This window comes from Micrasema longulum, unplaced genomic scaffold (assembly GCF_059751315.1).
Source record: "Micrasema longulum isolate JH-2025_06_02 unplaced genomic scaffold, ASM5975131v1 h1tg000577l, whole genome shotgun sequence".
NCBI classification, from domain to species: Eukaryota; Metazoa; Arthropoda; class Insecta; order Trichoptera; family Brachycentridae; genus Micrasema; species Micrasema longulum.
In genome coordinates this window covers 211,156-355,334 of record NW_028277773.1, presented here as the reverse complement: position 1 = coordinate 355,334, position 144,179 = coordinate 211,156, and the positions used below count along the sequence as shown (strand labels likewise).

The following is a 144,179-nucleotide window of genomic DNA, read 5'->3' as shown; positions in this document are numbered from 1 at the left end:
TGAGGTGATTTTTCACAAAAATGGCAATATTTAATTCAGCGAAATATTATTATTACTATTATATTATTACGTAGTTGGTTGTTTTTATCCATGATATGTAATAATTTTTCATAAGTTCAAGACAAATGATTTATTGAAAAAAAATCATTTTTAAAATCTTATGAAAATCTCACGCTTCTCGGTAGACATTTTACAAATCATTTATCACGATTTATATCTTTCGAATCTTTTGTTACAGCTCCGAGTTCTTATACAGAAATCAATTTTGATGTTATTGTTCAACCATTCGAAAAATCGTATTACAATAATTAATTGTAAATCTTTTTGCAACAACAAAAGTCATAATACTGTCGAATAAAGTGTTAATTTTACGCTTTAGAGGAAAAGATTTCCGGATTCTTTTTTTTTTCAAAGATTTGAATCAACATGGCCTCCCAAATAGTGGGCTTGTTCGACGCGGGACGACCAATAGGAAACGCCGAATTTAGTATCCTCGGTTCGGCCATTAATCATGAGTGATTTAGGGAGGAGTGACAGTCTCTACATTGTGAAGATTTATGGGTATCTTCTTGTCCCGGATTCCTCCTTATCTAAGAAGAGCGTAACAGCTGTTTCTTGTTAGAGAACACGAACGCGGTTTCCCGCGCACGGAGAGTATCGGATTGCTGCGTTTACGCGCCTTGCTCGAATTTCGAACACTTTAATTGGCGGCAAGCTCCAGATGCTTGACACCGGGAAATATCAAAGGAAAAATGGGGCATGTCTTGTATAACTGTCGAATATTTTTCTTCGAAGAACTACTGTTTTTGACTTTTGACCTGCCGTAACACAAGAAAAAACTTACGAAAGCCTATTTTTCTGAGAACTCACACACCTACCTACTAAGTTCGTTCTTAAAAATAACGTAGGTACCTACCTAATAAGGGTTCGTTCATAAAATAAAAATGTACAATACAATTATTTTTATTTAAATAGAATATTGGCGTTTCACAAATTACTCACAATACTATGGGAACTTTTACAAAACTTTTTTACTTTAACAAATTATCTAACAATCATATTATCACAATCCCTCACTTTCCGTTCTTAATGGCGCATAGGACATTGCTTTGGTATAGGTAGCGTCTAAATTATTTTTTGATTATATGAACGTAAGATGATTAGTATTTTACTTCAAATACCAGTCCAGGACCTATGAAATATTGTGGTGTAAAAACACCTTTTTAAATCAATATTTGTCATCCGAGACGGGAATTCGACCTGGGACCATGGCAGACAAATGCGCTAACCATCAGACCACGAGTTGGACATATTATTATATCTAATAATTATAATCATTCCCTTTCCACACCTAATGGTGCATAGGGCACTGCATTGGTACACCAATCGCAGCGTGTCTTGATCTTTTTTTTCGTAGTTCTTATAGTGAAGTGAATTTAAATATGTACCTACGCTTTAGTGCTAAATATCTTATTTATCTGTATTTATAAAAATTTAATATTTATATACGTGTGATGTCACTAAACTCCTCCTAAATGGCATAACTGATTTACGTGTAGTGTTCAGCAAAATGTAGATCTATAGGATTAGTAATTTTCAGTCGAATTAGTAAAATAAAAGTTAGAAGGGTAAATCTTTTTTTCATTACCTACCAGGGTTCCATTCATGAATTAATGCATTTACACAAAAACTGGAAGGATGTTGTTTTTTTGTGTTTAAAAAAGTTTGTTTTTGAATGTTTACAAACAACATGAATTTTTTATGGATCCCAATCAAATTCTTTCCTTGCATTCCTTATTATTTCTTCCCATTTATTTCTTTTTACTGGATTTTTGGTAATACTAACTGTAAAATTGTAAAAATGTTAACTGACATTCAATACATTTTTGAAAATCGCATTCATGAATAAAGTGAACCCCTGGTAGTGAGAAGAGCCGAGTTTGACATTTGAAAAAAGAATTATATATTTGAAAATTCATTATTTTATGTTTTAGAATTTAGCAATAAACAAGTACCTAAGTACCTACTGAAATTCAAAATTAGAATATTAATAATTTTTACTTTAGGAATTCAATCATAAACAAGTACCTAGGTACCTACTTATCAATGAAAAGTCTTTTTCCAAGCTAAAAGCAGGCAAGCTAACGTTCGGGCAAGACAACGTCTGTCGAGTCCGCTAGTCAAATATAATATTTTCTCTTAATCAAATAATAAATCTACTGCATAATAGTATACAGACAAATACAATTAAATTAAATTGAAATACGGGTTTGTAAAAATAAGTTCCGAAGGTAATGGTTATTTGATTCAATCAACTTTAACACGCATACACAAATAGATATGTTTATATTTTATTGGTATATATATATTGATTTATTCAATTATATAACCACAAAAGGGCTACTTATTTCTCCGCCCTGGATACATTAATATTGAATATAAATAATATTAACAGCCACGTGGCTTCGGAACAATCAAAAGGCGTTACAAAATTTCAATTTAAAATCAATATGGCTTTATATCGTGTTCAATTTTATAATAAATCACTCAAATGTTGTATAAGTGGCCATTCGAAGTATATATAGTAAAAAGGGTGCGCCCTTCAAATTTCATTAAATTTCTGAGTCCAGCCCCAGATAATTCAATAAACGATACTACCGACATCTTTCCGGCTTTAAAAGATAATTACATTCCAGATCATTTTAATAACATAAATGTTTTTTAATTATTTGTGACATTTTGCGTAAAGCTTTCGTTAGCCTACGCTATTAGATTTTGAGCAGGAAAATCAGATTTCGGAGATAATTTTTCGGAACAGAGCTCCGTGAAGCATTTTTGGACTGAAATGGGATTCCCATGTCAAGGATATTTACCGACAGACAAAAATACTTCCTTTCAAGGTAATGCCACTGCATGATATCATCAACGCTATTTTGAATATCATAAACTTTTCTGCTCACACACATTAAAAATACACATTAAATCATGATATTCATAACCACAATACACGAAACTCAAAAAATCTTTATGTTTCTAAATTTCGCTCAACGAAGTTTGGCAAAAAGGCTATGGTAATTAGCCATTCCCAGTTGAAAAAAGCCTAATAAGTCTATAAGCAAATCTAAAAGTATTGCAATTTAAAAATATGACTTTAATCTTTTTGATAGTGATAGTTTATAATAGGTAAAATTTATATAAACAATGTAAAATGCGTTTCAAATTTCTGATTTTATTTTTTCTTACTATTTTGGATTATATTAACTGATATGTACCGTCCCAAATTAGTTTTTTTATAACTCCTGGGAGTATAAAAAAATATTTATCAACTAATATTAACATGTAAAAACAAACAGTTAAGTATGCATTGTGCTTGACTAAGAAACAAAAATACTGTTGGGAGGTGTTTTTAATGTTATCTTTACCAGGGGATTAGAGCGGGAAGAAGCATTTCCCGTGGGACATGTGACGTCATTCATCTCCCTAATCCCTACACACTAACTCCAAATCCCTCGACATAATGCACCCACAGTAGAATTAGTATATGAGATGTATTATATAAATAAAGGACTTGCTTACAGCAAGGATTTATGGACATGTATATTGTTTTTACAAAACAAGTCAATAATTAGAATGATGAAACAGTGTTCATTAAAAATAGAATTACACATTTAAAATGCTTATTAATTTAAATTTACTGAACTTTATAGTACCTTTATTAAGCCTGTCTGCTAGCATTTGAACATACTCAAAACATTGTTGAATTGACTACCTGGTAAATGAAGAAGTATAAAAAATGGGAAATTGTTTTCAGGCATTGCCAAGTAGGTAAATTGGTTCAGTCGGATAGATCTCACCCACATGATAAAGGTTTCAGGTCCTTTACTTCACAAAACTCAATAGATGGAAGAGTTGAGGAAATAGGCAGAATGATGAATGTTACACAGTGCGTAAAGTGGCCACTTAAACCAGCCAATGACAGTTCGTAAGCCCTGTAAATGCCTAGACTACCATATTCCCTTCTCAAAAATGTTTTCCCTCTCTGTTGCGACGAATTTAAATGTGTGTAACCCACCTAACTAGTTAGGTACAACCTGTTTTAAGGCAGACATTTGTATATATACAGTGAAAAATAATAATAAAATATTACTACCTACTAGCGTATTTATTGTACGAGCTTAGTTGTTGTAACGTTTCATTCATCATCTGACTTTTCTCTACCCATAATCACAAACCACTTTTTTTACAAATTGATTCAATTGGATTTGGGTCGTGGTTTTACAATGTTCAGGCAATACATGTATTGTTTGGATCCCAATAACCCCGAAATTACTTTAAAAATATTTACAATACTATTTTGCTAGTCTAAGTGAATCGTTATAATTATCTTGAAAAACACAAATTAAACACCAAAATTTACACCAACAAGCTACAAAAAGTGGCTTGGTGGGATTTTAGTTTTAGTAAAAATATAACAAGTGATTTTTTTTTTAAATTGTAAAAATGTATAATTATGCTATTAAATAAATAAAAAAATAAAAAAAAGCTAAAAACAACATCCAGGCTTGTTATGAGTTTGCTTGTTAATAGATTATTCATATTTCCACCCATATAGTTCAATGTCCCATTGCCCAGGTTCCATCATATTTAAATGTTTGAAAATCATCTTTGAAATTAATTTAAATGCATGGTTCAATTAGATACACATCTATGTTAAATAAAAGATCAGTGAATTTGCGTATTTAAAGGAAATTGCTAACTTAAGTATGTATTATTGAACACGTGAAATATACGAAAGCCACAATTTTCTTACCTGTTATTTTTGCAAATTAATGCTGTTCTTATTTGGGTCTGAAAAAGATCACGCTTTTCCCTCAAATTGCATTGTTTTTGGTGTATATTTAAAAGGTGCATATAACGTTATCAAGCCAGTAAACCCTTCAGCAACTGATCCAAAACACGCCATATATTAAGCCTAAAATTGCTTGAACTCAGCCGAAGGTTACTCCCACCTTTTCATAGTTAAATTGAGTTGCAACCATGTGATTACGATCTTTAAAACACATCCGACAGCGTCGAACTCAGACAAAAATAAGCTTTTGGGCCTTTGAATATAAAGGCGATTTGTATTTTTTGTCTTGGTTTATAAATTATCATGTTCGATGCTCAACACATAATGGTACAATTATGGTAATAGTGGCCACTTATACGTACATAATATTAGTACACACATCAAAATATACTTATATGTACATGTATGCATTTATAATTTACCTACGTATTATACCTTCACGGGAAGGTAGGTACGAAATATTAAATTTTGTACCTAATAACAAACCACTTCGCAAAGGATTTCAAATTCTATTTTCTGACCGGTGTTTTGAAAAATTTGCTTGTTTAAAGTCTGCATCTAATTTATTATTTTTTCAAATACCTAATAGATTTTATAATATAATATATTAAAATATGGAACACATCTCCACGGTGCAAATTAAGTGAATTTTTTTTTTCTATATGCATTTTATATAGGTACGAAATAGATTTTTAAGGATTCGTTGCCAGGGGCTTTTTTAATATTTACATTTTGCCGATCCTTGTTATCAGAGCGCAGATTTGAAATTTTTACTTTGGGTAAGATTTAACATAAATATTATACATAATATTTGATAAAGCTTATTACGAAAAGGCAAAAGGGTGTTTTTTTTCATTTTCGCATAACCATCGTGAATATTTTAAATTAAGGGAGGAGATTATAATGTTTTTTAATAAAGACTTAGGCATATACTATTCCAGTGTGCATTCTTTTATATTAATATTAATCTTATTGACAAAAAAAAAACGTTTGCTATTAAACTGTATTTTATTATATCTTTTATTTAAAATATTTAAACATTCAAAATGGTCGAGTATTTTCTTCGTTTGAAATTTTCGCCTAGTTTTGAAAATGAAAAAAGCGTTTCATACGAGTATTATATATCATGGTCTGAAAATTTGTTTTTGTATGAAAAACAAAAATTGCTTTATTAATGATTCTTCATACAATAACTTAATTAATAAATTTAAGAGAATTTAAAGTATTCGTTGGTAGTTGGTTTAATGTAAAGTAATGATAAAATGGCGGGGGAAGCTCATGACGAAACAACGTAAAAAATATATGTGCAAGCTCCACTATGCGCACGCACCTGCTTTACGCGTTTATTTTTCACTTATACTTTTATAATCTCATTACCAATGCTATTTAGCACATAACGTAGATGTACGAATATAAGTAGGCAGGTACCTACTAAATTATCTCAAGAATCTTCAGAACTCCCATTAATTATTAAAACTGGTGACAGTTTAAAATTCATAATTTATGTTTGCAAGCCACGAACCGATAAAATTTATTGACGTTTTTTAGTGTTTTTATTTTTCACATAATATTACTCATTCGAAACATCTCATATTAAATACAATATTTCGATTAATTCATTGAAATTCAGACAAGTCTTTATAGAAGATAATGTTTTTTGTTTTTTTTTATTTTATTGATTCAACTTCCTTAATAAAAATACTCAAACTATACCATCATAATATGTATTCGTATATTCTACATATAATACAATAAAATAAAATTTTGTATTTAAATGGTCGCTTATTCTACAAATAATTAATATTTTATCGTTTTATTCAGAACCAGAAAAATATGTTCTAATCTTTTATTTTTATTAAATTATTTACTTTGTCGGCCTCGTTTGCCTACCATGCAAGAGGTCTCAGGCTCGATTCTCGACATGGTTAATATGAAATAATATTTATTGAAAAGGGTGTTTTTACTCCAGAATATTTCATGGTCTCTGTACTGGTTCCTGAAACGTAATACTGATCATCTCACCTTAATGTAACAAAAACGATTAAGATACTCAGCTATTGGTGTACCAATGCAGTGCCTTATGCACTATTAGGTTCGGATTTTTTTATGTTTTTTTTAAATTTCTTCGAATTAAAAAATACGTTCACTTTATATAAAGTTGGATTGTCTTTATATTTTTATTTTACCTTAGTATCTAGCGAGAATGATCAGTGTGATGACATCTTGTAACTTTACAATTATTTTACCAACAGCTACTGTCCACTCGGGATTAAAACATAAGTTCTCATAATTGCCAGGAGTGTTAAGCTTATCTATTAAATTATTCAAACTAGACGTTTATAAAGTAAATGAATTTATAGTTCGCACTCTTAAGGTATTATAATTACATTAAACCAACATACCTTTAATTGCAGTTAGGATTTTAATTGAAATTTGTTTTACTTAAAGTTAAAAATATTTTTTTTTTTTGCTTAAATTAAAACCTATATTCATAGAATCACTTTGAAAAGCGCCCTTGAGGCAATTTATTACGGAAATATTGCTGTAAAGTTACTCCTAATAAAAACGACAAGCATTTAGCGTTCAATAATAGGTACTAAAGTAGTAGGTACATACCAAAATACCTATATACGTAATATATATTGGATGAATTCGTTGTTAAAACCGCTGCCACATGCCGGTACAAAAAAACTGCTTTATGTGACTGTATATTTTGTCACTATTTCATGCCGGAAGGACATAAAAGATACAAATATACATAAAAAACAACCAAAAGCAGAGAACACCAAGACGAAGATTATTTGTCAGGTAATTGGGTAGACCTGCGATGCTCTTATAAGGGAAAATAAATTGAGTTCCTTCGAGAATTTTAATTTCGTGTTGCTCTTCCCATTGTGAACAATTGAACGGATGGTTAAGTTGACTCCACTTATACTGAACTCATTTAATTCTCGAGTTGTTTTATTCATTGCGTTGTTCAGTAAAAATAAAAAAAACCTGCTTTATATTAAAATTGAGAGATGAAATTATTTTTTTGAAAGATAATACCGAAAACTAATTAACGGTTAACAATTAGGTATGTTACTAATTATCGAAACAACGCACAAATTGAATTTTGTTTTTTGTTTGGGAGATATTTTCGATATTAATCGTTTCCCGATTTATAAAGTGCTACTGCTTAAAAGAAATACAAACATCATACATATGTGTATGGGTAATTTATAAAATTAGTGTGTAAGTGAATAGTAATTAAGAGTAAGCTGATAGAATTAAATATAATGTACAGCGCCCTTGAAGTGATTATTCACGAAAACGGCGCTATAAGAATTGTCAAAATTTATTATTATTATTATAAAAAAAGACAGCTTTTAAAATATATGGCAAAATTGATAACTTACTTATTATTTTTGTATATATATATATTATATATACGGTAAAAACGCTAATTGGTCAAATAAATAAGTAGAAATGGACGAAATATATTAAACTTATATTTAAATATCTGGTCTTCTTCTTCAGCCTTCTATCCTTTACTGCTGGATATAGGCCTCTTCCATATTCTTCCATTTTTCTCGGTCGGTTGCTACTTGCATCCAATTTTTTCCACCTACAGTGCTTTATTTATTTAGTTTTTTATTGCTTAGTTCTTGGCATGAACACTTGACAAACTTACTACTATGCTCTATTTTTTATAAATTTATTGATATCATTCTAACTTTGCTAGAATTCCACTCGTCCATGCGCTTTGTAGCTGCACGATGATTGGTTATCTAGCTTTCATATACCAACTTAAAAATACCTAAATTTTATAAATGGGGTCTAGAATTCCAATCGTCTATGCGCTTAGTAGCTGCAAGACGTGTTGTAATCTTACTCCTTTTTATTATTCATATTTTTTTTATTTTTTTTTAGTATCATTAATACACTAAATTTATTTGTCAATTTTTAAAATGTATAAATGGGGGCTAAATTTTCAACTGTCTATGCGCTCTGTAGCTGCAAGACGTCCTGTAATCTAGCTCCTATCTGTTATATTTTTTTATTGATCTTAATTGAAAACGAGGAACTAGAATCCCAACCGTCCATGCGCTCTGTAGCTGCAAGACGTACTGGGATATTTATTAATTGTACAGCGCCCTTGAGGTGATTTTCACAAAAATGGCGCTATATAAATTATCCAACTTATATATATATATGTATGTAGTCGGACCATCTTTTTTCAGGTCTTCCGACGCCTCGCTTATTCTCCCAAGGTCTCCATTTTAAAATTATAGGGGTTCATTTTGTCGGATCTTGTCTCGCAACATGTCCTGCCCATTGCCACTTCAGTCCTGCTACGCTATCCATAACATCCGTTATTCTGCTCGTACAAGTACTTCATATATATTTTCTAACCACTGTAATTCAAAACGACCTGAAAAATGAAGTGGATTCCTACTGATTTAACATACTCTCAAAATGTTTGCAGGGATGAATAAATCACGCTAAATATAAATAAACAACATCGTAATATTTAGTGAACACGATAGAAATAAAATAAAAAATAATCAATTCATTAGTTACGTAAACCTTGACAAAGAAGCTTGTTTGCTTTGAAACCGGTCGGTGAAAAATAAAAATTATTGTTTAAAAACAAAGTTGTTTTATTTATTTTATTATTTTTAACATTATTTCCAGCTCAAAGCTATAATTTTATTTTAATTTATTTGTAAAAGCAATCAACTATCACATAAGGCGTGTTTATTATAATAAGCTATTATCGATTCTTAATACGGTCATTTTCCTCTAGAAATTGTGTAGTATTCGCGTTCTCATACATTATCTCTTTTATGAGAATCTCCAGTAGTTTTCACGTAAAAAACAATTTGAAGTAAATAATGTAAAACAGCAAAACTTGTGTAAAAGCAAGTAATATTATGGTTTCGAAGTTGTTTTGTTTCAAAATACACTTATTTTAATAAAATTATTATTTTTTAGTACATTGCTCTGTTAAATAAATCATTTACCGTAAGATTTCCGCTTTACCAAACCGAAAATATAAATTATTATGCATTAAGCTTTATCGTGTTTTTGGCCACTAGCCGCTGAGTTTTTTTTTCTTTTTGAGTTGCATCAGACGAAGGTCAGCCTTTTTTTTATTTGAAAAAATATTGGCAGAGCCAAATCTAGTACAAATTCTAAAAATTAAACTGATTAAGAAACACGTGAGACGAACAAATTATAAAAATTTGGTTGTATTTGTTTGCTTCGGAATATTTTTTAAATAATGTTATTAATTATTTTAAACATCTTTTATTCTTGCAAATCAGGTCGTAATCGTATTTTACAACATCAGTCAATTTTTGCACCATAGAAATAACAAATTTCGGATTTAAGGCTAACCAAACCCTTATTATTATTTTTTTTTTAATAATTGTATTTTTATCGGAATAAATAATTGAGAACTAATCTTAAGAAGTTAATGGAATAACCGACTGGTAAGTAAAATTTTCCTGTAATTTAACGCATTTACAGTGATTTCTGAGTCTTTATTGTTTATAATAGACGTATGTGGCGTAGCTTTATTCTCAAATTAATATGTAAAAACAAAACGTACATTATGTAATATACTGACGTTTATTTTAATGAAATTGTGTGCTTCAGGCTTTACGATACATCTAGCTGCGTAATTACGTACCACTAACTCAAGGGAAGATTTTACTTACATATGCAAATTACTAACGAAGTAATTTTTTTAATTTGATGTATTACAAATTTGTGAAACCCGAATGTCTAGATTCCAGAATGGTTGATGAGCCTACCAACGTGGTATTAAATAAAATTGTGAGGAGCCTGATTGCGGTACTGATTATTTATCCAACTTCTGGCTTCTGGGTGGTCTTTAGGAGATGGACCTTGGTTTATGTACGAGTATGTATAAGCCGCTTCCTCCCACAGCTATGTGTGCTGAGATCTTTGAACTAAAGGCCGACTAATCGATGGCAATGAAATGCAATTTTCGCTGTGAATTCTTAAATTGTTAAATCATCACGCACCCAGTTCTACAGTGTTATATTTTGTCTTTTTGCTAAAACAGAATTATTATAATGTATTTGTAATAATAAACACATAATATACCTATGCAAAAGCGTGAAAAAACCTGTTTCCAAGAGGTCAAATAACAGTGGCGAATTTACAACACATAACAGCAGAAAAATAACGCATTTAATTATTGTGATTTCACCTGGAATCGAACCCGCAATTTATGTGTGAGGCGAGCTTCTGAGCTACTACACCTCAAGGGCCGCCTATCAGCATGCAGTTGTATTCGGAATACTTAGAAAGTAAGAGATAATATAAATCCATTAAATCACTTTACCGACCTACTAACATGCTGATGTTTCACATTTTATTATATTATGTACGTTCATATTTATATTTACCAAACATAATTTTTATTGTACAGCTCCTGATTTTAAATCGGATATTAATCAAAACTGCTTTTATAATCGTTTGGAACTGAAAACAAAAAATGAAATAATTACATTTTAATTACTAAAAATCAACTTCTTAAGCTCGCATTACCCTTTGTTCCAAACCATGAGCAAGTTGGTCCAGAGCACGACTTTTTCGTGGTATAATTTCAAGTTATCTTTCTACATGATGCGTGCTTGAAATTGGCAGAACGTGATCATAGCTTTTGTTAACGGTTCTTGCTTGTGGGAAAGTTATTTTCAAAATGGACTACGTCCTGCGTATCACCGACCCATCGATTTTTGAGGTATTGGAAGCATGAACCTGATCGGACCACGTCTGAGCCGCCATCTTTGAAAACAATTGAAAATCTACGCAACGTATTTTAAATTTAATGGAACAGGTAACCTGGCCACACCTTCCCAATTCTATGTTACATTATAATCTGAATTTGATAGTATTATCCGGACGACAGATAATCCAATTTCGAAAATAATAACATTAACAAAATTCATTTAATATCTAAAATTATGCTGGTACCTACGGGATAACCACTCGTATCAATGTATGGACACTTTGTTCAGATTAACAAAATAAACATAAAACCACGTATTTTTTTATGTTAAAATGTATATACATATTAATCAATTGAGCGCATCATATTGATATTGAGTTTATTAAATGTATTATTTTATATTTCTTTGAGATTTTTTTTTTCTAATCAGAAGATAACTCTATGATTTTTGTACACATAACTCAATGACCTGCTTAATTAGTTACTACTTAAACTATGAAAACAATTAAACCAAAGTATTTGCGAAAAAAAACTATTGGGGGTTCATAAAAAAAACCTCACAATTATTTATTCGATGTAAATAAATCAACTAAAAAATATATTAGTTATAGCTCTTTCCTCTTCATATTAATGTGCTATTATTATTAATTTAACCCGTAGCAAACATTAATGTGAAAAATATGAATAATTCAATTGGCAATAATTATCTTTATTTATAAATGAAATATAATGTATAAAAAATGCAGAGTTTAATTGAAATTAGACTCGCTTCATGCGCTAAGATCAGCTACCTTATCTAAATTGAAATTGAATTGAAGATTGTTGTTCCAGATATAAATTATATATGTTCTCTTGGTAACGAAGACGTTTATCAAAATTTTATTTAGGAAGCAGTAAAATAAACAACAAGGCTCCACCTCCGCAATTATATATACTTTATAACAGAAGTAATTAACCCTATTTTGGCCGAATATTTCTAGAAACATCAGAAACATGCTGGGCTTTTTTATTAAGCGTGTAGGAGTAACAGCTACACATTAATTTATTATTTATGATTGGCCAACATTGTTTTATTGATTTTTGATTATCAATAAAACATTCATTAGAATCTAATGATAACAATTATTCAATGATATATGCATATCTACATGTTTATATACAATATACTCTCTTTATACATAAAGCGTAGGAAGATCATAAATATGTAATAAATTTTATTTCAGATTATTTTATTGTATTACATTGGACATTTATCATAAGTCAAACATCTAAACGTATACTTTTGTTTTTTTTTTAATTTATATTTATCATCATAGTTTTCTATCCGCACTTAATGTTGGATATGGAACTACATGACAGTACTGCAGCATTTCTCAATAATTTTTGGTAATTGATTTAGTTTAAAGATGATAATCATTTTCTTTTTTTTTTCACCACATCAGGCCAATTACAGTGGTGAATTAAAACACAGAAAAACCCAGGTTTGAGAACAATCTCATTTTATTTCTGTGTTCTAACCGGGAATCGAACTTGGAACCTTCCGTGCGTGAGTTAAACGGCCTATATATTTCTTGGTCTAAATATAAATCCTCAATACTTGTTAAATACCCCCATAAACTATAAACACTATTATGCAAAAATATCTTTTAAAAAAAAATATTTGTTATTACGAGTTTATAATAAAAATTTGTGTATATTTAAGTTAGTTTGATAATGTCCTAAAAAGATGAAACTTGTCACGTATTTTTTTTTTCAAAAAGTCGAATTAAATCCAATAAAATTTATATTGGATACCTTAGCAAACATTTAATTTTGTATCGACTCATCTATAAAGCTTAATGTTATTCGATGCTTTAAAAAAAAAAATGTTTTTCAAGCACCTAAATAATATTAACTATACCACGAAACGCTTGAATTTAAATTTTGTACCTGGGTACGTATTCTGATGGGATGTTAAAATTTGTTTTCAATTTTATCTACAAAGTAAAATTTAGTTTTCTGTATGAAAAATATAGTGTTTACAATTTTTTTTCTAAACATGTTCAATACCGGTTACTGATGAAAATACTTTGAATTTTCATACAAATATGTAAACACACTTTCATACATAAATATCCATATTAGTTTATACCGCCTCAATATATACCGATGAAGATAGCCGTTAATAATCGCGGCCCATGCAAAACCGCTTTTTTAATTATTTTTTTTATATGTGCAAAACCCCTTTCGTAAATAGCTTAAAAATTAATAATGAATTCATTTTACATACAAAATAATATTTTTATATATTTTGAAGTGGAACAATGTAGGAAATGGTAAAATCATAAAATTGGTGAATAAAGTATTTTTCATATTATACCGTAAAGCTCAAATTATCTGGATTGATGAGTGCCAGATTTAATTGCTTTTGAGATAATACAGTCAATTAGAATCACGTTAAAAACTTACTCAATCATGTCCAGCAAAGTTAATTTAACAATTAAATTTAAATTAAAAACTCCTCCCTTATTTTAATTTTGCTTATGATGATTTGATATTTGGCAATCCGGGTGACTGAAATTTGGGTAAACGGAGTTTCACTAAATTCGGGGAACATACATTTTCGTGGAATTTTATTTTATTAGTTATTTTAGATAATTTTAAAAAGTGGGAAATAGTGTAATAGGGAAATATCAGGATTTTTTAAACGTTTTTAAAGTAATAAAGGTCTCTTAAATACTGCAATTTCGAATTCCTGCAAAAACAGTCATTCCATTGGCCGCGCCCCTAAAACGTCTCGATTCATGTTTATTTGTTCCTGATATTAAAATTTGTGTAGAAAATAACATGAATCTTGACGTCACAACAACCAAGGCAAGACATATTTTAATTGATTTTTTTTTTACATTTATGTATGAAAACATTTCTCTACATTATCCATATTGATTTTAAAAACACAATTAATTATTCTAAATCAATTTCATATATTTTTATCGGTAATCGTAGTATGTAATATTTCTCTATTTGGAAACAAGGATGAAAGTACGCTAAATGCGATCTCTCTGGCGAGTGTGTGGCAAAAATATATACGGCAGGTGCACAAATGTTAAGATCCGTGCGTTGTCCGGGCTGAGACTAGCATTATCGACAAATTCAAGACCTGGGGCGGTATGGACATGCAGAGCGAATGGGCGGCGAAAGAACGGCCAAAAATATTTATCATGCTAATTTTGATAGGTGCAGAAAACGAGAAAGATCGAAAAAAAACATGGCATGACCAAATCCAACAATTACTTGAATATGGACATGTTAAAAGTAAAAACAATCAGCAAGCGTGCATGATAATATGTATTAATGAAGAGGAAGCGAGGTGTTTATGCAAAGACATAATGATGTGACGTTCTATCCTCTCTGCCTATCCCCATGCGGAAACGGCCCGATGGTTTGTTTGTTTGATTAATATAAAGGTTGTCATGACTATTATAGTTGGATAATTTACATAGCGCTATTTTCGTGAAAATCACCTCATTGGCGCTGTACTGCAAATAAATATCCCAGCACGTCTTGCAGCTATAGAGCGCATGGACGTTTAGGATTCTGTTCCTCGTTTCCAATTACGATATATTTCAGTTATAACCGATTGGAGCTAGATTACAGAAAGTCTTGCGGCTACAGAGTGTATGGACGGTAAGAAATCTAGCCCTCATTTACATTGTTTTTTTTATAATTTTTTTTTATTTATTTATCAAAAACATACAAAAATAAAAATAAAAATTACAAATCCTACTGAACTCCATAAAATGCAGTTCGTCAGCAGGTGCTTATAGTTAAGTTCTTATATATATAGATAGGTACATAATCTTATCACTTAAATTCTATAACATATAAAAACTCTGATTACTATGGAAAAAGATTTAATGTGTATTACCATGTGCATCGAAAATATGTTACGCGTAGAAAAATAAAATAAAAAAGAAGTGTCCAAATAAAAAAGAAAAACACAAAAAAAAATCAATATAAAGCAGAAGAAAAAATTCTAGCAGATGTTGCATTAAATCACTTATGTTATACGCCCTCAATTTGAGGTGTCATTTTATGAAGATGGCGCTAAATAATCCATAATGATGATTATATCAACTTGTCTTCATACAAAACAAACCAAGTTTACTGACGGGTGACGAAATATTAGTATTTTTATTTATTTTTATCAAAGCGCGGCCTTCCGCCATTTTGATTCCGCGCGGGGAACAAAGCGTTATTTGTTTGTAAACGTTATTTAGGCATCGCAATACTTTATGCTTGGGAATTTGCATTTTTATGTCGAGTCGGACAGCAAACGGGTTTCAAATTCAAAATATTTTGGGGGAAGATAGCGGCTTGTCGCGGGCTTGCAGTGTTCGGTCGATTGAGACGTGTTGGCTTTAATATAAGCTGTGTTGGTAGTACCTAACCGATGGCGGCAACTCAGATTTAAATATAGACTTTAGAACATTATTCAAATCGAGGCGTCCGAGATTACATAATTAAGACTTCCTGATGAGAAATATAGAAGTCTAGGCATTTGTAAGGCTTACGACTTTATGTACACTAGACTAACCAAGTTTACTAGTTTTTTTTTAAATAAAAAGAAATATTAGCGTTTTTATAATTTTGCCAAATATTTCAATTTTGGTGGCCATTTTCAACGAGTTGTAAATAACTCAATATTAGAAAATGGAAATCAAGTTGGGGTAGAGTGGGGTTCGTACCTCGGACCACATCCCGATTCATATATATCATTCGGTTCTTTGTTCGTTGTATTATTATTGTATTTTTTTATGTAAACTTTGCAAAATCAATTTTGAATTGGCTTGAATTCCACTCGCAAGTTTTTTTAGTAAAGTTAGGTTTCAAATTATATCTGAACTGAACTTCAACTGTAAATAGGGTCTAGAGTCTATATTTTTAACCACCCATGCGCTCTGTAGCTGCAGGACATGTGATCTATATTATATTGGTACACGATGATTTATAATTTACAAACACTTCTTACTCAATTTTTTGCGCAGTGTAAATGGGAGCTAGGTTTCTAAACGTCCGTGCGCTATGTAGCTGCAAGACGTGTTGTAATCTAGCTCCTGTCTGTTTATTAAATTGTAACCTTAATCGGGAACTAGACTTCCAACCGCCTATGCGCTCTGTAGCCGCAAAGCGTGTTAGGATGCTTATTGTACAACGCCCTTGAGGTATTTTCATAAAAAAATGGCGCTTTATAAACTATCCTTAATAAATCAATACGACCTGTTATAATATGGTTTATGTGATAATTTTACAAGCCCATAATATTTACCATTCCTCTTGTTTTAACAATCATATATCTTCGATTGTTCCATTTTTTTTGTAAAATAGGTAGGTACGTAAGAGCTAAAAATGTTATTGATATGGCCGATTTATAATTAACAATTTCACCTACCAGATTTTTTTTTTTTTAATTCTTTAAAAATTGTATACATCACAAAAATCTACTGATTGAAAAATTTAAGAAACGTGAATGTTACACAGGATGTAAAGTGATTACTTTAAGTCAAACTTAAGCCCCGCTCTACTACAATACGTATTCTTTATTTACAAAACTGATAATTATTTACGACTTGCAAATAATGCCTCAAAATAGAGTTGTTATGAAAAACCATAAAATACTTATTTTCTTAATTTTTTCTCATAAGCCCTATAAATGCCTGAGCTTCCATATTAGCTTACAAAAAATCTCCATCTCTGTTTTGGTATACAAAATGTACATTTTGTGCCCCGGGAATAACAGTGGCACAACTCAAAAAACTTGTTTTTACAGAAAAGCAAGTTCGCCATCTAGTTTAAAATGTTTTCAGAAATAACAATGGCATAATAATAATTATGCCAATACTTTTTCTTTCTAAAATATTGTAAAACGTTTACATTTTCGCTTTTAAGGCCTTGTAAATATTTTAGAGAATTGAGCCTTTGATTTTTTCCATATAAAATACAAACATTTAGGGATATTTTTACATACTTGCATCACTAAGATAGACCGGATCTTGTCTTGAGGTAGTAATTTTTATTTGTTTTGTCCTAGCTTTAATTTTATTTAGTTGTATTTTATTTTATTATTACCTGTATTTATTATAAGAAATTGTATTAACCATCGTTAGAATGGACTGTATAAGTCCGCCAAATAAATAAATAAATACTTTACTGAAAAACGACAATTTTTGACTTGTGCCACTATTATCGCCAAGGTGCGATGATTTGTTGGGGCAGAGAAAAAAAATGTTTTAGCTAAAAAGTGTAAAATCGTTCAAAAAAATGTAAATACAGGGTGCATGTTATTTAGCGCAGTTATGAATTTACTCTAATTAACTAGCGGCAGCGTGTCGCTTTAATTAGAATCAAAGTTATCTCGATACAGGCCTTGGGGATAAGGAAATGTTAAGAAGAGCTAAGATTCTATGAAAGTAGTTGCTTTGTGGATGTAGGTATTCCAGTAAACACAATATGACACTTTGGTAGTTACTTATGAACATACGAAACACCCTGTGGTGTCTCGCTCCGCGTGTGACAAATTATCACTTCGGGACACCCTATAAACTATCGTCGCAGTATAATATTGCTAGGAATACATGAAGATGTAATATACATCCATACTTACTAACTGTACTCATTGTAATTTATTATATTATGCGTACCTATGTATCTCGTATCTCCTTTACGCTTGTGCGATAAAACCTATGTTTAAAGTGAGATGGAAGAATTCATCAAAATTCTCAAGTTGATTTTTCTGAAATATTGCTTTTATTCGTTTTTATGAGTAAATAATAAAGGTATGTTTATATGTAGGTAAAGTTTGGTGGCCTCCGTGGTGTAGTGGTTAAGATGCTTGACCCACGCACGGAAGGCTACGAGTTCAATTCTCGGAGAGAGAACAAAAATAAATGTGATTTTTCTCCTTTGTGTTCTATGCTCTAATTCCCCACCTGGCTTCCTGGCCTGTCGTGACGCAAAAATGTATTATATTGTTATTCTTTTATATAAGAGTGTGTTCGAATGATTAAAGGCCTATATTGATGTTTGAGTGCCTGCCGGTGAACCAAGCAAATATGCAAATTTTGTTTGTGTTAGTAGGCACACTTGAAAATATTATTTGAAAACGTTATGTTACGCACAAAGGTTACTAATAATTTGAATAGACTGTTCCTAATTAATTCCTTTCCTTTATGTTTGTTTAACATGGGATCTTCGTTTTTTTTTATTTATTTAACATGTTCAGTATATCCAATATATATGTACCTACATAAGTTATAAAATATAATAGTAACTGAAAAAAAAATGTTTTTCTCTAATTTTGTTAATTTGAATTGTTTTCTACTATAAAATCCTTTACACATATGAATTTTGAAATATATATGTATATCACTTGAGAGCTTGTTGAAATGGGAAATTACAAAGGTATATGTATATTTTATGAACTTAAGTTGTAAGCTCAAATAATATATAACATCTTTTATATATGAGATATTAATTAGTAGGTAGACAATTAATATTGCAGAAGAAGTGAGTGTTAAGAATGGAGTCATAAAATTAAGATGAGTCGTTTAGATTCTCGTTTATTACTCACTTTAATTTTAACACGTTTTTACATGTGAGAATATTCCTATATTGAGCATTACAATTAAATTTACTTGCCTACTCACGTATTTTGTTCATCACGGACAAAAAACAGTTTTTTCAAAGTTAGATAATGCACAAAGACGTGCAAATTTACTAAACAAACCATAATACTATCGATAAAAATACTTTTATTAATGATTGCTCAAAAGATTTATTGAATTCACATTGTTAACGAGTAAGTAAAATTGTTTACGAATAGTTCGCTACAGGCAAGTGTATAGTAATTGTTATTTGAAGTTAGATTAGATTTTTCGCGAGAGCTTTTTTTCCGTGGTGTAGTGGTAAAGACGCTTGACTCGCACACGGAAGGTTCCGGGTTCGATTCACGGTGAGAACACAAAAATTAAAATGTGATTTTTCTCAAGCCTGGGTGTTCCGTGATATAATTCACCACTGTAATTGGGCCTCCTGGCCTGTTGTGGTGCAAAAAAAAAAATAATTGTGAAGATTTGCAATAAATCCGTCTAAAACAATTAAATCAAATTATTTTGATAATAATTATTACCTTAAATAGACTCGCAAGTGAAACGCGGTGCACTAGCTCGAATTGAATAAAAATTCGGAGCCATTGTTATTACCCTCATAATTATAATTATTCCGTCCCCCATTATTCTAAAGGTAAGAATAACTCAGTTCTCTCACACAAACTAGGAGCATAATCTCGCAGAGTTAATTAACGAAAGGGCGTCCATTAAGACATTTCTAAATATGTTATTACGCCAAAACAAATACCTTCGACTTGAGTTTAATTTAGTTTGTCTCTGTCATAGTGCCTGAGATTTATGTGACCCCGTTGCATGGTAGAACAATGCAATTAGGATATTTTGTCATGTATTTATTATTGGAGACTTAGACGTAATCTAAGCGCTGAACAATTGAATGACATTATTATCATAATTTTCCGAAGCGAACATCTGTCGTCGATTACTAAATAACCAGTATAATTTATATAGACTATAAAAGTTATTTACGAAGTCAATTTTATTAGTTACTAACTATGTAGGTTCTTGCGTATTTTTTATGAAAGTCTTAAATCAGAAAAAGCATATTTACTATTTACATTTTTTTTTACAGAAAAAAAATATATATCGTCGCCAATCTACTAAACCAACCTTTTCCGCGGTACACGTACACAGTGAAAACTGTTTTTATGATCAAATCTATCACATTATTTACTCCGATCCGCGGTACTGCTCTTCTTCAGAAAGCACTCCTCCTATTGGTCCCGCGCATATCGTATGATTAGGGAACATCCAATAAGAGGTATAAATCCCCCAACATGAAAGCATCACTTTTGCCAAAATTGTAGATTATAACGCTGACCGACGATATAATCCCGATAAACAACTTTTCAAGGAATTCGTCAACGGGTGCTCAAACAAAATTCAACATTTTAATGAAATAGCTATAGAAGATGGATGCAAATGCGAAGTGCAAGGAATACAAGGTTTACAAGTGGCGAAAAATAATTTATATGTAAATAACTGCAAATAAGATCTCTCTCCCCACAAATTACGCTCCATATACCTACAACATTTTACTTAAATCTGGAATTTTTTTTAGATAGAAAATGGTAACGAATGTGAAAAATGTAAATTATACAATAATTCAAAAAATAACCCAACAAGCATACAAAATAAAAACAAACAACGGTAATACAATAAAATTTGGTGAAGTATCCAAAATAAATTACTTTAATTGGATTTAATTCTAATTTGATAATGTCCCAACAAAACAAAACGCGTCACAGTATACATTCTTGTATGTATATTTAAAAATAAAAGTAGATCTTAGTCCAATAAAAGTATTTTATTTTGGATACCTTAACAAATTTTAAAATGAAATTGTACCAATTATCTGCATACACAATGAATAAGGTAATATAATAGTAAAACAATAAAATATACACATAAAATCAAAAGTTTAAAAAAATTGTTCGTCTGTAGATTTTCTTTCATGATTAATTTGTCATCTTGGTACAAGATGCAAAATAATATTTATTTGTACATAAATCAGTATCTGCAAAAAGGTTTTATCTTAATAAATAAAAATATCGACAATTAATCCTGGAAACCATCGATTTTGATGAATTTTCGTCCAATCAAACATACTTTTTTATTAAAATTCCTAAGACATAATATTTATTTTGTACGCGGTGATAATTTATTATTTACAAATGTAATTACCTTAATTAATTGATAAATACGTTTGGAATTACAGTTGAGTATTTTAATGTATCTTTGTAAGATAAAAAGATCCGTTAGTTTAATGCCTGAATACAATTAAAATATTTTTCGAACTTGAAAAATCAGTAGTCCGAAAACTAATTAAGATAAAGAAAATAATTTTGTGTACACTTAAGACGTAAGAGTTTCGCAACTATTTTTCTAGAAATATAGAGCCCCAGCTATGGAACATGAGCTATGTAACAGAGCATAAATGGATTGAAGTAACTCTATTGAATAAATTCACTAATAAAGGTTACCTTACCGTCTAAAGTGCACTGATTTTTTTTTGTAATTTCAACGATTCAGCTGCCTTATTTTTTTTTTTTTTTAAAACCAACAGTCATAGTTATAAACAATACATTCAAAATAACAAGAATACATTCAAAATAACACTTATTCTTTATTTATTATTATTTTATTTTTTTAAACCAACAGTCATAGTTATAAACAATACATTCAAAATAACAAGACTAATTACGGGTTTCATATAGGTACAAAAATACAAAAAAACAAAACGTACAGTTCGCTAAAAGTGAAAGGAAGTGGGATAGGAAAATAAGGAAAGAGGAAAAGGAGGAAGAAGAAACAGTAAATAAATATAAAACAATGAAAAAAAAAGAATATAAATGTACTTATACAACATAATTACATATACATTTACATACATACATATACAGACTCACATTTCAGATGAACTAGCAGAGAGGTGTCTAAAGTTAGGGTTTCCTAGGACAGCGGTGCCCGTATTTTAACGGCCGTAGTGAACGGTAATGCGGTGGATAACCGTCGTAACGGTGACTAGAGTGTGGTTTTCTAGGAAAACGGTGTTATCAACACCATTTAACACCGTTTCACTAGGAAACCACTCTCTAGTCGACGTTACGACGGCTGTCTACCGCATCACCGTTCACTACGGCCGTTAAAATACGGGCACCGCTGTCCTAGGAAACCATAGCTTTACGCTTAGACCAGCTACGTCTACGGCGAGAGAAAAAGTTATTATACATCTACGCAAACAGCGCAATTCATTTACAGAACGCGCATTTGCGGTCGCGGGCCCTATGCCATGAAATGCTCTCTCAGCAGAGGTGCAAGGCTGTAAGAGTGAAGTGATGTTTTGGAAAAAACTTAGAACCCCTTGTTACCTAAATCATTTGATTAAATCCGTAGCACGTAATAACAAAAAAATCGATTTAATTCAATTCCAAATTTAAATGTTTCAATTACATTTATTAATCTAAAGAATCACTTTGTAAAGCATTATTGAGGTATTATTTTACGGAAATGGCGCTGTATAAGTTATTCATAATAAAAATCATATATATACATACACATACACACATGAACATATACGCATACACAAACGAACATACATACGCAGACAAATATATATAATTTAAAAGAAAAGAATGAAAACTAATAAATAAAACGAAAAAAATATTAACTAGCTTATTTAAATGGGTGTTTTCACATTAGAATATTTCATAGTCCCTGGACTGGTACCTGAAACTTAAGACTGATAATTTTACCTCTATGTAACAAAAATGATCAAGATACGCTGCAATTGAGATCACAATTTACAACAAACATCCATATATGTAGATAGAATGTCATAGGAAAGCGTCTGGATTTTCTAAATAATCTTTTGTTATGAAATTATTGTTGTGTGTATATTGTTTATTAGTCAAGGTATAACTTGGTATTAAAAATTTATTTTTACAATTATCTAAATAAATTCATTACAATTCTTAAAATCAAGCGTACATCTTTTTTTTTAAAGCTTGTTCAACAAGATATGTCATATAAGCTTTAGGTATGCGTTATAATATATCCTATGTCGCATCAAATATGGTTACCTTTTTCGTGTAACTATAAATATTTTCAGCTGCTCATTAGTGGAAAAATTGATGGCTACAAAAAATTCTCCATAAGTTCACCATAAAATATAATGAAGCCATTTTCTTATGTGGGTTTCTCTTTGGATGGATATTAATTCGTATTTACCAAAAATACTGGTTCTTATTAGTCAGGAAAGACGATGCATGTAGATTTTATACGTCAAATATCTTTGACAGGCAGCTGTTATTCATATCAACGGACCTTGCAAATGCAGGAGTAATGATTGGTGAACCTTTTCATAGTGCGTTTTGGCATTTGATGTCCGCTATTAGATTGAAACGTTGTAAAGGACGCACCAGCTCAACTAATGAGCTACACGTATATTCAGACATTTACAAAAAAAGAAAACAACCCTTTCTTGTTGGTATAAGTACATTTTCAATACTTATAGTAATAATATAAACTGCGAATATAGAGGTAAGTGTTGTGTAATGGTAATGGTGTTTCACAAATCTGTTTCAAAAGCTAAATTTTTAATTTAGCTGAGAGGTATAAACTATTACTTGCACTGATATAAAACGTATATTTTTTTAATTGACCAAACATTTAGTTCGAATTCCGCTTTCTAATTTTGAAAAAACATTAAAAAATAGATACTTAGATAAGTAGGTACTACCTTAGATTAAAAATTCAATGAAATGATGACGAATATAAGAGTTTATTCAAACATCTATCTTAAAACATGATACGTAGGCACATGCTACATTTGTCAGAATGTCAAATTATAGAAACACATTTGTGGTAATTCCGCTTACAATAATAATATACTGATAATTCTTTAATTTCTACTTAACTCCATTATAACTCAATGCAAAGCCAATCAATAAAGCGTACAAAGAAAAATGCTTAAGCCACATTGACGTAACTTTAGACAAAAAGGCGTGAAGTTTCCGTACATAGACATCGGAAACGCCCAGAATTTTGATCAATTGGTAATCTAACGCTCTTCTGGAAGCTTCCTTTACATGGAACCGTGAAAAATCACCATTGATTTGTAGAGGCGAGCATATTATTTCGTAGGAATATTACACAAAATATAAATGGGGCATAGATCATACGAGAACATTGATTTATTAGAGATTTTGTAATTTGAAACTTTGGTTAGTATACTCGAAAAAGAGCCGCCTCAACGGAGCCGCGTAGGTATACATAGCTAGATGGGTAAATATAATTTTGTCTCTAAAATGCATACTTATTTGGTTACTAACTTCATGGCTGACTTTCGAAATATCGATTATGTAAATTTATGTAGAAAAAATTACATCTGTTATGGATTTTTCTGCAAATTAATTTACTATTGTTTTTTTTGGAAAGACGTATAATGTCGTGAGATGCATATAACTGTAAATGTTTATAATTGGTCAATTTAGGTAAAAGAGTGGAGAATATTGGTTTTTAAGCTATAAAAGGGTACGATATCTTAAACTGAGGATTAGCGGTTGTTTCTTTTTCACAGTTAATAACTCAGATTAAGGAATTCCAATTTACTGTTAATAACAGTTCGTGAATAGATAAAACAATAGTTTAAATATAAGCCACTTACTGTACATCGCAATTTGGGGCGTCTTAAATTCTTTGGTTTTTGCGTTCTGCTTGACAACAATAGAGCCAAAGTCAAAGTGATTTATTGAGAAGGAGTTATCGCTTTAGGAGCCTATTACCATCAGACCGAACGGGTGCCCCATAAATAATCCCGGATAATGACCAAATACCCCGGACGTAAAAACTAAATGACTGATTACGCAACCATAAAAGAACTTTATGACTTACATCATGTGACGCAATAAAGACAGCCTTTCCCTAAACTTTCATTTCTTAGAACTCGGGTTATTATTGCCTCAATGACACCGTAAAAACACTAAAGGGTGGTAAAATTGTCTTTTCTCTCTTAGAAAATGCTTTCTTTATTGAGGAGGCTCTATTGTTCGGTAGTTGCTCCCTTTCATGGCGATACCCCACGCGTAAAATGTGCAATATGGAAGCATGTGTTACTCAAAAACATTTTGTGGGTTTCGGAAATGGGTGTCTGAGATAATAATAATATTGCATATCAGGTTCTTTAAAATATAAACAGCAAATATTTTATATCTTACTAGAATGTACAGTGTTTAATATTTCTGCTATACAGTAAAATTAAAATTTATTTCCGTCATAATCACTACTATCTACATGTTATGTATAGGTATGATATAAAAAGAAACAAACATATGAAATAGAAATAACATTTTTATATGTATAAATTATATGTATTTATTTGATACGTAATATATTTTCTTTACTAACTTTGTATACTATGTGGAAATATTAGTTCCGAGTTCATACACTATATCTGTTTGTTAACTATAAATATTTATGTAGAACTGTTGATTTCCCAAATAAAATAAAATAAAATGAAATAAGCCTAAATTAAACTTCATAAACATTTCTAAATTTCGCTCACCGAAGTGTGGCATAAAGTCAATGGAAAATATTGGTCATCCTCAATTTGATAAACTGCCCAATGAACTAAAAAAAGTCGAATAGCAAATCTAAAAGAATTGAGTTGTGGTCCCGTGGCTAGTGTCTCGGACTCACGGCTCAAAGGTCCGTGGTTCGAATCCCACTTAACCCTAACTTGATTAGCATTTTCTTATGGTGAATTATTTACAACTCGTTGAAAATGGGCTTGGAAATTAAATATGTAGCTCAATCATAAGAACGCAAATATTTATTTCTGGTAAAGAAAATAGCGTGTTTTTTGTTTCTCTGATTAACTGATTTTATTTATTGTCACAAAAATGTTTTCCTGTTGTGTACTGTCACAAATGATTTTTTTTGTAACTCCTGGGAGTAAATTATCTTTTATTAATAATGAAAAATAAAAAAATAAATTAACGTATTTTAAAATCATTTTCTATGTTTAATTTTATTAAAAATTATTTCTTTGCAACGTAATTTTCACAATTTGAACTATTTTTATTACCAACGATATAATACGACTGATATAACTACGAATTTGATGGCATTGATAACCATTTATTTAAATTATTGTGCACACGTATTTTTTTTATAATATTTCATCGTTTTACACAGGGAACAATCATCTAAAAAAATATTTCCTCTAAAATATATATTTAATCAATATTCGCACATTACATTGCATTTCAACGAGGTTGCCGACCCTTGGCTAGTGTTGTTGGCTTCTGGCTCAGAGGTCCGAGGTTCAAACCCCTCTCTACTTTTATTTGATTCCCATTTTCTATTGGTTAGTTATATCGATTAAAAATAGCCCGCAAAATTGATATATTTAGGTTAACCATAATAATTAAAATTTTATTTCTCATGTTTAAATAAATGCAAACAGTTTTATAATGTCTCTATTAAAGTATTTAAATGAAACGTTTAATTTTCTGTTATTTGCAAAATAAGGGAGATGAAGATACAGTTTTGTGTGGGAAATAGAACCAGAATCGCAAAATAGTGTTTTCAACTCAACCACTGCTCTCTGGTCAAAATTCTAAAAATAAAATAGAGTCAAGATAAGTAGTAGTTGGTGAATTCTCGCCTAACATTCTCGAGGTCCTGGGTTCAATTTCTTGTAGGATGGTTATGAAATATTCATTTTAAAGATTGTTTTAACTGTAATATTTTATTATTCCGGGACTGGAACCTGAAGCGTGATCAGATGATCGAAATGCGTTGCATTTGGTAACCAATACTCTGCCTTATGCACCACTGGGTACGGAAAAAGTATGATGATGATGACATGCTTATATATATAGTAACTCCTTAAAAACAGCTTAACGGAACGTGCGTTTGGACAAAAACATGGGTTTTGAGTTTTATAAATAAGTATACATATCCGTAATATATTATGGGCACTAAAAGCATATTTTTCTGTCATCCGGAGAGCCTATATTGTATTCCTTAATGTATATTTGATGTATTTTTATTGCAAAATGAGTGGCGTATTTTTTACTTTGCCACGAAAATTATATGAAACAGGATGTCCAATAACACGTTAAGTAAAAGTACACCGTAAATCTGTATTATCGAATTTAAAAAACCCTAATTTAGCGTAAGTCAATCAATAAATTATTATGGTAGATACTCGAGATTGCGGTAAAATTATTTTTAATTTATTTAAAATGTTAAATTATGTAAATGTTTTGCAATACGTTTCTTTTAAGTTCAAGGGTAGTTACTATCGTGTCTCTCAGGGCCAATTGCAAAAAAAATTAAAGTTAGATCGTCAACTTTTGCGTTTTTGTCGAAGTTGTCAAATTTTGTTACTTGGAAAAGTAAGATGATATCCCATTTTGACAAAATCGTAACAACTATTTAATTTTAAACATTTTTTTGTTGTAGCCGGCGGCCCTACCTTTTATCTGCACGCGTAGGACTATTTATTTATTTATTTCAAATTATATTTTTATACATATTCACAATCATATTATGGCTTTTTAGGTTGTGCTCGTATTAAGCCATAATAATTAACAACAACAAAATACAAAGTAAATTTAAAAAAATATATATCTTAATATGAAACAATATATATTAAAAAAAAAAAAACAATCCAAATACAAAAAATAACACAAAATACACTGATTATACTAGTAACATAAGATACAATATTAAAAATAACAATCGAAATAAAATAAATACCATTAAAAACATATAAATTAATAAAATAAAAATCATACCCATGAAGTAAAAAATACAAACCAGTATAAAAAATAATTAAAATTAATAGAATAAAGTGAAAAAACATAATTGTTATAATAATTTAAATATGGTTCCTACATAAAGTGTAAATTAAAGTAATCAATAATGCAACAAAATATCGGTTAAAACGATATCAAAAATATAACAAAACATAAAAAAATATAAAGTGGAAATAAGGATAAGTATAAGCAAGAAAGGAAAGAACAGGGTGATATAATTAATTATTTCATTCAATGAATCAATGCGTGTGATTTTTTTTCACTATTCCTGAACCTTAGTTTACTAATATTTATTAGTAAACTAAAATTAAATTAATTTTTTGACACTAACAATACATAATTTTCTTGGGAACCATTGATGTTATGTTTAGGTATTTTTTTACTTGAAACGGGAGCACTTTATGTTGCTTCACGTGTTATTGTTCCCCCACCGTATATATGCAAATACTTGAAGTATTTTTACACTCCCAAAACAAGAGTTTCCCACTTAACTGCCTTTTCTTACATATTTTAAATTTAATGAATTTTTATGTGGCATTTTTGAAAAGTTACTTCCAAACTGGGGAAAATATGCTCCAACAAGCTTTAACACGCGTTTTTAATTCTGAAATATTCTCAGAGGTGATATAAAGAGATACTCGCGCAGTACCACGCACATACTAATTATATAATATATTGTCCAGTGCAAAATGTGAAGCTCTCAATAAAAATTCTTGTCAGTCAACATATTTTTTTAAATTATTTTTTTAGCGAACTGAATTGTTTATTGTAAAATTAAAATAAATTGCAAAAAAAAATGGTAAATGGAATTGTAATTTTTTAAAAAAGTACTGTCCTTTTCATCCTTATTTTAGGTATTTGAGCCAAATAATATAACATGAATTTGATGTTTAAAATAAGATACACATAATAGTTTTTCCTACTTATGCACTTGAAGAGTAGTTTTTCAAAGAATCTTTATTCAAAATTTAAGAATTTCAATGTAAGAACGCCATTGTAATCACAATTAATGGCTACATAACCAGCAATATTATTTATTCAGACTATCACTAAATCCTTTAAAATTTCACATATTTTCTCAAAATATCCAAAAAATCCGTATTTTGATAATCATGTTGATTGTGGCAAATTACCAAAGTGTATTGAAGAGATATGGTTGCATGGTTGGGTTTCAAATCGCTTTGACATGTCATATATAAAAAAAAACACTTGATCTGATAAAGGTGGACAAAACACGAATAAAGGGTTTTCTCTAAAAAAAAAAAATTTGACTTAGGCCACTATGAGAATCACTCTTAAATTTCTTCCAAGCACTTCTCATCAATGTTTGATGCCGCATTTTAGTACCCCTCTGAACTGATTTTCATTTTTAGATTACGTTTCTCTTCTGACTTTTCTTTGTGGAACTACATTTTAATTTGAATAATAAAAATCCCTGGTTTAGTTTTTACACTTTTATTTTAAGTCTCCCACTAGTCTGTCGATGTCGGTCACGACAAAACTCGGTCACTGGTAAAAATGTATAAATAAAACTAGAATAAATCTACAAACGTATTTTTATTATTATAATCATCCTTAACGATTCCAATACGTCTCGATAAAAAAGAAATGATATTTTTCGTAAACTCGTTCGTACCAAATATCGTCGTGTATCTATTTTCGCAGCGCTGACGTGTGAACTACCGCCAAATTTTTTTATTGTCAGAGGTTGTAATTGCCATGCCCAGGCGGATGTAGAATTCAGTTCTGGATGTGAAATAGAACCAGAACCCTAGACGAGTGTTTTTGACTCGATGTCTGCTCTCAGGTAAAAATCCCGAATAAAGACATCAGCCTCATTGTGTAATGGTGGCAATGACTTTACCTTATTTAAAAAAACAACTGCCAAATTAATACACCTGTACGACTGAATTTCGACTAATAAACTCGAAGGCGCAATGGGACAGTCAAAGAAATTAAAAAAGAACATTAATTAGGTAAAATGCTGCTGAATATGATTGAATCCTAAAAAATTAACCCTTTGCTGCCTTTTTTGATGGAATATTTGATTTAGAAGCTTGAATCAGAAACCTATATCTATACTCAAATATATGCTTTGTAAACATAAAGCAAAAAAATTAATATACGGTAAAATATTAATAATAAGATTTTTTATTTTATTATAATTATGGATAACTTATAAAGCGCCATTTTCATAATATATACCTCAAGGGCGCTTTACAAAGTGATTATATAAAGATATAAATTTAGTTTTGACTTTTAAATTTAATAATCATTTATCATTTATCATTTATTTATTCATATATATATGTACATTACAAAATAAAATATCTTAATTCATACATATAGAAATAATTAGGTTAAATTAGGTATAAAAATAAAAAAAACACATTACCATACATAATATCCAAAGAATAATATGTTAAAAAAGTAAGAGAATCTTGTAACGAAAAACTCCCTCAGAGACGTGAAAAATGTCAATGTCCAAAGTGATATTGTTATTGTATATTGTCCAATAATAGCTCTATATTTAATATAAAAATAGGAGATAGCTCTTAAAAATAAAAAAATACAATTCATGACCACTGAGGTGTAAAGGACTAACTGTTTATGCCGCTTACGCTAAACTCGAAGCTGTATGTCGCGCTCTTTCGAACTGCTTCACATTTGTTAAGCGTGTACATGAAAAATACTATTTCCCACCTGATACAAGATAAGCTCTGGAACCTATGTTGAATGGAACACAAGTCGGGTGCTAAGTGCGGCATTTAGTAGATACATGTACAATTTTCAACTCTACAAGAAATTGTTTGCTTTTGCGTTACATTTATTATTTTATTTGATTACAAGCCTTCAAAATGGAAAGTCGAGTAAACGAAAGTGAGCATTTTCATGTGAGCAGTTTAATCAAGGGAATCAATTCGAGAAAACTGCTCGCAAAATTTGCGCAGTGTACGGTGAAGATGCGAGTAATTATTGACTATGTTTTTTGTTGTGTCGTTTCTGTCTTTATTTGGAAAAAATACGGACGCAATTTGTGTTGTCGCCCAATATGTATAAAATAGCAACAGCGACCTGATTTTGAAACATCTCCATTTATCGTATCTCCATTAGAGTATCTTAATCATCTTTGTTTCACGAAAGTAAGATGATCAGCTTTTCGTTTCAGGTGCTAGTCCTGGGACTAAATTAAATTCATAAACGAGTATCACGGTTACGTTCATCCAGTATTGTCGGTGTCTATTTTATAGTATTTATACTTTGTTGTAGTAATTTAAGGTAATACTAAATTAAACATTAACATTTATTTGAAATACGGATATCGCGTTTTAAAAATATAATTACAATTCGTTAAATATGTAAGTTCTTCTTCTTCTCTGTCCACACCCTAGACGTCACCAGACGCCTCCATTTGCATATAAAAATTCAAGTACTCGTATGCGCAAATCATTCTTAAAACTTAAGTTAATAAATATATATTAATGTTTTATATTATATAAATAAAACACGAGTGATACTTTAATCCACAAATTTGGAATATCCAGTCCGATTAAAGTATCACTCGTGTTTTATTTATATAATAAATTACAATGAACTTCCATCAAGAATTTTCACTTACAAACTTAAATGTTTTATACATAAATGTAGTTTTAAAAGTATCATCAATTATTATATCCAATGGCAATATGGCCAATTTTTACTCTGTTCGTGTTTCCAAACCCTCTTTGTCAGTACGTTTGATTATATTTAATAACTTTTCGCCGACAGCATTACCTTATAAAGTAGTAACGTTAATTATTTATCTCCCTGAATTTATACATAATATTAATAAAGGATATGCTAACATTAATCTCGCGTATATTATATACGACGTAAAGGTAACGACCCCGTACGCCCATTTTGAATATATAAATTTGCAGACAACTTATTCATGTTTCCTAAAGACATACAACGTTGCCAAGTTTTATTGTAAATACGTTTTGTTTTTCTTTTAACCAATCAGAATATTATAATCACTTGCTCTATATGAGAACGAACGCAGCAACTAAAGACTCGGGTTGTGGTACCGTTGCTAGTGTCGCGGACCCACAGAGCAGAGGTCCAAGGTTCGAACCCCACTCTACAACGACTTTAATCTCATTTCCTAAATCGGAGTTATTTAAAACTCGTTAAAAATTAGCCCCAAAATAAAAATATTTGGTAAATAGGAAAGGAAATATTTACTGAAAAAATCTGTATAAAAACCGATAGCGGAAAATGGCAATTTTTTAAAAAGAGCGGGGAGTACTGTTAGGATTAGGTGGCGCAGAATTTAAGAATATGATTGCGGTAAAGAGATCAGATGTTTACTTGGTTAAAAATAAAATTCCGCCTTTACGATGCCTGCGTAATACCTATTCTCCTCTGCAGATTCGAATCGTGATACCTTACCTTACCAGGGCGCAAATCAACAAACTATTGTGTTTTTGAGAATTGGTGCCACTGGAGACTAGGTAGTTTGACTTTGTAAGGGGTGTTGAAAAACAACAACGGATGGAGCAACCTCTGCTGACAATTGTCGCTAAGCACAGGCGATACGGTTGGCTTGACTAAACACCGTGTGCCTACTTTAAAAGGCATCATCTTCTCGACGTCTTGGACGTCCATTGGTGACTGTTTCTCGGCGGTTTGTGTCAGAACTACGGGACGCAAACTTGACTTGGGACTTGGAAAGATGCAGAGGAGTTTGTAGCCGACAAAAAGGCTTGGAGGCTATTTGTGGATTTCATGTCCTCCAACTAGGGAGAGCATATGATGATGATGATGAATAATTATTCTTTCTTAAACAAAACTATATCTAAATTAAAATAAAAACTAATAATACGGTTATATTTGAAAAAAAATGGATGCTTATGTACGTATCCATATTAGCAACAAAATTATGAAAAAATTAAAAGCTACCTTAAGGTATTTATTAAATTACAAAAATGGCTAAAAAAATTAAATCCATAATAATACAATAAAACAAAAATAGTATTTTTGCTGATAATTTTAGGATTCAATCAATGCCGCGGTGTTTGGTATAATTAATTTTGAAATTCATTCCATTATCGCGATGCTTTATTACTTTCGACGTAAAAATATATTCGATTTCAAGCTCCAAATCACGTAGAGTAATTACACCTTCCTGTTGATTACAATTAAAAAATCATGCACTTAAAAAAGCTTTGAAAATATACTAACGTTGTATTTTTTTTGTTTAAAAAATGCGTGAAGTTTTAAAGATTTAGGAAATAGATTGAATTTTTCTACTGACATGTCTGGGTGGAATTGCATTTCAATTGTAATTTGAAGAATTGTACGTAGATTTATTCTACTTTAAGTTATAACTTTTACCCGTGACCGACATCGTCAGATCAGTGGGAGACTAAAAAAGTTTATATGAAAATTACGTCGTTTCAGTGCATGGCGGCCATTTTATATCGACCTCAATTTCACAAATTACCTATGGCGGTCTAATGGCGAAAAAACTAAAGAAGAAGGGAGATTGACTCGCTCCAGGATATTTTTATTTTTCTCTAGAATTTTCTACTAAAGTTTATTTAATGGAGGCCTGATATTGGATTAAGCCATTAGGATTAGCCCTGGGTGCCTAATTAGCTCGCTTTAGTTCACCCTCTATAATTTGGGGTTATAGAAAGAGCGGGACGGGTTTATTTATCTGATGCATTAGCTATCCGTTAGGATAGAAAACGAGATTGGCCAATTTTAAGTTCTTGTATTCACTTTTTTTTGTATGGGTAGGATGGAATATACATAAGCATCTACATTATTTAGCACCTAATATTCCAACCCGCAATTTGTCGCTTTTCGGACCGAATTAAACAGCAAAATTATTATTTTTCACCGCGAGTGTGCTATCAAAATTTTCTGTCTGCCGACTAAAATTAGTATTGGAAACAGCCGCAGGCTTGGTAAAAATATTAAAATTCACAAAAATGGTCACTACAAAAAATGCAATAATTTTTTATTTTACATAACTTTCTTAGTTCGTGATTTAATCTGCAACAAAATGCAAACCGTAATAAGATATGCATAATATTGAGATCAAATGCATGTAATTTTTTTTTTTTAATGAATAAATAACAAATCGATTTTAAGTTATTGAGTGCTGTGTGACTTGAAAAAATGAATTACGTTTTTTGCTATCAAACATTTGTCGGCCTCGTGATGTGATGGTCAGCGCGTTTGCAAACCATGCAAGAGGTCTCAGGTTCGATTCCCGACATGGTTGATGTGAAATATTTATTTAAAATGGTGTTTTACACTAGAATATTTCATAATCCCTGGACTAGCTCCTGAAGCGTAAGACTGATCATCTTACCTTCATGCAACAAAAATGATCAAGATCGCTGCGATTGGTGCACCGATTCAGTGCCCTATTCTCTATTAGGTTCGGAAAGGATTGCTATCAAAAATGAAAATAATATCAATGTTATTTTCAGGTTCAAACCTGTTGAAAATTTTATTTGTTTATACGCGATATTAATAAAAAAAGTATTTGAATTAATGAATTAACAAAATGTATTTTCTTCATATGTTACACAGTGAATTTATTGCTTACAAAGCAATTTCTTCCTAGTATTCAAAATACCAATTATTGAGATCAACGTTTTCAGTTAATTACATCAAATAATTTATGGTAACGAATATTAATCATAACTTATATACCTTATACAAATAAAAAACGAATATTAAATAGATACGCTTCACAGGTTTTTTTTGTCTTTTTTATATGTAACTTTAATAAACTAACTAAATATATTATGAAATTGTTATAACGTTTATACGAGTACTATTTAAGTCAAATGTGCGTTTAAAAGTTAAATATGCATGTGAAGTAGGTATTTATTTTTAGAACTATATAACAAATTAGCATGTCGAAGCGAAATAAAAGCAACTGGGTTCCATTGGGGGTTTTTTTTTTTACAATTTTTTAATGTGTTTTTTATGGTATTGTGAAAAACAGAAGTTCTTTTTGAGAAGAACAGAAATTCTCCAAAGACGTCTATTCTTCTCATTACCCCAATTTTTTGAATTTTTTTTATTGTCAATAAATAAAAAATATAAACAAATTGTTGAAGTAGTGAGAAGAACAGAAGTTTTTGATAAAATAACAAAATGAATGATACTCGTTTCATATTTTCACACTTTGTACGCGGATATGGTCGCAGTATAGTAAACAAATGCAAGACAAAGTTAAAAGAACAATGAATAAGGCACTTAAAGTAACAATTAATTTGAATAAATACACTAGAACTACTAATATAAAATAACACGCTCAGTTAAAATTAATTGATGTTTAATATGTAAAAAAATAAAATAAAGACGAACATTAAGAATTATAAGAGCGTCAAATAATTTCACTTGTAAACAACCTAGGACTAACAGAAAAATAAATAGTTTTGTATATACAGCGATAAAATTTTACTGTAAAAATCTTACAACTATAAAACGTTAATATTAATAAAATAAACAAATACTAAATATTATTTCTGATGACATTGTTCAAACTTGCGACTCTGAGTCAATTCTTTGTAAGTCAAGCCGCGTGTTTGGAGACTTCACATGTAACTTCAGTATATCAAGCTAAGCCTCTGCTTTACATCAGTGAGGTCAACCTTGTTATCTGGACTCTGGAAAAATACCCGAAATTCATTTACGAAGAACACGCAGTATAAACTCCTAAGGGCTCTGATAGAAAAGATAGAGGGCAGATATTGTATCTGTACAAGTACAATATATATATATATACGTTGAATAAATGATTTTTTACTAAAAGTTAAGAGAACTATTAGAAATATTCTTCATTATTTTCGGAAGATAATATGTTTTTCTAGGAACCTATATGTAAGTTGTATATGATGAATTGTGTTCAAAAGTTGGTATTTCCTATAAATTATGATATAAAAATTTCGTTACGATTAAGTTAATTAACTATTTATTGTACTAACTTCATATTTATAATTATTTACTGAAACTAATTAAGATCAACACACCATTCTTCTGTAAAAAATGGTAATTATTTTACCAAACAAATGCACCGTTAGAAGATAAAATATCTAAATCAACACTTAATGTCATCCGATCCATTATCATAAATCTCAAAACAGATTAAATCTAATTAGTATACAAAATATAAGATATTTCTATTTGCCCGGGTTAGTGAATAGTGAGTGGTCTACGTTCTTGTGTCCGATTTCCAAAACCAAAGAAAGATATATCAATTCAACTTAAATGAAATGCGGCAGAGATAAATAATATTTTTTTTAATCTTCCTTAAAATTAACATGTTTCGTTAATTGTGTCGTAAATAAATGTCACTTTTAAATTTTCTGTGATATTTAGGTAAATAGAAAACTATAAAAAAAATAATTCGAAGTTTTGAAAAAAAAATAGGTAGGTAAATGATATTATGGTAATTAGAATATTAATATTGTGCAATAAGCATTTTTGTCTAAATGAAATGAAAGGTGCTGCGGTAGGGTTGGACATGTTTAACGAATGGGAGCGAAAGAACGAAAAGAGTTACGATACAAATGTTGATGGCTGTAGAAAACGAGGAATACCGATAAAGACATGGTATGATGATCGTATACGACAAATACTTGAAAAAAGACGTATAAGGACATTGGAAGCAAAAATAGCAACCCCCAATTTTTTTTTGGTTATGATGTCATTCTGTAGTTTATCCACTTGATGTTTATAAAAATAATGAGTTGAGTTGCAAATGTAGTTTAAAATCATACTTCTAATGGTTTTAAAATAGTATTAACTCTTGTGTGGCGGTGATGTCACACTAGTCGACATAGGACACAAGACTTGATAGATCTCTCTTATTTTTAAACTTATGGATTCGCATTTTTTGTAATCTTCAAATGGACATTTTCACATCCAATCTGTAAAGTAAAATTTGTACAACTATGCTAAATGTTAATACAAAAAATATTTGTCCTTGCGACGCGAAGAATGAATGTCCGCTAATTCAGCAACACATCAATACAGATACTTTATACAAGAGAAAAAGCAAAGATAGAAGCCATAACAAGGAAGACAGAGACGCTTTTTTGCGGCGGGTGTTGTCTAAAACAGATTCAGTCCTCAGTCGGCTGATGACAGTGATGAGGGACGCACGCACGTAACGTGAGCGGCGTATTTATTTTGCTATAACAGGGCTACATTTTATGTTTATTCGCATAAATTATGGATAAATAATTATTAAACAGAATGTCTCCATATTTTTTTTTCAAATGTCTGAACTTTAGAATATTCCGTATTTTAATAGTGGTAACACGATGTTACATCACCGCGCGCAAAGGGATTATTTACCACAGTCTTTTAACTTAACGGTTTTTAAATACATTCATCGTATTTAGACTGTTCTGTCACTTAATGAGTTGCAAGTAATTTTGAAAGTGCATAAATAAATAAAAATTTCAATTGTTTTTTGTTAGAGAAAAAAAAAACTATTATGTTTACCCTTGGGTAGTCCGTAAGTGGATTTGTGAAGCGCCCTTAAGATAATTAGTATAAAACTAACTAACTAACTAACCTAACTAACCATCACGCCATTTCCCCAGAGGGGTAGGCAGAGAGGATAGAACGCCACACCACTCTGTCCTGGCACACTTCCTTTGCTTCCTTCACATTCATACATCTTCTCATGCACGCACGTCGATTATTCCGACTTTTCACATGACCACTTTCAAGAATTTGTTGTACTTGATCATGCCATGTCTTTCTCGGCCTTCCTCGACTTCTACAACCAGACACATTCGCATCATAAATCTTTTTAGCCGTTCTTTCATCATTCATTCGCTCCACATGACCAAACCATCGCAAAAGACCTTTCTTAATTTTGTCGATAATGCTTAACTCAGCCTTGCATTCTGCTCTAATTTCGACATTAGGGCACCTATCATACATTGTTTTTCCGCACATTCGCCTGAGGGATCGCATTTCAACAGCATTCAGTCTACTTTCGTCCCTTTTTTTCCAACTCCATGCTTTGCTTCCATACATTAGGGTTGGTACCATAACTCCATTATGAACTGCTAATTTAGCCTCTTGCGATAGACACTTATTTGCTACGACAGACTTTAAGGCACCATTAACTCTGTTACCGGCACTAACCCTCCTTTCAATATCCTTGTCCATATTTCCATCTCTAGTAAACATACTACCCAGATATACAAATTCTTCGACCTGTTTCAAACTATCTCCATTTACTACAATCTTACATTCAGTCATAGTTACATTTCTTTCAAAGACCATGACGTTCGACTTTTGCACATTCATTAGCAAATCACTCTCCTTGCACACTTCGTAAACCTTTGTAACCAAGGATTGCAGTTCCTCTTCGCTGTCAGCTAGGAGGACTGCGTCATCGGCGTACAGAAGGCAACTGACAGTAAGATTACTCATTTTCGCTCCCACATCCATACTTTTCAATTCTCTCATACATTTATCCATGTATATGTTGAATAACCACGGTGACATTACACATCCCTGTTTGACTCCTTTAGGGATGTCAAACCAGGAAGTTAATGACCCATTTACCCTTACACACGCTACACTATCTTTGTACAAGGAAGCAATAGCGCGGACAAGGTTGTCACTCACTCCATACTCCGATAGAACCATCCATAATTTTTTCCTATCAACTCGATCAAATGCTTTTTGCAAATCAACAAAAGCGCAAAAAAGCTTCTGGTTTTTCGCCAAAAACTTTTCTGTCATATTGCGTAATGCAAATATTTGATCCATACATCCTCTACCATTCATAAATCCACTCTGTACATCCCATACTTTCTCCTTGGTCACGTTTCTTACTCTTTCTATCAGTATTCTTCCATACATTTTGCCGACAGCGCTCAGAAGACTGATAGCTCTGTAATTCCCACACTCCACCTTAGAACCCTTTCCCTTGTATAACGGCATAACAACTGCCCTCCTCCAATCAGGTGGAGTCCTTTCCTCCTTGAGACACAAGTTAAAAAGTTTATGTAGCCATGTGAGAATTAATTTGCCACCCGACTTAATAAACTCTGCTGCAATACAGTCATACCCTTGCGCTTTACCATTCCGCATACATTTGACAACGCTGATAATTTCTTTCATACTAATCTGACTTACCTCATCATTTGCGTTCAGACACACCTCGGATAATGTCGATACATCGGCACCGCCCGAGTTACCAGTGTGCGATTCATAAACTTCCTCAAAGTATTCCTTCCATCTCTCTTTTATTCCACTCTCACTAGTCACCATTTTTCCATCCTTATCTTTAACAACTGTCATGCCTCCGCTTTCACTGCTACTCCTGGAGTTTTTCACAGCTTTCCAGAAAACTTTAATGTTTTCATGGAAATTGTGTGTCATTTTCATTCCTTCTTCATCCTTCAATTTTTTCTTCCGTTCACATACACCCTGCTTAACCTTTTTCTTACTTTCACCATACACGCGTTTAGCCGATTCATATTCAATTGTATTCTTTTTTACAGCAAGCAAATTTATCCACGCATCCTTCTTTTCTTTAACGAGTTTTTTGACTTCGTCGTCCCACCACGCATCACCTTTCTTTCTCCCTAGCGTTGTCACACCGCACACTTCTTTCGCCGCCTCGCACATACTTATTTTCAAACACTCCCACATATCGTTTATACCCATACATTCTACATCTTTTTCGTTCAGTCTGTGACTCACAGATCTTTCGAAATTATCTTTAATGTCAGCATTTTGCAGTTTTTCAACTTTGACTCTAGAAGGAGCCTGGACTTTGTTTGTTTGGGACCGCCATCCCTTAAACAGAATCACCCTTGAGACAACTAAAAAAATGGTCTGATTCCATCTCGGCCCCTCTGTACACACGTGTGTCGACAGTTACAGGCTTCAATTAGTATAAAATTAGTATAAGATTAGTATAAAACGGCGTTATAAAATGCTGTGTTATTAATGTTTAATAATATCTTTGTATAACTCATTTTTATTAGTCTCTTATTTCCGATTGTAGCCCAAAGAAACCATGTGAGTTTATGAAAACCCGGGATTTAACTGTAATGATTTTAAAAATATGTTTCGTAAAGTAAAATAATTATAACTGAGAATGTTATTACCTTAGACAATAAATTAAATAACACCTATCAGCATTATCACTTCAATATCATTTTTTGTATTCGTGCATTAAATCGCAAAAATCATATTTAAATGGGTCATTTTTATTTGTTCACTTTTTTCCTCTTGCTAAAAGTTAAATAAGAGATCCCGTGTTGGAGCATTGAAAATAATGTAATCCAATAAAAAACGAGCAGTTGAAATCCCACGAATACCTCAATGGAGGCTTAATAGGCAATTCTGCATCAGTGGCAAGGGTTCGTGTCGCCATTTTGCGGGCGGCAAGTGCTGCTTTGGGCGTATGTGGCTCACGTAATGGCGCCCCTGAGAGTTCTATGATTCGTTCTTCCATTCCTTTGCTCTTTTGCGCGGGAACTCAAATGAGTGTCTACAATTTTTATTTTACTGTCTGCTCTTTTCATTCGTATATTGTGGACTTGTTATTTGCGATTCATTGAGTTCTTATTAATAAACACACCTTTTCACAGCGACCTTTAAAGTATAGATTTATTTCAACAACAAGCAAAAACCATAATTAATGTTTGTTGTACTTTGGAAAAATCGTATTTTTGAATGTCAATACACGAACCAGCTTCAATAGAGCTATTTCACTTAATTAAAATCGACGAATATATTTAATGAATATGCTTGTTTCTTAGCTCAATATTTGCCCAGTACCTACCAAACGTATGTGTTGTGCTTATAATATTATGTTTTTTGACTATTAATTATGTTTATATGTAAGTGTACATTTATGTGTTTTATATGTTCAAGTATAAAAATGCTATTTAGATAACAATTACATATTATTAAAACTAGGAAAATAAAATAACAAGCGTTAATGAATGTCCCAACACGGGTTATGCCCAGTGAGGGATTTATTTAGAAAAAAAAGTATTGTATTAAAAATATATACATATATTAATAGAAAACTTAAGAAATTCTTAACTTCTGTTAAACATCTGTCAAAAAAACAAGGAATTCCACATGAAAAAAGTTTATTTGTTACTTTTTTTGTCGTAAAAAAGTGTTTTAATACATACTTACTGAAGTCTATTAAAGTCTGTAATTTATGAATTTGGACAGAGTTGTAAAAATTGTGAGAAAAATAGTATGCCAACGGAAAAGCTAAATGAGAGAAGGGGGATGTAAATAGATGGCCAAATAAATAAGGGAAACTACATCAAGTTTGGCAAACGCAGCAGACTTTGGCTCGAGCCAGAGCTTTATCGGTTGCTTATGCAAGCAAAATACGTGTACAATTCTTTATTCCGTGGTGAACTGAAGTTAGTATTCGTATAATATGTATAGTTAGTAGGTTTAATTTGTCTGTTAAGAATTTTTAAACTACTACTGCTACGAATACCATCAAACCATTTATTCGTAGGGGTAGGTAGTAAGGATGGACCGACACACGTCTATTCTGACGTACATTCCAAGCTTCTTTCGAATTAATACATCTTACCATACATGGCCCTCTATTGTGTCTGCTTTTGACATGATTAGACTTGAGATTTTGATTCATCTGAACATTCCATGTCCTTTTTGATCGTCCACGTTCTACGTTATCATTCGTTCTCGCCATATATATCTGCTTCACCATTCTTTCGTCATCCATTTGTTCTACATGACCAAACCATCTCAACGACCTTTTCCCAATAGTATTAATTATACTTGTCTCTGTCTAAATTATCAAATTTCAACCGGGTTCACTCTGCTTTCATCTTTCCTCTGCCAGATCTATAGATCACTTCCATGTATAAGTGTTTTGAATGAAATTTTGTTGTGCAATGCAAGTCTAGCTTCGATTGCTTATTTTTTTAGCAATTAATGTGCTTAGCGCGTCGTTCATCTCATTGCCCGCAGTCACTTTACATTCAACATCTTTTTTTACTCTACCATTTTTCAAAACATGCTTTCTAATTTTGAAACTAATCTATCAATACCTAAGTCGTTTGATGATCCAGCTCATATTTTTATATTGAATTTTCTATCAAATTATTTCTAACTTGAATTTTGATTGTAAATATTGTCTTAGTCTTCGGATTCCAAGCACCCTTGCGCTCTGTAGATATGGCGTGTGTTGTGATCCAGCTCATATCTAAAGTATTATTTTTCCGAAAAATGCTGTTTTATATACCAAGTGGGGGTTAGAATTTTCTCTATCCATGCACTCTGTAGCTGCAAGATGTGTTATCATCAAGATTGTAAAATTAATAGCTCAATTCGAGAGCCATTTATGTAAATGCAAGAATATTTTCATGATTTATTAAAGCATTGAAATGAATCGCATGAAAGATGAGCACGAATCGTTGTTACAACTAAATATAATCTTTGCCTGAAGCAATTAAAACTACAGCGTTTTGCCGGAATATCCTTTCTTGAATTATATTGCAAAGATGCCTACATTTAAAACGAGACTGGCTCCAGCGCAGCTCTTCATCTTACTATTGATCCTGTGCTCAATCTTCACTAATGCTCTCAAAGTGTTTCTGTAATAAAATTTTACACATAAACTCAACATTTTTATTTATTTGTCGTCGTTTTACAATGCTCTTATGTTCTGATCGTAATAATTTACCTTGTAACTTAATATTTGTAGTACTAACTTTGTGATTTTCCATGTTCATCACTAAAATAAACTTGATCTAAAATCACTCAAATAAATTAATCCGACTCGTTAATGCGGTGTGTAAAATATTTTTTCTTTTTATCAATACTAAATATTTTTAATATTTCATGTTATGAAACCGCTCGGCATATTAAACTTATTTTAGTAACTAATTTTAACTAAGCAATTAGTAATTCGTTATTTTTACGCCATAACCAGTTAAAACAGAGCTTTTATTCCTAACAAATATTTTTATTATTAAAATGACGCTACTTTTCTTGTTATTTATATTGAAACGTTTAATAATTTTCAATATAAATAAAAATGTACAAGGCAAAAAAGAGAGAGGAGAAGATTGTAGGAAGTTCCATTGTTTTTTTTATATTATGTAATTGTCACTATATGCCGTCTTTAGTTTTTTTTTTTGTAAGTATTACTTTTTCCCCTGCTGTATCCATCATAACTATACATATACGTATATGAAATCTGTAATTGACCTTATTAAGTTGTTCTCTTATACTCTGTACTTTCTCAAATACAGTGTGATTTCAATTATACAATAAAACTGGTTAAAACTCCGTTTAATGAAGCAATCCATGAAGCATTTTCCCTTCCGCAACATTTGGAAACCATTGAGAGGATCAGCATAAATTCATCCCTATACAAACACCGTCAGTCTTAAATAAGTTATACATCACGACAATATGGTTTGTTATGAACAAACCCTTTGGAAATGTATTGCCATAGTATTATTTTCTCCTCTCGTTTTTGAGGCCCGCCGCGCCGCTTTCCGCTGCCCATAAGAGGTCGTTAGCTTTTGTATTAACGATGTTGATTACAGCAAGTGTTTCACATTCTGCTTGATTGGGTAATTTTCGTGAAATTAACTCCCCGAGGCAATGCGCATATTTGCATAATACTAATTAAGCCCCCGGGAGATCAGCGAAAGCCAAGGAAAGGTATTTTTTGCCCAAGTATCTTCTATCCTCCATGCTCCGCGATAATCTGAGATGTCGGGTGTTTAAATGACCGCTAACCACGATGTATGAATGCAATCCTTTATCTCAAATTGCAGGTATCCCTGTGTATCATGGAGGTGTCTATTTCATATCATTTTCACAATTTATGCACCTTTAAACAACTCACTCGTGTACATGATTATTTATCAATAAGTCCTTTACCGGAGATCAATAAAATTGCATTGAATCGATTTTTTTGTATCAACATTGCAATATATCCGCGGTACATAAAGTACTAGCTTAGTCTTGTTTATATAAATCTCATAGCCAATAATTATTTTTAATTGAATGGCGGGTTATGAAACGGTAATAAATCATTAAAAATATCTTGTTAATGGCTTCATTTAAAGACTCGAATTAAAAATGCATTGGAAATAAAAATTGTAATCGTGTTAAAGGTAAATTAAGACATTTTCAGTTTGGTAACACTAAATAAAACGTTATCATTTTTTTAGCTGCGCAGTCAAGCAGGTTTCCTCACGCTATAATAAAGAACTAAATTAACAAAAAATATTTTAATTTGTATATGTATTTATTATAACGCTCGCGTACTGGGTGGAGGACACGTGGAAATAAAAATAACGTATTTAGATAGGAATGAAATATTAGGAAAGAAAATATTTCGGATATCTTTTTGAATACACAATAAAACTTACTTTATTTTCAATAAAAACTTTCAATTTTCATTTCGTCTAATAAAAAATGCCGAGGAAAGTTTTCGGGGAGTATTTTCAGAGCATTATGAAAGGTTTCTTTATAAGTTACGCGTACTTAAGGCCGATATAAGAATCTAAAATGTTTCCGTTTCAATGCAAAGATCAAATCTTAATGTTCCATTTCGTTCTAGAATTGTTATATGTTTGCGAGTCGCCTCTTGTGATTCATTTTATCTCAATGAAATATGCCAGACATTAACTGGGGGGGGGAGCATTAGGTATATATTCATATTACGCTTTATATCACAGATTTACAAATATGTTATTTGCACGATCTGACAAATACTGGTCATGTTGTTATTTTGTTCATGACACATATTTAAAGTCTCGTTTCCTGCGATCAACAGCTAGTCGGTTCGATACAGTCGATTGATGAATGTTTTTCTCTATTTTTTCTCAGGAGCCAACGGCCTCAGGCGACGAGGCAGGCAGACCTACACCCGCTACCAGACCCTGGAACTGGAGAAGGAGTTCCACACCAACCACTACCTGACGCGCAGGCGCAGGATAGAGATGGCCCACGCGCTGTGCCTCACGGAGAGGCAGATCAAGATATGGTTCCAAAACCGGAGGATGAAGCTGAAGAAGGAGATCCAGGCCATCAAGGAGCTGAACGAGCAGGAGAAGCAGGCGCAAGCGCAGAAGGCGGCAGCAGCGGCCGCGGCCGTTGCAGCCCAGGCCGTTCAAGACCATTAAACGGCCATCGCTAAGACAATCGGTGTTCAACTCAACAATCGCAGTTTTTCCATTCTCAGAGTGTTCGTGTTTAGGAAAAGACCACAGAGGTTCTAGTGGATTCGCACGAGGCCATTTGTTTTAGTTACGTTTTTTGTTATCATCTTTGTTAGTTCATCGAACGAAATATTATTTTCTGTTTTAGTACATTTTATTGTTTCGTCGACTTATGTTTCGAATAAATTAATCGTACGCAATAACGAGTGAGCATTTTATTTTTTCGTTGTAGTTACTTTTAGTTATCTTTATTGTTTTTTATTTAAATTATAAATATATTTACTAACGAGTGCAATGAGGAGAGAGCGAGACTCGGCCTCCCAATAATGACTTCCGAAGATGTTTAGTTTAATTATTGTCATACGCATTTCATAAAGTGAATATAATCCGAGAATGTATAGTTTTGTACAAAATAACACTTACCAAAGAGACTTGGTCTCGTAACCTAAAAACGTAACTTTAAGTTAGTAGGTTATCGTTGTAAAATATTGAGCATCAAACAGTTTTCACTTCCATAGTTCTATGATTCCATTCTACAAATCGAATTGTCCCGTGCATCTTGTGATGGCTCACACGCCATGTTTGAAGGTGTTCGTGTTTCGGTTTGACTGTCCCTGCATTCGAGAGAATCGGATAGTTGGATGAAATCAGTTCCCCGGAGAGAGTTAAGCCACCAGTTTGGATCAACTGAAGGATTACAACTGCGAGATTTGATCCTGACGCTCTGCCGGCCACACTTTCTTGAAAAGGTAAGAGAACTGTTCACCCCACACTTTATTTGAAAAACGTTTTCTTGTAGATGTTCGACTGATTCTGTATTTCTTGGAGTCTTTATTCAAAAACATACACATGTTAGTACAACATTAATACCTTATAAAAAGAAAAACATATTGGCCATCGGATGCATGTTAACTTAATTTAGATTCAAATAAAATAGTTCAGACTCAATATTGATCACATATAAAATAATGAGCATTTGTCAAATTTGTTTTTGATGCTTTGAAAAGAATAAAAAATAGGATTAAGAAGAAATAAAAAAACTCAACAAAACCTGAAAAAATGGTTTAAAATATTTTTTAAGTAGGAAAAAAAATGCAAATTATTTTAAAAATTAACATATTATGGGTAAATATTTTTGAAACTTTAGAAGAGAAACAATTCGAAATGCTTAAAGATGCAACCAAAACAAGTTTTTTAAAAAATATATAACAAAATAATCAAAATTTTAAACGCATATACAAAAAAATTAAAGCACCTATTAAAATTAAGATCAAAATACGCAAATAAAATAAGAAAAAAAGAAAAAAAAGGGTTAAAATGAAAACAAAATCTTGATTGGAAATTTAATATAAATAATAAATCAATGTAGAAACAGTCTCTCTTCTAGCCTCTTTCGTAATAAAAACGTTATTTCATATTTATTATGACCTCTTTTAAGTCAAGTGGCAGCATATTAAATATTTTAGGAACAAGATAATCCAACGTACGCTGACCATATTTATTTTTGAATTTTGGTACAACTAAACCATCAACAGATGTAAATTTTGTAAGATAACTGTGTGTTCTAATTTATTTTTATTCATTGAGCTGAGCATCTGTTGGAAAATAATTTTGCTCCATGGAATACCCTTAACTGGTAAAACATTTAATTCTTTATACATGAATGGAGTATTATACCTCTGATTATATACATCAAATTAAATACGGTGTTTGTATGTCGTTTTTACACAGATAGATTCTATGTTTGTTTTGTTTTCATTCACACATATCAAAACAAAAAAAAACGAAAAAGAAAACCTCAAAGTAATTCCAAAAATCGTAATCGATATTCAACATGCTTTGAAAGTTCTAAACAATTCAATTATCTCTCTTTCTCCATTATTTATTCTATCCATAAGCTTTTTCAATTAACTTTTGTGTTAATTTTATCCATTTGTATCAATTAAGACATATTTTACACCAAAAGAAAGCATTGCATGTGAAGAGGACAGCAGGCCGTAGGAAGAAACCGGTCGGTAATTATAAATGTATACACACCCAAAGTAACTACATTCGCTCCAAAGATGATCAGTTTTCAACAGTCAGTGAATGCTGCTTTCCGAAGCTCTTAATTTGCTTCAAAACCTTCGGGCGGCAAAGCCTTTGTCGTGTCAAACCTCCATGCCTACCTGCTATTTCAGTATGTTTCTCAAACCGTTTGCAATTTAATATACGTTAGAGAATATTAAAGAAAAATGCTTAATCGGCGGGTGGAACCAGATGATATAATCTCGATTCGTCTGGTGATTAAACTAAATTGCTTCGTACTTGTCTGCGTCTATTATGTAGAAAAAGCAAACCTCAGATTTAATATCGATAATAATTGGTATCTCAATTATTTCGTAGGGTAGCCGAGTATTTATTGACTTTGCGAAACCGCGGTATCTACGTACCTAATAATCCGGGTAGTAACTTTATCTTTATAATTTTTAACTTTATCGCAAAACAATAAATAGTTTGAAAATGTATTATTCAACTTTCGTCCTTCGAATTTTTTATCAACATTTTCCATTCAAGACACGATAAAAACGTCTTAACCCATAAGTATAGGAAAATGTAACGAATGATTAAATTCATGCAAAAATAGTGAATTTTCATGGAAAATAGTTTTAGGTGCGCTTTAGAGATTTGTTTTAAACCAACATTAGTTAGCATAAAACATTTTTAACAATTGTTTTGATTGATAGCACGAAAACGCAATTATCCTGTGAAGACTATTAATTGAATGCTGGTAAATAATTTACCTTTTTTGATCATCAAACATTGTAAAAATGTTTACTCAAACTAAATTTACGACGTAGGTAAAAGATAATGCTCCTAAATATAATCGATAAGAAGCGTAAAATTCTTCCGAATAATTAAATAAGGTTATTGAATTTAAAAAAATTAAACAGGTGCTAAATCTTGTAAAATCACAAAAAAAAAAACAGTTGATGTAATAATATGAACGAAATTGGTTAGGCGCAAAACAATACTTGAAATTTTATTAGAATTAGTATAATTTTTAGGCATATAACTATTTTACGTGTTTAATCCTTTAATTGTAAGCTTTGTTATAGATATGCCACATTACCAAACATCATAATAACTAAATTATAATCTTACAAAAAACTACTGATCATGTACTAAAATAAATATGAAATTAGCAATACGGCATCGATAGCATATTGAAGACCACGCTTAATCATACATACCTACTCGTCGCCAGGTAGGTATATAAGCAAACACACATATTTCTTACTATGTACGGTCTCGCCGCACGGCGTACCTCAGTCTGGTAGATAGATATGTTATATGCTATGTGAACCGGAATATATTCGGTAGATATATACTATACATCATGTAGAAGAAACCGGTTCCCCAAAATGAGTTTGGTTCAGTCGCTGTAGTCAGGGTCTTTACTATGCAGCAATTCAACCGAACGAAGGTGTTTACGATCGTTTATATTATCTTTCATGCTCGGTGCTAACAATAATTGATCGGGTTTCGTTTTCGATTACCAGAACAAAACTCTTCTATTCACTTCAGTTTTAACGACAATTTGCTAGCAATTTAGCGAAGTCTAAAGCGATTAAATTGGAATTTGGAAGAAATTTGCACAGTTTTAGTAGATTTAGATCAAACTTGTTTATAAACGTGCGAGAATTGGAAACCAAAGTGATTTTTATTACACAATAACCAATTTACAGGTTAAATGTGGGATATTTATTTAAAATGCTGGTAGTTACTGCATTCAATATACCAGAGATTAATGCGTAATAACTTGCGTAGATTTGCTCCGTCACTGTTATCAATATGCGTGTGAAATACATTAACATCTAAACAATATAAACAATTACAACTGGCTTGTATTAAACTCGACATGGTTATCGGCACTACTTACAACAAGCAACAAAATGTTATTTATTTATCTACATGGACATATTCTAGGTTATTATGTAGAATCTTGTAATTTTTTACAAAAAATTAAAACAAAAATTTACTGAAAAATTACAATATACTATGAAGAGAGGAGAGGGGGTGGGAAGGAAAGAAGAAGAAGGGAACAACTCAAACATTTAGGTTGTGACATTTCAATCTTGATTTAAATGTAAATAAAGAAGTGGCGTCTCTAACATTAGTGGGTAGGTTATTCTACAATCGAGCAGCTACAACTGTTAAAGAGGAGGCAAGAAAATTGGAGCGGTAAAAGGGTATTAAAAGGGTTCTCTCGTTACTAGAACGAATAGATAGTCTATGTAGCGGTTGGAAGAGCTCTCTCAGATAAACACGCGAAGTGAAACTATTCAAAATATTGTGAAGAATAGATAGAATGTGAATGTTTTTTCTATGTCTGAGCCAGTGTATTTGGGAACAATATTCGGCTGTGTCGTCAAATTTTCGAAGATTAAAGATATAACGTATACAAACAATCTGCAATCGTTCCAACTTATCGAGCAGTTCAGAGTTAAAATCTGGGTAACATCCATCTGCATAATCAAGGGTTATTGAACTGTGGCATTTAGCCAAAGAAGAACGTGTCACTAATATTGAAAAAATGCGTTAAGTATGCAGTTCCAATCTATAAAGTCTGCGGAAGGTTAGGTGAAAAGATAGAAATTAGGAAAAATATTTATTTTAATGATAACAAGAAACACACCGTTTACAGATTTAAAGGTTATTCTTAGGAAACACCTAAAATTGTATGTTTAATAAACGAACCAGTAAGAAACTTTAAATGGCTCCTCTGCACACTCAGCTAATAGTGACATATACTTTTTTACGTTTTTTACCTAAATGCCACAGGAATGTATCTTCTACCGACTACGACACGGTACATAGTTTTCTCTGAAGATGTCCTGTAACGGTAGCCAAACGTCGAAATGAATCCTAACCACCAAAATAGACCATGCAGGTATTCACGAAAAGTTAATTATAAATCAACGAATAACCACGATAATTTTTAAAAATAAATATCTGAAATTTCGATACCTACTTACACATTCTCAAAACGCACTTTAAAGGCATTCGTTAAAGCAGCTTATGTTTAGCTTTGCGAATAGTTTTGTAAGTTGATTTTAAGTTGGATACAAGCGAACTCTTCGACACGATGTGCTGTGCGTTTGTATTTGTTGTTCGCTCCATACAAATAAGTTTCGAACGAAAACTCCTGCGCCATCGCATTTAGGCCTTCAGTTCCTTCGAGGCAATCTCAACCAGGCAGGAACTTTGTTTAGTGAAAACACGGGATGATGGGATAGTCAGCATCCACGTTTAATGACTTTTAACGTTCATTAAAATGCCTGGATTAAATTAATTGGCACACCCGCGCAATGGGGTGGATCTCGCAATCAAATTGAGATACTTAAACCAATGGTGATTCTTGTACTTTTTAAGCAAATATTATCATAACTTTATTGCAACAGAGAGAAAAAATATTTTTGAGAAGAGAATATGGAAGTCTAGGCATTTACAGCGTTTGATTAGCCACACTATGTAACATTCACCATTTTGTCTATCCACATTTCCTCAAATCTTCCATCTGTTGACTTTAATAAAATAAGAGAATCGAGATAGTCAAAATTATAATATATGCAGACACTTTAATCATTACTTTTTATATATAAGACCACACGTAGATAGAATTTCTTATATACTAAAATATTTAATGGCTTTTTCTACCTTATCATTGATTTATGTCTTAACTCAAACACGTTTTATATGTATATCTACAAAATTATAAATAAGTATCTGTTTAATTCTTGCATGTACAGTGCTTATACATAAATATCTACACACAGTATCAACAAATAAATATACATAGATACGCGTAAATAAGAAAATAACAAATTTCAGTTAAACATTAATAGTATTAAAGTGCCGTTAACAAAATTTTATTTATTGCTACACATAGAAAACAGTATTCGACAAGGGAATACATATATATGTTTAGGATTTTACAGGGGTTGTGACCTGTCGCTGATTTAATTGGCCACTTTTCACACTATCTAGCATTCACCATTCTGCCTGTTTTACTTTTATTTATTTATTTATTTTCTTTTATTTAGGAAACATACTGTACAGTTACAAAGTTTAATATTTTACACACTTAGACTTAACTCTAATGGATCAGTGAAGTTTCCATATTATAAAGCAATTATATGTAAGGTTAATTATGAAAGTATAAAAAAGAGAAGGAAAAAGAAAAAACATAAATGAAAGTTGTTTAAAAATTAAAATTTAAGTAAAAAAAAGATATTTTAAAGTTTGTTGTTTGTAGTGAGTATTTACAAATGGAAATAATATTAAAAATGAAGAAAATTTGTAAGAGTAATTAAAAATTAAGAATATAAATAAAGAATGAAAAACATGCTCAGATGTAAAAATAAAATAAAATAGGAAAAACATAAATATACACATACATATTTTAAGGGATTCAAAGAAACGATGAGAAGAATATTCAAGTGAAATATAAGACAGTAAATATTCTTTTATTTTAAAACTTGAAGTAAGGCAAACATAAACACATTCCTATGTGTTCTCTAATAATTATATTTTTTATATAAGCAAATTATTTATAAACTATTAAGCACATGTATAAACCATATGTGTTCAGTTTGATATTTTTTTTCTTCATAAGAGTATTTTTCCGCATAATATTTTTTTACTGCGTTATACAAAATTGAAATTTGTGACTTTGCTTTTTTCAGAATTGGGAGTTTGTTTTTTTCCAGATCTCTCGTATTATGATCATGTTTTAAATAACAAACTAATTTTTTTCCTAAATGACAAACGGAAATTATGTCAAAATCATAATTTCTGACTCAAGTTATGTTTAAAACATAATTTCATGAACCTAGACTGGACCGGTTTCAGAAATCGAAACTAAAAACCATACTATCAGCGAATTCCCTGTGCTTTCTTGAGTAGTTAATAAAATCCCTATGTAGTGCAGGAAGTGAGAAATAGTAAATGGCATTGTAATGTTGTATGCAAGTTATAAGTTTTGCTTATAGTTGTGTATGCGAATTCGTGAGTGTCTGTGAGCGAAATTTATAGTCGCGCGGGTGATTGCATCAGATATGAATGGTTAATCGTTAATCATGCACGGCTTATTAAGACGTTAAATCCTGACTTCGAGGATTATACAGGACTGTCGAAAAGTACAAAACTATAAATAAATACCAACAAAGTGCAAACTATGAAACATTTTCCTGTGTACATACAGGGCTTTGTGGAAGTGCAGAGCGATGGAACGTTTATTTAAAACTATCAAAAAATATAAAAAGAAAAGAATTTTAACAATGTTTTGAGTGTCTAAACGTTTGTAGACAGGCTTGGATTTCATCCCTAGGGAGGTGCCAGTTGATGTCGCCCGTCAATTAATAAATGCGTTTGTAGTGTCTAGAGTCGATTATTGTAATGGTATCTACGCAGGTCTACCAATGAATAAAATGACTCGCCTACAGTCTGTTTTGAATGCCACAGCGAGACTTATTTTCGGAATCTCTAAGTTCAGTCATATCACTCCACTACTTCGGGAATTAACGGCTACGTTTTCCACAGAGGGTGAAATAAAAACTCTGTTGGGTTATGCATAAGTCACTGAACAACTCTGCTCTATAATATCTAAGAGAACTTGTCATTCCAGATAAACTAGCTGACAGACGTCTTACGCTTAGATGAGCTACATCTTCAAGAGGAAAAGTTATTGTACCTCTACGCTAACAGCGCACTGAATTCGGCGAACGCGCATTTGCGGTCGCAGGCCCTACGGGATGGAATGCTCTCCCAGCAGAGGTGCGAAACTGTGAGAGTGAAGTGATGTTTCGGAAAAACTTAAACCCACTTTATCTCCAAATAATTTAAATAAATCCTTAGCATGTGATGACAAAGTATATTACTTTTCTTAAATTACAAATGAAAAATGTTTTTTTCTTTTCTTTATATAATCACTTTGTAAAGCGCACTTGACGTATTATATTGGGAAAATGGCGTCATATAAGTTTTCTATTATAATAATAATAATAATAAGTAAATAATTTGTTTGCAACAGAGAAGAAAAACATTTTTGAGAAGGAAATATGGAAGTGTCGGCATTTACAGGGTTTAAGTGGCCACTTTACACACTGTCGCAATTCGCCACTCGCCCTACGTTTAAACATCCACATTTTCTCAAATCTTGTTGACTTTTTACATATTTTTTTTAATTTAACGTTTTTACGGTGGTTTAAAAAATATATAATTAATTTGTAAAATTCTGGGTGCGTAAAACAGGTCATGAGATGTCGGTCTAGAATAATTTTTGGTAACGCACAAACTGATCTCTTTCAGTATAATATTTGGATTATATTTACCTATTTACTTCCAGAAATCAACTTATAAAAATGTTTCCCAAGAAAAGTTTGACGGCGAGATTCGAGGGTGTTGTGTTTACATAATATCACACTGATAGATGAGTAACAATTTATTTATTTGAGAAAAAGACAACAATTTATACTTTTTTTTGCACCACAACAGGCCAGGAGGCCCAATTACAGTGGTGAAGTACACAGTACACACATATAGTACAACAAATGAACATATAATTTTAATTAAAAATACGGATGGGTAATGGATCAACTATTTTTATATCGATTACATAATAATTTAGTTTTATTTACTGGAATAAATTTATGATTCAAAAAATCTATATCGGAAGATATATTTAAATAATGTTTCATCGTATGTGGGTTATGAGCACGCAAATTCAGAAGCGAACAGACATTTAAATTATGTCGGTAAATAAATCTGCGATAAAACATTATATATAGTTTTGGCTATAAAAGCGAACTCTCGTGGGAACAGGGGATGAGGGGATGAGGGGAAGATCGGAGTAAACTCGTAAAGCCAATAGAAAATGAGATTTTATTGGTCAGTTTTACTGCGTGTCCCTTTATGGCAGTAAAAGTCAAGTAAGCGATGTCAATACTTCAGATCTTTGTGCCCAACTTACATGTTTTACTCGGATTGGGGAGTGTCGGTGTATCACCCTTACACTTACCAGTATCTAAATTTACGATCATTTGATTGAGTGTAAATTTCGATTCATATAGATATATTGCTTCTTTAAAATGAGGTGTTGACCCTTTATTGTCGTGTCTGTCCATAAATAAAAAAACAAAAATAATTGACTAATTTTTAAATTGGCTCAAGGGTACTTTACAATTTCGTACTCATATTTATATTAAAAATTACTTTCTGACGAAGCTATAACTATAAATTCAATTAAATAATTTTTAGTTTATTATATAAGTACCGTAGAACTTCATTTGTCCGAACTCCAGTGATCCAGATTGCTAAATATCCGGATCGGATCGTTATCAGGAAAAACATATATATTTTTCAAAGGAATAACCCGCTAAGCCTCTATTTTAGAGAAAGAATATGGATGGAAAATATGAAATATACACCACAATACCAAGACCAATTGAAAACAAAAGTTGTTTGATTTTTTTCTAGTAACTGACGGCAATCGAATCTGCCGTTCAATTGTGAAACTGTATGCCTAGGTATAATGGTAGAATAAGGATGTTAATACCATTCTTACTCCACCACTATAATAAGGACGGCATTTCCATCCTTATTCTACCACTATGCCTAGGCGTAACTTTATACTAGGTTTATAACTAAAGCCCTTCAAGAAAAGGTAGGAGCAGTTGTCGGATAAATGGTAGGAAACATTCTACTAAGAAGGAAGACGAAGGTTTTAGTTTTGGAGAGAGGAAAAAAGTTATCGCGCGCCGTATATCTTACTTTCCATTATAAGTTATTTGAGAGTTGCGAAATTTATTTTCGAACTTATTTGAATATTTATTCGGTGGGAGAATTGAGAGATTTATATCCCAAGTTACCGACAATCTCGGAATGCAGGAATATAATGTAAATTCCGGGAGTTACGGCTCCAACTTAAAGTCTTTTATGAATTTTTTCGCGGAAAATTTACAAAATTGGCCTGAGTTTTAGCCACACCTTCCCCTAACTGCCAATCCGTATGAGTTTTAGATCTTTTCTTACTAAAATATTCGCCGGCTCGATATAATGAACATTTTGATTTATAAAGAAAGGCTTAGTGAAAACTTTAGCGAAAAAATCTTACATTTTAAATTCACTCTTTTTTCAGGCAACAAATCAACACAGTAAGTAGATGGGTAAAATTCTAACAGAATATTTGCTACCTAAGTTAAATTTATAATGCAATCTTTCTACTATGTTTCTTAAGATAATATATTCAAATTATTACAGGGCTAAGGTTCTTATATAGCTGTAAGTAATAACTAAATGATGCGCTCACTTTATAAACACACATTGTGTGAGACATTTAAATCAGTTTATTAAATTTCTTGAAGTTCATTTGATTAATGGACTAATAACCAGCTTCATCGCTCTCGCGACATCGTCAGACCGGTTATTGGTCAATCAAACTAAATGGATTAAACAGCCAACCTATAATTATTTATTAACAATCTAAAGAACGCTTTGTGTGTTTTTTAGCTTTTAATAGGAGCTAAATCCAACGTGTGTGTTTAAATAAGTACACTTAGGTACTTAAAATAAAATACATAAAGTTATTTATGCGTGATTTTTCTATTATTTTTCTATTTTCGATGCTATAAATAAATCTCATTGGAAATTTGAACTCTGATTTTTTTTCATTTACAGCTTTAACTCATACTTTTCATATTTATAATAATTACTTTGTGGAACATATTACAATGAAGTAACTTTGTTTTTTGTATGTACCATATTATTTTTTATAATTTAATGTGCATATTTTATATTACGAGCGTTTGTTTTTAACCCCGGAGAAGGCATAGTATTTTGCCGAAACTAGTTGGCTATTAAATTATAAAAAAATAATCAATATTAATAAAAATAAAAGTTACTTTATTGTAATAAATATATTGAATATCTTTATGATAAAAGGTATTGGAGCACTTGATATATTCAGTTACATACATCTATCGTTTTTCATTAATTACTTTATCTCTCGATACTTATCTATAGATATGTATAAATGAATACATGTATGTTTATCCTTTATAGACTCAATAACTACTGGACCAATTTAAATGATTTTTTTTGCAAATTAATCTTATATACTTGAATTGGGTTTGTAAATAATAATATCTTCAATAAAAAAAATGTTTTTCAATTCAACCATAAACAAGTACCAAGGTACCTACTTATCAATGAAAAGTATTTTTCCTTTTATCCGAACAGTTTTTGCACACTTTCACGACACAATAAGGCATTTTTCTTTTCATTGATTTTGGTTTCAAATTAAATATCAAGCTCACGCCAAAACACGGCTGGCGATTAAAAAATGACTGAATTTGCGTTAGACATGGGTTGAGTGATATAATTTCAGAGGGCTCAGGGTAAATCGCGCTTTGTATTTTCTTCATTAACACGTATTTTCTTCCTAGATTATGGCACTAGAGCAGTGATTTTTGCACAATTTTGGTTTGAACACAACGAGAACTCTTAGCCAATCACATGAGGAGGTAAAACGAAAAACAAACCCATAAGATAATCTTAATAATAAAAATACATAAATAGCTCAAAAGAGTTAAAAATTAATAACGTGTGTCCTTATTTACGAAAAAAACGTTTGTTTAACCAGCTAATAGCAGGCAAGCCAACGTTCAGGCAGGAAAACGTCTGTCGGGTCCGTTAGTAGACAACAAATTAAACGTATTTATGCAGAAAGCAGCCAGCCATGGATAAGTGAAACTGAGATAACAGCACTTTTTTAAAAAGAGCGAATAATCAAATCTATACCATAGTTGGAATGTTTTTGACTTTAACAAATGATAAACAATGAAACACATCAGTTTTTTTAAAACAACAAACAATAATCTAAATATGTATTTGACCAGTTTTAATGATTTTTTAAGTAACGTAAGATTTTCCTAGTGCTGTGGGTGTTTTCTGCAAATTGAGAAATACCGTTTTTGTGATCGACACCATTTTCAGAAAATACAGTTTTTTGTATGGAAGTGGTCTGGCTGTTTTTAGCAGAACATATAATTGACCTTACTGCACCCGACAACATAAATATCTAATTTTTTCAAAATCGTAGACTGGCTGCTTTCGGCATACCTACGTTCAATTGATCTTTTCCATTCCATGTTTTGGATTCAACAAAATGAACGGGTTTGGTTTGTGTCAAGAAATTGCCACATGGTAATGAACCCGTCATTTAGTCAAAACGGATAAAAAAATCCTTTGATAAATAATTTTATGTCCATTAATTTTCTATTTGTAGCAATTAAAATTTGTCACGACGCCAGCTGTAAATTTACCTTGACTTATACCGCGTGGGTGAAAACTAGATGCGGCTTAAAAAGTTTCCATGTAAAAGTGGTAGGTTACCTATCTACCCAAAAACCTTTTTCCCTTTTAACAATGTCTGTCCTATTTATCGGGACACTGATTAATGGCGGAGGACTCATCTATTATCTGCCCCTTTCTCCTCGCCCATCCTCGTCGCCTTAAAACCACCCATTCCATTCTCCCAGTGCGAGTAAAGGAGATAGTAAATTCAGTCTTTTCTCTGTAAATGCCTTTCTTTGGTTGGTAAGATAAGGTATTAAGACAGGTAGGCTGTTACGTAGTAGGTGTAAATGGCTCTAAAATAAAATTACTAATTAGGTTAAATTATTTTACCTTTTAGGATTCAGGTAACCTAACTTCAACTTATCTATGTTTATTTTAATTATTTAATATCATTCAAAAAATATTGAAGTATCTTATTCATATCTACTTATAAAATGTACTTATGATTATGTTTATATTAACTCGTGCTTGGAGAGAGATATACTCACACTGTTATATATAGTTGGATAATTTATATAGCGCCATTTTTGTGAAAATCACCTCAAGGGCGCTGTACAATAAATTAGTATCCCTGCACGTCTTGCAGCTACAGAGCGCATGGACGATTGGGATTCTAGTTCCTCCTACAATCAGTTACGGATAATAATTGTATGAAAAAAATCATAACACATAAAAGCTACCGAAAATAGAGAGCAAAATTTAAAAAAAAAACATAAAGTTTGAGTTGAGTTTGAATTTGAGTTTCAACGTTGGGTTTCTACTATTTTCATTTGTTTTTAATATACATTTTTTTATTCATTTTTATATTCGTATATTGTTTATGACCTCTTTATATGAATAAATAAATATTTTTTTAAATGTTACTGAAGTTAAGATAATAGAATATAAATCAAAATATTAGTAAAAAAGCAATAAAAAGGGAAAAATTACTAAATAATCAATTATATTTTAGAAGCACTGCACGTAAGTTACAATATATTATACTAATAAAGAAATTAGTAAATAAATTATTTTATTTTCACTAAATATTTGAATCGTAATATATATTAATTGTAAGTAAATATATATATAAATTAGTACAATATATTTTAGTTATTAGTTCAAGTAAAGTAGTATTGCAATATACATCAAAATATTAATAAATAAATCATTTTATTTTAACTAAATATTTTGATCGCAATAATTATTAACTTATCAAAAATATTATGTAGAATGTGTGTAAGTTATAAATAAAATACGTGTAGGTATTATTCAGGAATATAAAAAAAAAATACTATCATAAATTTGTGTAGTTGTGCGTAGTTGTTTTTTTTTTAAACTTATTTTGCACCTTCTATATTAGTAGTAAGTTTTTTGTGCTTGATATTTGTTAAGTTCTAAAAAATAATGTACCTGCTAGATGCTTAATCCCAAAAAAGCGTAGTTATTCCCTATTTCGGTCTAGTAACCTGTAATAAGTTAATTACAAGGTTCATTAATTTTAGTATTCTCCTATTTAAAATAATAATCTAGAATTTCGTTTTATCGGAAGACTTTTAAAAGAAATTTAATCCACCATTTTGCCCGTGTATTTGGAAATAAATTGAGGGTTGATTATTCACGCAGTGCAGATTAGAAGTTTTTAATTGGCTTCATCCCCTGTCGTGTCGCGGCATAAATTTGTCGATAGTAACACCCCCCAAGTTTAAAGTACAATCCACCCTTACTTGGCATTTAAAAAAGCGGAATCGCCTAATCTTATTTGAGATACTTTAGTAATAACGATATTATAAGTATTTTAATATTTCATTATTAATAAATTTACAAGAACCTAATTCGATAAACCGGTAGTCAGATGGCAAAAGGAACCATTTGTATTTTTCGGTTTTGTAGTTTCCAATGATTGTTAATTTATAATTGAAATGTAAAACTAAAATACTTTAATTTGAGGATTAAAGTCTTGAAATTGAGTCTTATTTTAGCTTTCCTGAACATTGCAATAAAATAAAGATGTTCCCTTATGCCGTCTGACTACCGATACAATAATTGGGTTTTGTTGTATTTTTTTAAAGAAATGATAAATAAAGGAAAATTATCTTCAATTGTCTAGAAAGTAAAATTGGAAATCTGTAAGAAAATGAGCAGAAATATTTTTGTAATTAAAAATGTCTTTAATTACATATATTACAATTTACAAATACACTTTCAATTTTTGTACAAACATTTACATTTTTGTTTGAAAAAATAGATTTTACTTTATAGGTTATTGAAGATAACTGCCATTAAATAAATAAAACAACTTTGTTTTTAAGCACTATTTTTTTTTCCACTGACCGGTTTCAAAGTAAACAAGTTTCTTATTCAAAGTTTACGTAAACCTTAAAAGACTGTGGTAAATAATTCCTTCGCGCGCGGTAATGTAACATCGTGTTACCACAAGCTGGAATATCCTAAAGTTCAGAAATTTGAAAAAATATGACATAGAGACATACTGTTCAATGATTCCTTTTCCATCATTTATAAAAATAAAAACAGTCTTTTTGCCTTGTTATAGCAAAAAATAAATCATAAATACGCCGTGTTCTTATATGCGTGCATCCCACATCACTGTCAATAACTGACTGAATCTGTTAACAGCGTCTCTGTCTACCTTGTGATGAGTTTTATCTTCGTGCTCCCTCTTATACAGATGTATTGCCGTGTTGGCGTCACATTCATTCTTCGCATAGCAACGATACATATTTTTGTGTTTAAATTCAACATAGTTATACAAATTCTGCTTCCCAAATTCAGTGTGAAAATGTCAATTTGAAGATTTAAAAAAAATTGCTTTGAAAAAATAAGAGAGATATTTCAAGTCTCGTATTGTATGTAAACTAGTGTGACATCACAGCCATAAAAGAGTTCACACATGCTCACAAAAATAGCGCTTTACAATTTAACCAAAACCACAATTATTTTCATCAACATTTGCTTAGAAAATACCAAGGTCCTGATCAACACCAGAGCCGATTTGGGAAAATAGCAAACTAGACAACAGTTCTAACTTAAAATATTCTCTCTCAAAAAGTTCGCACAGTACAAAAGATCCAATTTAAGTTAAGAATTATGTCCCTGTTTTATAAAGGGTAGTTTTCCACCGCCCCCTTTAATCGCGGGCGTGAAGGCTTTACTAAGGGCTGGGGTCGTAGGCGTTTGATTGTCTAATTTACCTCTATAATTACATTTTTTATTGATGCCAAATCACTAAGCTTACTTACTTTTTTACTAAAATATCAGCTATGGTTTGAACATCTCTGTTTGTCTATTGACAAATAAATATTAAAAATTTAACGTATACCTACATAACTTACTAAGATACTCATAAATTCCTGAGTATCTAAACAACGTGTATGTAAACAATGTTTTTAGTATGTCCAAATGTTTACAGATAGGTTGGGTTTCTTTCATAGGTAGTTAAAAATATAAATTTGTTGTAAGAAAGAGAGAAAACATTTTTTATTTGTAGTCATTTTCAGGAATTATTGGCTGGTTTCAGTGGCCACTTAACACACTGTCACATTCACCATTATGCCTATGATTAAACATCCACACTTCCTTAACGATTCCATCCGTTAATTTTTTAAAGTAAAAGAGCTGATACCTTAATTTATGTAGGTGAGGTTCATGTGGTTGAATTACAATAGTAGAACATAAATAATGAAACCGCGAACTAAGCTCGTTTTATTGTCCAAACTTTGGTCGCTCACTATAAGTTTCGTTTCAGCTAAAAATCTTGTTTCGGTCTGTCAATAGATAACAGATGCACCCGGAATCCATTTTCAATTGCTAATTTCTCCACGATTTAAATTCCAATAATAATCTAAAAATATGAGCAATCTAGTTGTTTTCTTTCTAGTTTGAATATCTATTTGATTTAGTGGGTGGGTAGTATTAACGAAAATCTTGCAAGAATCAAAAAAGAAATATCCTACTGGAATCGTCCGTTATTTTCCAGTTGTATATTTTCTTCCCGTTTATTAGACCGTATTTCTTAATAGATATAACGTCCCAATTAACCGATTAGAACTCGATTTTATTTTCCACATATTCCTTTCTTGTTTAAGTGTTCGGTACTTGCCCAAGTTAAGCTTAAAATACAACGAGCCTTCTCGGGTACAAAAAAGCCCCTAAATTTATTATTTAGTCGTTCTTACCCTTATACATAATTACCACCCAGTAAAAGGGTGACTAAAAACATTCCTTTTCTCTCTTTTTGCTCCCTTAATTTGTAATTATTGCACTCGTTCTAATTTACTTCCAGAGCCTTTCTTTGGAGAGAAGAATTTTGTTACAATGAGAAAATAAAGTGTCACAGTAGCTTTGTTTTAAATGACTTGAAATAATTTCGTTATTTTTCTTTGTGAGGAATATCTTTTTTAGGTTTTCAGCGATTTTCATTTTCGATCATGGGGTAATAAATTTGACATGCAGAGCACTCTAGCGGCGAGTAGCGTAAGTAGTGCATCTATATAATATTTTATAGTTATTGCTATCGCCACACCCATAAATCGTCGAGGGCGGGGCATTGAACTACCGCAGATTGTTTCAATTCAAGGCAACGTCATAAAACATAATTTCCACGTGCGAATAATGAAGCTCAATAATCATCACTAAATCAAGCGAAAACACTATCCTCTCGCCGGCTATTTAATATAAAATTTTACAGAGCCATAAAGCATAAATGATTCATTCCCGCGTTTATTTTATGGCGGTTTATATCTCCACTATGCTTTCAATCACCGTGGCGCGTGCCGGTTTGTGTCTCGGCTAATAAGGCAGCAGGTTTGGTTATCGGCCGCTAGATGGCATTGTAAGCCCTGGCGCCAGTTGCTAACTGCGGTTTTATTGGGAACTAAAAATAAAGACCGAGTTAAGGTGGTTTTATGTTTACGAGACCATTTTCAGTTCGTATATTGTAGCGTAGTACTCAGTAGCTTATAACCAGTCCGCACTTGGATAGAGAAATGGCAAGTAAGATGACAAACTTTACAGAATTAGATCTCGGAGCTTTTGGGATTCGTTTGGTAAGAATATATTGTGTTATAATTTTTTAAAATGTATTATGAAAGGTAAGTACGTTTATATTATTTTCGTCAAGGCATAACATTTTAAATAAATTATTTTTGCTTGAAAAATATTTTTTTAAAACACAATGTTTTTATTGGGACCTGTCTGCAATTTCCTGCCTTGGAAACTATTATAAATGTTATCGCGGGGGTAGAAAAAAAAAATGTTTGGTATTTTTATAATACACGCATGTGGTCACACTGGTGATTAAACGTCAAATAATGTATAAACAAACTGTTAAAAAAACGGAAAAAACACTTAAACGGTTTGGTCGTTTCGAACTAATTGAAATAAAATTCATCATGTTTTATCTCATGTGTTTGTATTTATTTGATGTTTAATCATCAACGTGGCCATATATGAAGCAAAGTGTAAACGCGTGCAAAAAATAAAAATCCTTAAATTAGAGATGATTTAGAAAAGCACCTCTGTTACTGCAATTTATCCAAAATCGTAATTATCGTCATCATCAAACCCTTATACCAGATAGGTCTGATGGTGCGTAGGGCACTGCATTGATACATTAACCACGGTGTATTTTTATTTATTTAGGAAAAACAACAGTTGTTTTATATAATTTAAAAAATAGTACATACACCATGCATCCACTTACAGTTTTTTACAAATATAATAAGAGAACACGTTACCCAGTGAGGAGAAAAAATAATAAAATATATAAGACAAGAAAAAAAAGAGCACGTAAGAAGGTTAAGCGTTGGGGAAATAGAGTGGAGGAGCGGAGGAGAGGGACTTTCATAATTTAGTTGACCGGAAGTGTAAGACTGATCATCTTACCTCCATGTAACAAAAATGATCAAGATACGCTGCGATTGGTGTACCAATATGCATCATTAGATGCGGAAAGGGAACGATGATGATGATGATGAACATGAACATAAACTTATTACACACTGAATTTTTTTATTTTTTTACAGTGTTTCAAAAAGTTTTTTCTCGTATCTTCAACATGCAAATTATTGCAAATGAAGTTACTCAAAAGTATATGTTGAAAAATATCACGGGTACAAAGCCGCAATGAACAGAAAATTCTTCAGCCTGTAGCCGTCCACTCTTGAAAGTAGGCCTCCTCCATCCTTCTCACGCCAAACGGTCTTGGGCTATTTGCATCCACGCTGTTCTCGAATGCTACACAATATCGTCCCTCCAGCGGAGCTGAGGTCGTCTGGGTTCCTGGTAGTCCGGAGACGTTTTGTTTATCTTATAGTCTGAGCTGCGAACAACGTGACCAGTCCAGCGCCATTTCAACGTTGCAACTCTTTCAATAATGTCAAGTACTCCTGTTTATGCTCTTATGATTTAATTTATTACATTATATCTATGAAAATGCTGGAAATATATTATCTTTATTATTATGGATAACTTACATAGCTCCATTTCCGCAATATAATACCTCAAGGGCGCTTTACAAAGTGATTATGTAAAGATATAAATTTAATTTTTACTTTTTAATTAAAGAAAAATAATGTACTTTGTCACCGCATGGTAAGGATTTTTTCAAATGATTTAGATAACATGTAGGTTTTAAGTTTCTTCCGAAACATCACTTCACTCTCACAGTTTCGGGCCTTTGCTGGGAGAGCATTCCATGCCGTAGGGCCTGCGACCGCAAATGCGCGTTTGTCGAATTTAGTGCGCTGTTTGCGTAGAGGTACAATAACTTTTCCTTTCGACGTAGATGTAGCTGACCTAAGCGTATGACGTCTGTCAACTAGTTCATCTGGAATGCAGAGTTCCCTTAGATATTCTGGAGCAGAGTTGGCAGTTACTTATACTTATGCCAACAGAGTTTGTATTGCACTCTATGTGGAAAACGTTGCCAGTGTAATTCACGAAGGAGTGAGATGACTGAACTTAGAGATTCCAAAAATAAGTCTCGCTGCGGCATTCAATACACACTGTAAGCGAGTCATTTTATTCATTGGTAGACCATTACAATAATCGACTCTAGACACTACAAACGCATTTATTAATTGACGGGCGGCAAATTTTTGCGTATGCATTTAATCTGTATCAGCTGGTTAAAGCATTAGCTAATTTGAGCGTCAAGAGAAAGGTCAGAATTAACATACCGGGAATTGATCCGAGATCTTCATGCATATTGCATAGTGGCTAAATGTCCGAATGTTTACACTACGAGGAAGAAAATTTAAGTATAGGTAATGGAAGATTGGCCTGATTTGATACAAAACTTTTTCAGCATTTCAGCCCGAGACCCAAAGTTTTCGTGTAGGTAATTTGATAATACATACGTACAATATTGCTGTGTGATATTTTCCCGCCTGAAATCTAACGCATCAGTCATAATAACATATTGAGGTTATGAAATACCTGAGTTTGTGCGGTGATTTACCTGCCTGTTATATTTTTTCACATTTCATGCGAGTGGCGTGACCACGCACCGTAAAGGAATCCAAATTACGTTAGTTTGTAACAAATTTTGGAGGCCAATTGCTCCAAATAATGAGAAAATTCGCTGGAAGTTCAGAGTTTACCCACTGAATTTTTAAAAATTCCATAGCGGTAAATTTGGTCGAAGTGGAGTCTAGAAATAAAATAACATAAGCAGATTAACGGACTTAAACTACGGAATTAACTTTGCGGACGACAATAAAATTCTTTAAATAATTCAAAATATAAATGACTGTTTGCTGCTTCAGTCAGATATTGATTCTTTTAATATGTGATGCAAAGCCAGCTACCTAGAGTTAAATATTAAAAAATGTAAAATAATTTATTTTTATAGAATGAAAAAACCTCTCTCATTTTATTACAAAATAGAAAATAACAATTTGGATGTAGTCAAGTCTATTAAGGACAACATTATTTTTAAGTACGTGTACTTGTACAAATCTGGATTTTCTCCCAAGGGGGAGTAGGTATATATTTTTATTTATTCGTAACATAAATTCGTTTTTTTTTAGTAAAAAAATTCGTAACATAAATACAAAAATCAAAAATGTTACCTGGTGTGGATATTCGATAATAAAGCGGAATGGGGAATGTTGTAGTACTTAAAGTGGCCACTTAACCCAGCCAATGACAGGTCATAAGCCCTGTAAACGCTCGAATATCCATAATCCTGAATTTGAAAAAAAAAAAAAAAAAAATCTACCTCATCTCTGTAGGGATATAAATAAAAATCTATTAAGGACCTCGGAGTCATCTTGGACTGTAAACTTTCCTTTAATGAACATATCGATACTATGATTAAGAAGTCACTAAAACTCTTGGGTTTTGTTAGCAGGACATCTGGTGACTTTACTAATATGTTCACGGTTAAAACACTATATTCCTCACTTGTTCGTCCTCTTTTAGAATATGCATCCGTGATCTGGTCTCCCTTCTACGTAGGTCGGATAAATCATATCGAATTGGTGCAACATCGTTTGCTAAAAAAAGTAGCATAGATGATTGGCCTCGAGAGGGGAGACGGAGAAATGGAGTCAATGTTAAAAATCTTAAGTCTACAAAAACGTAGAAATAACATTGACTCCATATTTATGTTTAATCTACTATATGGCTTAATTTATGTACCGTCGTTACTGGAACAAGTGGCATTCAATGTTCCAATCCGCCGGTTGCGAAATAATAATGAGCTGTTCCTCGATCAACATAGCACAAACTATGGCTTGCATGCACCAATGTCCCGATTGTGTCTTTATAGATTTAAAAATCACTAAGAAAAACCGGATCTTGTCTTGAGGTAGTAATTTTTTTTTGTCCCAGCTTTAATTTAATTTAGTTGTATTTTATTTTATTAGTGCCTGTAATTATTATAAGAAATTGTATTTGCCATCGTTAGAATGGACTGCATAACTTCGTCAAATAAATAAATTAATTAAGTGTATATATTAGTTAAATAATTAAATACCTACTTTTATTAATGTCAGTATGTGTAGAAATGTAACATGTATCGTAATTTAGTAAATTACTTTTATTTGTTTTAAAATTGAAAAAATCCATCGGTAAATAAAATGGCAACTTTTAATATTAGAATGAAAATTAAACAAATATGTTTACCATATTTGAGTACCTACACAATTTTATTTTATTGAACTTTTTGTACATTATGTTAATTTTACAATGGCAGGCTTATTGTCAAATGGTTATTTCTCCCAACCAACCAATAAAATAAAAGTTTTATTTTTATAATTCAAGCCATAAAACATATTCAATGGAAAATATAAATAAAAAAGCTCAAGATATACAAAATAGAAATAAATGTATTTGTAAATAAATAACCTCAAATCATATACTTGGTTTATACAAATATTATTTCCCAACAGCTAACTATATTTATTTTTTCACCAGGTAATTTTTTAAATAGCAATCTGGGTATTGAAAAAAAATTATTTTACACTGTGTTTTTTTTGTAACGTTTTTTTCTAACTTGAATCTTACATATTTAAAAAAATATGTTTTCGTTTTTTTTTGTTGAATAAAGGTTTTTCGATAAAAACAATTGGTTTACAAATACTTTTTTAAATCGTTATAAATACAGAAGGTAAATATTACAACAGTTTGATTTAAAATGAAAATACAATTTATTTTGATTGCATCGAAGTGCCTTTTGTGTTAAATGTTATGTTTGTCTAAACGTAACTTTGTTAAGAGCTTAATAGGACAGCGAACGTTTTCAATAAAGCTTATAAGAGCCTTCAAAAACACATAAAGCTTTTCGGTAATCGGGGCAGATGTCAGTCGAGTATATTATTTAATTTACGATTCGCCTTCTAGATTTCAATATCCGAACAACCTCAAAATTCTTACCTGACTGAAATGAAATAATTTTATTACTGTTCATAAAAAAACAAGGCCATTTTTGTGAGAATAGTTACATTGCGTAAGCTTTTGTTCCGCGTTAAAAGGAAGTAAACAAATTCATAAAACAGTTGTATATCAGATGGTAAAAAATGTCCTCGTTCCATAGTATCTTTATTTTATGACCTATTCAAAGGACACGGTAAAGCTTGAATGCCTCCCTTAGTAAAAATAACCGTTTTTTTCTTTGTTGTCGTTTTGCATAGGTATTATTGTAATAGTTTTTTTTTTTTGTAATAGCTGTTATGACAATATGTTTACCTCACGTTTTAATATCGTTCTGACTTTTCTCGCGAATGGTTGTCGGTTAATTTATAAAAGTGTAAAAGTTACTGTAGTATTTTCCATTAAATTGCATCAAAATTTTATTAAACCCTCGTGTTTCGATGGTTTTATATCATATAAAATTATTATTATTTGTTTGTTTTAGTAAAAAAAAATACCAGCGCCATAGATTTCTTGTTTAGTGAAATTTGAAACACGAGTTTATTTTAAGTAATATTTTTTCTGCTTTATCTAATGAGTGACAACATTTCTTTATTATCTTTATGTCGTAATAATTAGCTTCTAGATGTGATGTGATATGCAAATTGTGACATCAACCTACGTTGTTCAGTAAGTTTAATAATTTATGAATATGTTTAAAAATAATATTTTTTCTTGCTACAGTATTTGATGTTATATGAGCTAGAATGAAAGATATCTAGAATTATTTTGATGAAATGGCCGGAATATTTTTCTTGTCCCAGTGGGAATGGGCCTAAGCGGGTCTATCAAAAATATTTCCTTCCGTTTGGGTATAAAGTCTCGAGAAACCCCCATTCCGAAAGTGCGGACTTTTCCCGAATTTTGTCGAGATTTCCCGATCGGTATCGGGGGAGAGATATAGGAAACGATGGACAGTAAATAAACCCTTAGCGCAAACCTTTACGGAACAGATTTTGGTTCATGTTTATGTGACGTTTAATAGAGCAATCATTTTCTCCGGCGCCTACGAGATTCACAGGATCTTTGGAGTTATAAATTAAGAACAAAGATTATCCTTTAATAATAATAATTAGCCAATTTACATTGCGATGTTTTTATGAAAAATCACGTCTGGGGCGCTTAAATTTAAATTTTATTTCTTGTGTAAACTGTACGTAAACTAAATTAGTAAACTTATTAAGTAGTCGTATTATTAAAAAAATAATGATTTACAATTACCCGATTGTGATAGTGATGTAGGCGAGTAGGTACTCACTATCCATGTCAGAACAGGCTGAGCCACGTTACATTAACTCTGTATTCATTTTCTAATTGACTATAGTTTTAGATTCTCTGGAATTAAATACGTTTGTATATGTATGCAATAAATTTACGAAATATAATAAAAATGAATTGTTTCGGTATTAAGGCGTTTAATGCAATACTTGAGATATTGTATCTTCTGATCATAGTTTATGTAAAAAAATCTACAGTTAAAAAAAATCACTGCATTTACGGTAAAATATATATAAACAGTTTGTACAATTGATTATCCGATTAAAAAGTACAACTTTTTTGGTATTTGAATAAGTTTGTTAAATGAAATTGTCTGTCTAATTATAATGTACCTAATACTATAGATATGACATCCATTTAAATTATTTTGGTTTGTTAATTTTTAATAAAAAAAGTATTTATTTATTTTATTTATTCATATTTTTCGCTTACAAACTATAAATTAGTAATAAAAATAATGTGACCTCACTGGGGTTTCCCGTGCCGAGGACACTTAACAATTTAGTTTTTTTTTATTACATTTGAGAATAAACAAAGAAGACTCACTTAAAAAACAAACATAATTAACAAATATTCAGACAGTTTTAAAAACAAGGTATTTATATACGTCTATATTATTTATATTACAAAACACACAATGAAAACAACAAAAACCTAACATAAGCCATACAGTTGTGGAGCAGTTGATTCAGCATTGGTATGGGCGAATGAGACAATCTATTTTACTTCTACCAAGCTCCACTATCCATTTTTTTATAGCCTTTTTAAACATTTTCTCATTACTAATTGCTTTAATAGATAGTGGAAGTGGGTTATAGATTTTAATTGAATAATACTCAAAATCCCTTTGTCTGAAAGTGGTATTAGTTTGTATTTGTTTAAGTTGTTTATGTGTTGAGGATCTAGTGATTATATTATTTGTATGTGATGTATTGTGGGGGTTATGTCTTTCATTTGAGTAAGAGTAGTGTTTGAATCTATAAGTGAGTATTGTTTTAGCGTATATTCTTTCATTGATTAAATTATATTGTTTTCTTTGAATATTGCATAGGATTCTTATTAATTCGCTGTCTTGATGAAAAAGTTGTAACTCTTAAATAACTTATTCGGAATAAGATGTATTATCGATAATATTGTTGTTTTATAAATACATACATTTATTGTTTTACAACACGTTAATTATTCAAAATTATTAGTTTAATTTTCCGTATCTTCTAAGTATTTTTAATTGCTTTACCTAAAGATATTGCGGTACTTACATAAAAATAATCGACTTATATAGTCCTATATTTCCTGTATATATATATATCAATTTATTTATTGATAACTCACTACTGTTTGATCAAAACAAGTGGCAAATGTTTTAAATAAAAGTTATCTTTATCGCTAATTTATTGAGAGCCTTAAAATGAATTTACCCCTGACGAAATAATAAGTAAAACCTTTATGTCCTCATTAAGCGTAATAAAATCATCGTCGGAGCTCGCGTGCTCGCCTGTCTTATAAAACGCGAGATAATAAAAAGATACAGTCATTCGCAGGCTGTTTCGTAGGTCGTAAAAAGCTTTAGAGACCCACTCACAGATGGCGGTCGTGTCGCGTGGCTGTGAAAATGCGAGCGAAAATAACAAGTGTCAAAACGTCCCGTGGTAGGAGGGAACTTACTCAAAATGGCGGCGTTACACGACGCGTCATATTACTAACATAATTCGTTTCAAACCACCACTATCACGCTTTTACTAAATTTACTGTAAAATATTGCTGTTGCTACTGTTACATAGAATGTACTGTACCGTCTATAATCCATTATAGTTCTAAAAGGACATTGGCAACAATTTAAACGCTCTGTACCTACCTACGTAGGAAAATGTGAATCTGTATTTGGAAGAAATATTTTTTGCGCTTTCACTTTTTTTAAATATTTTTTTGCTGTTCCCTTTTTACTTTCTACACACAATCAAACAATAATTTAGTTGCTTCTGAAGTAAGTAAACTGTATAATATGTAAGTAAATGTAAACGAACACATCTTTACGTTCAACTTGATAGGGGGATAAAAGTTACGAGTCTAGATAAGGCCCATACGCCTTGAGCGCTACTAAAACTGAACTCAGCGAACGTCGCTTGCGAAAAAGACCTATCATTTGTTTGAAGTACGTATTTAATGTTGGGTTTGAGAATATATTTTTGTGCTTGAGTTTGTTTTGCTTGTTGGTGACTGGGGGCGCGCACATGTATAAACGGGTGTGAGCAAGTGGTTGCCTTTTATTGTTTGTAAATTGGCTATAAAATTATGGCGAGAATCACTGTTAACATAGGTCGTGATACTGTAGTTACGACTTAATGTCACACTCAGAAGATGGAAGAACGCTTAACAGCTCATTCACTCGTATAACTCACATAGAAACTTTCTTATTATCATTGGTAATAACAAATCTAACTATGTTTATAAAATGTACAAATAATTAGATTTTGCAGGATGTTTCTTTAACAATCTAATTTTCTAGACCTGCAATGCAATAATCAAATAATTTAATTAGTTAACGTTAAAGTCTGCCATCCAGTTTATTTTAGCATCGCAAAGTAAACCAATGAATCTATTTTTTAACAGCTTAAGAATATATAAAAAAAAATATATTTTTAATTTATAACGCCAGCCTAATTTGAATAAATGTATGTTTATGTGTGCATATGTATGTGTATATACCAGTGGCGAATGGTGATTTTATTTACAGGTAAGCTATAAAAAAACATATATTTGTACCTACATAGGAGGTTCATAATATAATTTAAATAATATATACTATAAATTGATATTTTTTTGTGGTTCTGTGTGGTACAACAATTCTCTTCCATGAAATAAACTTAAACGACGTACCTTCGTGATATATTATATTATAAATATATATTATCCATTACTTTAATATATAATTTATTAAAAAATACCACTATGAATTCAGTCGATAATAGGTATTCAATTGAAATGTCAACTGGCTGAACTGTTCTAGTGATTAATAGTGCTAAAAACGGCCGCCTGGAGCGCTATATGTCCTGCAATATGACGCATGAAAGTAATTATGGTCTTATGTCAAAAGTACCATCTCAAAGAAAAATAGTCCTTCAGAAACAATGTTTGAAATACTGTTTTCCAAATCAAAAATCTTCAAATAATTTGTGTAATCTGCAAGTTTAATCTAGGAGAAAAAACCCGCACTGGGGTTAAGACATTCAAAATACTTATTTATAAGAAAAAATAAGCTGGAATAATCGGCTAGTTTCTTGGCTCACCTCAAGCGCTGGGCGCGCTTTATTAAAATTTATATAAACAATGCGGCCAGTTGACATTTCAATTGAATACCTAATATCAACTGAATTCATAGTGGTATTTTTTAATAAATTATATATTAAAGTAATGGATATTATATCTATATAATATAATATACCACGAAGTTACATCGTTTGAGTTGATTTCATGGATGAGAGTTGTTGTTTCACACAGAACCACAGAAAAATATCAATTTATCGTATATATTACTTAGATTATATTATGTATCTCCTACGTAGGTACAAATATATGATATTTTTTATAGCTTACCTGTAAATAAAATCACCATTCGCCACTGTTAACAAGACTGTAAAATTTTCAATACCTAAAAACATAATAGTTAAAAACAGTGAGCACTGGCATCTTATTATTTGTTGAGTACTAAATTTACATTTTTAATACTTGTAACTCATATATGGCTGTAAATATTCTTATCCTATCTACATCCTTCCTTATTCAAACTGTCGTTGTCCTACCGTCTAGTGAACAAGTCACATTGCGTAAAGTTTCACTCTGAAAAGTTTTTGTCTTTTACCTGCATCCACATACTCCTGACAAAGTGTAATGAGAGTTACACAACTAGCCTCAACATAAATCTTATTAAAATCTACACGGTCGCAGTATCCGTGAAATAGTAAAAGTGAAATGCTTCATATAAGAAACAAACGGAAGAATTAAAAAGTGAGTAAACATTTCTATACAGTTCACAACATTATTTTTGGTATCAGTGTGTAAAGCCTGAAAGGCGATGAGCTGAATAATCACAATTTGATAAATAATACAATACAAATATGTAAAGAAAATATAAAACTGTTAATTTTTGTGTAGTAAAAATAATTAAAACGTTTCCTCTTATTTCCTCTGCAAACTGATTAATAGTAGCAATAATACTTAATCGCCTTAGCCAATTGTATAATCGTTTACGATGCCATCAATCACAAGAAGAACCCGCTTAATTTAGTCATTAAAATCACATTTAATCGTTTTTCTGCACAAAACACACATTCACTATCCAAAGACGCCCCCAGTCATCACGGCGGCCATTTCAAAAACATAAAACGCCTGTCATGGCTGATTATTGTGCCATTACTTGTTATTATGATACAACTAGCGTCATTAGTCTTAATGGAGCAATAAAGGCATTTTGAATGACACGGGATAAAAATAAAAGGAATATCTGAGTATCTCCGGTTCTGGGTATGCCATTTGGTTCATTCATGAATTCTGTCGATGCAAACTTGAATGAACTGATAGAGTAATCGTAAACACTCATTTAATGTGGGAACGACGAGGGTGACCATGTTTTACAAAGGAAAATCCGGTAGGTGCGGTAAAATTATAATAGCGTTATTTCCCAACAAATGATGATCTGATTTGTATTTTTTTTAAATCTAAAAACGAAGACTTTTTATTTATCGTTTTAAAGGGTATTTTTTACTTCTTTAATTTTACCATAACAAACGAACCGAGGTTTTTTTTAAACTTTTTAGTCGATTTGATTTTATCAATAATTTTGTTCGATGCTCAATATTTGTTGTTTTTTTTAATGGCGCTTAACTCATCATCAAATGCAATTATTATCAAATAACTACTTACTGCGTAATTTTAATAGTAAATAAGTAGACACCAATTAACTACATACTTACAAAAGTTATATTTTATCCTATCAACTTACAGAAGATTATAATAAATTGCCACACATAATTTTTATAAGCAAACTTTGCTCATTATAATAACCGATTTTTGTTCATGATCGATAATCATTATATTGGATAAAATACGTACTAGGAAAATGTAGATTTATGATAGGTGAGTCGATGTTCACGTTCACTGTTATAAATATGTATCTTCTTTGGGTGATATTGTGTAAATTGGATTCGTTCCAACCTTTCAGATACCATTGCAGAAGCCATCTTCAAGGTAAACTGAGTATTTTGTAAAAAAAAATGGACTTTTCAGTAATTTGTACCGTTTCGCAGTCGGTAGTAGGCCCATTTCGTGTAATTTTTGTAGTATGTAGTGCCGGAAACCATGTTGAGTTTAATTTCAGCCCGTCGTCTTTGTTTATGTTATTTGTCCGTTTGTGTATTTCAATTGCCTCTTTTATTATTCGTGGACTGTAATTTTTAGGTTTATGTAAAGTCTTTGGTTCGGAGGAGAAAAGATGTCCTGTTTCTATAAAGTGTTCCGCTATTGCAGATTTTTCAGGGTACCCAAGTTTACACGCTCTGTTATGTTCTTCAATTATTTTCTTTGCTGTGCGGGTATAAAAGAGCACGTAAACTTGGGCACCTTGAAAAATCTGTAATACCGGAACACTTTATAGACGGAAGGTTCCAAAATCGTTTTCCGGTGGGAAAACAAAAATATTTTTTTTCTTAATCCTGGGTGTTTTGTTCTGTAATTGGGTGTCCTTTCCTGTGGTGCAAAAAAAAATTGACCCAAAAATATTGATTAATATTGTGCAGATATTAACCGTGATCAAAAATTTGTAATTAACCATTGAGCAGAAAAAAAAAATCATGATTCTTTATTTTTTTAAATTATGTTAAATAGGTTATTCGATTTGTTCCCTTTAGTCTTGAAACCATGGTTCCTCTTCAGCCGGTAGCCCGTAGTACTACACGAAGCTATAAACCTTTGACTGTAGTGAAATCGCATGTAACTTTACGGCCGACTTTACGGCATTTTAATGTGTCCGTTTTATGACTTTATAAGTGGGGACCCTTAATTTTATGTTTATTACTGTTTATTCGTATCCAGACGGTCTGGGCACAAGTTTCTCTTACTGTTTGCTGCTTTCAGTTAGCCGTCGGGCGGGAAAACTTATGATCGCGCTAGCCAATTTAAATTCGATGACCGAATCGTGTAACACCATCAATTCAGAAGTTTATTGCACTTTTACTATGCGTTTGATTTATTTTAGTTAATTTTATGTTTTTTTTATACTATCACTGATTGATGGGTAGGTATTTATATTTTCATCTACTGTTATTGTAATAATAACAATATTTGGCTGATTTATATAGCGGCTTTTTTGTGAAAAATCATCTCAAGGGCGCTTTACAATTGTTACCCATACTTTAAGTATTTAAAAAAAAAAAAAAATAAATTGTAAATAATTTTCTTTTGTAAGTTTACAAAAGTTATGGGTTCTAATGCTTATAACTTTTTTACTGTTTGCAACGTAATTTTTTTGTTCATCATGTTTAGTTTAATTATAATTATTTTAATATTTTATTTAAAGGCGTTGAATAAATAAATAAACATTATTTATTTGTATTATATACAGAAATGATTACACGTCTCTAGTACTTATAAATAGCCGAGGAAATAAGTTCAATCTCCCTTAAATAATTTCTGCCTATTACATACCACAGATTTTATTTATCGAGGAAAAAAAATGAGTATAATGTTATAAGAGTTGATTGTACATTTAATTTAATTGTAGATTGTTAAATTATAACAGGAATCAAGAATGGTACATTTTGTCACAGAATTATTAGAAAATCATTATAAATAGGTAGGTACTATTAGTATGTAGGTATTTCAATTTAAAATGTTACCATATTAACTGTCAATTCGCTAGTCATATGGCTGAAGGGACCATCTTTATTTTTTAATTTTCAACAGTTTGATACATATTTTCCTATTTGAGAGGTGAAAAGTCCATGAAAAAACGAAGAAGAAGAAGATAAATATTTCATTAAATACACACAGAAAAAAAGACAGCAATATTAAAAAAGGTTGTTTATTAATAAAAACTGGATAAAACACTAAAATATTTTAGTTCTTAGACTAAATCAAGGTCTTATTTCAGTTCTGCTCATCATTTTTGAAAATAAAGAAGAAAGCTGTATCGTACCTTCTTTTTGTTATTTGCATAAGTATTATTAATTTAAAAAATTAATCGACACATATTTTTTATAAAGAAAACAATAACACTCTGTATTGGCAGAATAGGGAGATATATTTTTGTAGTTACTTAATTTAAATTATTATTTATGTGTGGGTAATTTCTCAATCAAAAACTTAATTATAAATAAAATGTAATTAATATGTTTGTTACTCTACTGACAAAACACCCAAATTCATGAAGTAAAATTGAGATTTTAGTAGGTAGGTACTTCTAAATGGAGATTCTCACAATTGGCCAATCAAATTCCTGAACGTAAATCATTGGTTAGGAATTAAAGATGGCCGTCCTTGTAACTGTCAAATATGACAAGGGTAGGTTTGGAGGTAAGCAGAGACCAACTTATAACCTTAACAAAAGAACCAGAAAAATAGGTATCTACATTGAAAAAAAACTGTCTGAGAATTTTATCTGTAAGGCACAAAAATATCTTGGAATTAAAAAGTTAAAATTAAAAATATGTGTCATGCCTTGGTACGCTGTACTTAATTAGAAATTTTATTCATTTTATACCTATTAACTACATATTAAATGTGTACTTAGGTACGACCTATCAACCTGGTTTATGAACAACAGACATTCAATATAAATTATTAATATTTAAAGCATTAACTTTTTGGTCAAATGTCTACCGGTTTCGAGACGTACCCGTCTCTTCGTTAGGACACCAATTAAACCAACATGCAAAACCCATATTTACCCAATAAAACGTCTCGAAACCGGTAGACATAGAAAAGTTGGTAGGTGGTTATATACAAATATTTAATAACATTTAACAAACATTTTATTATTAATAATGATAGTGGAAACATGTGGCCTATTATAATAAAACATAAATCTCATAATCTTCCAAATTTTAAACAAACTAAAAATATAGCAATGCGTACAAAAAAATATACTATGTTTTTAAATTGCCTTTATGTTCATATTTCCTTAATGTTTAGGTTCTTCATCTCTGGTGAAATATTTATTGAACTATTGTTCGATAATTGTATTTATTACATTGCAAAAGTAGCTTAACCTAATTGGCTCAACTACGCTTAACTCACCATATTTTTAAAAAATCATTTGGTTATGTTATTTCTCATGGTTAAAATGTGATTAAATCATTACCTATTTAGGCACGCACTTGAATTGCCGTGTGAAATTAATTACAGGAGGTTTGTAAACAGAAATGAATTAATTCCTTGTCAGGTGTGGAAATTAATTAAAAGTAATAAATGTATGGATTTAGATGAACTTTGTGCGGAGCAAATAAAAATATGCATCCATTTTGTCTGACATTATATTATTTCGTATAAATTTAAAACAATGCCGCGAAAACAATAAATTTGCGTTTTATGATTGCGAGAATATTTTTTGCATAAAGCGGTTAACATTTTATCTAGGAACGAGATGAAAATTCAACGATCGTATGTTGTGTTTGAAATAATCAACTCCTAGTTAGTACCTACCTAAAACAATGCAGTAAAAAAGCACCGCTAAAAGCGATTTATCAAGACTTGACAATAACTAATCCAGCCATTTTCGTTCAAAAATCAATCACGTGATGTTATTAGTTGCGTAACACTTAGTCACACTTATAAATGTGCACAAATAGACATATTTGAATTTTAAAAAGTTTATTAAAAAATCATATGTATTTACTTTCTCAGAAATGAGGTATACCTTCTACGTTTTTTTTTTTTTCTTATAGAAAAGGAATATTAGCGTTCTTATAATTTACCCTAATATTTCAATTTTGGGGCCATTTTCAACGAGTTGTAAATAACTCTCTATTAGAAAATGTAAATCAAGTTGGAGTAGAGTGGGGTTTGAACCTCGGACCTCTGGCCCCTGAGTCCGCAACACTAGCCACGGGACCACAGGACAAAATACATGTCAAAGAAAATCTACTCTTAGGTCAGCATTTTATTCAGGAAGAGGAAAACTTGTCGAAATGCGGCGCTCCCCAAACACAAGATTTGGAGATCGTGCTTTTGCCGCCGCCGGCCCCTCTGCCTGGAACCAATTGCCTTCAAACTTACGAATCATCGACAGTCCCAGTCAGTTCAGATCCCAACTAAAATCCTACTTCTTTAGACTATCACACCCTCAATTTTAAATCTGGAAATATAATGTATCACTTAAGTTTAGTTAGAATGTAAGTTTAGATATACAACTGTAAAGCGCCCTTGAGGTGATTTTTTACAAAAATGGCGCTATATAAATCAGCCAAATATTATTATTATTATAAGAGCAGCAGCTACTTATTATATAGACCTGGGACTACTTATAGAATTGATAACGTCACACCCCCTCCCATTCAGTAGCATGAGTAAAAAGGCTTGCGTATCGGTAGCTTTCTTTGATTTAGTAGTGCCTTGCGCGTGGGCTGATATAGGAGAGTATAAAGTGCGTTTGGGCGCCTCGCACCTAGGTTCATAGTTTGTGTAACATTTTTGGGCACAAACAATACAGAAATATATCCTTGATTTTTTTTTCTACATCATGGCCTAAATTTTGTTTATTTTTCAGCTGTATCTACACGTAGTTACGAGTATAATATTTCTTAAATATTGTGTTTTTATTTGAATCTCAGTTTATTTCGATTTTAAAAATAATATTTTCTGAAGAATTGTAATATTTGTTTATGTATTTTAAATTATGGATGTCCCGCACCCAGTTCATTCACCGCGTAGTTTAAAATAGATTCATTGGTGCTGGGTTAAAAATTGGTTACTTAAGTAAAAGGCTGTTTTTGCCATTAATCATAATGATTTGTTCACGTGTTTTTAATATCATCTAATATGTACTTTGATTATTTTATTTATTTTTTCGTTAATTATCCACATTCAAAGGATTTTTTATAATTCGTATCAATCCAGCTTTTAAATTCGCCCAAGAGAGCTAACTAACATAATATTTCAAAATAGGTAATACATTTTATTCTCTCTCAGAATTGGCCAGTAGCCATTTGATTCTCTTAATTAAGGATATTTTTCATTCTTCCGACACATCGAATTATATAAGCATTGTACTCTTTAAAAACTGTAAAAGTTTTCTTAAATTTTCTGGAATTTCACGAAGAACGATTAAAAAAATAAAAGAAGCTATTATATTAAATAATACCCTAATGTATGGAAGCGAAGCATGGAGTTGGAAAAAAAGGGACGAAAGTAGACTGAATGCTGTTGAAATGCGATCCCTCAGGCGAATGTGCGGAAAACAATGTATGATAGGTGCCCTAATGTCGAAATTAGAGCAGAATGCAAGGCTGAGTTAAGCATTATCGACAAAATTAAGAAAGGTCTTTTGCGATGGTTCGGTCATGTGGAGCGAATGAATGATGAAAGAACGGCTAAAAATATTTATGATGCGAATGTGTCTGGTTGTAGAAGTCGAGGAAGGCCGAGAAAGACATGGCATGATCAAGTAAAACAAATTCTTGAAAGTGGTCATGTGAAAAGTCGGAATAATCGACGTGCGTGCATGAGAAGATGTATGAATGTGAAGGAAGCAAAGGAAGTGTGCCAGGACAGAGTGGTGTGGCGTTCTATCCTCTCTGCCTACCCCTCTGGGGAAATGGCGTGATGGTTAGTTAGTTAGTTAGTATTAACATGTTTTAATGGATCGAAAATATTATTTTTTTGTAAATGCTTACTCTATGTAACAAAATTATTAGATCTTATCCGGCCATCAGACTCGCTTGAATTACTTAAAAAAATGTAAATCCTTAAGGTACCTATCTTCCTTTAAATTCGAATAAAAAGTTGATTAAAAAAAGAAAATAAGGTTTAAAAAACACTAAAAATATAAAGCCACGAGGTAATTCATATGAAACAAATGTTTTTTTAACAGAAGTATTATTAATTTTTATTCTATCTAACAAAGTATTCAGTTTTATAATTATTTATCATGAAAAGTTACAAAGCCAATACCGATCAAAAATACTATGAAGGGTTATTTAAATTTACATTTATTATGCAATATTGGCCAAAAACAGATGTCCTGATCAGGTTGTGGTGGAGCTGGTCATGAGACCACAACCCAGTTAAAATTAAATTTCTGTTTTATGCTCTAAGTTGTTTCAACTTTACCAAAATAATATTATTATTTGTAACTCATTTATTTATAAGTATCTACCTATACACTCTAAGAAAAATAATGCCTCAATGGCGTTTTACAAGTGATTCTGAGCAACATTGAAAAGTAAAACAATTTGTTGTTTTCATTGCCAATGCAGGAAGTTAAATTTATATGGTTTTCATATGAGATACCTAATCAGGGATATAATTGAATTTTTATTGGGATGTACAGTTGATAAATATTTATTGAAAATAAAAAGTCTACAAAAAATCGAATGGAACATAATAGTTCTGAATGTCGGAACAAATTGTATTTCTAGGGGTTCTCTCCCCCACCCCGTGCGTCTCCTTTCACACCGTTCATACAAAAGAGAGGGATGCACGCAGCAGACGGAGACGGACGTATCGCGGAAGAATGCGACGGCAATAAGAAGCATGGCGTTATTTATGAGATGCACATTTGGGCCGAACATTTTGGAATAAAAAAAATATGCGCCCGAGCACGGCTATAAAATTAACTCGGGAATTTGTATATTTTTACACGTTTGATAAATTTGTGTAAGATATGAATTTATTATGTGAATGTTATTTTGACACACAAAGTGACTGCGCTAATGGTGCATAAATTCAATGCTGTTTTATTTTATTTTTGGACAATCTTTATTTAATCCGTGGCTTCCGTCAAAACAAATTACTATAAAACGTAATATTATGTTACTTAGGAACGTTGGTGGGCTATATTTAATTTTATATAGGTCCTCATAGTGGTTTTTAGTAATTCATCATCATCATTTCCTTTCCACATCTAATGGTGCATATTAATAAATGATAATATTTGGCTGATTTGTAAAGCGCCATTTTTGAGAAAAATCACCTCAAGGGCACTTTACAATTGTATACTTAAACTTACATTCTAACTAAGCTAATCTGACATATTATATTTTCTGATTTAAAATTGAGTACACATATAAATTTCGTTTGTGTTAGTAGGCACACTAAAATATTTTATTTAAAAACGTTTTAACAAACACACTTAAACAAAGTTTACTAAAGATTTGAATTGCCTGTATTAAAAAAAATCTCATTAATTATCAACATGTCCATAAGTTTACTTCCTATACGCTACATAATATTTGCTTTTTTTTCATTCCAGCCTTAGTTTTTATTTTCGTCACAAGTGTCCTAGCGTTTTTATCTAGCTAGATACATATGTATATTTTGAGCTTTGCAATAATATTAAATTTCAATTGAAATTTATATAGGATGCTTAAATAGCGATTTAATTGTGTGGTAAATCTTACCGTTGCTATCGGAATAATTTTTTTTATCAGGTTGAAATTTGTATATTTTTAAATGGCGAAAATCTACTTTTCTCTCCATTCATCTAAATCTCATCATTATTCAGCCCATCCGGCATTTTTTCTCTTAAATCAAAATGGAAACTTCTAACTTTTAAAGCGGGGTAGAATTTTAAATCCGTACCCTGCCTGTCCCCTCTCCAACCCTCCCTCTGTATGAGCGGGTGAGTTATGGCCGCCGAATGGGGGTGTCTCCCTTCCACCTCCCCCCTCTCCGCCCCGTGCCCTGGCGGCCAGAGGGGTGGGGGAAGACCCCCACGTGATCAATAAAAGTGCTTTATCTCTTTTTGGCACGTATCGAATGGGGTGAGACTTTCTTGGCGCTATCATTTTAATGGAATTGTGAGATCTTATGTTATTTAAAAACATTTTTAAAGACCTCGCATTTCTAGCATTTGTAAAACATTTATTTTAGATTATTTTAATTTTAATGTTTAATTCTTGATATTGTTATTCTTGTATGTCAAGATTTATGGCTAAGAATTGTGACCCCAGGAGTTGGGGATGGGTTCCTTGAACTAAGGTTCATATGGATACAAAATAATAAAATATAAAGGTACTTGTACATTTAAAAATGCTCCATTTTGTATGAAGGGACATCTCTAATTTTATTTTGTACCTAATTTAATGCCAGTTCAGGGACTGATAAATATCATAGCATAAAAACTAAAAACATAATCTTAAATAAAAATCAAGGGAATATCAACCGAGTCGCGAATTGGTTCCGAGCATGAGGATCTAAGTTTAGTTTAAAAATCTTAAAATAATATTTACGTTATCCGTATAATAAAATATAAATATCTTTATGTTTTTACATTTCTGTCGATGTGTTTCAATAGCAAAGACAAGCATTCAAGAAACAAGCATTGTAATCACTCCTGACTTGTGATGACTAATACGATTAGCTTTAAAAAAAGTTGATATTCTATGAAATTGCCAAATTAGGTACAAGGTAGAGTTAATGTTTTGTCAATCATCTGTTGTTTGGAATCCTCGATATACAATTTATATATCACAACTAGATAGAATACATAATAGATTCCTTAAACTTCTGGATTGTAAATCTCTTACATATTTTGACTTGTATGAAGACTCTTCTTCCTTTCATAGTTTAACTTCCCTAACTAAACGTAGAAGCATTTCTGATCTGTCTTTCTTGTTCAAAATTTTAAACAATTTTATCGATAGTCCATATCTCTTTGAGCGTATTTCAATCAATTGTCCCGTAAAATCAACACGACAAGTTCATTTTTTTAAAATTTATTGCCCAAAAAAAAATTACGTTCAAAACTCGTTTATTTATCGTAGCTGCTCCAAAATTAATTTACTTTGTCCCCATTTAGATATTTTTAATACAAAATTTTGTGACTTCAAAAAAAAACTTTTTGAAACACTGTAAAATAAAACATGTGTCAGTGTGTAATAAGTTTATGTTCCTTTGATTATGTTTATTTTATTATAATATCAAAATTTTGAATTGGTCAACTATATTATGAAAATCCCTCTCTTCCACTCCTCCACTCTATTTCCTCATCTTTTTCAGAGTTCTTTTTTTTTCTCATGTCTTATTTAATATATTATTTTTCTCTTTACTGTGTAACATGTTCTCTCATTATATTTGTGAAAAACTTTAACTAGATGTGTGTGTTATTTTTTATATTTTGTATTCTTATATAACAACTGTTGGTTTTCCTTAATAAATAAAAAATAAAAAATAATGAGTAATTTTATATATTTTTCATGATATTTTGAATCTATGTTGTATTTCAACAATGTTTTGAGTATATGCAAATGCTTGTAGATAGGCTGGATTTCCTTTCTAGGGAGCTATTAAGATCTAAATTTCAGCTCTTTTACTTCGCGAAAGTTAACAGATAGAAAAGTTGAGGAAATGTGGAACTTTAAACATAAGCAGAATGATGAATGTTACACAGTGCGCACAATGACCACTTAAACCAGCCAATGACAGGTCATATGTCATGTAAATACCTAGACTTCCATATTCCCTTCTCAAAATGTTTTCCCTCTATGTTGAATTTGCTGTCCTTATTTTCTTGGAGATTCCAGATAAAAATGAGCTTTGTTTACCTATATTCAGACTCGACAATAGATTTCGTTTTGAAAAACAGACATAAATATATAATAAAAAACCTTATTAAGAAAAAAAAACTGAAAGATATCTTTTTCGAAATGTGCCTAAAAAACATTTCTAAGAAATATCATTTGAGCATTGTCGTTGTTGAAAAAACTAACTAACCTTTTCTCATAAAAAGCTTCTATCTCGTGAAAGGGAAGAACTTTCTTTATAATGTCGTGATTTATGGTTTCTTTAAATGTATAATGCTAGCATTTGCTGTTCTTTTTAACATTTTTTATGAAACCTGATACAATACTACCACTGCCGAGTAACCTAAAGACACAAAAGTTTTTTACAATGTCCCGTATGCCGGTCTTTAGTCCGTAGGAAAGTTTTTGTCCGAACGCGTGTGAAAGAGACTTCGAAGTTTGATGCCTTTGGCCCGGTATATAAGTAATATGGATGTATATAAAAAAAAAAGATTTTAGCGTTCTTATGATTTACTCAAATACTTCAATTTTTACAAACCATTTTCAACGAGTTGTAAATAACTCACCATTAGAAAATGGAAATTATGTTGGGGTTGAGTGGGGTTCGAACCTCGGACCTCTGAACCTCGAGTCCGCAACACTAGCCACGGGACCACAGTTCGATTCAAATGTGTACGTAAATAATAATATATCTAAGTTTTATTTTAATAATTTTTAAGTAAAGGATAGTTAAGTTGTAACCCGCTAATGCGAATTAATATTAATTGGACATGAATTAGTTTGAACAACGATATCAAGAAATACATTAAAAATAACAGCTTAAAGACTGTGGAATCATCTCCTATTCACTAACAAAAATATAACTTCAGTATCTCTGTATAAATCGCGTCTGAAGAAACATTCCTTTTCTCTTTTATTTTTTTTTTTTTTTTTTTTGGATAACTTATAAAGCGCCATTTTTGTAATATAATACCTCAAGGACGCTTGACAAAGTGATAATGTAAAGATATAAATTTAATTTTATTTTTTTTAATTTGTTACCTAAGAAAAAGTATGTACCTTGTCATCACACGCTAAGGATTCATTCAAATGATTTGTATTAATATCTCCTCCTTTCGTCTTTATAACTTGTTCCCATTGAGTATTGGTATCGGTTTAATGTAATGTACATACAAATACAGATATTTCTCTTTTTGTGTATCTTTAGCGTTTTTCTGATTTTATTTTCTATTGAATATGTTTTGTAACTTGAGTTATATAAATACAGCTCATATTTTATTTGTTGGTTTGAAGAAATTGGCATTTAGCAATCAGCCGCCAATGTTTAATTTACATTATGGACAAAAAGTTAAATAAATTAATTAAGGATTTAATTCGTTGTCGAATTACTTAAATATTAACAGCTTATATAAAATTTCGTATTTGTTGCAAAATCGGTTATAGAGGAAAAATATTTGCTTTGCATGTTTTTATTTATTTATTTATATTTTATTTTATTCAGGAAACATACAGCCAGACATAATATGTATTAAAAACAGCAATTTTTTAACATAAAAAGACCAATTAAATTTAAAAATAAGTTGTAGATACATAGTCCCAACCTTATCATCAACAGACAATTATTTATTGTTTTGTTTTTCAAACTATGCATTTTATATTTCTATTTGTTTTAATGTAAACCATTGAAACCTTTTATAATGTCGTGGATAAAAAAAAATTAACAGCAATATTTAGAGTTTGTCTTCATTTTTGTAGACAAGGACTGGATTCAACTACCTAGTAAGCTGTTTTTATTAACATATTACAACAGAAATAAAGAAAATTTTAGAGCAGGTAATATAGAAGTCTAGGCATCTACAGGGCTTACGAATTGTCAATGGCTGATTTATGTGGCCAATTTACACACTGTGTAACATTCACCATTCTGCCCATATTTTAACATCTATACTCCTTCAATTGTTATTTTCTGTTGACGTTTTTGAAGTTAAAGAGTTTAAACCTTTATTTATGCGGGTAATATACATCTGATTGAATTATATCACCTACATACTAGGCAAAGCCTGAAATTTTTATTTTGAAATTTTTCACTTAAACCAGCCATTGACAGGTCATAAGCCCTGTAGATGCCCAAACTTCTATATTACCTTCTCTAAAATATTTTTAATCTATTGTAACACTGAAATATTTTTAAAATAATTTTTATAGCAATTCATCGAGACAAATAGAATAAGTTATTAAACAATATTTTGAGTGTGAACAAATTTCTACATTTATTTATTTGTGTTTATTGTTATGCACACAGTGCTATGTTATTATAATACAAAGATATTATTACAAAAAAACATAAAACTAACACAGCACCGTGCAATTACGTACACAACATAATATATAATACAATTTCTGAACAGGACAACAAAATGTGACGAGAATATGTAAAACACGTGACTATATTTGAATTGTTATCTCCATTATTGTGAAAAGAGAGTGTGGCTTATAGAGTGATATGTGAGATATACACAATATATTGTTTTTAAACCAACTGGTATAAGAAGTATAAAAATTTAAAAAAATGTTGTCAGGCATTGCCTAGTAGGTGAATTGTTTTAGCCGAATGAATCCCCCCCACATGATTAAGGTTTAGCTCTTTTACTTCACAAAAGTAAACAAATGGAAAAGTTGAGGAAAAGTTTATGTTTAAATATGGGCAGAATGGTGAATGTTACACAGTGTGTAAAGTAGCCACTTAAATCACCCAATGAAAGATCATAAACCCTGAAAATGCCCAGACAACCATATTTACCCCTTAAAACTGTTTTTAATCTGTGTTACAACAAATTTAGCCAGTACAATTTACGGTTTTTGAAATTTTATTATTCTCCGAATTAAGGCTATTTAAGGCATTTAATGATTTTTTAAGTGTCATATCTTCAATATTGTGCAAGTTTTTAATAGATAGCTGAAACAAACAAGCTTTTCTTAAAAATTTAGTTCAATATAAGTACATTATAGTTAAATACTATACAGCAACTTTGAAGTATTTTTTTTACAAAGTGGCTTTATGTAAATTAGCCAAATATACAAGGGCGTGGTTGAAATTAAACCAATTCATAACTCCCAAAAAACTCAATTCGCTCATTCAAATTGAGCATTTGGCATCTAGAAACTTAATTATTTTATTGTCATATCTCATTCCATATATTCCCAAAAGGAGGCAATAAATTCCGGCATAAGTCACTCTCAAACTCATCGGTGACATTTCTGGCCGCGTCTCTTTATTCATATTTTATTTGAGGGCTGCAAAATAATAAAGTAATTAGTAAACGAATATGGCGCAAAAGTCTACACCGAGGGTTGAAGGCATGAACGACGGGCAGAGGGGAGGGAGGGAAGGGCATAAGGGGGTGGATAGGGGATACTCTACCTCGTGGAGGGGGTCGTTAAAATTTGATAGGAACAACGTTAATTGGACGACGGAAGCTTCTCTGGCGTGATAGCCGGAGTTGTGACAAATTCGCAACGCAATAATTACGAAAGGGGTAATGTTGAATTAAACAAATTTGTCACTTATCTGCATGCACATTCACACACAATAAATTGCGGACGATAAAACATATTTTTGAGAATTATTAAAATATTTTCTTGGGGCACTAAGAATAACACAATCATCCATACACTTAATGACTACACACCTCGTATTTTATTGTTTAGTACATCACTTATTCACGACTCCATGCTTTATTTTATAGGACATATGATAAAAATAGAGAAAGCAAATTAGTTTTTTTTACTAAAATCATTAAAATCATTCGCGACGGAAAAAAAGGAGAATAAAAATAACCATGTGAACTTTGAGCGATCTGTAACTTCAAGACGTGTCATTATTATTTTATTTATTTATAAATTTATTGCATAAATGAGTACATACATATTTAATACCAGGGAATCCACATATATTAATTTAAAGTAGTGAATGACAAAATGAATACGGAGCGTCCTCTGGTTAGGACAGGCTCATCCAATTTATATTATTTTTTACAAAAACTGTGGTTAATTGATAACTTTTATGTTATTTTCAAAATACTACGTCATGCTTTCACGATTGTAACCATTGAAATTTTTTTTTCAAGATTACTTGTTCTAAAAAAACAGTATATTAATTTTTACGAAAACGAGAGGTCGATTTCTTTAAGTATTGTAAGTACATTCGCTTACATATTTTATTAGTATTTACCGAGAGTGCTATTCTGAATCTTCTCGCGGAGGAAGAGAGTGGATAATTAATAGATTTTTATATTTTGCAAGCGACTACACTTTTCTTTATATACGACCACACTGATAAGTAACTGTCAAATAAATAGTTTCATAATTGGCTTTTCATAGTCCGATATTATAAATCTGATAACTTTGTAAATATTAATAATGTAAAATTTAGAAATATTGTTTTTTTTAAATAAAATTGTGACTGAGGCATTGAGAGAGACTTTCGACATTGTAAAACTGTTTTTAAAAAAGGAAAAAATCGAACACGGTTTGGTCATAACAACCTAGTTTAGTGTTTTGGGTAAATCTTAAGGTCGCAATAATGTTTTAAATGAAAAGTATTATGTTTGGTTTTCTGTTTGTATTTACTCGTTGTTAAATTTTCTGTGTGGCCATATATAAAGCAAAGTGTAGTCACGTTAGAAAAAATATCTTAAATTTATTTCTTCTCTATCCACGCGAGAAGATTCTGAATAGCACCCCGGGTACCTAATAGGTACAGCAAATATTTAACCTCGAGGTTTTTCCTTCCTGGTTTTTTACAGCAACTATTAATATTAAAAATATATGAGGGTTTTTAAAAATAAAATATATAGTTATTATTTTGAAAAATACAGGTAGGTTTACCTTGAAACGGCTTGATAATGTTTACATCGCGTAATTCGCGTTTTCGCAATTTACCAGATTAACAAAATTAATTAAAGTAAATAAAATAAACAAGCCCAATAATTTTACACGTTACTCTGTTTACGCGCTAATTCAACATTATCCTAAAGCCGTGTTGGATTTTTTCCAATTAAAACCCAATGTTGACTGAAAAAAGCAAACGTCGAGTTAAGAATCACCCGCAAACATTTATCAGAGAAGAATTTTATATTTTTAATATCAAAATAAATAACGGCTGGCTTACGCAAACACTTGAATTATGTTTAATATGAATAAACACACAAATAAAAAGGAAAAAAAGCAATTATTTCTCTACTGCGCGCTCCGGCATCGTCTGTTTAATGAGAGTAAAAAATATTTATCTGTTCTCTGGGTTGCCCCCGCGAGCTGGCAGTGCGCGCTAACTTGGGAGGGGCGTCCACCCCTCGCCCACCTTTCTTCTTACCTATTTAAATGCAAATTTCGCCACATAATTAAAAACGCGTGTGTAATGTTGGGCGGCGCGGCGTCACGGCTCGCGGGGATGCTATCTGTACTCGCCAAATAAACCGGATGAAACAAATGCGCCAAATATTAAAAAAAAACTAATTGTAATGCGCTACATGCGGCGTCTTAAAATAATAAACGAATAAATCGTTTACGAAATGAATTACCAACATTGTTATTCTTAATGAGCTTATTATTTACTCCGATACAAGTTTATTTATTTTCCGATAAGAAGTTCAGTAGTAAAAAAAAAATGGATCAAACTAAGCAAAATTTTGTTTTTTAAAATTTTTATGTATCGTATTATCAACGCCATGATTTTTAAAAGTTTTTAACTTTTAAAATTATTCTGCCCGTGAAGTCATAATAATAATAATAATGTTTGGATAATTTATATGGCGCCATTTTTGTGAAAATCACCTCAAAGGCGCTGTACAATAAATAAATATCCCAACACGTCTTGCTGCTACAGAGCGCATGGACAGTTAAGATTCTAGTTCCTCGTCTCCAATTATGATATATATGAGCTAGATAACAGAACGTCTTGCAGCTACAGAGCGCATGGACAATAAGAAATCTAGCCCCTACATTTTTTTTTTTTATTTGACAATGAAGTTTAGAGTTTAAGTGATATTTTAAAAACGAAATAAAATGCAAATTTATAAAATTAGAATTTAGACAACAACAAGTCTTGCAGCTACTGAGCGCACGGACGGTTGAAATTCTAGACCCCATTTACCAAATATAGATATTTGATAGTTTATTTATTTATTTATTTATTTATTTATTTATTTATTTATTTATTAACGGACATTGTCCATGTATACAATTTATAAAGTTTAAATATTACAATAAAAGAGTAGTTTAAAACATTTAAAGAAAAAAGAAAGAAGCATTGACAAACATAAGGGACATCGAGACAAGATCTGGACTATTTATTTAGTGCTCGTTTAAATCGTTGTAAACTTAAACCAAAAAAGTCCAGATCCTGTCTTGAGTTAACAATACGACAAAGGCGGGTCATTGGAGAATTTAGGCCATAGTTTGTTCTATGCTGATCGATGAACAGTACTTCATTGTTTCTCAATCTACGAGTCGGAATATTGAATTTTACTTGTCCCAGTAATGATGGAACATCGATTATACCATTTAGTATGCCGAACATATATATGGAGTCAATATTAGTTCTACGTTTTTGTAGACTAGAAATATTTAACATTGACTCTATTTCAGCATAAGAATAATTATCTCTCTCTAGTCCAAGCATCCACGCTATTTTTCGAAGCAAGCGATGTTGGACTGATTCAATGTGATTTATGCGATATAGTTGATAACATTTACATAATATGATAAAAATAATATGATAGCTAACATCACAAAAAGTCTTTCAGCTTCAAAACGCATCGACAAATGGAATTTCATAGGTTGTTGTTGGAGAATTCTGCTGATTAGTGAGTTAGCTTCTGAAAATTGACCAACCCTACTTTACAAAGCATCAGGTTCTCGACGTCCTGGACGTCCGCTGCTGACTGTTCGTCGTCAGTTCATGTCAGAACTACGGGACACGAACCTGACTTGGGAAGATGCACAGGAGCTGGCAGCTGACAGAGATGCTTGGATGATCTTTGTGGACACCATATGCTCCGACTAGGGAGCGGACATGAAATAATGAAATGAATGAATGTATGAGAGCGAAGTATGGAATTGGAAAAATAATTATGAAAGTAGGTTAAATGCTGTCGAGATGCGATCCTTCAGCCGAATGCATGGTAAATCGATGTATGATGGTTTATTAAGAAAAATAACAATTTCTTTATCTACTACATACACACTTGGGTTTCTATTTCAATTTCTCTGGATCGTGTCTCTCTGTCTGAATTTATTTATTTTTTAAATGGGATTTTAATTTTTTTTATTTTATTTTACGACTCACAAAAATGGGAGCTCCTGGATCCAATCAACTTCAAAAAATTACAAACCATAAAAAACTTTTTTTTCAAATTTGGCATATGTAGATGTTTGAAGTCTCATAAACAACGCGCGCCCTCTTTCGGTAGAAAATTGTAAGGTGACGGGCCTAATACGCGCCACCTCGCTCTCAGCATGTGACCCTCCGTTCCGAGTGCACGACGGGCCCGGAGCCTCGGCGCAGCGCGCCCCCATTCTAAGCGGGCACCAGAGTAAAGTTTGGTCATGGGTAATGGTTTTACGAGTATCGGGGGTAAAATAAAGAAAATGAAAAACATTATATATTATTCTTGTTGTGTTGTCTCTTCTGCAGTCGGGGAACTGCGTATATCTTATTATTTATAACACTTATCTCAAAATGCGCTTCTCAAACTTCTTCTCGGTCGATTTAACTCTTAAAAGACAGTGGTAAATAATCCCTTTGCGCGCGGTGATGTGTTGTGTTACCACTAAAAAGACATTCTTTTTATTGTCAAATAAAAAATGTAAATAGGGGCTAGATTTCTTATTGTCTATGCGCTCTGTAGCTGCAAGACGTGCTGTAATCTAGCTCCTGTATATCATAATTGGAGACGAGGAACAAGAATCCCAATCGTCCATGCGCTCTGTAGCTTCAAGACGTGGTGGGATATTTATTTATTGTACAGCGCCCTTGAGGTGAATTTCACAAAAACGGCGCTATAAAAATTATCCATATATATGTATATATATTCTAAAGTTCAGACATTTGAAAAAAAAACCTTGAGACATACTGTTTAATAATTCCTTTTCCACAAACATCAATAGATAAAAGAATTGAAGGAATATAGATGTTAAAATATTGGCAGAATGGTGAATGTTCTACAGTGTGTAAAGTGGCCACTTAAACCAGTCATTGACAGGTCATAAGCCCTGTAGATGCCTGGGCTTCTCTAATACCTTATATAAAATGTTCTTGATCTCTGTTGTAATATGTTAATTAAGCCCTGTTATAGAACACTAAATTAATAATCATACATACGCCACTCATATTACGCGCGTGCGTCCACCATCACTGTCATCAACCGACTGAAGACTGAATCTGTTTTACATAACACCCGCCACAGAACAGCGTCTCTTTTTTTCTTGTTTTGAGTTCTATCTTTGTGATATCTCGCAAATTAGCGGACATTCATTCTTCGCGTAGCAAGGATATTTTTTTTTTGTATTAACATCCAGCACAGTTATACAAATTTTACTTGTATAACTGTGCTGGATGTGAAATGTGAAAATGTCTACTTGAAGATTACAAAAAATACGAGTTCATCATTTGAAAAAATAAGAGAGATATAGCAAATCTTGTGTCCTATGTCGACTAGTGTGACATCACAGCCACACAAGAATTAAAACCTTTATACCTACCTACACCTATTCTGACTCTTCAGAGAAGTTTAAATCTTCGCACAAAAAATGCTCAAATCATTAATGACTAAATTCAAAACTATAAAACACATTTTTTACCATGCTCGTCATATGATAAAAATTTCAGCACGATATATCTTTTTAACGAAAAAAAAATGTATCGAAATTGCGATAAAGACGTCGCAAAAGCAAATTTTTAAGTTTCTATTTGATAATCGTTTTTCTTATTAGGTTTTATTATTTTACGAGTATTATTAATTATGTATATGTACGCGTATGTATGTGCATTTGTGTATCCGTATATGTTCATGTGTGTATATTTATGTATGTGTATGTATGTATGTACAAATATATGTATTTATATTTATATATATATATATATATACATGGATGTGTGTATATGTATATGTATATGTATATGTATGTATGTTGTATGTGTAAATTAATTTACATTTTTATTTCTTTTTCATTGTTTTATATTTACTTCTTATTTTTGTTTCTTACTTCCTTTCCTATTTTCCCATCCCACTTCCTTTTACCCTTAGCGAACTGTACGTTTTGTTTTGTTTTTTTTAAATATTTTTGTTCTTATATGAAACCCGTAATTGGTTTATTATTAACCATAATTGTTTTTAACTATGTGTGCGTTGGTTACTATAAGGGGCATGTATAAAAAAAATATACAAAAAAAAATTACTTGTCTAGGCGACAAAAGGGCTAAATTAATATGACTTTTTTTCGGTTTTTAGTTTTTTTAAGGTTTTCTTTATTCTTTTTTTTGTTGTATTTTTTTTGCAACAGAGAGTGAAAACAGTTTTGAGAAGGGAATACGGAAGTCTAGGCATTTACAGGGCTTACGACCTGGTATTTTTGGAGGTAAATATATTGCATTAGCTTGTATGTATTAATTTAGACATTTAGAGCATTTGGCAAGTTTATTTTATCTTTAAGTAATTATTGTAACCTGTAATTTATACTTAAAAGACGAACAAAGACCTTTAATGTTTTAAAACATCGTCGTTTATAACTCAATCAGTAAATTAATTAGATTGTTCTCATGTTTATAACAATAATATTTGGCAAGAATATATTTTGCACAAAGCATACAATTTTAAAAACAAATATTGATTAAATAGAAAAAAAGAGAATTGACACTGAGGTGTCACCTGGAATTATTTTTTACTATTTTTAATAAAACAATAAATAATTTTAGTCAGACATTATATTGAAAGGTTATATTAAAGTATTCCTTATAATTTTCATATTTAACAAATAGTTTGACAAGCGCAAGATCTGAAAGCGACGCAGTTGGTATGTTCGCCATGTACCGATACACAACAACTTCGCGAGACAAACTTATATTGTCTTTTAGATTGTCCCTCGTATGTCAGCGTAGAAGGAGAATCGAAAAACTAAAATAACTGCTATAGAAGTGAGGGGCATGTAAAAAGTTTTTGATTAGCGAAACCGTCTTCCACCCACACCCACACTACTCTAAAATTTATGGCCTTTCTTTGAGAAATACATACTTTTAATGTTACGTAAGGCGTAGGTACCAATTTAGCACTAAACTAGTTTCTTTTGTGTATTTGTTTAACATAAAATAGAATAAGACATTTGATAATTTTGCACCGCATTATAATAAATTGGTTGCGTGTTCAAATTATTTATTTATTTTATTGCGACTTATGTCCGCTTCATGGTCAAATGGTCAGCGTGTTTGGCTTTGTTGACGTGAAATATTGATTTAAAAGGGTGTTTTAACACTACATAACTGATCATTGACTGATCATAAAACCTTGATGTAAAAAATAGTACTCTGGAGTTAGTAAACCGATTCGGTGCCCTATGCACCATTAGGTGCGGAAAGAAAATGATGAATTTAATTTCAACTAATACTCGAAGTATTATTGGGTAATGATTTGGTTTAATAGGTACTACACACCTCATATAAAAATAATATACTGAAACTTAAAAGAAAATCATTTTATAAAAAAAAAATATTCGTTAGTGAGTTACTATGATTTAAAAAATCACTTGCATAGTACCTACAGTAAAAACTCTAACTATCCGGATTGATGAGTGGCAGACGTTATCTGGATTTGTGCATATGGATTAATCATTAAATAAAGGCAATATTTAGGAAAGAAAACATAAAATATACTTTAAGATAACATTTTTACTGCTTTTAAAATAAAACAAACAATGGGAATATCATAACAATCTTACTTAAACATGTCCAGCAAAGTTTATTGCCTTGACACCGAAACTCACTTACGAGCTTATAGCTAATTATTATAAGATCTTTATTTTTTATTTCCTAACAATAATCCGGATATTCTGCAATCCGGATGAATGCACTTTGGATAAACAGAGTTCAACTGTATTAAAAATCACGTATAGATGTTAATGCCATCTGGATTAAACCTGCGATCAGGATGTATCGGATTACGTTCAGTTGTACTATGTGCATTTTATGGCTCGGGACTACGAACCAATAAGCGCTACAAAAACAAAATTACTAATTGAATTTATATCTTAATTTTTTACAACAGAGAGAAAAAATATTTTGGAGAAGAGGATAATGAGTCTAGGCATTTACAGGGCTTATGATCTGTCTTGGCTGGTTTTAGTGGCCACTTTACCCACTATTAAACTTATGCCTTTTATTTCATTGTGTATTTTATTTAACGCTTATTTTTAATAAACTTATAAGATTTAAAAATAAAACCGCATAATTTTTTGGCATTTTGAAGTGACTTTTAACTTGGTTATATTTAGGTCTTGGTTTCGGCCAAAACTAGAACGAAGTCAAAATTCGGTTTTGGCCGAAAATCTTGTTTCGGTCGGTTACTTATAGATATCCCGTACTGATACATTCACTTATTAAAAAAATATCGTTAGGTTTTTTTATGGGACCCCTAATCTCGTGCCAAGCGATAATAAGCCGTAAATATTTCGAAATACGTCATCCCCGAAGATGTTGCAAGACAACAGATTCTGGGATACTACAAGATTGAATTTGCCTCAACAATGGAGTCCAATTTGCTGGGCCCTTTTCATTGGATGAAATCTGCCTTCGTGCAAAGTATTCCCGCCATAATTTTGCTTTTTTTCAGCAAACACGACGCAGGATCACGGTAATAATTTATTACCAACCTGCACGCGTGTTTTTTTCGCATCAAATATAATGGATTACCCCGTATTACCTAAATGTTTTTTTTCGTGTTGGATCTAATATATCATAGTTCAGGGTATAATCCAAAAAGAGCACTAAAAAGAATTCTGCTGCTACCAGAAAACTTAAATTATGTTTATCTTCTTACCATTAGATATTTTTCTTACCTAAAATTACCTTTAATTAGTCAATTTAATATTTTAAAGTATTAGATGTTACTACCGTTTTTTCCGTTGAGGCATAATTGAATAGAGATCACTCTTTATAAAAAGATGGTTTGAAATTATATTCCGAAAAATGAACGTTGTCGCGTCAAGATTGACGTGCAAAACGCGTGATAGAGTAAAAAAGACTAACCGTCTGTGCCAGTTTATTGTGAATCCAAAGCTGTTTGTCGCGACTTTTTACGCTGCTTCATATTTACTGATTACAAGTTAAGTTCCGGAACTTAAGATACATGGAACACAAGACGTTTGCTTAGTGCTGCATTTAGTGAACACATATATTTCAATGGTTTTTTTGCAAATTTCAAAATGAGCACCTATAGTAAAATAAAATGCTCAAGACTAATACGTCATTCGATACGATTTTTTCTGCTCTACAAGATATTGTGTTTTTACGTTATACATATTTTTTCGTATAATTTTATTTGATAATAAGCCTTCAAAATGGAATGACATGTAGACGAAAGTAAGCATTTTCTACACTTCCTTAAAGCTGCAAAATCTGCTCGTCATATTTGAGCGGGGCATGTCGAAGATACTATGAATTATTAACTTTTTTGTTGTAAAATAATTAAGTAGAATACGTTACTGACTAATTTGTTGTAATTTATTTATGTCGTGTCCTCTTGTTCTCTTCATGTGGAAAAAAAATGAACACGATTTATGTAAAAAAAATAGTATTTAAAATCAAACTCAACGTGGTTCCCGGAACTACATATTGCCGACTGCGACACGGTACAAACTACTAGTACATAAACACATAATCTTATCTACAAAAGGAAACAAGGTTCTATGTGGATTCATAATTTTTTTGAGACATGAAAGTTTGAAATGAAGACATTATTTTGTCTAATATTTTTTTTAAATATCGTCTTAATGAACTTTACTAAGGATTTTGTTTTTCTTTAAAATTTTGATGCAGATTGAACCGATATTTCAATATAAACATAGTAAAAGTACAATGTACAAAAACATATTTTGTTAGATAGAACCTTGTTTCCCCAACGCGACGACTACACACAGTTTACCCTGAAGATGGTTCCTGCAATGGTAGCCAAAACGTCAGAACATATCCAGGATATACGAGATTATCTCAAAAACATAATACACATGAATTATTTAATTTTAATCTTTTATATTTCAATTAATATAATACAACAATTGATTATTAGATATATGGAGAATATTTTTTGAGAAACGTATATGGAAGTCTAGGCATTTAAAGGGCTTATAACTGATTTAAATTGCCATTTTACACACTTTGTAACATTCACCATTCTGCCTTTATTTGACATCCATATTTTTTCAAATCTTAAAATTCGTCGATTTTTGTGTTAAATATCCGAAACCTTAATCGATGCGGGTGACGTTCATCTGACTTAATGTTTTTCTGCATGCTTATAATATTTTGCAAAAATATGTTCGTATTTAAAAAATTGCAACACCACAAATAATAAAAATTATCTGCATTTTATTTTATTCATCGTATTTATTTATTTCAATATCAATCTTTTGATAAGTATTTAAATATACTTGTACCAATGAAATTCCGTCTGTTTATTTTCTTTAAAAGTGTTGAATGTTTTCGCCAATGTGTCTTTGAATTCTTTTCTTACTAAAAGAAGCTTCTTATGCGTCTACTGTTCGGATTCCATCTATTGAGTGATGCTTTGCTATTGGCTGATTAATGTGATGCTGCTTTCGTCTCATTGGCCGCAGACCTAAACATATTCTATTTTAAAGTTAGACTTCAATGTTAAAATCCCTTCACTGAATCAGTGGTATAAAATATTGCAATATATTAAAAAAACGCCTCTTTATTTATTTATTTAACTTTTTGTACACTGCCTACAGAACAGCGTCTCTGTGTTTCTTGTTATACATATGTTGTATTCTCGTGCTCTTTTTACAAAAAATCTTTTCTAAAAAAAAATATTGTGGTATTGCCATCACTTTCATTAATTTAACTTTTCTTTGCATAGCGAAGATAAATATTTTCCATATTACAATCCTGCATATTTTTACAAATTTTACTTTGCAAATCCGGTGTGAAAATTTTTATTTGAAGATTACAAAAAATACAACTTCATTATGTACAAAAAATAAGGGAGATATATCAAGTCTTGTATCTTATGTAGACTCGTTTTACATCACAGTCACACAAGATTTAACAATGTTATCTTAAAAAAGTATGTTTTGCATACAATGTAGAGCCCTGATTTCAAATGTTAAACCTTTTTAAATTTAATATTTTGTTTACATTAAAAAAACACATTTAATGTCTTTTCAATAAAATTGATTTTTTTAAACATTTTTTCATCAACACAAAATTTTTGTTCTCGCGTAATTAAATTCTGGTTTGTTTCGCCATTTTCTTTTTGTTCCCGATTTATTACTGTTATTTATATCGTTCAACATTAATTTCTCGATAAATTTTCAGGGAGGGTACCGTAAATTCTTCGGATATTTAAATATCAACAATGAATGCCCCGCGGGATTTAATTTAAATTATACACTTTCTTAAATTACGCTGTGGTTATTGCAAACGTTTTCAATTTACTTTCAGGACTTTCAGCGAAGCTTTCATTATTTTCAGTTTCCTTCAGGATCGCGGTCTGCGGATAACCATTCCTTATCCGGGTCTCGGCACGGACTATCTCGCTTAATTTTATTTCCCCGGATACGGAAGAAAGATGTACACCCTACTACATATATCAGCCGATTGTCAGATAGGAAAATGGGTTCTCATTGTGTCCTCAACAAAGTTAATTAAATGTTGTATTAAATCATTCGATTTAGGGAAACGCGTAGAATTTAGACATTCATCCCTTTATATTCATTCGATGGAACCTACCTATGTGTCCAATAAATACTGTGAATTTTCTTTGTAAAAATACACGAGTGTAATTTAAAGACACCCGAAAATAAAATATAAAACTATTCTATTGGTTGAATGATAATAGAAAATACTATTTAAATATAAAAAAATATTTTTCACTCTTTAAATCTATTTTACTTTAAACGAATTTAAAAAATACACTGACTTTTTTATTAGGTAATCCATTAAACATGCGTACTTAAAAAACACATAATTTGTAGATATGTGTTGACCCAATTCCACGTACATATTATATCTTCAATTGCAGAATTACAGAGAAAAGATAGAATTACAGAGAATAGATAGAAATACAATTGACTTTTTTTTATCATCACCATTTACCCATGGGCACATAAGACACTTAATTGGTGCTCCGATTGCAGCGTATCCTGATCATTTTTGTAACATGTAAGGTAAGGTGGTCAGTCTTACACTTCTAGTGTGAATTCTGGAACGGAGAAATATTATACTATAAAACCACATTTAAAAGCAATATTTCACATCTAACTTGCTAGAAATCGAACTTAAGATTTCATAGTAGGCACGCTAACCACTACCTATTTTGACTTTAATTTCCTTTTCAGCATTCTTTTCTGGGAATTAAGTAGCTATTGAGTCAATGACACTCATCCGGGGTTTCGGTTCTATTTTAAACAAAAATGATGCTATATGTGTAATCCAGAAAAGTAAAATGTATAATCCATAAGACCATAAAAATAGTCATAACTAATTAACTTAAAGTATTTTTTGAAATGCAAATCTTTCGCCTACGCTTCCGTTTTGTTTGTTTACCGGTTAAATCATTTTGTGATACATTTATTAATCAATTTTATTCTTGAAGAAGTGGTGAAATAGCGTAGGTGAATATGTAGAAAATTTAAATTTTAAAGTGTTTTAGAGAATCATAATATTTTTAAGACGTACATATCGACGCTGGAAAGGAAAAAATTACCAAGCGGCATGTCGTTGTTTAAGTTTGTTTTTTGTCCAACAGACCATTTTTAACGAAATTAAGTTAAGTGTATCGGAGTTCTGAGAAAGCTTTTTTTATAAAATTCAAATGAAAAAATGTCTTTTCAAAATGGATTAAAGGGTTATTTAAACGAATTTCGAATTAAGTTGTGGGTAATTATTTATGATTAATTTGTAAAAAAGTTAAATTTCTGTAGAATTGTGTTTTGGTCTATTTAAATAAAAGTATAATATAAGATTCTTTATTATTAATAAAAAATCTTTGATCAGTCTTTTGTAAAATTGCTACAAGTCACTTGGTAACTTTTTTATTTCCAGCTTCGGAATGTAAATCGATTTTATTGATAATATTCAGAGTGAGTAGCCTGCTTAACAATGTGTTAGAAAATACAATTTAGAACACCTATGAAAAAATAATGCAACGTCAGTATAAAACAATAGTTCAATTGCGTTTACGGAAGGTTTAATTGGTTAATATTTTCTGTTCCTTTTTCTCACCCCCAAAGAAAGTTTTTGCAAAACTAATTATCGAAGGTTCCCGAACGTTCGCGAATGTTCTATTCATACGAATTAAGGGCGAACCCTTACTAATACGCACCCACGAGCCACTTAGGTTGAGGTGGAATATATTTTCAATTTACGTAATGTTAATTTTCCTTCAGCAGGTGTGTATTCCGTAAAATACTTTTTGCGGGGAATATTCTCGTCTGTTCGGCGAGGATTTATCTGAGTATTATGCGCAATCTCAGCTCCCGCGTCCGCCATCTTATATATCCTGGAGATAAATCCTTCTAACCCCGTCATCCATCAACCGTGTGGATTTACAATTTAAACTAATTTTAAAATAACCTTTCTCCGGGTGTCGAGAGCGGAATGAGTCGTAAGAGCCCTAGAGAAATCTAGAGAAATTTGTTATACATATTATACAAAAGTAATACCCGGCTATTAGATACATTGTACCAAGTACAGTCAATTGAAGTGATGTATTATTATGTTATAAACAAATATATATATATTATGTGGTTGTCTTGAGCACTCACAGATCACAAAGGTTTAAGGTTCGAATCCAGCTCTACTTAACTTGTAAATTTCTAGCTCTACTTAAATGTAAATAATTAAAGAAGGATCTCCATAATTGAAATACATGAGCAAATCACAAGGACGCATACATTAAAAAAAATATATAAAGTCGATTTATAAAACGTTATCATAGCCGCCAACTTATAAGATCTCGGGTAGTCTTTAAAGTAGACACGAAACATTTAATGGAAAATATGATTTTATGCAATGCATCATTTTATTATATTGATGTTTTTTGTGGATGTTTCTTGATAAAACTCCATAGTTGATGATTCTGATAAAATTATAAATAAACTTATTAATAAAACTTCTACCAGTCTTGAAGATGCCCATTGGAGGGTGAAAGCGCTAATTCGTCAAATAAATAAGCGGAAGTGTACCAAGTATTTTTAAATGAATAACTTATGTTTTAACATTTGTCTATGAACATTTGGACAAACTCAAGTATTGTAATGAATAACTTATATGTAAATATAAGTTATAACATCATTACAATGGAATCCCACCAAAAATTGTCAATAAATAATTTAAACTGAACCATGAAGTTTCATTAATAAGTTTATTTATAATTTTATCCTAATCATCATCATATCATTGTTTTTACATTGGTACCTGAAGCGTAAAATCATTTTAACTTCACTTATAAAATAAAATATGTGTATGGCGATGAATGCAAAAACAAGAATTATCAACAAAACTTTTTTCAAAGCATTTAAAGAATTTTTCTTATTTGTTATCAATTAAAAAATAAATGAAATATTAAAAACATAAAATTAAATAATAAAAAAATATTAATTATTTCAATGTATTAACTTTTTTTAAAATCTCCTATTGACCCAAAGGTTCTAATTTATAGCCCATTTTCAAATAACTATGTTTACTATTTTCCAGTATCAATTATTTTATTTTATCGGTTCACAAACGCTTTTATACGTTATCATGTTTTGGGTGAAGGGCCTAAATATAATGAATTATTAACAGTGTCAACAATATTATTATGAGTATTTTATGGATTTCTGTCTAAAAAAACACCTGTTTAATCAATTTCTCGGGTATAAGTTTCTCGTTTAATATATTTTGGTTTTAATGTTTCATAAAATTCCAAAGTAAAAATACGGATTCTCTTATAAAAATTGACAGGCAAATAAAACGATTTTGTCTCTACACGTTTTATATTGGAGAATAATAATTCACTAACAGCATATTCCTACAGAGTTCTCTGGACCTATAAATAATGATCTGAATGAAATAATTAAGACGCGAGCATCTGGCGATAAATCAGAATATATATCGGCATTAATTAACAATAATACATTCAAGTTACATACTTCTTGTTAGGTTACCGCAATCACACTGCTTACTATTCAGAGTGTAAGAAGGTAGACGAATCAAGTGGGAAGATGCATGAAACTAACAATACTTAATGTACAAAAATATCGGCGCAAAAATATTGTCAAAGATTTTAATTTCAAAATCACGTTTAGAAGATAGAAAAAAAAGAGCTTGTAATTTACAAGTCGTTGACTGGTTTGTGGTTACTTTATACTCTGCAACACGGATCATTGTTCCATGTCGGACGTTATTTTTTACTTCAATTGCAACTGTGGTTTTAGATGAAGTAAAACACTTTGAAATTGTATTGGCGTTTATAATCATAGTACAAATCGATGAATCAATTAGTTTGTACCAAAATTAACAAATTATACTATGATTGTAATAAGTTTATAATAATAATAATAATCACAGTTTATTAACAAAAATAACAATAACTTTATATACTACATAAACACTAAGGTTTCTTTGTCAATTTCTTTGCATCATGTCTAGTCTGCCTAACTAGGTACAACCTGTTTTAAGGCAGACATTTTTATGCAAAAATAAACAATAACATTACCTACTAGTTAATAAACTATACAGTTGTGCAATATTAATTTATTAGGAATTTATTTTGAGTATATTTTCCGATTTTTTTCGACCTAAATCCAGTAACCAATTTTTTACAAATTTGTTAAATTGAATCCGGGTCATGGTTTTGCAAACTTTGGGTAACATATTGAATATTTTGGGGCCCAGAAACCTGAAATTTCTTTGCCCAAATTCAGAGTTTGTGATAGACCGCATGATCCATCCTCTAGTTTGACTTCTGGTAGTGTGGGAGTGTTCCTTTTGGGATTTGATAGAATAATTTACTCGCACAAACATTATTTTTCTAAAAATATATAATTGTCTCATATCTAAGATCTCGAATTTCTTAAATAACTTGACGCTGGGGTACTTGAGGAGCTTTTTCAAAATTATTTTAATGTTTCATTTTTGAGCAGATTCGAGAGGTTTTAATATCGATTTATTAGTGCCTCCCCATTCTATTATGACATAAGTTATAATTGAGTTACATAAAATAAAATATAGTTGCTTAAGTTTAATTAAACTCGCTTTTAAATTATTGCGTACTTTCAGTTAAAGAAGAAATTTTCACCAATCAGACGATGTTGGTCTTACCAAAACCCGATCACTGATGAAAAACTGAAAGAGATATTTTATGTATAATTATAATTATTTTAATACGAATTCGTTTGGAAACCTCAAGAGAAACTCAATTTTACATAACTAAATTCCTCTTTCAAAATGTAGTCATCATTGTCCATTATCATAATAAAGTGTTAAATACTCCACTGGTTTATTCACCTTTTCGTAAATTATTTTAATATCTTTTATTATTATTTAAAAAATATACATTTCTAAATTTTTTTTGAAATAGTTTATTTACCGTGAGTAAATAAAATATCTAAAATCAATAAATCCTCAAGTTTCGTCGTAGGCTTTCACAATTAAATTTAACATAATTAAAACCAAAATTAATAATTCGATCAGATGAATCTCTTCGAAATAATAAAGGTTTCAGATATTTAACTTCACTAAAATCAACAGGTGGAAAAATTGAGGAAATATGGATGTTCAAACATAGGCAAAACCGTGAATGTTACACAGTGTGTAAAGTGGCCACTTAAACCAGCCAATGACGGGTCATAAGCCTTATAAATGACAAGACTTCCATATTCCCTTGTTTAAAATGTTCCCCATTTATTTTGTAATTTGTTGATAAAATGACAGTCGTTTAATATTAATTAATACATAATTTTAATTTTTCACAGTACTAAAATATTTGTCCAGCAGTGTACTTTGCAACAACTATCAAATCCATTTAAGCTACCGAAGGTTGTTTGTCAATTACCTAATTAATTTCGTATTCAACGAATTAAATTTGATTATGGTTGCATTTACATATTATGTGAGTAATATTTTCGGTTAGATTTTTATTGCTTCATTCAATAATATTATTTAAACTTCATATAAAAAAGGGCATGTATGACAAGATGCATGAATGTGGAAGAAGCTAGGAATGTATGCCAAATAGACGTGTGTGGCGGTCCATTCTCTCTGCCTATCCTTACGGGGAAATGGCGTTATGGTAGTAGTAGTAATAGTGGTGTAATGGTTAGCGCGTTTGTCTACCATGCAAGAGGTCTCGGATTAGATTCCTGACATGGTTGATATGAAATATTTAAATAAAAGGGTGTTTTTACACTAGAATATTTCATAGTCCTTGGACTGGTATCTGAAACGTAAGACTGATCATCTCGCCTTTTTGTAACAAAAAAATATCAAGATACCCTGCGAATAGTGTACCAATGCAGTGCTCTATGCACCATAAGGTGCGGAAAGGGAATTATTTATTTATTTAATTTTATATAAACGCCTTGAAGGCTTTTACATGTTTTAAATAGGTTTATATATAAAGAACAGACATATTTTACACAAAAGTAGCAAAAAATTGAAAATGATGTAATTAGAAAAAATATAAAATATATAAAACTAATCTTACATATTTTACATGCATACATATATTCCAGTAGAGAGAACAGAAGTTCATTTTTTCCATCGGTTATATTAAAAGAATCTTAAAATTAGAAGAACGTAGAAAAATAATAATTAAGAATACAGATATAAGTTAATAAAAGTTATACAATATAAAACAACGTAGTATTATTTGAGTATATAAATTTGGAGATAATAAATTGATGCACTGCCTTTTAAAATTCAAAAGTGTTGTATTAAATATATCTATATCATTTGCGTATTCGTTTGCAAACATATGAATTATGCAAAATTATGATGATGATTAATTGAAACTAGATGCTACATTTCAAATAAAAACTAACTTGTCGCCGACTCAACTGAGCTAGATTTCATTCTTAAAAATAGTCAAAGACTAGAATTTCTTTAGCCATAAATCTGCGAGCGCGAGGCGAGACCGGCCAATGTTTTTGTGTAATTTTTTACGTGATACCATTTTTTTTCAAAGTTGTCATGTAGCGGGAAATTTACGCCCGGCTTAGAGCGTCCAAAATTTTAGCTTTGCTGTTGCAGAAATCCTGATAAATGTTCGGAGAAGAGGCCAAAGTAAAGAGATGGGGCGCAGGACGCGCTACGTTTGGTTACAGCGGACGGAAACATTCGTTTTGTTATTTGTTGTTATTTTTCAAACAATTAATTTAAGGCGGACAGTAAATTTGCGTTATTTTTTTTATGAATTATGAATATTATGGATTACCTACTGCAAAGCCAGTTTAATTATTATTTTTTTGCTTTAACAATAAATTAACATACTACAATAGAGATGAAGAACATTTAATAGAAGGTGATAAAGAAGTCTAGGCATCTACAGGGCTTATAACCTGTCATTGGCTGGTTTAAGTGGCCACTTTACACACTGTGTAACATTCACCATTCTGCCCATATTCAAACATCTATATTCCTTCAATTCTTTCATTTGTTAATGCCAATGACAGGTCATAAGCCCTGTAGATGCCTAGACTTCTATATCACCTTCTCTTAAATGTTCTTCCTCTCTGTTGTAATTTGTTAATATTAACAGCTCCCCAGGGAGTTGAATCAGGTCCTTGTCTACAAACATTTGGACAAACTCAAAATATTGTTGATAAATCCACCTGGTCCATGAAGAAGTATAGAAATTGAAAAAACATAAATTTTCAGGCGTGGCCTAGTATGTAGGTGAAATAACTAACCAGCTCTTTAACTTCACAATCATCAACAGATGAAAGAATTGAAGGAATATAGATGTTCAAATATGGGCAGAATGGTGAATGTTACACAGTGTGTAAAGTGGCCACTTTAACCAGCCAATGACAGGTCATAAGCCCTGTAGATGTCAAGACTTCTATATTACCTTCTCTTAAATATTCTTCATCTATGTTGTAATATGTTAATGCTAATAATAAATGTTATGATATAAATACACTGTAGTAATAATATTTTGCTGTTTTACATAGCGCCGTTTTTATGAAAAATCACCTCAAGGGCGCTTTACGATTGTATACGTAAAGTTACATTTTAACTAAGCTCAGGTTACATCAATGTTTTCTGATTTGAAATTGAGGGTATGAACGGAAGAAGTGAGATTTTAGTTGAAAACTGACATAAATGGGACTGACGATGATTCGGAAAGTGTGAAGGCAATTGGTTCCAGGCAGAGGGGCCGGCTTCGGCAAAAGTATGATCTCTGAACCTAGTGCTTGGGCAGCGCCGGATTTCGACAAATTTTTCTCTGCCTAAATCAAATGCTGACCTAAGAATAGATTTTCCAAGAGTCCGATAGATATCTTGGAGCCATTTCATAAAAGGATTTGAATACTGTCGAGTAAAGCTTGTATTTTACTCTCTCTAGGCTTTTTAACCAGTGCAAATCTCAAAGATGTTGAGAGGTTTGAGAATAATTTTCTTCTTCTGTAATAAGCCTCGTTTCTGCATAAAAAACAAATTGATGTTCATCAGTTTGGTATTTTAGGAGATTTGCGTATATTCCATTACATTAATCTAGACGCAAAACGACATAATCGTTCACAAGAGCTTTAGTTGCGCCTAAAGGAATATTTTCCCATACGAATTTGATTTTTCGAAGATGAAAGAAACCTCACATAAACAAACAAAAAAATTCCTCAGACACATGACCTGTGTGTGGTAAACATTTTTTATCAAAGTTTTACTACAGGCTACTGCAAGAATTTGGAATAATCACATTTAATAATACACAATTTATTAAGTACCTTTCACATTACAGCCTAAAAAATCATCACGCCGTTTCCCTGCAAGAGTAGACAGAGAGGATAGAATACCATATCACTCTTTCTTTGTATACAGATCTCTCTTGCTCTACATTTATACATCTTCTCGTGCACGCCTTATTCCGACTTTTTTGTTGACCGACTTCCGAAATTGATAAAATTTTAAAATTATTTTTGATTAAAAAAATACTTCCCGATTGTTGCCAAACTACGCAGATTTTTGTTTATAATTTATCGTTATCATACCCCTGTCCACATCTGATGGTGCATAGGGCACTGAATTGGGTATGCTAATCTGTCGCATGGAGGTGATTTAATCAGCCTTACGCTTCAGGTGCCAGTCCAAGAACATAAAATGCAGTGAAGAACCACATTTCAAATCAATATTAAATGTCGATTTTCCAAGGAATCCAAACTGGGGCCTCAGGCATGGTAGACTGTGAGAATGACTTATCTTCTCCTGATTTCCTCATTAAGGATTTTTTTTTCAGCTTAGGCAAGCCAACTAGTACATTATTACTGATACATTATGGCGTTATCTATGTTTTTAAAACAAAGAATACCTTTTTTTTCGTTTATTTACTTAAACCGTGGGTTTTTTTTAGCTGCAAACAAACAAGCTACGGCGAGTAACAAACTTAAGCCTAAGAAGATTCTGCGAGTGAACGAATGGGGTGATATGAGATAGTGTAGGGCAGATGCGGGGCGGGGAGGGGTTGCGGGGAGGGGTATACAGGGTGGAGGGGGAGAGTTTCGTGGTGGGGGAGGTAATAAGACAAACAAATCTCGTCAGCCAATCGTAGACAATCTCACTTGTGTTCTTTCTTCAAATTTATGGTTGAAATAATTCTTATGTAGAGGACCGTCTAGCATGATATTTTTATATGAAAAGTGGGAAAACATTACGTTATACGTAAAATAATAACGCAGCATAATGCTTTAATAATTCTTGAAATTCTGCATGAAAATGAACCGTCTGGTTCTGCGAAAGAAAAGGGAAAAAATTGGTTTATGGAGTGTCTCGGACTCCAAATCGGAGGTCCGGGGTTCTTTTCTCGCTCTCTCCCAATTTACGAGTACAGTAAAACTACTTATCCGGATTACTGACAGCCAGATTTCATTGCTTTTGAAATAAAACAGCGAGTTAGAATCGCAATGTTTATTGCACAATTAAATTTAAATTAAAAGGTTTGTCCTTATTTTTATTTCCCGATAATGATCGTCATATTAGGCAATCGGGATGACCGGAGGTCGGATAAACAGAGTTCTGCCGTATTTATCCACGACTGCAAAAACTACTACTATTACTTCTACTACCATTACGCCATTTCCCGTAAGGGTAGGCAAAGAGAATATACCGCTACACACGTCTATCCTGACATATATTCCTAGCTTCTTCCACATCCATATATCTTTTCATCCGTGCCCTTCGGTTCTGTCTGCTTTCGACATGACCAGACTTAAGATTTTGGTTTATCTGATCATGCCACGTCTTCCTTGGTCGTCTTCGTCTCACGGTACCGTTTATTTTTGCTAAATATACTTGTTTTTTTTAATTTCATTTAATTTTTCTTTTTATTTTTGCACCACAACAGGCCAGGACGCCCAACTACAGTGGTGAATTACATCACAGAACACCCAGGCTTGAAAAAAATCACATTTATTTTTGTGTTCTCACCGGGAATCGAGGCCGGAACCTTCCGAGCGTGAGTCAAGCGTCTTGACCACTACACCACGAAGGCCGCCACTCGTTTTTACCACAATTTCGTCGTCTCAGAGACCCTTTCTTAATCTTATCAATTATATACATATATAATTGACTCAGATTTGCACTCTCGCCTGATTTCATCATTCGTAACCCTGTCATACATTGATTTTCTACACATCGTCTAAGAGATCGCATTTCAACCGCGCTCACTCGGCTTACATCCTTCCTCTGCCAGTTCCATGTTTCACTTCCATACATAAGTGTTGGGACTAAAATTCGCTGTGCACTGCAGTTTAGCTTCGATTGACATTTAAATTATATCGGCGGCTTCCGTGGTGTAGTGGTCAAGACGCTTGACTCACGCACGGAAGGTTCCGGGTTCGATTCCCGGTGAGAACACAAAAAATTTAAAATGTGATTTTTCTCAAGCCTGGGTGCTCTGTGATGTAATTCACCACTGTAATTAGGCCTCTTGGCCTGTTGTGGTGCAAAAAAAAATGTAGAAAATCCATTTTCAATTATTGGAGTATGATCGTTAAAATGCAATCAAGTAGTTACCAATATTAAAAAATAAATGAAAAAATGTGTGTTTTAGTACATTTTTGTACAATCACCTTTGATAGATCAATTGGTACATCAGTACTATAGTAGGTAATATAAATAGGTACGTATGGAACGTACTAGACCAAATAAAATATGAAATATTAAAGTTAGCGTGGGTCTTTTGTACTAAAGTATCCTAGGCTATAAGATTTAACAGCGCCTACTTTTCTTATTCAAATCTACAAAAGGCCTTCCTTATAATATTTCATATCCTTCTCTCCTTCTTACATACACTTCCAAGTGACAAAGTACGCCTTGCATCCCTCTCCGCGCGGATCCGCTAAATCAGCGTATGCAAAATAGCCAAGTAATAAATCTTCGACAAGCCGGTTGAGGTCGTTTTCGCATCATGTTACATCTTAATTCTGCACAGTGTTGGTTGCACTCGCGGCGAGATGTGCCAAGCAGATATGGACCTTAGTTGTATGCATGTCCGATAGATGCTGCGTTCGCCGTTCTCGATCCCAGCGAATATCAAACTTAAGTCAAAAAACTTAATGACCAATGTTTATATTCTTACTTTTAAACCAAGTTGATATTGATTAAATCCGCACACAGTTCTTAAAATTTCTTAATAAATTATTATACATAAATCAAAAACTTTTCTATTTGTGTAAATAACGTTTAAATAACGCCTAACATGCTAATAAGGTAAAAGCTGGTAGATTTCAATAATAATAAAATTATTTCAAAAATAAATGATGTTAAAATACATTTAAATTCAATACGTCACGTCCATCTTGTCAGGAATGAGAACCCAGGACGCCAATAATGGTAGGCAAATGCGCCAATCACTACACAAAGATTTATCTCCCCTCGATTTTTTTATTCTGGATTTTTACCTAAGAATAGCCGACGAGTCGAAAACACTTGTCCATAGTAATTCTGGTTCAAATTTAGGTTTTTTTTTGAACTACAATATTTGGCTACGCCGAGCGCTTTACAAAGCGGTTCTATGAAAATTGATTTTGAAAAAAAAAAACTTTAATACTTCTTTTTAGTAAAATAATTTACTTGGTCACCACGTGCCACGAATTTGTAAAAATGATACGGAGAACAGATGGGTTTTTGTTTTTTTATCCTAAATATCACTTCACGCTCACAGTTTAATATAATCACCATTCCGTTTTCACGCCTAGTGGTGCGTAGGACACTGCATTGATTCACCAACCACGTATCTTTATTGTTTTTTAATGAAGTAAGAATGTCGGGAATCAAACGTAAAACCTCTTGTAATCAAAAGCTCTGAACCGCGAACATTTTATATTTTACATTTAACATTTAATATCTCCGTTTGGACATTTAATATTTTAAAAATCCTAATGAGTTACCCTACGTAAAATGTAAAAAATAGAAAATTTGTTTATGTATTACATTTTTTAAAATTTATTTTTGTTTACAATAAAGTTGTGTAACCTTATTGAGACACAAATTCCAGTTCCACGGAACCAATGTCCTGTGTTGATTTGAGGCAAATATATATCTGTGACATATTAACAACATCAGCGTAATTACCTTTCCGCACCTAATAGCGCATAGGGCACTGCATTGGTACACAAATTGCGGCGTCTCTTGATAATGTTTTGTTACGTGAAGGTAACATGACCAGTCTTACACTTTAGGTACTAGTCCAAGGACAATAAAATATTCTAGTGTAAAAACACCTTTTTACTAAAGATTTCATATCAACCATGTCGGGAATCGAACCCGAGACCTCTTGCACGGTAGGCAAACGCGCTGACCATTAAACCACGAGGCCGACAAATTTTATCAAATCATTAACAACATACAGAAATTAAATATAAATGTAAATACGTAGTGCTTAAAACAGTAGGACACATTAATTCAATTATGTATCATTGTTTTTAATGTGGAAAAAATAAATAAATAAATGTTACCATGTATATTATACAGAACAAAAACATCATTTAAAAAATACATGACATATCAACACGTAAAATAACAAGCATTGAAAAAAATTAGAAGTACTTTAAATAAATGATATAAACGTCTAATACTTGAAAAACCATCAACAAACTCTTTTTTTAAAGTTTCTCACTCAAATCCCTTCCCCAAAGGAAAATTCTGTCTTATTTTATATATAATAAATGGAAATCAGAAGTTTAAGAACCTCTGTCTTCCATACAAAATATGTTGTGTATCACTAATTGTCATAGCTTATGCTAATTTTATAAGCGATATAAAATTTATATTTATTTATGCTAATCGGAGGCATGTTCAGAAACTATGTTCGCATAAAATTGCGTACGAGATTACATAATTTATTTTTCCTTAAATTTATGAGATCAAAGGGTATAAAATACGGTTTCAACTTTTTTCAAAGAAAAAATTGCCAAACATGAGAAACAAAGAAGATTTACAATTAAAAGGATAAACCATAGAAATGAATACAATTATGTGTGTAAAGTCTGCTCAAGCGTTTTCGACTTGATGGCTACCTATTTTGTGAAATGAAATCGTGTGGAGATTTGTCCGCCTCGTAGGGTAATGGTTGGCAAGCTCGCGTACCATTTGTTTCCGGGTTCGATACTTGGCAAGAACGACGTAAAATATTAGTACAAGGGGTAATGTATACCGCAGTGTTTTTTTGGTGTATTGAAAACCGCAAAAAAATGCTAAATTTCGTAAAACGGTGGCTCTGTATGATCGGGTGGAGTGGTGTCGACAAAACTGGAAAAATTAGATTGATGGTGACGGATAAATTGAATAAAAAGATTGAGGTCCAGTGACAGTGATAGGAGAATTAAAAGCAATCCATGTAAATTCTAAATAACGCAAATATTTTTAACTCTTGTGCGGCTGTGATGTCACACTAGTCTACATACGATTCACAACTTGATATATCTCTCTTCGTTTTTTAATGATCAAGCTATATTTTGGTAATCTTCAAAAAATATATTTTAATGTGTTATATTGAATTCCCGTAAAAACGGTCATCCCATTGGCCACGACCCTAATACGTCACGATTCATGTTTTTTTGTTCCTGCCTATTCAAATTTGTTAAGAACATTGTCACAAATCTTGACGTCACAGCTGTCAAGGACAAACGTGTTGCGTTTTTCAAGCGACAATTAGTAATTCTTAATTCATTTCATATATTTTTATCGGTATTTGTAGTATGTGATATTTCCCTTTTCGATTTTGAGATTTGAGATTTTTGAAACGTCCGCATTCAAAAATGTATATTTCCTTAAAATTGATAAAACAATGTCTTTTTTTACCTTCCTCTGCCTTTCCATCCTTTACATTGGCATACATTGGCAATTTTCTAGTTCCTTTTTTATCCTAAAACAAAAATTAATTTTTGTGATTTTGTTCCCAGCTGAATTGCTGAAAAACATATTTATTGATATTTTAAATGATAAATAAAATTTTGTTTCCAAGCATGTTTAGGTGATTTAGTTTTAGATTTTTATATTTAGAAATATGGAGTTGGTTATTTAGAGAGTGCAGTTTTATTTTATTATTTGCATTTGATACAATACATTTTACACAAAACCATTCAACTTAATTATTTTTGTACAAATCATCACAACCCATGACATCAATTAATTTTATTTTTTTGAATGTTTATTATTTTTCTCTTGTGTCGTTGGACTCAAAAACTGTTTAAAATGTTTTTTTTATTATTAGTTTGAACTATTACAGATCTAAAATAAATAAAACAACTTTGATTTTAACCAATATTTTCAATATTTTTTTCCACCGACCGGTTTCAAAGCAAACGAGCTTCTTCGTCAAGATTACGTTAACCTTGACAAAGAAGCTTGTTTGCTTTGAAACCAGTCGGTGTAAAAAATATTGGTTAAAAACAATGTTGTTTTATTTATTTTATAATTGTGAGTGCTTCAACTATAAAATTAATGTTACATATCTATATTTTATTTTTGATTTATTTCCACCATTACATTTACCTACATTTTTATTAATTTTGCTTTTTTTCTTTTTGTTACAGGTGTGTGGCCGGAAAGAAAAATAAATAAAACAATCCCGAACACAGAAAAAATAATTTAATAAATAGTTATTCAGGTTTGAAATTAATGTATAGAAAACTAAACAAAATTTAAATCATTAAGGTATTCGCATGTTTGTATTTTACTTTTGAATAAAATGTTTAAAAACAAAAAAAACTTCTCAAAGTTGGAAAGCTTATTTGGTTAAATTTAAAAAATATATGCGCACTACAATTGTTTTATTCGTATTATAAAAACTGTGTGAATACATACGAATATAAATGTAGTAACAATAGTTTTTTTATTGTCTTATTTATTTAAAATATTTCATTTGGCTTTAATGCTTAAAATTGTAACAGGTTGCTCAACTAAAGTATTTTATCATCTTGCCATTATCATACTAATGTTTTTGTTATTGAATTTTTCTTAAACTGTTTTCAATTGGAAATTGTTAATTTTATTGTGTCTAAATTTTAAAAGAAATTTAGCTTGGTTTTATGAAATTATTAGGACGTTTTAATGATTTGATTGACCGTCAAACGGCCTTCACAGAACATTTAATGAAACGTTCCGCTTTGGTAACATATTTTTGTTCTGTAAACCTTTGATTTGAACTTCCTTGAAAAATCATTGCAGTTTTTGGCTTCGGCATTTGATCTAGATATACAATCTAAATGTTAAGGTGCGTTCATAATAAATGACAGGAATATTTCTCACAATGAATAACAACTTCAGTATAAATCTGTCTCCCGCTGTGAAAACATGCGCTGTTCGTTGGCCATTCTACGTATTTTCCTTTCTGTCTTCTGACAATAATTTCACCCAGGCACAATAAACGCTGGAGCACTAGTGTTTTCATTTGACATTACAATGAATCAAATTTTACAGGTGTAAACTTACCTTTATGTACACTAATACTAAAACAATGCGAACCGCTTACAATACATTTATAAATGTAAAAAAAAACTATTGTACGTGATATTTTTGTTTGGGAGAATTGGGTTTTTTACTATCATCTTTAAAAAAAAACAATCATACCCCGGCAGTGAAATGGTTACAATTCTTTTGATAAGAACGCATTAATTTTGAAAAAACTACTTTAGTTCACTCGCGCTAAATTATTTTTATTTAAGAATGAAAAGTAGCTTTCTAGGTTTCGCAATAAAAAAAGACTATTAAACGCTCTTTGTGACATATTTGAGCAGTGTCGATATTAATTAATCAGGCGTTCAATAGTCTTAGAAATGAAATAGGAGGTAGACATTGTTTATTTATGTAGAAAAAACATTAATATTATAATCGATTCCTCGGTTTATCTTCATAGAGTCAATGAAGTACAAATGATACGTATACTATTGTGTTAGATAACATAGAAGAAGAAACACTTTTTCGAGCATTTGTACAAATAAAAAAAAACTAGATTTAATTTTAAGAGCCATGTAAATAATAATGAATCTGTTCACATTTTTTTGTAATTTGTAATCTTCTTAAATAATTGTACTTAATCTAGAATATGTATAAAAATACCTCGGCCATATTTAAACAGCGATAAATTATACTTTTATATTGATTCTTCGCCATACATTACAATATTAAAATACTTTAAAATATTCAAATAATCGTATCAATTTAAACTCATAATGTAATCATTTTATCATTGATTTTTATAAAACTGTTTACTTTTCGCGCTATCAACATTCCGTCAAAAATATTTTTGTGTGTAAAAAAAGTTTAATATTAGATATAAACAATTGGCGTGAAATAATAACTTGTCAAAAATGGAGATAATTGATTTAATTTATAGATTATTTTATTTATCTCTGAACGATATACGTAAAAAATGGTATTAACATAGCCATTACCTAAATATTATACGTAAATAATATTAAATTCGCTTTGTATACGACTAGAAAATAAATTCAAAATTAAGTTATTCCTAAACATATACGTAATTATGTAACTTTAACTAAATAATTTTCCTAGACTGATAAACATAAGCAACAATACAAGGCTATCAATTTGCCTATAATTATTTATTTTTAACAGAAATATTTATTCCTGAAAGTCAACTTATCAGAAAATATTAATCCTCTGTATCTATCTTAAATAATTCCCCTTTAAAAGTTAATGTCAAAATTTTTCAATTTAAATAGCAAAGATGTAATGTTAAATATAAAAAATCTGAAATGAAATAATAAAATGTCTTTGGAATAATGCATAATTTTATAGTATACTGTAATAATATCAGAAAAATAATTTTACCTTGTAATACATTAATAATTTTGTGTATTAAACGGTTTCTTGTTTTGTTTTAACATTAAATTTACTAACATTAATATCATAATTAAAAAAAAAAAAATTCACGGATTTTTATTTTAATGATTTTTATAGAAAAAAATCCGTCTAAATAGTTTTTTTCTAATTGAGTTTGAATTTATTTGTTGAACTTACAATCTAAAAGTATTATTTGGGAATAATAATTAGGATCCCCATGTAATGGGAGAATAGCTTGTTTTTGTTTAAACCTGTAATTAAATTAGTCAAAACAAAATTTCTGATGTAACACTCAAGAAACAAATATTGCAATTGATCTGTAATATTAATGAATCAATATTTCTGTCCATACTAAGACTAATTATGTGTGCAAGAGGTTAACTACGGTAGTTCAAAATATACCAAATTTGTCGTCATCTATTACGAGGTAAATATAAATAACTGGTATTTTTAAATAACACGGATAATTTTTATTTTCGTATTGTAACTCCACACCCAATTAGGGGTCAAGGACAGTGAGAAAACATACAGTACTAAGAGAAGTAAGAAAAAAAATTACATTAATACTCATAAATACTATTAACCTATTTTTTCATAATAATCCTAAAATAGAGTTTCTTATTTCTTAAAAAAAAATACTTTACTGTTGACTGAAAAATACTACGAAAATGAATTCACGAAAATAAAAACATGTTGTTTATAGTTAGGCACCCTTTTAAAATTATATTATTTTTAAAATATTGAAGTATACTTTCCTTTCAAAAATCATTTTTATAGTACAAACAAAAATAGTTTTATAATATTTATTATAAAAGAGTTTGTTTTTATATCATGGTTGCAAAATCCCATACAACATTTGATGTTGTATCACACAAGTATCTAAGGGTTTAAAAATGTATTTCCGTTTTGAACGTTAAAAGAGTCTAAAAACTAAGAAAAAACATTTCAGTATTCAAAAAATATTAACATTTAATGTATTTTAGAAAAAAAAATTACTCAAAAATCTCTGATGAAAAAATATTTAAGAACAAAAATCACAAATTTGTCTTGGCTTTTTGAAAATACTGTAGTTTTCCTCTCGCATACATAATTATTGAGCAACAGTATTTTTGATTTTATTGTGAGATTCTGTTACAAAACCTCATATTGTTTATTAATAAGATACCGAATGTTTGATGGCTAGGTGACAAATGTCTTATCTTCTGATCAAGTTGACATTATTTTAAGAAACAGGATGCAGTATACCTACTCAATTCTTGCCAGAACGTAATTTAAGTAGAAAATACTCCAATATTTATGTATTTAAAAACATTGTGCGTACTTACGTATGTAATTTCCTTTGTAGTTTATATGTAATTAGAAAACTTCATTTGGAAATGGTTTAGTATAATTTGAGTTGGTGTCAGGTAATACGTAATTAATATATTAAAAAATATTTATATTTATGTACATTTTTCTCAATCGATAATTTGTCGTAAAATAACTGCAAAATTGATAAAAAAAATACTGATTTATGTAAGAACAAAATGTACTAAAAAAATTCATCACACGTCCATTTTATTTTTTAATTTGTTCAACCTATTATGCAATACACATATAAATGAAAATAAAAATAAAAAATATTTTTTCCACATCATCGTTTCTCAAACTGTGTAGCTATTAATAATAAATAATAAATTTTAATTAGTTTCCTGGATAACTCGGGTTGTGGTCCCATGGCTTGTGTTGCGGACTCACAGGCCAGAGTCCTGAGGTTTAAACCCCACTGTACCCCAACTTGATTTCCATTTTCTAATAGTGAGTTATTTACAACTCATTGAAAATGGCCACCAAAATTTAAATATTTGTGTAAATTATAAGAACGCTAATATTTCTTTTATAAAAAAAAAACTGTTACATAAATTATCATTATTCCCTCTCCACATCGGGATGCATTAGGCACTGCGTTGTTACACCAATTGCAGCTTGTTTGGATTATTTTTGTTACATGATGATAAGATGATCAGACTTGTGATTAAGGTGCCAGTCCAGGGAGGGACTATGAAGTTTTCTAACACTAGAAAAAAAAAACATTTTTAAATAAATAAATCATGTCGACACGTTGGGAATCGAACCCGAGGCCTCTTGCATGGTAGGCAAATGCGCTGACTATTACACCACGAGGCGGATACATAAATGTAAATACAAATGTTTTTTTTTTTAATACCCGGATTCTTAATATATTTGATAAAAATATTGTTTTAGCTACTAAATTACATATTGGTACTTAAAATCAACTAATCGAAATGTTGACTGATAAAACTCAGAAGATACATCTAGTAAAAACAATATGAATACCAATCCCTACAGTTTGGGCAAGTTTAAACACGTCAATAAGAAAGTTCAGTGCTTTAAAAAAAAAAGGTTTTTAATAGACTATCAAACTCAGGCCAAATAAGTATACATAAATGTTTTGATGTATCGTATTATCCGGGTTATGATTTTTTAAAGTTGAGTTATTTTGAAATTACCCCACGAGTGACGTCACAAGTTCTCGCCGATGAGTTCTAATGATTAGTGAGTTGGTTCATTGGTTGATTCGGAGGCACTTGTGATGTAGTCAATATTGATTAATACATTTCGAGAAACTTACACGACATGCATTGAAATACTCTAATTTTTACCGCGTGTATGAAAACATTTATTATTTCCAATATAGTACTGAACTTTGTTATTGTATTTAAAAAAATTAATTAACATTTACAGTGATAGGGTTGTTCTTGTTTCTTTATTCCAAATAAAGAGGGTCAGTGCTAAATAACCTTCTGACGTCGTGCGTCACTGCGATCTGGGTAGATCATTAAACTATTTTTTATTTTATTAATGCAAACGCATTCTCAAACGAGAAACGACGTTATATGTAATTTTTTGACGTACTTAAATGCTTTGATATTATTTTAGACACCAAATAATTGTAAAATGTTGATCTGGAAAAAACTTATGTAAATTAAAAAATACCCTTGCGGTGGTCTAATTATATAAAGAATGATACGTAAATACATAGACTATGTGGGATAAGAAGTATTGACAGTTCTATTGAAGTAATTTTAATTAGAAGTTATATTATGTATAACACTAGGTACTATGATTAATATAAATATGATTATAAATGTAATTAATTTAGTTAAGGATAATAATTAATGTTTGTGTTAAATGTATTGTGTGCGAAATACAGTGTATTGTTTTATCAAGAATATTATTTTGTAATATAATTACCCATTAAAATAATTATTTGAAAAATAAATTCGATTCTGTTATGAAATTTTGTTTGTCTTTTTCATCCCTTTAAACCCTTACACAAAAAATGCAACACTCGAAAAATACTTAAATCAAAAAAACATTATTTGAGTTTGTCCAAATTCTTGCAAACCAGGACTGGAAGGAGCTTTTAAACTGACTTATAACGGAGATGGAAAATATTTTTGAACAGGAAGAAGCGGAAAAATAAAATAAATATAAATATTCAAATACAGGCCGAATAGTAGATGTTACACAGTGTGTAAAGTACACAAACCAGTCAATGACAGGTCATAAGCCTTTTAAATGCCTGAACTTTAATTTTTATAAAAAAAAATCCATGCCTGTAATAATGTACATGTTAGTCATTATTATCAAAAAACAAATACAAATACTTCAATAAAGAGGTTCAGCTTTTGATCTTCTCTAAAATCAATAATGAAAATACATCCTACACATACCCGAAACTGTTATATAGATCGTGGGTCATCATATAGGTTTCGCTCTTTTTTGTCAGCAAAGGAGTTACCCTTTCAATATTTTCTACTAATTTTAAATACGAATTCATACAAATTGAACTCTACTACATTACATTAACGGAGACTGGACCGCTGTGCGACGAGCCCACTGCGTGATATCACAAGAATGCCCCATTTCACACCACTGCAAAAATCTACTCGGCATGATAAACTACAGTTCGATGGATCGATATAAATTGTTTTACAATGATTTATTTATTTAATGCCTGGCAAACGCAATAACCAGTAGATCATGAGACCGACCAATCTTCAGTGGATTTTTACCTGAGAATACTCGCTCAATTGAAATAATCTAAATCATTTGAATGAATCCTTAAGATGTGGTGACAAAGTACATTGTTTTTATTACATAAAAAAACGATTTCTTTACATAATCACTTTGTAAAGCGCCCTTGAGGCATTATATTACGAAAATGGCGCTATACAAGGTATCCGTAATTGTAATAAAAATATTTCAATCACGAATGGTAGCAAAAAATGTATTTGTCCATAAAGTGATTTTAAAAATTAAATAACTTCAGATTGGATGATTATAATTGTTATTTAAAAATTACCTAACTCCGACGCCCTTAATGTAAGTCACCAAAAGATAAATCCCATAATTATGCATATTTTACCGCTTATTTAAAGGTAATTAACGAAATGATTTTAATCAATTCACAGAGAAAGTCACACAAAAATCAATGAATGGAAGAAATGGAGAAATGTGGCTGTTAAACATAGGCAGAATGGTAAATGTATCGCAGTGTATGAGGTGGCCACTTAAGCCTGCCAATAACAGGACATAAGCCGCGCAAATGTCTTGAAATTCAAATTTCTTTTTTAAAAATGTTATCGCTGTTATAACGTCGTCTATCTTTCAAAAAGGCGTATTTCATTTTTTGTCGAAATTGAGTTATGAATATTAAAAAAAAAAAAGTTATATTTATGGAATAAAAGGGCATCACACTATCTTAAAATAAATTTTAAAAAGCCAGCAACATGCAGTAAGATTATTGTTTTGTTCTTTTAAAGGCGAAAATTTTTCAAATATTCTCTTAAAAAGACGTCTAAAAAATTAACGAATTCAAGATACGCCTTTTTGAAAGATGGAAAAAAAAAATATTCAAACTTGAAGACTCCCTAGGCGGAGAAATCCAGTCTTTTTCTAAAAACATTTGAACGAATTTAGAACATTGTTTCTTAATTATTGTAAAGATATCTGAATAATTTAATTCAAAGAGCTTCAATTGAACATAAACTTAAAAAATATGCGATATATTATTGTCATGTATCATTTATAAATATTATTATAGCGGTTACAATCTTAAAGTATAGATATAAGACACAATAAAAAAACGTTATAGCAGATTTATCAAGGAAAAAATTAAGGTGAAATGGAATTTGAAATCAGACAAATTCTCAGCAAATGATATGCTGTTGAACAATCCTGCAGGATACAGTATATTTTAAAAGGATATGAAATGAATCCTTTAAGCCGGTACTTACACAATCTACGCACAGGTTTATTTAAGAAATATAGAGAAAATACGTGAAAAGGGATCGTCTACGTTTGGGTATAATAATAAATTATCGATTATGGAAAATGGTGAGAAAAATTGCCCCATTATGTGTCAATACATCATCCCGGGCTTTCTAGTATTTTCCAAAACTCTCTTGGATTTACTAATGCGATCTATACTCAGTTCAAAGCGATGAAAATTTAGAAAAAAAACTTATGTGCAAGCGTGTTTGGATTTATAAGCGTGCGCTTTTGGCAGAGTCAGGGGTATCCAATAGTCAAGAGAAAGGTTTAAAAATCCTCAAAAAATCTTATTTACCATCATATCTTGACACTATTGAAACATACAGTTTTGTGCAGTTTTGAGGGTAACATGTCAACCCTAATGTTATAATTTCAATTTCTTTTGTGGGGTTCGTGGTTCATTGATCAATGACACGCGTGCCTAATAATTCATTAGAAATTATAGGGCGATGACCAATGAAGAAATTCATTATTTTTCATAGAATCCAATACCACAAATTATGCAACTCTAACTACTGTCGTGCAATGCTTTGCACATAAAGACGAGATCGTTGTCCTGCTGTACATTCACATCGCCTCTATCATGGAGATATAAACAACAAAGGAACGTGTCCTATAAAGAGACCACAGGGCGTTATAACGCCCAGCAGTTTAGTTCAGTTCAAGCAGTTCAGTTTAGTTGATCAGTGAACGTCAGACAATCCAGCCAGCCCGAAGACTGTGCTCATCACAATTACTCAGCTCCAGCATGTAGTTCAAGTGCAGTTACTTCAACTCCTCATCTCTATTACTCTCACGCTCCACAACACGCTGTCATATATTTATTCACCATGTAATAAATAAACATCAAACAGCACCCTCGTATCTTCTCTGTTAATCTTTAACTGGGGTAGGAGCTTCAACCCCCAGCAACCTAATTCCTAAACTTATACCCTATTTCTACAACAACAAGCCACAGATACAGATACCGATCTCGCTTCCTCTATATTCATACATCTTATCATACACGCGCGCTGATTATTCCGACATTTAACATGTCCGTTTTCGAGTATTTGTTGGATTTATGGCAAATATTTATGGCATGAATGTCATGTCTTTCTCGGTTTTCCTCTATTTCTGTATCCATCAACATTCGCATTGTAAATATTCTTAGCCTTTTGAAATCTGTCAATTCGTTCAACATGTCCAAACCAGCGCAGAGCTCTTTTCTTAATTTTGTCGATAATGCTTGTCTCAGCCTTACATAATGTACGGATCTCAACATTTGTGCATCTATCGTACATATTTTTTTTCTCACATATTCGCCTGAGAGATCGCATTTCAACAGCATTCAGCCTACTTTCATCCCTGTTTTTCCAGGTCCATACTTTGCTCCCATACATCAGGATCGGGACCAGGACTCCGTTGTGAACTGCTAATTTTGCCTCTTGTGACAAACATTTATTTTCTAAGGTTGATTTAAGTGCACCATTCACTCTGTTCCCGGCACTCACCCTCCTTTCAATATCTTTCTCAGTCATTCCATCCCTAGTAAACATACTTCCCAGATTCAAAGTTTCCTCTACTAGTTTTAGTATAACTCCATTTACAGTGATTTCACATTTAGTCATACTTTCATTTCTTTTAAAAACCATCTCATCGATTAATCGACATTCATCAGCAAATCGCTTCCCTTGCATACATCGTAGACCTTGGTTACCAAAAATTGCAGTTCCTCTTTGTTGTTAGCAAGAAGTACGGCATCGTCAGCATACAAAAGACAATTGACATTTAAATCACCCATTTTCGTTCCCATTCTGAAGCCTTTCAGTTCTTTCATGCAGTTATCGATGTACACGTTGAACTTATTTCTAAAAATTTAAAAGACAAGTTCTGAATTCTACTATTTTCTTATTTTTTAATTTCTTAGTCATTTGCTCTCATCAGAGCAGTCGTGGTCACGTTTGGAGGAAAGAAACACGTCGTTAGGATCCGCCTCCATCCGACTCAAACCTGCTTTACAATAATATAAAACGCGTTAAAATTAAACACAGACATAAAGACTAATAAATCTAAGTTAACAAAATAAGAATATTTTCAACTGGTGCTATTTTCTTACATATTTCCCATAAACCAATCTGTTTCAAACCTCCTTGTATTTTCGACTTAATAATTCGGAATTTTACTCAGACAGATAAATAAAATAAAACTATATTACCTACAATATTTTGAGTTTGTCCAAATTTTTGTAGACAAGTACTGGATTCAACTCCCTGGGGAGCTGTTTATATTAACATATTACAACAGAGATGAAGAACATTTAAGAGAGGGTAATATAGAAGTCCAGGCATCTACAGGGCTTATGACCTGTCAATGGCTGGTTTAAGTGGCCACTTTACACACTGTGTAACATTCACCATTCTGCCTATATTTGAACATCTATATTCCTTCAATTCTTTCATTTGTTGATGTTTGTGAAGTTAAAGAGCTAGAACCTTTATTTATGCAGGTGAGATTCGACTAATTGAATTATTTCACCTACATACTAGGCAACGCTTGAAAATAATTAATTTTTTATAAGATAATTTTTCAATTTCTATACTTCTTCATGGACCAGGTAATTTATTAAAGGTTTCAGCTCTTTAACTTCACAAACATCAACAGATGAAAGAATTGAAGGAATATACATGTTCAAATATATGCAGAATGGTGAATGTTACACAGTGTGTAAGGTGGCCACTTAAACCAGCCATTGACAGGTCATAAGCCCTGTAGATGCCTGGACTTCTTTATTACCTTCTTAGAAAATATTATTTTTTCAATTTCTATACTTCTTCATGGACCAGGTAATTTATCAACATAATGGTGAATGTTACACAGTGTGTAAAGTGGCCACTTAAACCAGCCATTGACAGGTCATAAGCCCTGTAGATGCCTGGACTTCTATATTACCTTCTATTAAATGTTCTTCATCTCTGTTGTAATATGTTACTATATTACCTATATATTTATTTTTCCGTGCACGGTTCGAGGGTTAAGAACCCCTGTTTACTATTTCACTTCATAATAATATTATATATGGAGTTCATATTTGAAATTTATCTTCTCTTTTTCTCGAGCCATTTTCCCAGTGCGAGCGAGCGGGACGACAATATACCATGTTAGTGAATGGTCACTGATCTAGGAGTCTAGAAATCACATCACACATTTATTGGTATATTATATACGACCGTATTGACCATTAGATTATCATATATCGGTAATGTTTCCGGGAAAAGTTATATACGATGCTAGAATACTAGAATATATATGTTCTATGTTCTTATGTATTTGTATTTTCGTGGCACTTTGTTGAAGTATGCGTGAATAGAAGAATGTGTAAAAATGTATGTGTACTTATATTTACAGAGGTTTGAAATGTTTTGGTAGTCTGGCGCTTCGAAGCGTAAATGCAAATACTGTCTACGCTCAGAATATATTTTATAAATTCTAAATAAAATAAATAAACAGGTAAGCTTATGTATTATACAAAATTTCTAACAATCAACTCTTTTGGGTTGCATCGTCCGGATCATAAATAGGCAGAAGTAGTGAAACCAAATTTAAGCCACATTAAAAATCTTCCATACAAATAAAAATGTATCAGAAAAAAAAATTACCAATGGAATTAATTAATTCCAATTCCAATTGAAAAGAAATTGTATTATATATACAAAACTTCCAAAACACAAAAAGCTTATTTTTCCTAGTTAACCAAACTATCGAATTGCGATTTCTTAAAACGGTGGTTTTTGGGTTAGTGACTTTTGCCTGAAATGCGACAGTATAATGTTATATGCGTATATGGTATTTATTGAATAAAAATCTTTATTATTATTATTTTCATTGGATTCATCGAATCTCTTATAATCATTTATAAAATTATAGCTATTAAATATAAATCAATAATTAGTAAATTAAACCTATAATAAGTAGCTTATTGAAGAATCATGTGCAGTTTGAGGCAAAAGAATTACTATTTTTTGCAGTCTAGTAGTGGGCATAACTAGCATATCTTCATTTTTAGTGTTGAACCTATGGAAATCTCTTTTTATTTTAAAATCAAAAATATTTTTATGTGCATGCATTAAGTTTTCATAGATATACGGACATGTGACTGTCAATAAATTGTTTTTTTTTAACATATCTCTAAGCGATTCTCGGGGATATTGCAAATTGCTCTAACAGCTCTTTTCTTCAGCACAAAAACAGAATCAAAATCTGCAGCACTTGCCCACAGCAGTATACCTGAAGACATAACGCTGTGGAAATAACTTTAATATACTAATCTAGCTGTTTCTACATTAGTAAGGTGTCGAATCTTTTTAACAGCTTAAGCTGCAGAACTAAGTCTGTTCGATAAATTAGCTTTATGTGGACCCCATTGAAGCTTCCAATTTTATACTCGAAAATTCGGTGGAATCCAAAGATTCAGTTCTTTAAGTTTTACATTAAATTTAGTTTGTTTTGCATCAGGTGCCACAAATCTAATACGTTTAGAAAATGATTTTGATAAAATTGTAAATAAAGTTATCAATAAAACTTCTTGATTCATTAATAAAAAAAGTAAATCTAAACCAAAAAGTTTTATTGAGAACTTTATTTATAATTTTATCAAAATCATTTATAATGGAATTTTATCAAGAAATATCAACAAAAAACATCAATTTTATTCATTCATTTTGCCTTTTTTTCGTTGAAAATAAAATTGTTGAAATTAAACCAATTTAACACCATAGAGAGAGAGAGCATTGTTTATGTCGTCAACAACTGATTGGTGCCGTTTTACTTTGAAGAGAATCGGTGTATCTGCAAATAAACAAATAAATTAAAATAAAAGATAAAGCGCCTAAGTTATGTTACCATTGACTTCGGTGGAATTTTCTAGATCATAAAACAAAAACACAAGGTTGATAAGATGAAATAAATTTTACTTGCTTAATGTATGGTTCTTGCATTCAAACAGTGACGCGGCGGCCATATTTCTTTGGCTAGAACTCTACTCGTGCCAAACAGGAAGTAGCGGATTCCGCTCACAAGTTCCGCCACACTTGTGCATAGAACTCTACAGAAAAGAGGAGAGAAACTTATAAACGTAATTTTCTGCAGCGCATATAAGTTTCAACCGATTCAAAAATTAATATTCATTTATTTTTTATTGATATCGCAACAGGGGTGAAGATTTTTGAATGGAGAAAGTAATTTCCATCGAAATGAATGACTTATTTTTTATCGTTGGCTAGATTATTATTATATATTTTTTTCGTTTTGAATCTTGAAGTAGGGCAAACATAAACATATTTTTATGTGTGCTATAATAAAAATGTAAATACGAATATATTTAATTTATAATTTGTTTAACACTAATTTCTTAAAAATCCGTTTGAATTAGTTTTTTTCTGTCAAAAAAAACAAGTAGGTATATTTGTACACAATTGCTGGTTAATTATTATTTGTTTATTTACATGGGTATTGTGAAATCTTATAAATAACGGAATCAATTTTATTAGTCGGTTTGATGAAATAAACATACGACAATAATCCTGCCATTTGGTAAATAATTGAATTGTTTAATATAAATTGTGTTGGGGATTCAAATTATTCATACGCAACGTATAATTCACTACCATAATAATTATATGATACCTATGTTTGAAAATCCGCATTTCTTAAATGTTTCCATTTAATGACGGCTTAATTCATTTTTTGAGACGTGCAGGTTTCGGTCTCGATTCTTAATTAGATTAACATAATAAAATGTAAGATTTGCCTAGGTTTTTCAATCAATAAGGTACTCCTAATTAGTAATTCACCGTCATATTTGGAAACATTAGGTGTTGTAAAGTTGGTAAAGAAAAAACGGTCCGGAAGCTTGACCGGTGTAGATAAATATTTAAATTTGTTGCAAGTGAGAGGGAAACATTTTAAAGAAGTCCAGACATTTACAGGGTTTATGATCTGCTATTGGCACATTCACCATTCTGCCCTTGTTTATTTATTTTGAATCTTGAAATAGCGCACACATAAACATATTCTTATGTGCAATCTAATAATAACAAAATATACGCTCTGTTTTAACATCTAACGTTTCCTCAACTCTTCCATCTGCTGACTTTTTCGAAGTAAAAGAGTTGATATCTTTATTGATGTAGATGGGATTCATCTTGCCGAATTATTTCACCTACTAGGAAACGCTTCAAAACACTATTAATTTTTTATATAACATTGTTAGTTTTATAAAACAGTGATTTGAGGTCCAGATGGTTGTAAAGGCTGAATTTCTACCCTAGGGAGTTCTTAAGATCGAAATTTGTCGCAAAATAGAGTTTAAAATTTTTTGAGAAGGGAATATGAAATTGAAGCATTAACAGGGCTTACGACACGTCATATTTTGGTTTAAGTGGCCACTTTACGATAAAGATTCTTCAGTATTATTCCGGTGATCAAAACATAATTTTTACTCGTATGTTGTTATTTGAGAATGACATACATTATCTAATATGTCAAAAAGGGTAGGTATTTAGCTTTGTCAACTTTTTATCAACATTTTCCTCCGAGTATTTCTTAGTATCTGTTCAGATATTTATAGAAAATTTTGTATAATACTCGGGAGAAACTTGTTCACGAAATTTGCGAGCGCGGGAATCCAATACTTGAGTTGGTCTATTTGCAAAAACGGGTATGGAAGAGCGAATATGAATTCGGGAATAAAGTCAGAATGTTACTTCATGCGTGGTCTTAGGGAGTTCTTATTTTTAAAAATAGAATAGAACGCTGCTTTTGTATTTTACTTTGCATTTACTCCTACAAGCGTATTTTCCCCTCGTTTCAAATCTTTGGAACTTTTAAGTTATTCGGAAAATTATTTGAAACGAAAGGATACATTTCACTTTTGAGAATTATTGATGTATACGTGATAATATCGGTCGAAAACTGATGCATACATATTTTTACAAATAACAATTGGCATTAAAACAACAAAACCAGAAAAGACATTGAATAACAATATATACACAAATATAAAAATAATGCAAATGTTCAATAATAACATTTTTTAAAACTTGTAATAACAATAAGAATAATTAAATTTTAACATAAATTGAAACACAGAAAAAACACTACAAAAACATACTCGCGCTTATTTAACAAAGAAATGGAATTCTAAAAGTAAAATACATAATATTAGCAGATCCGCCTCGAAATGTAATGGTCAGGGCATTTGCCTATCATGCAAGAGGTCTCTGGTTTAATTCCCGGTATCTGGACTGCCACCTAAAGCTTAAGAAGGATCATCTCACTTCCATGTAATAAAAATATCACCAAGATACTAACAGTTTTAGCTTATTGCGATTAAATTACTGGGATAGCAATTTACCAAATGTAAACATGCGAAAATGACCCCTTTAGAAGTTATAATTGGTCTCGAATTCCTGTGCACGATTATAAGGACAGACGCAATCATTCAATTCTAGAGTATTAACATTATGTATTATGCATATAAGAAAAAACATATTGGTAGTCGAAAATATCCTATCAAAATAAAACATAAACATAATCTTATTTATCGAAAGTCCAATAGGCGATTGTCAAGATACATTAAAAAAAATAATAATTGTGGTTATATTTTTTTACGGCCATTAGTGTAGTAATTAATTTGTTTGAGTCTCATGTTTAGGATCCCATTAACAAAAGCCAACCATTTTTTTTCAAAATTCAGTTTCTGAATTCAATCAGTTTTAAAAAAAAATTTTAGTTCCAATGTACCCTTATCTATTTTATGAATTATGTGTAAAAACTGTTGTTTTTTTCCAAAATAAATCAATAATGTTTCATATTTTCTGGACTGATATCTAAAGCTGTATTTTTCAAAATAAGGGTCGCGAATCCCCAAGGGGTCGCTAATACGTCTTTGGGAGGTCGCGGTCACAATCAAGGTAAAAGTAAAATGCAAGAGCTTTAAGTCCCACACTACATCAAAAACACAATAATTTAAACGAGAAGAATTGACTTGTTTATATTTTTTAACAATTTGTCGAATCGTGGTTCTATTTTTCAGAAGCAAATAACCAACGTTCGTTCACATCTATTTAGATGATTTAGTAAAAAACATAATTTAAAACTTCTTCTGGCCGGCTCTGGGCATTGTTTTTTTCTCTTCATTCAAAGGACGTCAATCGTATACGTATTAAATTATATTTCAACATGCCATGCTAAATATTTTAATCTTATATAGTAGATCTTGCCGCTGACGGCCCACGCTGTCTTATTCTTTTTAATTCATTAAATAAAACTAAGGTCCTCAGAGTTCGTCAATTTTTTTTTTACTCGTAAAGGGGTAGCATACTAAAAAAAGTGATAAAACAATGCAATACAATATTTTAAACATGTTCAAATATTTGTAGAATAGGCTGAATTTAACTCCCTAGAGAATTATTAATATCAAAATTTATTGCAGTGGAGAGGGATAACATTTTTGAAAAAGAATTATAGAACTCGACCTCCTATTGTAGTGATCAGCGCGATTGCCTACAATGCAAGAGGTCTCGGGGTCGATTCCCGAACATGACATAGGTACTTATTATTTTAAAAAATGTGTTTTTACACTAGAATATTTCACCGTCTCTGGACTGGTACCTGAAGCATGAGACTTATCATTTTATCTTAATGTAACACAAATGATTAAGATACACTGCGATTAGTGTACCAATGCAGTGTCCTATGCACCATAAGGTGCGGAAAGGAAATGATGATAATGAATGTAGAAGTATGGACATCTACAAGATTTATGACTTGTCATTGGGTATTTTTTATTTTATTTGAATACGTATTTTACTCATAATACAGGATTACATTATTGGAAAGTTTTAATGTCCATATCCCGACATGCTGGAAAATTCCACGTTACGTTGGGACCCTCATATACTAAAAATCAATATGTATTGATTAAGTGGCCATTTTACACGCTGGGTAACGTTTGACATTTTGCCAATGTTTTGACATCCATGTTTCCTCATCTCTTCCTTTTTTCATTTGGTTATTTATTATTTACACACAATATTACATTTTTGTAATTTAAAAAAAAAAATGTTTTTTTTTTTTTTTTACAGGATTCCTCAAGCCAATTAATGTGGCTTGTCGGTAAAGATCCTTTACATGAAAACGTATACACTAAACAAACAAACAAACCATCACACCGTTTCCCCGTAAGGGTGGGCAGAGAGGATAAAACGCCATATCACTCTATCTTGGCAAACAGACCTCGCTTCCTCTACATTCATACATCTTCTTATGCACGCACGACGATTATTCCTACTTTTGACATGTCTATCTTCAAGTATTTGATGGACTTGATAGTGCCATGACTTTCTCGGTCTATACTACATAGTTGTATAATAATTATTACTACTTACTTAAATATAAGGAGCGTAAAAAAATACAAATAATTTATGTTTTCAAATAATATTTAGAATAATGCAAAAAAAGCAAAAAATAAGTATATGACATCGCAATTATAAGATAAAAGATAAAAACAAAACCGTCCCGTTGACTTTTGTGAAGTAAATCAGGTATCAGCCTTTTTACTTAGCACGATTTAAAAAATAACAATGTGTTATGGCCGTTTTCTTCTCCGACTGCGACACGGTATAACTTTGGCTCAGGTGGACGGATGACCGGTACCCGGATGGGGGAATGAGAGTTATAGAGGTCCTTATGCGGGCTGGCGCTGGTTGGGCGGCTACGTGCTGATTGATTTCAGAAGTTCTTTGGATAATTTGAACCTGCAAGTAAAAATGACCATATTTTACAAAAGTACACACATTTTATCAACCAAGACATGAGAAGTCTTTTGACCAAAATCCTTAATGATCTGGTTTTGAAAATTAGTATGATTTGCATTGTATCATTTAAAAATTCATTGAGATTTTACGTGTGAGAAATGCAAACGAATAAAATCAGAAATAAACATCGTAATTATTAAAATATTATTTTTACTCGTTTTTCTGACATTGTCTATCATAGAGCACTGCATTGCCACTTTAATTATAGCTAAGAACAATAAAGTATCGTGTAGAACACACCTCAATTTGTTATCCTCAGAACCGGCTCTCGTCTAGTTGAGCGAAAAATTGTGAATCGCAAAAGGGAAAAAAATTATTCACATTCCACAAGACTGAATAAATTTAATAGAAAACACCGGAGCCCAATTCAACTTTAAAGAAATTTTACAGTCTGATTTCATATTTACAGAAACAACAGGAAATGCTACTACTATTTGGAAAGTCAATTTGGACAATCAAAAGGTAAACTAGCTTAAAATGAGGTAGATGCATTACATAAACCGAACCAAGAACTCTATTTTAGCATAAAACTATAGTCGATTTAACGTAGTACTAAAGAAAAACCTTGTCGGTCTCTTGGTGTAATGGTCAGCGTATTTGCCTTCCATGCGAGAGGTCTCGGGTTCCATTCCCGACATGGTTGATCCGAAATATTTATTTAGAAATGGTGATTTTACACCAGAATATTTCAAAGTTCATGGACTGGTACCTGAAGCGTGAGACATATCATCTTACCTTCATGTAACAAAAATGATCAAAATAGGATGCGATTGGTGTACCAATGCAGTGCCCGATGCACCATGCGGAAAGGTAATGATGATGAACAAAGAACAATCGATGCCTATACCCATAGATCTCTCTGTTACGAGTTTTCTAAAACTTATAGCCAAGTTACTTGAAGACTTTGAATCATTTTTACCCTACAAACCACCAATATATCATGATATTTATAATTATTTGTTAAAAGTTAAAGGTTTCCATAATTGGTAAGCCTGTCGACTATGAGACCGTCCACGTGCAAGAGCCCGTGCCAGGTTGAGACGAAGTATAAACCTGAGTTTAGATGAATGTGAGGATCCCAAATAAATTGACATAATAATGAATATATCAATTGGCATCAGAGATAAAGCTCTTCTATCACGTAAATTTCTTATCCCTGAGATTACAACAAACAGTAATTTATACATCAAAGAAAGAAGCGTAAAGTACCAAGTCGACTATTAATTTTAGAGTTCCACAGGGCAACGTCCTGGGACCAATCTTATTTTTAGTCTACATAAACTCTGTTTGCAATATAAATTCCGGAAAAATTATATCGTTTGCCGACGACACGGTTTTGTTATTTGAGGCTTGTGACTGGAACTCTGTCTTTCAGAAAGCAAACTTTGGTATAAACATTGTTAAACAATAGCTTGATGATTATCTTATTACACTTAATATCAATAAAACTAAATATCTGATATTTTGTTTAAATAATAGTTCACTACCTAGGTATCTAAATCAAGGAATTTACTGTGATAAAACACACCAACTTCTGCAACGGGTAGATTCCATAAAATACCTTGGTGTCATCATTGATAGGAATTCGCGATGGAAGGCTCAGGTCCAGTAACTGAACTTTAGGTTGAGAAAGCTGTGCCATCTATTCTACTCTCTTAGAGACATTATTGATATTGACACTCTCAAAAGTGTGTACTTTGCTCTGTTTCAATCCACGGTAACCTATAAAATAGCTGGCTTGTGCGGCATCCATTTTTAAGCCGCTCATAATTTCCCAGAAATTATTATTAAGAATAACGTTCCGGCACCCTTCAATATACCCGTCAGAACAGCTGTCCCAATACATGAAGGTGCTGGATATGAGACAACTGTACCTAAAATAACCACTTACACAATTCTGGTCAAACAATAAGGAGAGGTCTCAGCAAAATGTCCGTACGGGGTTTTCCCAGAGCGTGAATTTTGTCATTCCCAAAACCCGTACGACTTTTTCTCAGCGACATCTCTCATTTATCGCACCGAGAGTGTTCAATATTTTGGAAGAACGTATTAAGCTCTCAAGGACAAAAAATATTTTTAAGAAAGGAGTTAAGGACTGGATTTTCCTTAGTGGGAGGAATTTGAGTAGGAAACTCCTTGATCATTTTCCAAATGCTTGAGTTTACTGTTTATCATATTGATGTGCCATATACTCGTATATGTTTTTAAAAATATTTTTGTTATTTATTATTATTTTTTATGTTTCAAATACTATATTTGTGGTAATATACTCATGTATCTGTGTCATTTAATTGCTCGTCCCACCTCAACACAGGACTTTTAGTCCTATGGAGTTAAGACTTAATGTCGCAAATAATTTACAATAAACTTATGTATGTGAAAAAATAAATAAATATGAAAAAATTCAATTTTTTTCTTGATTTACATTAAATATGTTTGTAAATTGTAAATAAAAATAAAATAAATTAACAATATTTTGACTACGTTAAGATAAATGTCTCCATGTTATGGCGTTTAAGCGCGTTTGTGGCCGTTGATAAACCTACTTTAGAAGGTATTCAAAATCTCTTTTATTTCGATTATTTTTAACGCTACCCTCATAAACTGAAAAATACAAGAGAAGAGAAATTATAAGAGGGCTGTTTTTTTACAAAGTGCCAACTTTCTCTACAGGATGCTGAGTAACACAAATGCGAGACATTATTCTCTCATCTAATCCAAGAAATCCCCAAATTTATGCCCAGGAAGGGGAAGGCCTACAGCCTTGAGCAGCAGGAATTGTAAGGGGGTTGTTGAATTAGCCCTGAATTGGCATGTACTTAGTCATTAATCTTTGTTACTTTAGTTTATTAAAATTAGCTAGAAATAACGTGATAGTCTTTTGCACTATTAATCTCAACAAGCATAAAAAAATATTGTCTTTGTATTTCTAGTGATTAAAAATACACTCTTAAGATTTATTTTATTTAGAATCATTTAAGTTAAATGGAATAAATGGAAAAATCTGAAATTGAAATTTTGAAATTATATTTTTTTTCCAGTCGTAAGGATAGATATGATAATGGGCGACAGCAACTACCTCCAATCTTTGAATGTTATCCTTCGGATATCTTTCTTTATTTAGTTTATCACAGTGTTAAATCGGTGCTATATTTATTGAGTTTTTTATTGTTTACTTTTTAGCATGAACACTTGACAAATTTACTATTCTGTTCAACGTTTATTTTTTGTAAATTTATTGAAATAATTTTAAGTTGTATTTAATTCCGTTCGTCCATGCGGTCAGTATATATATAATATTTTTACGTATCCTATTGTAAGCGCCATTATTTTTTCAAAGTTTTGTGATTTTAAAATTGCTCCGCCTGTGACATCTCAAGTCCCAGTCGCCGGGGAAAATCATAAATATAAGTGAAATAAAACAAAAAATGGTTTTAATCAATGTAAATAATATAATACAGTTCCATCCATAAATATCAGCAGAAAAACTAAATCTAATAAAGAAAAAAAAATGTTTGTGTTTACAGTTTTAACTTTGTTGTCAAACATTTTAACAAATCTTAATAACTATATGTGTATAACCACTTACCGATTATTTATATCTACCGGTTTCGAGACGTCTTTTCATCAGGACTTTCACTTCACCAATATGCAAATACTAAAATATACTTCTTACACCTTTACCATCGCCGTAGTATGAATTATATGCAATGTTTTAGAAAGATGCAATCACCACCGTTTCCGAACATGCGCTTAAAATAAGGTTAATGATATATAGTGATATATTGGAGAATAGGGGGGGGGAGGTTTGTAAGTGTAGGGGCTAGTAGGTTGAAAGTTAAACTATTGGTTAATTTTTAAATTAAAACGTGGACTAAATTGAAAAGGAATTTGATTATTTATGAGGGTAATTTATTCACTTTTTATTAATACACATAGAAATGTAGTGCCATTTCATAAAAGAGGTAATAATCAAAGCCTTCTATTAATATAGTTTTGTATGTAATTGGTCTATTTTTCTTATCATTTACACAGATCATTTCAACAATGTTTTGAGTAAGTCCAAATGCTTGCAGACTGGCTGGATTTCATCCCTAGATAGTTATTCATATTTAAATTTATTGCAACAGAGAGGGGAAACGTTACACAGTGTGTAAAGTGGCCACTTAAACCAGCCAATGACACGTCATAAGTCCTGTAAATGCCTAGACTTCCTTTTCCTCTTCAAAAATGTTTTTTTTCACTGTTGCATTAATTTAACAGATCATTTAATTTTATCTGTAACTGTTACTCTTTTATCAGGGTGATGGCAGCGTTGATCATGAGGTTGGGGCGTGTTAAACACAGCGCTACGGAAACCATCACTTATTACTCCATTAATTCACCACCATTTAACTAACAACTTATAATTAAATCCCCTATCGATATAAATATGTATATGTATATAGTACACTGCATAAGCTTGCACGGAGCGCATTCCGTATATTGTGTCTGCCTACACGAGTCTTGATTCCGAATCTGCAAGTAAGATATAAGCTGATCTGATCATGAGATAACCTTGACACAAATGAGATGAGGTTTACTAATGATCTGAGAGTCTGAGATACAGCGAAAACCTGACAAGCACCTGCCGAGTCAATGACCGAGGAAGAAAAGTTAAGAAATAAATTAATAAAATCGTTTATCAAATCGGTCATTCCCAAAATCCGAGTTAATTTGTATAATTTACCCGGTTTTTTCTCATTTTTTTTAATAATCGTGATAGCAACTCAAATCATTGCCATAAAATTATATTTAACCCTTTACAGGACAAGACTTTGGGGAAATATGAACTTAATAGTTTTTAACACTTAATGCGTTCATATATAATTAGATTCGATGGATTAGTTTTTATTTTCTTTTACCAGAGAACATTTGAAGAAGCAAAATATTAAAATATAGGTATTATCGCTTTATTTTCAGGTTATATTTTTATTTTAATTTAAAAAAAATAATATACAAAAAAACTGAGACATTTTTATTTTCCAATCAAAATAATATTTAACTTAGGGTCAAAGTACCAATAAATGACCGTTTAAGGTTCAGCTTGTAGTGAAATCCATATTAAAGGTATAAATTTCATTATTTAAGCGTACAAAATAAAAGAAAACAATAAAAAAACACATTAGTTTTTATAATTATTTTTATTTTTTTATTGAAATACGAGTATTACAATTATAATTAAAATTACCCTAAAAAAATAACAGAATCACCAGTAAATGACCACTACTACCCCAGTAAAAATAATACTCAGATTTAGTTACATCATAACATTATAAAACACCCTAACACATTAGAATATGGATATATTCAAATAGTTGCATAAGAAATAGCATCAAATAAAACACTTACCACACCTTTACTTATAAAAACACTATAAACCTCAGAACAATAACGGGAAGACGCACTATTACATTTCGACAACTCACAGTTCAATACTGAAAGATTTGTTTCTTACCAAAAGATGTGTCCACCTACTGCTTTTGTCATAGTTTCTAGTGTTAAAAGTGTTTTGACTGGACACATGTAGCAATTTTTACTATATTGTGTTTTATTAACCAATGGTCATTTACTGGAGGGTGGTCATTTACTGGTGCTTTGACACTACTTTAATCACTATGGCGAGGAAATCCAACAAACAGATGCCCTGGCCTCGGAGTAGCGCAGGACCGAAATGCTTTCGTCGTAGAGATCGCCAACGTCGGGGGGACCTCATAAGCACCGCAAGAAAAAGAAGAAGCATTATTATGAAATAAACCGAACTTTTCTCCGGTGGAATTCTTTCATAAATAACAGCTTCGCCACTAAAGTAAAATAAAATATTTAAATACAAAAGTTATAGCAAATGAGATATCTTTACGGAAACATAATTATATACGGGATTATTTAAAGAGCAATAGGCTTTGATTGATTTAAAAGTGGTCATAGTTTAACGTTAAATTATATGCTGGGGAGACGTTTTTTTCATCAATCAAAAAAGTATTGAAATTAGTGTTTTATATTATAGAAATAAATTATAATGTAAAAATTATATAATTACTTTGATTTTTGGTCTCTTATTAACAAATAAAACACAGTCTACGGCACAAACAATCAAAAACGTGTCGCGACGATTGAATAAATGCACACCGGTATAACGTAATTATCACTTTTGAATGTTCATTTTTGAACATTATTTTCTTTGTAAAGATTTATGAACCGAAAACCAAAAAAAAAAAAAAACTGGCAAGTACATATACCAGAAAGCGTCTTAAATATGAAGAATTAGTAATAAATATTATTTTTACATACTTTTATGTATGAAAGATGATCCTTATAGCAAGTAGTAAATTGTATTACCCAAGAACGTTAATGAGTTAATTTAGTAACCATAATTAGAATTGCAAGTTTTATTACTAGAAAAATGAAATAAAAATAGACTAGCTAAATTTAGTTAACTTACTTGAATTAAGAGAGTGATGCAAATATTTGCATCACTCTCTTAATTCAAGTAAGTTTACATAAATTTTAACAAAAAAACTTTACATAATTTTAACTTTTTTAGATAAATTCCCAAAAGTGCTTTGGAGGAATATTACATAAAAGTAAGTAGGTAACATATGTTTATAATTTAACGTAATTTTTCAAAAACGTTTTTCAGAAGGGAATATGGAAGTCCTGGCATTCACAGGCCTATCAGCCTTTCCACACAGAGTAACATTCACATATTCAAACATTTGGACGTACTCAAATTATTGTTGATTAAAATACACATTACGGCCTCCGTGTAGTAGTGGTTAAAACATTTGACTCACATATAGAAGGTTCTGAGTTCGATTTCCGATGAGAACGCAAAAATTAATAATGTTTTTTTCTTATGCCTAGGTTTACTGTGTTGTAATTCACCACTCTAATTGGGCCTTAAGACCTGTTGTGGTGCATTGCATGTATATAATGTGTTTCCTAATAAAAAAACAAGTGGAAATTTCACCTATTAACATAAAAATCATATTTAGGATAGCAAAAAATGTCGTTAAAACGATAATAGACGAGGAACTACCGATCTACAGTAAACCATATTTAATCTTTATGCTGTGAACACCCGGTTAATTAAGTTATATTCTTGAGTATTTGTTTTATAAGTTAAAGTGTACTAGGTTTATAATCTGCAGAGATAAATTAATTTAAAAATTTAAAACGTGAGATAAATATTTCTGTAAAATCTTTAACCATACTTCCGCTAGGAGCCCTTTGGAAATTAACAAGCTGTTAACATAATCCTTGCACGGCGACAAAGATTATCTTACCCCGAACTAAATCTAAAGGCGTATCTATGTAGATATAAAAATAAATCTTGTAGGGCCATGCTCTGAATACGTGATAAAGGTCTTGTCACGAAAATCGTTCCTGCGCATCTGATTTCGCGCATCGCCACCCGAACAGGAGTTCACGAAGATTCTAAACTTACTTCCTAATTAATTGGGCCGCTGTTTTTGTCAAATATGTTTACGTGGATACAAAATTTCAAATCTTGAAATTTTAAACGACCACTTCCAAAACAGTCTTGTGAGATAAAAGGGATCATTTTAGACCTGGTTAATAAAATATAATTCAGTAAATTTAAAATGGTTTTTTTTAAAGTGTTTTTTTTTTTAAATAAGAAATTTAAATTAATCAAATTAATAATAATATTTGGCTTATTTTAATAGCGTCATTTCTGCAAAAAAAATCACCTCAAGTGCGATTTACAATTGTATACCTAAACTTACATTCTAACTAAACTAAAGTGATGTATTATATTTCCTGATTTAAAATTGAGGGTATGGTGGTCTAAAGAAATGGGATTTTAGTCGGAATCTGAACTGACTGGGACTGTAGATGATTCGATAGTTTGAAGCCAATTGGTTCCAGGCAGAGGGGCCGGCGGCGGCAAAAGCACGATCTTCAAATTTAGTGTTTGGGGAGCCCCGGATTTCAACAAGTTTTTCTCTTCCTGAATCAAATGCTGACCTAAGAGTTGATTTAGATTAGAAGGCATCTTAATTAATGTACAAACATATTGGTACATTAGGAATAAACATTAAACTTTCGGCAAATTCAAACTCGATTTAAGAACATGATTATGTCAACAAAAGAATTACGTTATCATCATCTTATTACGTTTATAATTTTAGTTTAGAACTTTTTTTATCCCATACGTTTTTTTTCTGACTAAAAATTGTACTAGTTTTGATTTTCAAATATCTCCGTATTTGTTTGTGTTTTGTATTTTATATCTGTCCCAACTTTTTATTTATTTTATATTTACGTTAAATTTTTTTTGGTAATGGTACGTTTCGTTAGTTATATTGATGTTTTTAAATATATATATATTTATTTTTAAATTATTTTAAAATTTAAATAATTTTATGAAATATATAATTTTAAAAATTAAATATTTATTACTATGGGTATGTTTTCTGATTTATATTTATTATTAATTTTTAAAATATCATTACTATCGATATGAACTGTTTAAGCATAATTTAATTTTAAAAAATCGTGCAACAAAGAAGGTCCTATAAATATTCCCTAGAAATGTTTCATGGCTAATCGGGACCCGAAACAAAGAACCTCTATGCATTAACAAAACTGTGAAATAAATAATGACCAAAGTGCTTGGCCATAGTGTCGGGCGTTTGCGGCGCGGGTGGGCGCGGTAAACAAGTGTAGGATCCATAATGAGCGCGCGGGCGCGGCAAAGCGTCGCGTACCGCTTGATTCCCATTTTTCTAATAGTGAGTTATTTATAGCTTAACAATGTTTTGAGTATCTCCAAATGTTTGCAGACTGGCTGGATTTCCTCCCTTGAGAGTTATTTGAATCTAAATTTGTTGCAACAGAGAAGGAAAACATTTTTGAGAAGGGAATATGGAAGTCTGGGCATTTATAAGGCTTATGATCTGTCATTGGCTGGGTTGATTGGCCACTTTAAACACTATACTGTAACATTTACGACTCTGCTTATGTTTGAACATCCACATTTCCTCAACTCGTCTATCTGTTGATTGTTCTGAAGTAAAAGAGCTGAAACCTATATCATGTGGGTAACTCGCTCAAAATGGCCCCCAATATTGTAATACTTGGGTTAGTAATAAAAACGCAAATATTTATCCTTTATCAAAAAAAAACATATTTTCTGTTGATCTTGCCGGGAATCGAACCCGGGACCACATGCACATTACATGCACGTTAGTGTAGCGAAAACGTCCTAACCATTACCTGTAAGGGGTATTAAAAGTATTAATTGAAAATATTATAATTACAAAAAAAAAATCGTTTGCACTAATTATTCAATGGAATTTGCATACTGTAAAAAAATATCTTAAAATATAACGATCCTAAAGAAATATTGAATCACCTAAACCGCACATGTTTTCGTATAGTAAATCTGGTATATTTACTTTTAATTCTTTACACTTTTTTTAAATAACAGGTAAATTTTAAACATTTTTGACAACAGGTATCTTTTGCTCAATATACCTTTTTGGATTTTGAACGGTACTATTCAACAAGTATATTGACGTCATAAATATATCATAACTGATATGCTTTAGATGATATTGAAATATTTTGAAATATTGCGGTAACTTTAACCGCTTTGTATGCCTTCAAGGTAAAAATGCTTAGACATGCAACTTAGATGAGCTTTTTTTAAACAATGGTTGACACATTAGCACACAGGTATAGGTAATGAAAAGAAATATTAGTATCGATTTGAACACAATACAATATGCTTTATTGTTCCATCGTTTTCTAAATAAGAAAATCACATTAGCATTTGAAAAAAGTTGTCTCAGGGCCAGTTGCATAAAAAAGGTAAGTAAAAAAAAATTGCGGTATTTACCGTATTTACTTGCAACGTTTTCGTCAAAACGTACAAAATGGGCTGCATGAAAAAAAAAATTAAACAACTTATTTTGCTTATTTTGACGAAAACGCAAAAATTACATAACCACCTACTAACTTTTTTTTAATGCAACTGGCCCTAAGGGAGAAATTAATATTTATCTTATTTGATATAAAATTATTATTTATCATTTTCAAAACCCCTTAGAGTTATATAAAAAATATTATTTAGTCAAGTCACGTTATGTCTCGTGTGGTTAGAGTGCTTTTAAAAAAGAATTAATTTGTCTCGAATATAATTTTTCGAGTAATCTGGTAAGTCATTGTTATTCATTCATCATAGTCATTGTTAGGTCAATTATATCGTATTTTTGACCATTTTTCATTTTTTTTGCTTAGGTTTTTACTATTTCTATCAATACGCCATTTTTCAGTAAAGGTAGGCAGCGAGGATGGAACGCCACGTAATTTTTCGTATTGTTGTCACCTAATTATTCAATCGCTGCACGTTTGAAAAATATTGCGTAGTAACTAACAAATTAATGAGCCGTTATTTGTACCAGTAGCGAACGGTGAGTTTTTAAATTGGTAAGCTACGAAAATTCTGATAAAATGTCCATAGCAGTAGTATGGCATATAAAAAACAAGTCTATTTTATATTTGATAAACAATTCATTACAAATGTCTGGTTTCAGTGAAAATATTTTCTTATGTAGCACAAATATTTTATTTAAAAAATACAATTTAAAAAAAACATAGTTGCAAAAAAAAATGGAACCCCCCTAGGACTCGAACCCCCGCTTTCGTCCTTAAAAAGCAACGACCCATCCGCGTAGCTATTTCGTGTTTTGGGCCAAGCGCCGAAAAAGTAATTAATAAAACTGGATAATTCATTAGCGCACCGTTGCATCTTTGTTTACGTCTGACTATTATAACTTGCCTTGAAATAAAACACTATTTCTTAATAAATGAGATGAAAACTAAATAATTTCAAAGTATTCCTTACCGAGTACGATAGTTCACCAAACAAACCATAAATAACGTTTTAAAAATCATTGTTTCATCGACTTTTATATCACATTATTATTTACAAAACGTTAAAGGATAGTAAAGAATAACCTACAATATTCAACTGTCAGCGTATGCACAAAAACAATAACAATTAAAAAACAATTAGCGAATCTTTGTTTTTAAATCCCGCTAAAAGATTTATACTATATGATGGATTAAAATATCAATTCGTTTTGACTAAAGTATCAAAATATCAATTTATTTTAAAGCAAATTTACTTTCAAACCACCGAAACATAAGTATGATCAATTACTTACTTATTATTGTAACTTCCGTGTTAAGACATACAAAATATATTCGTTATCTCTTTGTCACAAGTAACGAGTGCGTATATTGTCACCTCCCTTAGACTGTCGTAAGTTAAATTGATTTATTTCTAAGAATACTAGCCCTTATGAAAAAGTATTGAAATACTAAATTGCATTAATGAAAGCTGCAAGATTTTACTGTTATCGCAAGTGTAATTTTTCGAACAAGATTCTAAAATTTTAGGTTTGAAGACGTATTTGAATTCGTGTTTTTAAGTCCGCAGAGTAATCTCGTGTAATCCAGTAGTAATAATTTTGGCCAATAGAGGCGCAATTTGTCGGTGTATGGAATAAAGGAATATGATATAAATTAACTTACCCAAGAAAAGTAATATATTTTTTTGGTAATGTGTTTGTTCCTAATAATACTGTAACATAAAACATTACGTTCGATGTCAAAAAAAAATGGTAAGCTGCAAGTAATCGATTATAAGGAGCATTCGCCCCTGATCTGTACCTAGGTAACGGAAGTGCTTTTAAATGTTTTGCTCAATAATAATTATAATGCATAAGGGATTTCGTTAAGCAATAAATTAAATGGTTGGAAAGGTAACGAGTCTCCTTATCAATAAAACATTGAAACCATTATGTCGAACCATTTCAGGTTATCAGGATTGTCTTTATCGAGTCTGCCTTGTTGTCCATTGCAATCGATAAATTTATTTTAATTTGAAATATTTGCTGCCCTGTATATGGGCCAGGGAAGTTCAACAAACCTACTTAGAACGATAATTCAACCAATGCGAATTAACGTTATTATTTTTTTCTACTTTTATTGAGGTAGGTTTTTTTTGTGAACAGGAATTTTATGGTAATTAATTATAAAAATAAAAGACGAGCGATACTTAAATCGGTAAATTTGAAATAATCAGTGATCTATGAAATGAATTATTTTTGTCCGTAGGATGTTTCGACAAAATGTTACTGGCTAAATGGCTGAATTGTTTTATTTAAATTAGTTTAAATGTATAAAGTTTAGTTGTGGCGCTTCTTTATCAAGATAATTTATGACTATTTGGGTGGACCTTTAAATTGTTAATTTTATTATTTTTTTGCACCACAACAGGCCAACATCTTGAGGCTTTAAGAAAACCACCTTCATTTTTTTTTAGTTCTCACTGGAAATCGAACCCGAAACTCTCCGTGCGTTAGTTAGTTACATTACAAAATATAAAATCTAAATGTAACTTAATGATATTAAAAAAGTCAATAAAATTAAGTCTATTTAAAAAAAATATCTTGAGAACTTTTGTAACGGAAAACTCCCTCAGAGGCGTGAAAAATACCAATGTAAGAAGCAATGTTTTTATTTTATTTTTTTATTTTATTTATTGATTTACACGCCCAATGGGCTTTTACATATTTTAGAAATTACATTTAAGTGCAGCAGTGAAACATGAGTGTAAATTTGGTTAAAATTAAAGATAACATAAGAAAAGCTAAAAGATACAATAATAAGTAAAAATCAGGAAATGTACCAACATAGGTATATGGTACATAGAAAAATATTAAAAAAATTTACATATGAAAACATACACGCATACATATACATACATATAAGTTTATACATGATTAAAGAGATACATGAGAAAAAGAAATAGTAAATAAAGAAAAATATTAAGAAATTAAGAAATTTGTTGTTCAACATAGAGGTAGCCTTTCCAACCGGCATAACCATTGACAGGTTGGTCCTGAATATTGGAATGTGGAAAAGTTTATGATTATGCTGTCTAAGGTAATTAACAAAAAATAATGCTAGGCATAATTTCGAGCGTCATAACCACTACAACACGGAGGACCCCAAAAGTAAAGTATAAAAAAAATTGACAATCTATTCAGGTTATTCCGAATCGGTGGATAAAAGTTTCAATCTTTTTTTATTTCTATTGTAGTGAATCTGTTTTCGTGTAAAATAATAATTGTGAAGAATTTTAAATTTACCAAAATTTTGTAACAAGGTTATAAAATATATATTTTTTACCATACACGTTTATCTGGAGTTTTATTTTTAACTTATTTGACTAACTAAATAAAATACAATGAAATGTATACCGAACAATTCTGGTTGAACAAAACTGTGATAATTTAAAATTAGTTAGTAATAATATTAAAAGAAATCAACAGCGTTGTTTCGAAGACAACCGGAATTAAACCTGGGCAGAGAGAGTCTGAATTTATTTCCTCGGTCGTGAGTGACGCGTTGCGTTTCTGTGTTGGTAGGCCTGGCACCTGGAGTTGCAATTTTCTAGTATTGCATG

General features: G+C 31.3%; 1 protein-coding gene across 1 annotated transcript; it reads left to right on the top strand.

Annotated features, from left to right (window-relative positions):
- The first annotated feature begins 44,960 nt into the window (after positions 1 to 44,960).
- On the top strand, positions 44,961 to 113,218 carry LOC148280468 (homeobox protein abdominal-A homolog). The gene is made up of 2 exons (XM_088228322.1): positions 44,961 to 46,069; positions 113,168 to 113,218. Exon 1 carries the CDS (start codon positions 44,961 to 44,963, stop codon positions 45,282 to 45,284), a length of 324 nt encoding a protein of 107 aa, XP_088084448.1. The 3' UTR covers positions 45,285 to 46,069; positions 113,168 to 113,218.
- The last annotated feature ends 30,961 nt before the right edge of the window (positions 113,219 to 144,179 follow it).

Coding starts and splice junctions, on each gene's coding strand:
- LOC148280468 (XM_088228322.1), top strand. CDS start 44,961: ATGAATGTTTTTCTCTATTTTTTCTCAGGAGCCAACGGCCTCAGGCGA.